Here is a 121,896-nt window from a genome sequence, read left to right as displayed (position 1 = left end):
GTTCCACAGCAGGAAAGAATGAAACAGCATTTGCTATCCATGGGTGAAGGATGGGGAATCTGTGCCGCCTCCAGATTGTGCTGGACTCCAAATCCCATCCAGCAGCAAGTATGACCAGTATTCAGAGATGATGGGATCTGAACTTAAGTTCCTGCACCCAGGCTGCAAACTTTACTCATTGCACCACACGGGCTGAGCCATGATTTTAGTGTTTTTGAACTAATTCCTTTCTAGCATTTCCCCTCATACAGTGTCAGTTTTGTTGTACAGAAATAAGAATACAGCACATTTTCTTTGCCTCTTAGTAACAGTCCAAAGGTCTTCCAGATCAGTGATTTTTAAATTGTTGGAATAAACGGGAGCTGTCACCAAGTGTGCTTTTTACACATTAGATATGCATTGTTTTGCATTTTATTCAAAAATATGAATAACATCATGAAATAGATCCTGAAAAAGTGTTAAGCATCTTGCAGAAAGATTTACCACCCGCTTATGAATTTCAGTGTTAATCTACCTCCAAAGTCATGGAAGGAAGACCTAACCATAAATAGTTAGCAAAATACATGACTGTGCATTTGGATACATACCTTACATAACCATTTCTACACGTCTTAAATCATTCTCTAATATGTGGTGTAAGTTCTTTTAAACGCTTTCCCCACATACAATGAAGTCAATAATTGTTGGAAGCACAAACATCTAGCTGATATGCAGAAAATCAAAGAACTCTACAATTCTGTGATTTCCTACTTATCTTTGGGAACTGCCCTTTTCACTTTGGAACTCATCTGAGATAATGTAGAACCAATGGCGGTGTTTGTCTACTTAGATCAGTTATACTGACAAATGTTGTGAATGTTCATTTATCAGCAGCAGCAGGGATGGCTTTTGTGAAGAATCAGAACAGGAGTTACCAACATGGCACCTGTGGCTGAAGCGGAGCTCCTGAGGTCTTGCCCAGGTGCCCCCTCTGAGCTCTCTCCTTGGTCATAAGGGTGTTTACCTTTCCTCTCCATAGGGAGGAAGTTGAAAGAGCAACACTATTCCCCACTTCTCTTTCAGCTCTATGCCCTTTCCAAGGCTGAAATTAATTCTGCTAGATCCAACTTCTTTCCAGGTCCCAAAGTAAGGGAAATATGTGCACTATCTTTTTGTCTCTCATGGAGGTGGGGTGTGATCCGCAGAGGAGAAATGAAAAGTGGGTGGTGTTGATAGCACGGTCTCAAAAATCCAAATGTGCTTACAGGCCTACAAACGTTGGTGACCCCTGAATTAGAACATGACCAACTAACCTCCCCTGAAGGAATGGCTCTTCAGAATCCTTTGGTAAACAAAGCTCATACGTCTGCTGACAGCTCACTGACAGCTCACAGACTCCTGACCCCACTCCTCATTCCTGCTCTTGCTATCTGGTTTAAGCATGCTGTTCTGAGCATGGAAGAGGGAAGGTAGGAAGTACAGAAGAAAGCAAAGGCAATGATGGTAATACATTAAGGTATCTATTCACAGTGATAATGGAAAATACAATTGCTTGTTTATCTTATGCATTCACAGTATTTAAATAGGTATGAACGTCTTTTAATTGAATTTTCAAAGCTATTCCAATCCACAGCTTAAAGTGCTTTGGATACGGACACCATAATCACTCTAAAAGAGTTTTTTGTTCTGGTTTCCCCTTTTACAACATCTGGTATCAGCAAGCTTAAAGGTTGTGGGGCTTTCAGTACGACAGTCTTCTGTTCAGCCCCTAAAACACATCACAACCAAAGAGTTCTATCCGAAGTACAATACTCAGATTCCATGTTTTTGGAACGACACGAAGGAATCGGGAAAGTATTGGTGGCCTGAAGTAGTTCTTGACTAGGCCACCACTGTTAATGTTGCCTGTAAACACCTGAAAACAAGCATAACAAAATGAGTGGACAAAAGTGCAGAATGAATGCACAATGAGTAGACAAAAGATTGGACTAACTCATATTCCCACAATGGCACATAATATCTAAGTTCATATAAACCTGTGCAGTCCCTTATGTGTCAGGCCATTGGGCCATCCTTTGAGTCCAAGGCAAACACTGTACCAATTATGATTCCCTAAGTTCTCAGGCAGAGATCTTCCCAAGTTCCATTCCCCACAGTGGCGTGGGGGGGATCTGCTACACATTAGAATTTGGACCTAAGGCCTCTAGCTTTTGATCTTTACAATAAAAAGGTAGCTCCAGTATTTTATTCCACGTTACACAAGCCATATCTAATGATCACTGGTCCCTATATTGCTTGTAAGAACTCTAAATCCTTGGTGAAGCAAAATGATTTGGCAGTCACTGAGTCAAACCTGGCAAATCAAGACTGTTAAAGGAGACCTCAGTAGTACGGGGGAGTGGCCAACATTTTTAATGCTTAGCATAAACGAAAATAATAAATAGGGAGGGAGAGGAAGAACTGATACCTTTTCCATGGAAGTTGAATCATTCATGTAAGGCTTCCACACTGAACCATCGTCGCTGTAGAGGACGGAAAATGTCTTCACATACATTTCACTGTACATTGATTTAGCTCCTTGTGTTATGATGCCTGTTATCTTCTTAGGTTGAAGGAGATCAATCTGCAGCCATTGTTGGTTGTTGTTGGACTGTAAAATTAATGAGAACAATAATAACACTGAGTTGTGCAAGTTCACTGGTGAATATCCAACACATGCAAATCTTTAACTGAGTTCTACAGAAGTGCACAGGGTCACTGAACACTGGACGAAGACTCTAAAATAGCCAAGTGTTTAGCATCCTTCCATGTATTCTTTATTTAATTATATGTATTAGTTGACCTACAATCAAAATAATTTGTGAAGTGGAAGTAATTCAAAGAAAATAAAACATAGTTGTTAAAAGAAAGCAATGAAAAATGTAAAGCTAAATAACCAACACTTCATTCAAGCACAATTCCATATATGTCTGCTCAGAAGTAAGTCTTAATAAGCTCAGTATTCCAGGGTTAAGTGTATATACTAATCAAGGATATCACCTGCAGGCATTACAGCTGCTGATCCTGTGTACACTGGAGTAGATCCAATGACTTCAAGCTACAGGTTTTTGGTTTTTTTTAACGGAGTTCATTCACTAGCGCTAGCACTAACTTCTTTCCTCTTTCTGTTGATATCTTTATATGCTATTTTAATATGATGGTTAGCTTGTGTGCCACCCTGATTATTTCATTTTTACTCTACTTCTACATTATTAAAAAAAATAAACAAGTGCAGAAGCTTCGATTTTGCAGCTTTCGTCTTTACCTTTGCTTGCCAGGCATTCATCTTCCCTTTGAGATTGAGGCGGGCAAGAGATGGCTCCCATGAACCCAACCAAGTCTTCTTATAAGAAGAGGCTGTAATTTGCACATTCTTGATAGCCGCACTTTCAATTCCCAACGGCATAAAGCAATCTATCATAAAAAATATGGACACATCCTGGTTAGATCTCCTAAGCAACAGTATGGTTTACAGGAAAGATGTACACACAGAAAGGCCTCAGCTGCAGGGTCCAGGTCTTACCTTCTGTATCACAACCCAGGAGTTCCATACGAAGAGTAGGCCTGTTATAGAACTTGGTTGGATACACCCTAATATACCTAGCAACAACAGGAGGGTCAATGAGGTTTTCTTTTATTCCATGGGCATCTGAATTGCCTTCAAAAACCTAGTGGAAACAAAAGAGCTCTGTAAGTAACTGCGGTATTTGTTAATGGATGCACTTCCAGTGAAGTATCTCACGTATATTTTCTTACATGGATTCTGCCCATTTGCCTGTTCAGACCCAGAACCCACCCCCCCTAAATAAATTCACACTTGACTCAAATTTTAGTTTTGGTTTTTGGCAAAATTTAGGCCACAACTTTATTGATTACAGAAAGTGAGTGGTTGCATAGGCTCTGGTTCGACTAGCTCCCTGCCATGCAGGTAGCGCTGACCCTGGATTCCAGCATAGGTCAGCCAAGGGTGAACACCTGGATAAGCGAAAAGTCGGGAACGGACTATGTCCGCCACCCAGGTGTCCCCCTGGACTCAGACACAGGCACAACCCCCTTCAGGGGTTGACCAAACCATTTGAGTCCCTGGATTTCTTTAACAGAATACCCTTCACATAGGGATGGCGAGAGCGTTCTCCCATCCCTATCACCTGAACCAGAGCCTATCCGCAACCTTACAAGTTGTGATGATTTGCTATGCAGCAGGAAAAACCCAAATGGCAACAGCCAATCAGCCAAGTGGGGAAAATTCCTGCTGTGCCCCTGTCCCAACAACAGACAACACACGACGACACAGCAAGGTCAAGAGCAAAAGCCCTAAAAGTAGGGAGAGGTGGGCGGGTGTTCCGAATGCACGTGCCAAAAGAGGAAGCTCTGGGTCACGTGCATGGGAATAAATAGGTCCCTAGAACTGTTTGGACTGCGTCCCATTGGCCAGATTGCACCTAGCTATGAGGGACCTACCACTCGGTTGTTGTGGCTGACGAATCTTGCCCACCCACAACACAGGGGATCCGTTTCCAGGTCTCACCGCAACATGTGCCCTCTTTAAGGGAGGACATGATTTCTATACAATTGCTCAGGCTAAAAAACATGGACCATAATAGCCCTGAACCAATTTTTATTCCAATTAACCATGCATAATAAATGGTGGCTCTCTAGGTGGAGATGTGTTTCAGAAGATGCACCCAGCCAGTTCAGCGGGGACTGAATGAGAATTACAATATGAATGGAGATACACATGTCAATGCACATTTATATCCTCATGGGCTACATGTGGAAAAGGTTACTTTCATGTGATCATATATGTTTAGCACTGGCATCTAGTATTCATATAAGTTTAGCAGTTGTAGTCTCATATTTATTTATTATTACGTTTACATCCCACCTTTCCTTCAAGGAGCTCAAGATGGCATACTTGGTTCTCTGTCTCACTGTGATTTTTAAATTTTTATTTCTTTCTATACTGCTATATTATTTTAAAAAATCAACGTGGTTTACAGTAATACCTATATGCAATAAGACATGTAAAAATTTAAAATCGGAGACCATCAACTAACTTTTTCTTAATTACCTGCATAAGACTAGCAGCACAGAAAAGTTGTCAACAAGCATTTAAAGGTTGAAACTAAAGGTGCCTGCTGAATCCCTATTGGCAGAGCATTCCACAGGACTAGGCTGATCAAACTAAAGGATCTACCGTATTTTTCGCTCGATAACACGCACCTGACCATAACACGCACGTAGTTTTTAGAGGAGGAAAACAAGAAAAAAATATTCTAAACGAAACAGTGGATGTATGATTTTTGTGGTTCATGCTGTGGCCACAGACATGTGATCTGACAGTGAGTTTGGGGTGACCCAGTGCAAAAATCCTGAGGATCCATGTGGATCCGTGCTTTGTAACCACGTTTTAAGTGGGGAGGGAAGGAAAAGCACTCAAGGGACAAGGAGCACGCGTGGGGTGTGTGGAGAAGGAGTTTTTCTGCGAGCTGAGCGGGGAAGAGGGAGGGAAAGAGCACTGTTGCTTTAAAGGTATACTTAAGGTATTTGCCCTGTGCCTGGGGTTTTTTCCATTTAACAGTTTGCAGCCTTTTCCTTCCGCTCCTTGTTTTGAGGCAGAATAGATTTGAGGAGGTGAGGAGGATTTGGATTGCAGGGGATTCGCCATTAGCTGTGTAAAAGCGCTCCTCCTTGCAGCCTTCTACTTTGTTTGTACAGGTGGCTACTGGTATCAGGTTCAGTTTGAGTGATAAGCAGCCACCAGCAGCAATAGAATGGAGCACAAAAAAGCGGTAGGGGCACTAGGACCCAGACAATGCTCAAATCTATCCTGCCTGAAAACAGCGGAGAAGCGGGAGGGGGGGGGATTTGCCTAGTTTTCCTCTCTCTCATCCCGTGCCCTCCCCAGCCTTTTCTTTTACTTCCTGGTTTTCACTGCGCTCCTGGCTCCGAGCTCCAGGTTGGCTTTTTTTTTGCTGCTGGTTGCTTAAATTTTATCCTTCCTGATCCAAGCCCTCCTGTGCCCTGCTGTCCCTCTGCAGCCTCATTGCTCCATTTAGAGAGCTCGCGGACCTTTGCTAGCTGAGGCTGCAGCAGCTGTTGCTGGCTACTTTAAAAGCGCCTGCTGGCTTTTAACCGCCTGCCTCCTCCTGGCTCGCTATGGCTCCCAGCGCTTTGCTGCCATGGCTCTCCTTCCCTCCCTCCTCCCCTCCTCCTCCTCCTCTCTCCTCCTCCTCCTCCTCCTCCTCCTCAGTAGGTCACTTTAAAGCAAGCAAAGGAGCCCCTCCTCCTGGCTGTAAAGCAAGCAAAGCTAGAGCCGTGCAAAGCCCTGCAAGCGGCTCCCGCTTTGCTTGACTGACGGCAGCCACGGCTCTGATCCAGTGCATTTGCTCCGTAACACGCACAGGCATTTTCCCTTACTTTCTAGGAGCAAAAAACTGCGTGTTATGGAGCGAAAATTACGGTATTTCGTGTTGATGTCAAATGAGCCTTGAATCTCAAGTGGTGCTCCTGCAAATGTTCTCAGTGATCAAGCTGGGATATTAGGGTTTAGGCAATTCCTATAGTACTCTAGACCTAAATTAAAGCAAGCAGACTCTGTAGTAGATGCACAGCCAGTGCAGAGATTTTAACAATGGTGTTGTATAATAAAATAAAATAAAATTATTATTATTATTATTACCCCACCCATATTCCAACACACATAAAAATAATAAAATATCAAACATTAATAGTAACAATCCGATCCTATACAAAAAGTCACAATAACTTTAAAATAAACAATTTATATAAAATAAAGCAATATTAAATAATCCATTAGAATCCAACAGTAAACAGTAAAATTAAACATCGGCAAATAATAATTTAACAGTCTGCACTTACCAAATACAATAAAGAACAGGTAGCAGAACAGATCTCTTATAAAGGCTCTCAGGGCTGGAGGGTGGAGCAAGGCAGGTGAAAAAGCTATCCTCAGAACATTGTAAAGTAGATTAGGCGGCAAGACTGGCCCAAGGTCACCCAGTAAGCTTCAAGGCTGAGTGGAAATTTGAACCCTGAGCTCCTTTGTCATAGTCCAGGAGTCTAACAGTAACAACTGCACCACATTGGCTCTCTTATTATCCCTTGAGCAAAAATTTCAATGCCTGCTGCCTTTTTTTCCCCGAAGTGGAAAACAGGGACAAGTACAGTAAATATACACACCTTCTGTGCCCCTAAGTGATTCCCTTTAAAAGCAACCCATTTTCTTCCATCTTTGCTGTAGGCAATGACGTACTCCATTGTATACAAGGAACGCATTAACTGCTTGGCTCCTTGGGTCTGAATGCCTGTGATCAGAACCTGGTTTTCTAGGTCCACCTATACAGGAGCAAAACAGTAGATCCATATAAGTGCAGTTTCATTGGAAAGGTATCCTCTTTGTGAGAAAGACAAGTATGATTTTGGCACATGCACACATAAAACTCCATGGTATATGACTAGTTCTATGTGTATGTTGTGACTCAGCCAGTTTATTTTTATTTTTCAATGTTCATTTTTTCATATTATATGCAGCTTTATTGTTTTTCTTTCTGTCTGTAATGGTGCTACTGAGAAAGACAAAAACATATGCAAGATAGTTAGGATCTGGGGCCCCTTCCAGACCACTGGGCCCCAGTAATTTGTACCAGCTCCCCGCTGCTGTCCTCGTCAGCCTTGGTGCTCATTATGCTATTGGGGAAATCATACACAATCCCACCTTTGATACTATTTGTGCCAGCAAATGTTTTGGGGCAGTCACACTGCTTCATTTCCAATCAGTGCATACAGAATACAGGACATCCACCACAGAAAGCAGTTCCACTAGGCAGGCATGGCCAAACTCGGCCCTCCAGATGTTTTGGGACTACAACTCCCATCATCCCTAGCTAACAGGACCAGTGGTCAGGGGTGGTGGGAATTGTAGTCCCAAAACATCTGGAGGGCCAAGTTTGGCCATACCTGCACAAGTGCTTCAGTAAACTACCTGCCTAGGATGGCTAAAACAAGACTTTTAAAGAGCAAGGTACATTTCCTTAGAAGGTTATATAGTCCTACTTTAGAGTTAAGCAATTTGGGGCACTTGAAATAAGTAAAATCAAGAATCTCAGGTAGGACAAAAAAACCCATACCAAAAATGGAAAAACATTTGGCATATGCATGCTTGGAATATATAACTGGATCCAGCAAAGATCTTCTGACCTGCTGAAGGCCATAAACCATTTTGTAGCAAGGGGTAAACAGAGAGCAAGTCAGAAGTAGAAAACAACACTTTTGTTGATAGGTCATATTTTCCTTTAAAATCATATTTTCCTTCTAAGTTCTGGGGGCATTGTGTTTTGTTCTTTCAGTAGTGGTACTATTCACCAATACAAAAGCCCTTTCTCTAGATATTCAGAATTTAAACAAACAGTATTAAGTGACCTTTCTACCCTAGCTGATGAAGCAGGAGAAGTGTGCCAAAAAGTTAACTATTGCCCTAAGCACACGCAAGCCCTCAGATGGACCTCAAATCTCTCTCTGTCTCAGCCATGAACTTTAGAAAGATGTTTCAAAACATTCGTAGCCACTACAATAGGCTTAATATTTTCTTTTTCAAAGATGACACAGAACTGCAGAGTTGAGAAGATTACAGACGTGATCACATGGCCTATAGGTCAATCCCCTATTCCCAGATCCAAAGAACTTTTAACCCACTGATTGTTATCTCATCACAAACAACCTATTGGGCCACCAGATGACTCATATAAGACTGTCAAGAAGACACACAGGCCCAGCCAGGCATCTTTAGGCAATTTGGCCTGACACCAAACATGGCAATCCATCAGATTATATTGATACAAATCCACACTACCCAGCTTCTCATCTCAGATTGAAGCTGTCCCTGATACCTTCAAAGAAGAGGGAAGGTATAAGCTTTCCAAAGCTCATAAAAGCCAAATATGACCCCAACAGTCTCAAATGGAAGAATATGAATTTATTTAGAGCCCCACAAATTTAAGAATAAGCCCATCAAAGTCCAGTGTCCTGTTCTGACAGGCCAGCCAGATGCCTGTAGGAAGCCCACGAGCAGCACTGGAATGCGAGAGCGGTCCCCACATTTGTGACTCCTAGGAACTGGTATTCAGAGGCATGATGTCCTGGATAGTAGTGATGGAACATTTGTTTAATCCTCTTATAAAGCCATCCAAGTTGGTGGTAGCTCTACATTTTCTGAAAGTGAATTCCAGAGTTTAGCTTTGCATGAAAATAGAATTTATTTGGTCTGTCCGGATTCTTCCATCATTTAGCTTTATTGGACAGTCCTGTGAGTTATGGTATAATGAGAGAAAATTTCACCACATTCTCCACATCATGCATTATCTTATAGATCTCTGTCATGCCCTACCCCTCACTCCACTTTTTATTTAACCTGAAAAGGTCCAATTGTTGCCACCTTTTCTCATAGGGGAGTTGTTCCAGCTCCTTAATCATGTTGCATGCTCTTTTCTGAACATTTTCCATTTTTGCAGTTACAAGAGATGTTTAATAAATTTATCCTACTCTGTTTTAAGTACAACAATGCTCTTTGGCCTGCAACTTTATCCATCAGGCTATTCCAGAAGTTCAAAGCTTAAGGACCTTCTGATGTCTAGTCTATTGGTTCTTTGACCCTTGAAAATTCTGACCCCAAAGATACTTGAGAAATTATCAGGAAGAATTTTTCAGAAAAAAGTGTTCTCTCCACTCTTGAGGTTGCAAAGCACAGCACTTGCTCTCCTCTCTATTTAAATCTCCCTTTGTGTAGAGATTTTCAAAAGGGATACATGATAAATCTGAAGAATCATGAATTGTGCAGGCTGTTTATGTTAGCCCTCGATGATAGTAAGAGGATAGTTTCCCTCGATGATAGTAAGAGGAAGATATTTAGCTCTCCCAGAATCAGAGCATCTCTGCAAATGTAGTAAACAGGAACCTGATACTTTGGAGCATATTTTCTTTTCTTGTGATTTTGGCATTTATGCCAGAAGACAATTATTAGAGTCCTTACAACTCAACAGGCTCAATACTATGCTACCAACAGTTCAGGACTTGCTCTCAGACAGGAATGATCAAATTACTTTAATAGTGGCTGAATTTCTGAGTGCTGTCCATGTAGAAAGACTGGGCCATTATAAAGAGATTTAGTGGTTCTTAATTGATTGGTGATGTGGTAATGATGTATTGTATTATTTATGCAAATTGATTTTCTCTGGAGTTAAAGATCTGACTGGGACAAACCTTGTTATGTTGAGCTTGTATTTTGCACAATTTGTATACGGTGTCTGTTTGATAATGTGTGGTTTGCTATGCCTAATAAAGGATATTCAAATTCGGTTCTTTTACCCACACAGGCCATCATACCTTCAACTCAGCATTTTTTAAAAATCAGGTTACTTCAAATCTATACTCATAAAACTGTTTCTGTGATCAAATCATACCTGAATCCAGGGAAGTTCACTTTCGTTCTTCCCAGCGCTCCAAGCATTGTATTTTCCATCATTATTTAATCTTGCCAGTTTAGGCTCCCAGTATCCTGGGTAAGACCAAACAGAAAATGTATTGCAAAAGGAAACTGAAAAACGTAAACGTTGCCAGTTTTCAGAACAATTGTTTCAAAAAAGCAGTTTAGTGGTTGTAAACTACATTATTAACAATAAATAAAAGCTATTGAATCCCATTACAAACTACAATACACTAACACATTCTAACCCAACAAAACAGCCAAGGTCTTTACTATCCTTTTTTGCATGCTCCTTGCATTTTTGATGGAAACACGTTTGAATTGACTGATTCATTCATGATAAGAATGGACAAGATACTAAACATTATCAATAATACATTGGCAATCTGTAAACAAAATAGTGAGTGAGAATTTTTTAAAAAAACCCTCTTAGGAGCAGTCCAAAGGGAAAGGTAAGTCCAGTCACGAACGACTCTGGGGTTGCGATGCTCATCTTGCTTTACTGGCCGAGGGAGCTGGCGTTTGTCCGCAGACAGTTTTCCGGGTCATGTGGCCAGAGCAGAACACGGAAACGCCATTTAAATTCCCACCGGAGCGGTACCTGTTTATCTACTTGCACTTTTTGGCATGCTTTTGAACTGCTAGGTTGGCAGGAGCTGAGACGGAACAACGGGAGCTCACCCCGTTACGGGGATTTGAACCGCCAACCTTCCAATCGGCAAGCCCAAGGCTCAGTGGTTTACACCACAGCGCCACCCGCATCCCTCTTAGGAGCGGTCTAGAACTTGCTAAAACAAACACATTCTAATGCATTTCAAATGAAAAAACTGCTGTTGCTAATTCATCACCAGCAGGGCAAGTCGTAGGTTGAGATGGCATTTTCAGAACCAATTTATAGAGCAGGTCTTTGCTTGCTAACCAAACACGATCACAAACCACACTGAACGGCTGAGAAACCGACCTGTCAAATTAGAGCAGCCAGAGGCAAGCATAATCTATTTTCATTTTGCAATATGTGGCAAATATTTATATAATATATTAATCATGTGGACTATGGTAAGAAACTAACAAATATGGGGAAAATGGGGAGATTTTTTTTAGAATAATAATTATAATACATCATAAGAGTCTGTACAAATGCCAGGACAATTCACAATTGTTTGTATTTGGAAAAAATGTGTTGTTGTTGTTGTAATATTCTAAAGATTACAATATTGTAATATTTATAAATATTGTAAATAAAAATATTTAAACAAACACGTTATATTCAGTATGTTATATTGCATGCCTACTAGTTAGTATATTACCCATTTGTGCTGGCCATTTTGGTACCATGAAAGATAATTTATGTCTACCACAATGGGGGAAAATGGAAGTGTTAATGCTGGGCCACCACAGAATGTGGGTGTTCATTAAAGCAGTAGTCTATTGTGTAGTGGTTCCATTGCTAGATGCTAGAATTTAAAGTATATCACCTGCAAAGAGACAAAACATATTCAACTTAACGACTTAAATTCCTTCACTTTGAAATTTAACTTACCTATGTAGTTCGAAGCACTGATCTGTGAGTCTTTTATAATGCCACTTGCTAGACCCATGGGCAGCTTGCATCCTATTGAGAGGGATCAAACACATTAGCCCTACCTAAATTCTGGTGCTAGGCAGAGCAATCCTATACCCTAGGTTACACCTGGGGGTGAGATGGAGATGCACCATTGATACATCTTGTGTGTACTTAGTCTAGGATGGGAAGGGAAAAATACACAGCCAGACCTAAAAAAAAAAAAGCATAAAAATGGCAGACATGATCCCAGCATCCCTGGAAACTCTGCCAGTACCCACCAATCAGGGCCTGTCCCAATGACAATGGGTTGCATCCAACAAAGTTTTCGTCAAAATAGATTCACTGAAATTAATAGACCTGAGTAAGCCATCTTGATTAATTTCAGTGCATCTACTCTAAGTTGTTAGGATTCTTGCTCCGTGTTTGCAGTCATGGGATTGTTGTCTATCACATGACGGTGTGTGTTTTCATTCCACAGTGTGGGAAGTGACGGAGACAGGATGTTTTGATATTACTGTGTTCCGTGAAGTGGGACTATTGTCCTTTGTTCTTTCTCTTTTTGCTGTCTGATGAGAAAGAGTAAGGAGCTAAGTCAGAATGCTCCGAGAGTATTATATGTAAATAAACGTAGATTAGCCAAAATGCTGTGCTACTGAGTTCTGTTATGCAAACTGCAAATACTCTGCAGGATCGTAAGTGTGCTGATGCTTCTTGGTATCAGTCTCTTTGATGTTTGGGCTGAAGAAAGCTTTTGAAGCTCCCGAACGATTGACCAGGAGGGAGAGAACATGCTAGATACTAACAGCTGGACCAGTACTGTATTGGAAAAAACACAATGCGAATTTACTAGCAATAGCTTGAAGTCCCACTGCACACACACTGCTTCCTAACCATGCAAAGACACTTATGTGCCTTGTTTTGTGAGATTCAATATGGTTAAACTCTGTTACCTGTATCTATAACAGTAAAGGAGGCTTGCATTCCTGCTTCCTGATATTCACCGACTTCTGTTTTTAAAAGCCATGTGCCAGCTCCTGACGGTTTCATTTCAACAGTACCAAATGAACCTTAAAAGCAGAAAGGAAATGCATGCACATTTTTGTTAAGCATGCCTAAACTGCAAATGTGGTCAGAAGATGAGTAGAGCAGCATCATATTAAACCAAAGCCTACTCTGTTTTTTATGATTCTGCACTAACAGGAATTAGACACCAGGTGCAAGATTCCTGAACTTTCACAAACATCTAGTTTTTTTGGTTGCTCTTGGTTAAGTGATACAGTGGTACCTCGGGTTAAGTACTTAATTTGTTCCGGAGGTCCGTTCTTAACCTGAAACTGTTCTTAACCTGAAGCACCACTTTAGCTAATGGGGCCTCCTGCTGCTGCCGTGCCCCCAGAACACCATTTCTGTTTTCATCCTGAAGCAAAGTTCTTAACCCGAGGTACTATTTCTGGGTTAGCGGAGTCTGTAGCCTGAAGCGTATGTAACCCAAGGTACCACTGTATTCAGCTTTAGACTGCCGGCTATGTATTCTCATGCTATATTTTCACTGCATACGTTAGGATTTCTGATAAAAAATTTAATTTTCTGACAACAATATACGGATCCATCTGATTATATTTACCAGGAAGAAGAGGGTAGACACCAAGCTGATGATCTTCCCTTCCCTGTTCTGTGAATGTCTGACCGTGGAAATTAACAACATGAATGTCTTTTGGCCCACCCATGTTTATCAAATGCCAGTGGACCTTCTCATCCTTAAACATCTGCAACCCCTGAAGGTGGTACGAAACCCCATTAATAGCTGGAACAAAAAAGAACATGTGATCAGAGATTAAGAAACAGCATACATATCCTTCTGTGGTTGTTGTTTTTTTAAAAAACATTGAGATGCATAACTGCAATTTCTATAACTACTTAGTTCTTCAAAGCCTTGACATAGAAGAATATTTCAGCTCCGTGGTTTAATTAAGATAGTATCATCATAGAATACAGTAGTAACCTGGAAATCTAATGGTCTTGTGGCAACATTGGGTAATTTGTTTTTTGCTGTCACCAGGGGCGGCACGTCCTGTTTCACCTCTTTCTCTGAAGCTGCAGAAGCCTCTAATAGTCCCCACCACCACCACCTGAAGTTGCTAGTAGCAAATGAAGATTTACAGGCACAACCATCCAAACTGGGACACGCCAACTGGCTGGTTTTACAAGACAACAATTACGTTGGAAGTTCTAATCACAGAACTACAACACATAGTTGGTCCCTGTTTTCTCAATGGAGGCATCACCTTCAAATAATGCACCCAGGAACTGTGCTCCTTGCCACCTGTGATTTTCAAGGGCTTTAGCGAAAGTTAGTTTTACAAATGTCAGGTTGGATGTGGAAAATTAAAATGGATGTAATCCAGTCGGCACTAAATACCTCAAGCCCTTCCAGTTTCAATGGAAAGGAGTTAAATATAAGCTCAAATCCAAGTGGCTTAAAACTTTTTAACTTTTGCTCATTAGTGCCCACTGATGGGATAAACAATGGCCTTAAGGAATATCTCTGCCTTTCTAGTTAAACTTTATTTAAATAGAATAATTCAATTTGAAAGGGAGAGTAAGGATGCAGTGTTAAGTTTGAAGAATAAAGAGAAAACCGGCTCTTTATTATGATGGAGGTTAATTATATTTCTCTGTTAACAAAATATTAACAGAATACATTAACATGTATCAAGAGGGGGGCCTTGGAATGAAACAGGAAAATATTTGAAGCAAAATAAGATCAGATGAGTTTGATATTAGTGCAAGGGAATAGTCAATAGCAGGACTGGTTGTGCGAAAACAATTTGAGACCTCTGATTGTAAATCTACTATATTTGAACTCTTATCAGGAACATGGGTGACAACAGAGAGAGAAAAAATCTCATGCAAGTGTTTTGTGCCTGTAAAATGTTAACATTCAGAAAACATCACTATCATTTTTCTTCAATATAGTCATAGTTATTATTCGTCATCACTAGGGATCTTATAGTAGTCAAAGGAAAACATCTATACCAGGAAATTTATGGTGCCTTTTTGCTCCGGAAATTCTCTCAGCATGAGTCTTTCTTTTATATTTATTGAAGTACCAGCTTTTCTCCTCATCAAAGACCATAAAAAGCAGAACAAATTCTCTCATGTCCTTTGGCTTGCTATACTTGTCAAGCATTCCTTTTTGACAGATCAAGACTGGCCCAATCAAGCCAGAGTGAATATCTTTTTCCTACAAAACAAGACAGGAAAGAGGTTCCAAAATTAGTTTCTCAGGTAAATGAATTGCTGCTCTTGTAGTTTATTTGAAAGCATCAGTTCACTTCATTCTGATGCAGATATATTAATATGTAATAAATTTAAACTGTTTAAATCCTGAATTTTAAATTGCTGTAACCTGTCCTGGGACCAGCTTGTGAAAGGCAGATAATAAATTAAATCATATTAGTAATTCATGAATGTTATAACATGGTCATTTCCACACACACCCATTTAATACACAGGGAATGTCAAATCCAAGATATATCTGGGGAAAAAAGGCATACAAATTTGGAAGCCAAATTAGCCAACATGTTCTTCACTACTGTTGAAAGAATTCATTTCCCTTTTCACTCAGAGGATTTCACAGAAGTATTACTGCTTCAAAACAAAAACAAAAACTTTCTGTATTAGATTGCCTTACCGGGTTTACAGCAGAGTAGTAGGCCCAGGATCGACATGTTCTCTGACCTTCTGGAGGTCCTGACCGTTGGGTCACATGCCAGACGTAAGTATAGGTGCCATTTGGCAGGATTGTGTCATCCTCTTTAAACCATTTTGGAGACTGGTCATCATAGCTTCTACCCTCAGAAGACTTTTCATAATAAAGCCCATGGGCATGGAGAGAATATGGCCTGGAGGCCAGATTTTTAAAGTGAATCTATAATAATAATAATAATAATAATAATAATAATAATAATAATAATAATTTATTTACACCCTGCCCATATGGGCAGCTCCCAACATCATCATCATCATAAAGCGATAAAATGTCAAACATTAAAAACTTACCAAAACAGGGTTGCTTTCAGGTGTCTCCTAAAAGTCAGGTAGTTGTTTACAGTCGTACCTTGGAAGTCGAACAGAATCTGTTCCGGAAGTCCCTTCGACTTCCAAAAGGTTAGGAAATCAAAGTGCGGCTTCAGATTGGCTGCAGGAAGTTCCTGCAGCCAATCAGAAGCCACGGAAGCCGTGCTGGACGTTCGGGTTCCAAAGAACATTTGCAGACTTGAACACTCACTTCTGGGTTTGCGGCATCCAGAAGCCAAAATGTCCAAGTACCAAGGCGTTCGAGATCCAAAGGGACGACTGTATTTCCTTGACATCTGATGGGAGGGTGTTCCACAGGGTGGGCACCACTACCAAGCAGGCCCTCTGCCTGGTTGAACAGACAGCGATTAGCAGTTATGAAAGTGGAAAACCTCCCTTTCAAAAACTTAAAGCTTTGTGGAGTTATCCTGCGTTCAGATTTTTGAGACTACATCAAGTCACATCTAGAACTCCGCTCCCATGGGAAAATTTCTTTGAAACTATAGACAGGTTGTGAATGAAAATCTGTCTTGGGATGTACTTCTTGTGCACAGCTGTCTGTCTGTACAAGCTGGGCATATGCAATGGTTTAATTATAAATGGTTGTAGCTACCTGTCTTCTGACTGTAACCAAGCTGTTTAGGAATAATACAAGCTGCATTGTAGAGAGTCAGACCATTGATCCATCTAGCTCAGTATTGTCTTCACTACCTGGCAGTAGCTCTTCAGAATTTCAGAAAGGAGCCATTCATAGCCCTACCTGGAATTTAGATTTGCTATGCATTTCTGCTCCCATGTACGGCACACATAAATTAGTACTACTCTATGTATTCTTAACAAGCTCAGTTCTCCAAGCGTTGATACTCATGTAGTCAAAATCCACACCAAAGAATATCAGCAGGCTTGGAGGTAAGTCTTGAAGCTTGCTGAAGTTAAAAAAAAAAATTAGAAAAGAATCTAGGAGGGACCCCCCCACACACACACACAAAAAATGCCACCAATCCAATGAGGACTGGACATGTTCTGTAGCCACTGAATGCTAAGTGTCTGTTGGAGGGAAATGGAAAACTGGGAGGAGAGAATGGAACCCTGAAAGAAGACATGGCTGGCTGATTTGAATCATTTTGCTATCGGTTTTGATTTAAAAATGGCAGCATATATCTAAAATACAAATTACACTGCTGCATTTTGTTGCAGGTCAGTTTGTAGTGCATGCATTTCATTGCTGTTGGTGGAAGTTTCCTTCAATCACGTTTCACACTTTCAAGAGTTGGGGGTAATGAGAAGGAAAGGAAACTCACTTCACCTTTGCTTTCTGCAGTAGAAAATCTCATAGAAGTAAGACTAAGAAACCCTTATGTGTTATGCATGTAAATGGACTACAGCAGGGAGAAGGAACCTGTGGTCCTCCAGATATGGCTGGACTTCAAAAGCCATTCATCCCTGACTACTGGCCATACTGACTGGGGCTGATGGAAGTCAAACAAAATCTGGGAGGCATATCACATATTCCCCCCCCCCCATGCTATAAGAAGTTCATGCAATATTGTTGCATTCAGAGCACATTGGTGAGTATTGTTCAGGCTGCATTCAAAAGGATTCAGATTTGTTATACAGTGGTACCTCGGGTTACATACGCTTCAGGTTACATACGTTTCAGGTTGCAGACTCTGCTAACCCAGAAATAGTACCTCGAGTTAAGAACTTTGCTTCAGGATGAGAACAGAAATTGTGCAGCAGCAGCAGCAGGAGACCCCATTAGCTAAAGTGGTGCTTCAGGTTAAGAACAGTTTCAGGTTAAGAACGGACCTCTGGAACGAATTATGTACTTAACCCAAGGTACCACTGTATATATTTATGCTTCTATTTTCATTAGTAATGCCCCTTCCTGAACTCAGCCACAAGAAGACACATGGTCTTTTAGGGAATTTTAAAATTTATTTTAACACACCCTAACCAAAATGAAATCCATTTTTTTATTTTGAAGTTATTAAAAAGGGGAAAAAATGCCCTCAATTATTCAAAGACTGGGAACATGAACTTACTTGGATGACATCATCCACCTCAGCTCTAATGACAGGACCCAGGATGCCAAGGTGTTCCTCATATTCGCCTGCAGCTTCGGGTGTCCTAAAAGTATCGTCTTGATAACTTCGGAAAATCACTTTTTTGTACCCTGTCCTGGCTGAGCCACTTTTCACTGTACTGAGGACATGGAAGGATTGAGATGAGAAGACTGTCAATAAACAATAACTTTTTTGTTGGTAAATTTTGGAGACTTGAGAGACACTTGGAGACTGAGAAATGGTGAAGCTACTGCAGAACCAAAGCAAAAGTGCATCTATATCGCCTCTGTGACTCTGGCCCAATCTGCTCTGTACATTTAAAGCTCTATCACACCACTTTAAACAGTCATGGCTTCCCCAAAGAATCATGGGAACTGTAGTTTGTTAAGAATGCTGAGCATTGTTAGGTGAACATATTCCTCTCACAGAGCTATAATTGTCAGATTGGTTTAACAGTCAATTCCTATTCCTAGGGAACTTTGAGAATTGTAGCTCACAGGGCCCTTCTGTATAGAGAGGATGAGATTTACCCAACTCCTTCTTTGTTGCCGTTGTAGGCAGAAACTAAAAATCATGTTTCTTTGAATGAGTACTGCTGCTGTTTTTAACTTGATTGCTGTTTTTTTTTTAAGATAGCGTGGCTTACATGAACATTTTTCCTAAGTGACATGACGTTTTTGTTTTTAACTGCATTGTACATTTTGGAGGTGAAATGTTCTATAAACAGCAGAGAGGGATAAAAATATTAAACATTAACTGATTTAATATAACTAAGCAAACATGGTTGCATTTGCTCGTCTGCTTAGAGGCGCTCAGTCTACTTCCTGAAACAGCCCCACAGACGTATCTTGTGCTTTAAAGAAAGAAAATAAAGAGACTGGATTGTGCCCAGTGTTGCTGTTCTGCTTCTGCAACATACTTCTGCTTGTGCAATGAATCTTTCCCCTCCTCTCCCTGCAGCCCCTCATGCACCCTCAAAATCTGCTCTAGAGGGACCATCCTGAACAGATTTTGAGGACATATAGGGAGCAAGAAGGGGAAGTCCCCTTGCATGAGCGGAACTCTACGCATGACAAAGTGGTACAACCCATTATCCCCTAATGAATAAATTAAAAAAGAATAGTTTCCTAGATTTGTGGGCTTAACCACCTGATTCTGATGATCAAGAAGTACCCAAAATCGATCAGTCCTGATGGAGTGTGCGTGGACTGTTGATGAGTTGCTGCTTTACGGTTATATTATTTTTTGTTCCTTTCATCATTTGTTGCTTTGTACCGTAAGCCACTTTGGGCAACCATTTGCCCAGAAACAAATGGCCTTATTTATTTATTTAAAATAAATAAAAACAGCTGATTAATAAAGACTAACATATTCTAAAAGGTTTTAAGCTGCAATTCTAAACACAATTACCGAGGGGGGATTTGCATCTGAGTAGACATGTATAGGATTGCACTGCTTAGCGCGTTGCACTGAAGATGGAATTGGGTCAGAGAGAAATAATTCATCCAAACCTTTTTCTTGGTCCCGCATAATCCCAGAGAACCTCTTCGGTTGCAATGTAGTATCTCCTTATGTTTGCATTGTTCATAGTCCGGAGGTAACGCTTAGCTATGTCATCTGGGTTACGTGCTGTATAACTGTCAAGTCGGGGGTCTCTTACATACGGGTTGTGATAGTGTACTGTCTCATACTCATAAGAGCCACTGAGGCTGTCGTCATAGACTGTGCTGTCTATGTCATATTCCATATATTCCCCATCATCGCCTATAAAACCTAATTTGACCTCTGGTTTATCCTCTTTTGGTGTCAAAGTATCATACACCTCATTTGGCAGCATGGTCTGGTTACGTTCAATGGAGGCTTGGTTGCTGCCAAATCCTCTAGGTGACATTAGAGGTTTGGAAGTTCTCGGTGCTAAGACTCTTGGCTTCCTTTTCTTTCGCCGAGCCTTCTGGAAAGTTCCAGGTGTACTGACGGTACAATTCTCCTTTCTCTTGTCATTCAGGGCTTCCTGCTTGTTATTGTTATTCATTTCTAATTGGCCTAACTCAAGCTGGGAGTCAGCTTTGTATGTCTCCTGCTTTCTCTTGCTAGGGAACATGGTATTTTCTAGATACAAGGTGACATTTCTGGAGCTGTTCTGTAGTTTATTGTCAACAGGTTTGGTGAGATCTGCTTCTGTATCATAAATCACCTTCTCAGAAACAATATTCCATTCAGAAGCCGTCTTTTTGGGAGGACACTTTGGCCTTTGCTGAGGTGACTCCTTCAAATTCTCTGTGGGCTTTGGGATGGGAGTAGAAGCAAAGCTGTCTAACATACCATCAGAAGTCAAATCATCATATTGTTGATCTTCCAACAACTCTTGTTCAGAACCACTGTTTTCCACTGCCTCTGCTACAGCCAAAGGTAAATTTGTTGAAAGCATGGAAAACTCAGTATTTGTTTCCTCTTCATCCTCATAATCATAAAGATAATGTGAAAGGTGACTAGTATCTATGCTGGAAGCAGTTTCTGCACTGGGAATGGGAAGAAATGGAGTATCTGAAGTGGTGTTGTCTATAGCAGAAAGATTTCTTTTTTGTTGTACATGAAACAGCAGGGCATGCATCTCTTTAAGGGCAAATAATATTGCCTCTGTTAGACCTTGCCTTTCCCTCTTTTCATGTCGTGTATCCTTTTCACCTTCGTTATCTTCTTGCTCCTTCTCTGTAGAAGGTCCATGCGAAGTAGGGTTACTTTTTTCTTGTTCAGATGACAGGTTTCTAACCACTGCAGCAATATCTGAAATCAAAGTATCGTTTGCCAAAGACGTGTAATTAGGATGGAGAGAGTCAAGTGCAGCTGTATTCGGAGCAGTCCTTGGACTTTTCAGCACGTCATCACCACGCGAAGTACGGTTACTTTTGCCTTGTTCAGAGGACCAGTTTCTAACCACTGCAGCAATATCTGAAATCAAAGTATCGTTTGCCAAAGACGTGTAATTAGGATGGAGAGAGTCAAGTGCAGCTGTATTCGGAGCAGTCCTTGGACTTTTCAGCACGTCATCACCACGCGAAGTACGGTTACTTTTGCCTTGTTCAGAGGACCAGTTTCTAACCACTGCAGCAATATCTGAAATCAAAGTATCGTTTGCCAAAGACGTGTAATTAGGATGGAGAGAGTCAAGTGCAGCTGTATTCGGAGCAGTCCTTGGACTTTTCAGCACGTCATCACCACGCGAAGTACAGTTACTTTTGCCTTGTTCAGAGGACCAGTTTCTAACCACTGCAGCAATATCTGAAATCAAAGTATCGTTTGCCAAAGATGTGTAATTAGGATGGAGGGAGTCAAGTGCAGCTGTATTCAAAGCACTGCTTGGACTTTCCAACACTTTATCACCATGTGAAGTATCACTGTTATTTGTGAACACCAGATGTGAGTTCACAGTTACATTACCATCAGTCTTATTGCGGGTGCTGTCAATTTCTTCTTGTATGGCAAGAGCAGTGATATTCAGCTTTTCTTCTTCTTCAGCAATCGATCCATTACGACGTGATCGAAGTCCAAGCATCAAAGCATACATATCTTGTTCTAAGTCATCTTCAGTTTGATCATCATAGTTATCAAGGACATTTTCATTTATCATGCTTCTGTCCGCTTTCTCCTCTTTTAGTGCTGCTGCGTCACTTTTCTCAGATGAAAATGTGACCAGTGCATAATCTGAAGCGTCATCATAACTTTCTGTGTAATCAACATCATCACAAGTGGCATCTCTAAACCGAAGTCTCATTCCATTGCTCATCTCATGGGAACCCCATGATGATAAAAGCCAGGTTCCTGCAAATTCAGAATAATGTGCATTATTCATACTACTTGTACAGTTACAGTTTGCCTTTCTCAGACACCTGAATGTAAATTCTGTGGCTCACAAATGGTGGTAAAGGATTCACACCAAACCTTAATCTCATTACAATATTGCAGAACCAGAGAACTCTATTACAAATAATTTTATTTTATTTTTTGCAATATGTTGTCTCCCACCAAGACAGGGATGAGGAACCTGTGGACCTCCAAATTTTGTTGAACTACAAGTCCTGAGCTACAGAGAGGCCCATCTAATAAAGTATCAAGGCTTTGTGTTACAACAGCTAAGCGAGTTCAGCAGCAAAGTAAGAAACCCAGGGCACACTACGCTGCCCCTTGTCTCCTTGACCCAAACAAAATGTAAGTTTCTAATAAAGTAACTCAGTAAACTACAAAACAGTTAGGCAGGTAGAAAGCCAGCAGGGGTGGAAGTGTCCTTGGTCCAATGAGCTCCTGGCTCTCTGGGAACAATTTTGTTCCTTTGAGGCCAAGGTGGCTGACCTGGAAAATCTGAGAGAGGCAGAAAGGTGGGTGGATGAGGCCTTTGGGGGATTTTGTGGTTTTGTTTCACTCCCAATAGCTTCACTAATGTCAGGGAGAATGCCACTCTTGGGGAAAGGAGACTATCACTCTAAAGAAAAGGGAAACAATCTGAATAATACGAATTCCTGGAAACAGCAGGCGGGGAGAGTGCTGCTGTGCTCAGCTTCTGTTTACGAGTCTCCCATGGGCATCTGATTGGCCACTGTAAGAACAGGATTTATAGGTTGCTACTAACCGACGTTGTCCATGGTCACTGTAGCTGATTCACCACTCATTGGGAAAAGATGTAAGATATCTTGATGTTTTCCTCTGTTCAGGAAAGTATGGCCAGAAAGATGCACCGGCACTATCTCATCCTGTGTGCCAACACTGGTGAGGTGCCATTTAATAATATTAGCCTGACAAAATCCAAGGATATCTGTTCTATCAGATGCATAGCCATTGATAGCTAAAATAAAAACGACAACAACAATATAACAAAGAATATATAGCTTTACCAGGAGCATATCAAATTTCCAAATCTGATGGACATTATAACAGGAATGAAACAGACACCTGTAGGAACTGTTCTACATGTTACACATGATGACATAGCAGAAATTTGGGCTCTACCACTTTTGACTGCATGGGAAGATCTTATCATTTAATTGTATTTTGTTTAATGTTCTCAGGCATAAAAAAGCTCCCTGCATCTAATAACTAACTCATCAAGGGGAAGATTACATTAACTTGGGTTAAGTTACTTCATGCAGGGAGCTTTTTTTTACATGGGGCAAGCATTCAAAAATATGATTGTTCATTTGTAGTGTAAACATTTATAATTAACATAGTTTGTTAAAAATAGAACTGCATGTGACAGAGGCTGCAGATTGTGGCAGAAAGTCCCGGGCTGGCCCTGCCCCAGACATTTGATCAAAGCAATCCGATGACAAGCTCAAAACAATATGATCCCTCTTCTCAAGTGGTACAATGTTGAATTTTGCCGCCTTAGTCTATCACTTTATTTCTATGTAACTTGTAGCATTGAATTGGTGTAGTGTAGTGAATGCCATCAAGCAGTCAATAATTATGGAAACAGCATGCTATTCTTCCATTAAAAACAAAACAAAAAAACACCCACATAATTTTATTTCACACTACTGAAGTGGAGCTCTCACATGCTTAGTGAAATGCTGGGTCAGGTTTCTACTCACTGTGCATGACATTGGACTTGTAAAATCTGGGGTCATCTCTCTTAACAGTGGAGGGATTGCTGCAGAATCTCTTGATATTGTCCTCCAAATACCAGCTCTTGTTTTCATCAAAGACGGCAAAGAGTGATTGCTGCTCGTCGTCAGCCTTATTCTGGAAAGCATTAAGACATGCCATCATTTCTGATCACATACCAGAGCCCTCTGCACTTCATTCTGACTTATAAAACATTGAATCTCAAACCTGGACAGGATGTCTAGGAATTCTAGACAATTATGGTGATTCCTTTCCTACCTGGATGATCAGTCCAGTGGCATGGTCTCCTGTACTATTTAATATCTACATTAAGTTGCTTAGACAAGTCATTCAGAGAGGCAGATGTTATCAGTGTATATTCATAATGTAAGAGATGAATTAATCAGTCAATTTTTATTTCTCTCAGTTTCTCACCTTTCCAATCTTTAGTTTGGTTTGTCCCATTTCTGCATATATTTGCATGAAAATTCATAGGCATTTTGTGCATATTTCTCCTAATATGCACATTTGTATGCAATTTAGCCTAGCATAAGTATTTTTCCAAGTGTAACAGAATGCATTTTAGCTTTGTTTTCACTAATATATACATTTTTGTACCCCTTTTTTGGTTGGAGAGCTGCATGGTATAATTTGAAGAAGTGCAAATTTTGAAGAAGAGCTGTGTTTCATTTCATATATTGATTCAGGAAGGGCAAACTTGATAGTTTCCCATTAAAATGCAAACCTAATCAATTTCTTCCCTTCGCTAGAAGACACTCAGCCCTACTTTGACTATTGATCAGATTCAATGAAACCAGTATTTGGGTTCAGTAATGGAGTGGTAGAGCACAAATAAACTAAAACTCATTCCAGATAAATTGTTCATCCGACCAGGGAGGTAGGGTTCAACCTGGTCTGAATGGGGTCAAATTCCTCTTGAAGATCCAGGTTCATTGTTTGAGAGTTCTGCTGGATTCAGTGGTTTCTATGGCATAAAGTGCCTTTCATTAGCTCAGGTTACGGCACCTTTCTAGGTAGCCTGGCCACTGTTATCTATGCCCTTATAACCTTTGAAACCTCTGCTAGTAAGCAGGCCACTGGGCTAAGTTTTGTGCCAAATGGATCTGGTTATGCAGGATGCATCTTGCTAGTATTTAAAGAACCATACTGGCTACCAACCAATCTTTTTCCAGGCACAATCCAAGGGTTGGTGCTTATCTATAAAAAAAGTATTACATTACTCTGCCCAAGCACTACAGTCATCATCTGAGACCTTCTTCTGGATTCCTCCACCATATGAAATAAGGCTGGTGGCAACGAGGGAGTCTTCTGATCTATGGCAATCCATATATCTAATGCCCTGGTCCATAGGAGGTAATGTGGCACCAAAACATTCATTCCAATGCCAGGCAAAAATATTTTCGTCCAGGCATTTTGCATGAGACTTCTTTGAAATGCAAATAGTAGCTTGGAGAGGGGATTTTGTTCCATCTCCATACACCCCCAGCATGGTCCTGTGGCTGCTCATGCTTCTTCATGGGTGCTGTTTACATGACTAAAATATGCATTCACAACTTGTCTGGCCCCAAGAGCCTAAGAGCAGCTCTGCTGGATAAAACTATCTGGTTCAAAATCCTGTTTCCCACTCACACCCAAGTCAGGGACAACCAGAAAACCTCTCAGAACCAGGCTTTCCAGGAACAGAACAAGCAAAGTGTGGATGAGCCCTTGGAGGCACAGTGCCTCAGAACCTTGAGATAGCAGTGTTACGGCCACCATCTTTTCTCTCTCAGTTTGCAATACTTGACAGTACCTTACCTGTGTTCCCTTCACATCGAGTGCCTTGCGTTTGCAAACCAGAAGTGGTCCAATAAGTCCTGAGGCGATATCCCTTGTTATATCAACAGCACTATGATAAAATCTGGTGAGACACTGAGGATCTTCGCTTGTGGGTTCATCTGTGTCGAGTACAGTCCAACGATATGTGTAAATTTCCCCTGGTTGGACTAGTTTACCTTCAGTGCTGTTCTCTGGATGGAATAAGGACATAAATGGAGTAAGAGGGTAAGAGCAAAAGCAAATGGCAGTTACCATTTACAGTGTGTAAACACTGCCTGCAGACCCCTTTCAGACACTCGGGTTCTATGCTCTTTCCTGCTACACCTGAAACACATCGCTTTTTCTGGAGTAAGGTGTGATTTCACATATTGTATGACTTTTATTCTGACATGCAGAAGGAGAAAGAAGCAGAGTGGAAACCATCAGGATCTCTCTCCTATGCCTCTCCCATTGGACTATTGTGCTTACATCACTTCCTTAATCATGGAATCTCCACCCATAAGAAGAGCCTACTGGATCTGGCTAATGGCCCATCTCATCTAGCGTCCTGTTCTCACAGTGGCCAACCAGAAGCCCATGGGAAGCCTTCAAGCAGGATCTCTGAGCACAACAACCCTTAATACCTACAAGCTCTCTTCTTATAACAGAAAAGAGCTAGCCGGGGCATCTCAGAAGTCCAGTTGGCAGAGGGGTGTGGGGCCAGGGAAGAATGGCCAGGAGGTTGCTGCCACTGCCCCACCGCAGCATCTGTCATATGAGGTGGCCACTTCCCTCTGTGTCATGATGGGGCCAGCTCTGTCCTTAATTAGCCAGTTAATTTCTTCAGCTTTCCAGTCCTATTCAAAGTACCCTTGGATGTGGGGGGCGCTGTGGGTTAAACCACAGAGCCTAGGGCTTGCTGATCAGAAGGTCGGTGGTTCAATTCCCCACGACAGGGTGAACTCCCGTTGCTCGGTCCCTGCTTCTGCCAACCTAGCAGTTCGGAAGCACACAGTGCAAGTAGATAAATAGGTACCACTCAGGCGGGAAGGTAAATGGCATTTCTGTGCACTGCTCTGGTTCACCAGAAGCGGCTTAGTCATGCTGGCCACATGACCTGGAAGCTGTACGCCGGCTCCCTTGGCCAATAAAGCGAGATGAGCGCCACAACCCCAGAGTCAGCCACAACTGGACCTAATGGTCAGGGGTCCCTTTACCTTTACCTTGGATGATACTGACTTTACAGTTAGCTTTGAAGCACTTTAAAAAGGAATGACCTTTAAAAAATAATTTAAAAAAAAACTTCTTGAAAATGACAACTGGACACCTCTATCGACTGAACTGCTAGGGAAGCAATTTCATATATATACGGTGTATATATATATATATATGCCACCATAAGAAAGATAGGAGGAAATCTAGGCAGAAGTAATGAATAACCAACCTTTGGCACCAGAAGGATAAACAACTCCTTCAGCAGCCTTTGAAAGCGTAACTCCATGCACATAAATACTGTAGGGTCGGCTGGCCATGTTTTTGAATACAATCTGTTTAAAATGTAGGTGGAGAATATGTGTTCAGTATGGCAATAATGCTTTATGCAAGACGTTTGTAATAATAGTAGTAGAAGCTGAAGCAATAATAATACTAGGGGTTTTTTTTAAATAAAAAGGTACTCTTCTACTAACTATACCCAGAGGCATCTACAGGATAACCATAAAACCAATTGGAGGAATGCAACTAATAAATAATTTCTAGAAGCAACTGTATGTGCAGGATAAATTATTTCGTTAATAAGACTCACGGAGGAACATGTTTTATGCATAGGGTTGTCATCAACACAGCACTGCATAGGAGAGACAGTGGGTTGGGTCCAGCCTAAATTAGTGGCACTTAAGCTCCACCGAAATCATTGTGAAAAGTTGGTCATGACTAAGTTAAGACCCATAGATTTCAACAGGACCCGAGTACAATTAGCTTCAGTTGGATGCAACTCAATATAAATACAGATGTTAAATTTTGGATAGTCAAAATGCATATAGCGTAAGTCCTATGCGTGAATTAAATAAAATGAAATTTTAGATTCTGTCCTTATACCTGTTGTTCAGTACTTACCTTTATGTTATCTCTGACCTCAGCGCTGATAAGAGGCCCCAGAATTCCATGTTGTTTGGCCCTTGTATTGTCTATGCGTTTGGTGAAGCTGGCATCTTTATATCGTCTGAATATGGCCTTTTTATACTTCTTGCCAATGTGATTGGAAAATGCTTCCAGATACTGAGTTTTATATTTCCTTTAAAATTGGGAAAATAATTGGGAAAAGAAAAGAAAGAAAAGAAAGAAAAGAAAGAAGATCTGTAAATGGGGAGATAGGCATCTATTTCTTTTGAGAGTACATCTATGTGGGTGGAAATGTTTATTTAGAAAAATCTACATTAACACAAATGATTATATGCATTGTAGCAACCCAACGAAACCCCAGTAAAAAGGCAGGAATAAATAGAGTAATGAAAGGGTTCTTCTGCACGTGTTACCAAACTGCTGTTTTCACATTATATTTGAGCTTTCAAATAACATAAAAACCACCTCTGGATATATGGTAGCACCATTTCGGTATTACTTCCAGAAAGAAATCTTTTTGCAAATAACACCAAAATGAGTGCTGAACTTGCTGTATATTCTGCTATATTTCTGGAAATGGCTTTTATATCCTGTGAAAGCTCAGGCACAATGCAGCAATTAACCGTCAGTGAAACATAAGGAGAACAGAATAAATTGTCATGTGAATGCAGCCTTGGTCATGTTCCTTAATTTCAGGGGATCAATTCAGAGTATTCTTTGAGAGAAGCCAGTGGTAAAGACTATTTTAAATGTTTAGTGTGGATGAAGCCTAAGAATTGAGAACCTTATCCAGTCTATACACACCCCTCAACCAACATATTCTATCATGTTACCTATCAACACTGTCAGGAATTTCCGGGGCATAATCCCAGATTACTTCTTCAGCAGCGATGTAAAAGTCCCAGTCCTTAATCATCCGTATTTCTTTATAGGATAATTGTCTCGTTAAAGTGTCTGGATTTCCACAGTCTTCTATGTTGAGGTAACCATGCATTCCAGCTGAAAAGACAGATCATGACTGTTAGTTGTAAAAGAACGTGCATGCCCAAGGGATCTTCTTGTTTCTCTTCAGCCAAACCAGGTGGAAGTTCAAGATTTTATTATATATGTATTTTACTAGAGACCTCTGAAAGATATACATTTGTCTCCTGCTGTGATCAAAATCTCCACCACTTTAGCCAGCAAAAAGAATCTATGAGCCATTCATTACTCTCTTAAGGTATAAATAACAAAGCCATGTTAATGCATCTTGAAACACACAGCAGTATGTGGAATCCATTTGTGCCCTTGCATCCATGGGTATATGATACACTGGTTACCCTGCACTAACAGAAGGCAGGGTGAGATTTTCATCAATTCCTCCTCCCTTCTGGGGCCCCACCTTCCCCAGAACAGGTTGGGGGATTTTCCAGAACAGTGTGGGAGGTGGCATGGGAGGTTGCTTGGGAAGGGGGGAATCTGTGGACATTGCCTCCCCTCTTCTTCCTTTAGCAGAGGACTCCACTAGATCAAAACCTCTTCTGCAAATGGGAAGACTCTTTCCATTCAAGGAACGGCACAATTCAATACTGCCTTGTTTGTTTTGGAGTGTGACAGAGCCTTTTGGAGACCTGACTTATGCTCATGATTCACAATGCCATACTTTTAACAAAATTAAACAATGTCTTCATAGGGACAGGCTTGGGTTTTCTCCAGGATGCTAAATAAATCCATGCAGCTTCTTCCTAGTAATAGCTGTACAGGTGCAAAAATTATTTTGAGAGTATGTCTTTACAAGTGATAGTTCTGCATAGTTAGAAACAACTAAGATAACTAAACAAAGCATTTTCACTGGCTTAATATAGGTTTTAATCAACTAAATGTACATAAATGAGCATATTATGATAATCTCAATGTAAATGCATTGTTGAGACACTGAAGACAGCAGAAGATAACTTTAAGAAACAAAAACCACCACTTATTGTTAAAAGAAAAAAGAAGTCTCTTAATATTTTATTTTTTCATTTCCTATTACAGACACATCAGAACCAAATTGGTCGCAACAAATAAAGAAGTTGCTCTTGGCTCACAGCTTCACCAACCTAAATGTTTCCTCATGAGTCAAAAGCAGCTCCCACTGGCTAATCTAGTAAAACTTTGCTTTATTAATCTAGTGACTAAACTGATAAAGGTTTAGGCTTATCCATAGGTATTTGTACTTAACCAATGAAACAAAATACATTTGTATTGTCTTCTTATTTATTTATTTATTTATTTATTTATTTATTTATTTAGTTTGTTAGTTAGTTAGTATGAAGGGTCAGCTTAACTAACAACACATCCAAAGGTTTAAAGCGAATCACATGACTATCTGGACAGATGGCGGTGGCCACTGAAAATCACTGCATGTACAGGGTGAGTCTTTTAAAAGAGGCCCTATGGAACATGTGTACCGTGTATCCACAGGGCCTCTTTTAAAGGGCTCACCTTGTATTTCAGTGGTGAGCAAATTGTGGACAAAGGACACTTCATGCTTTGAGCACACTGCCACTACCCCCCGCTAACAAAATACAGTTGTAGTTGCAGGTGTCTTGTTATTCTGTAGTCAATATATGCAAACCGCAGTTCTAATTTATGCCAGATTGTTTTCCTAGCCCCCCCCCGCCCCCATCACCACAAGTGCTGCCATAGTTAAGATGATTTTGCATGTTTTGTACAACTGCTATATGAGAGAAGGTAATGAAGGCTGCAGTTGCACCAATGGCTGCTGAAGAAAGATCTCCTTGCCTTGCAGATGCTTTTCAACAAGGGACGATATAAGCCACTTTCCTGTCTTGCTCACAGACATATTTGCTGTTGCTGATGCTCCTGCGACAAGGTTGATCGTTGACATTTTATAGTGGTTTTGTTCCAAGGTTTGCCCATTGAAATGGACCGAGAAGATCTCAGGTGCAGAACTCATCCCTATCAAATGCCAACTAATGCGATGGTAAGCACAGGCTTGTACATCTGAAACGCAAAAGAGCAGCAGTTGGAAACTTTTGTTTCAAAATCACTGTACCGTAATGGCAGTCAGTCAAGCAAATCCATCTAGGTTAACAGGATATACAGTACCTGGCAGTGTTCCATTAGCGTAGCCATTAATGGTGTACATGAGGGAAGATCCTTTTTGCCAGCTTTTGCTTTCATCGAACACAGCAAACATCAGCACATATTCCCTGTCAAAAAATTTCTGTGTTCCATTTTCATGCAGGCTTCCTAGAAGAAGAAGAGGCTGTCACAGACATCGGGGCGGGGGGGACAAAGTGTTTTATCAAGTAAGACATAGATAATGAAGGACCCCTAGGAAACTGCCCATCAAGTTCATTACTGTTGACACTGATTGACAGCAGCTCTCTAGGGTTTCTCTCCCACCATAGGCACCAACTCTATGGAGCTGAGGACACCTCAGCCAGACCAAAGTATGAGGGGACAGGGCTGAGTCTTGAAGAGTTGGGCCTGCTAGAAGAGAAATTATTCCTGTCAAAAGGGCCTAGTTTGTCAAAGGCCAAGGAGCTGAGGCAGATGATAAACAGGAATGCATGTGTGGGAAGAAGGGACATTACAGATAACCCCCAACAAACACTTGCTGGTTTCTTCAATCTAAATGTTTTATTACCGTTTTTACATATCAGCAAGGCACCGATAAGGCCAGAATTGAAGTCTTGCACCATGTTTTCATGTGAGTAGTAGGCATAGGTGAGGCAAGGAGGATCAGCCTCCCGTGGTCCAGTTCCTGCAGAGGCCTTCCACACGTATTTATAACTTTTTCCAGGAGGCACAGCATCATCCAGTTTTTCGATAGGCAATGTCTTGTCGGAATATGAGGAACCTTCAGTGGCAGGGAAGCAAGGATTCGCCATGTATTATTCATACATAATCATACCAACAGTGCCCTTATGAAGCAATGAATAAATAAATGTACATGCACCCACCTATCCATATACACGCTGAGTCTAATGTCCTCTTTATACCAGGAATGGAGAACCTGTGTCTTTTCAGATGCTGTTAAACTGTAATTTCCATCACTCCCTGCCCATGGCCATGCGAGCTGGGAGTGATGGGAGTTGCAGTCCAACAAAATCTGGAGGGTCACAGGTTCTTCCAATCTATCCACCTTTATTATACAGCCCTGCCTGGGGACAGTACATGCACATACGGTACAGGAGAACAGGTACTTATTCCCAGATAGCCCTACATAGGCCCATGCACACACGGTGGGGGGCAGGGGAGGAGCAGCTGGGTACACTTGCCCTGGGCCTTGGAGGGCTAAGCCAGCTGGAAGGGAGGGGTGCCAGAGGCCTGCTGGACTTGGCTGTCATACCAAGGACACCCCGTGTTTCCCAGTCATTTGGGGACAAGCTCTGGATGGGCCTGGCACTATTTGCTATTGCTGTGCAAACTGAAACTTTCCAATTTGTTTCAGTTTACCATTCTCCTCTACCATTGTATATCGAGGGCTCTTTTACAGAAATTACTTGGAAGAACATATTTCCATTTACTCGTGCAGATGGCATATGGATATGCCTTCTCAGCTCATTCTAGAAGAATTAGTTCTATTTAATATGCCGCTATTTAAATATTAAAGGCATGACAATATATTTTTGGGGGTCAGGTACACCAATTTGGTATCATTATCCCTTGCAATTCAAACAACAACTTGTGCCCTTCACTGGCTGATGCCTAGTACAAAATACAGGAGGGCACAAATCTAACATTCCTCATCAGGAAAAGCTGCATGAAGCCCAACAAAATATATCTCATTGTTTAAAATGTTGATATTTCTTGCACTTGCAGTTTACCCCTAAGCCAGGTTAAAGTATATCCACTTTTACTTTTCCTTCTAAGAGCTGGGGATCTGATAAAAATCTGAGGCAGACCTTAGCTTTTCTGATGTTGTTATATAGTTTAGTCACTAGGTGGCATTTGACTTCATTATATCTGAGTGGACAGGCTGAAGCTTCTTGTTATGGATTTGCTCTTGTTTAAAAGAAATAATAACGTTCTCGTCTAGCTTCCTGACTGGTGTGTCTTTTACGTTTTCCATTGCAGTCATATTTCCACTAATGGGAGCTCTGGTTGGCTGGTCCTGATGGCCGACGAAGCCAGGAATATGAAAGGATCGTCACCGGGATATCTGACAACACAGTCACATTACCAGCACTTACCTTCTGAATGTTTGCTGTACGCTATGCCTTGTGGGTGAATACTCAGTGGTTTATTAGCCAGGTTCTTAAAATGAATGACAAGTGTATCTCCCACTTCAGCACGTAGTGTTGGCCCCAGAAGCCCTACCAAAATGATAATATTTTTTAAAGAGAGAAAGAGAAATCCCTAAAATACACAACATGGGAAAAGAGACTTGTGTTGTGACTGAGAGACAAACTTGCACACACAAGTGTTAACACACACCAACCTTCCTCCAATAGATTCAGAACAGCAATTGAGTTTTATGCTCGTTTGTGACGTAAGAAGAAGATGATAGCTATGCTTATACAGGCAACTCCCCATCTTCCTGGGGGTTTCATTCCAAGGCACCGCACGTTTAATTGAAATTGCTTATACAGCGGTACCTCGGGTTAAGTACTTACAGAGGTCTGTACTTAACCTGAAACTTTTCTTAACCTGAAACACCACTTTAGCTAATGGGGCCTCCTGTTGCCGCCGCGCCATCGGAGCACGATTTCTGTTCTCATCCTGAAGCAAAGTTCTTAACCTGAAGCACTATTTCTGGGTTAGCGGAGTCTGTAACCTGAAGCGTATGTAACCTGAAGCGTATGTAACCCGAGGTACCACTGTATTGGGAACCAGTGTTAGAAACTGAGATATGAAAGCTAGGAGCTAAATGGCACCTTAAACCTAGGTTATGGGTGCAAAAATGAAAAGTCTAGGTGCAGATTTTTTAATAAAAAGAATACAAAGCTGAAAAATGAATGAACCGCACCTAAAATATTATGTTCATTTTTCACATGGTCTGGTCCTTCCCCTGTCCAGCCCGCTAATATTCTTAAGAGGGTATCTTCTCCAGTCTTCAGAGAAAAGCTGCAAGTGGAGAGGCAGAAAAAGGTCCTCCTTTCCTTCCCTTCTGCTGTTTCAATCTGAAATCTTAGGTGCAGTACTGTGCCCAGAGCTCAGAAACTGCTCACCCTAATGAAATTCACTGTCGCAGAAATGCACCTAGAACAATGGGCGTTTCACTGTTGGGAACACCGTTGAAAAAGCCTGCAAACACCATCTAAACCTCTGGAAACCATTGGAAAACCCTTAAAAACAAAAACAAAAATCCACCAAACTCCACCACAATTGTTCCCTCCAAACCTCCTTGCTCAAATTCCAACTCTCCACAGGCCTCAACAGTCAGGGCAAGGGCTCCTAGGATTGTGCTTGCAAAAGCTTGTGGAATTGCTGGACGCCATTTCTGCTGTTTTTGCTCTCTTTTAGGGTCATTTTTGAGCGGCACAGGTAGGGAGGGTGAGCAGAGCGAGAGGGCAGGGAGGATGAGCAGTGCAGGTGGAGGTATGGCAGTGGTGGCAGAGGGCCGAGGCAGCCTGGGCAGGCAAGGGAGGTGGCGGCCATGCAGCCACAGCATGGTGGAGGGGTTCCAGATTTTGGTAAGTAAAAGTTGGAGGGCATGGTTTTGATGATTCCATTTTCTTTTGAGCCTGTGGCCTAGCTAAACTTAAAAGGCCTGTGCCTAAATTTTGCTTTACAGTGGTACCTCGGGTAAAGAACTTAATTCGTTCTGGAGGTCCGTTCTTAACCTGAAACTGTTCTTAACCTGAGGTACCACTTTAGCTAATGGGGCCTCCCACTGCCAACGCCGTGCAATTTTTGTTCTCATCCTGAAGCAAAGTTCTTAACCTGAGGTACTATTTCTGGGTTAGCGGAGTCTGTAACCTGAAGCATCTGCAACCTGAAGCATCTGTAACCCGAGGTATCACTGTATAGAACTGAGCTTTCCAAACGGTTCATGTTGGTGACACGCTTTTTAGACATGAATCATTTCACGACACAATAATTCAGTTTTGCATCATTTCGTGACTCAGTAATTCAGTTTTACTATCAAACCGGAGGTTAAACTAATTCCTTCGTGTGACACACTTACACATTGTAGCTGACACACTAACGTGTCGCGACACAGTTTGGAAAGCTCTGGTATAGAACAAGTATTTGCTGCTTATGTAGCAGATACTCGTTCTGGAACACTTAAAAGAATAAACCGGTAGAATCCATGGTGACCGCTGTATGCATGAAAAGAGAATCGGCTAGGCGTGGCAATTGTGCTTAATCTTGAATTGTTTTGCAGGTAGATGAAGGAAGATATTGGGAGACATTTAATGAATAGGAAAATTAATCAAAGTATGAATAAATAAAGACATTGAAAAATGATTATATGTAATCACGTTATTATGGTGAGTGATCTGAAGAGTTCATGTTCTAATTAATATGCCAAGCAGGGAGCTGAGCCTTCCAGTGCTATTCTCCCCACCCCACCCTACCAACACATTGAAGGAATGCCCGAAAAACCTAGTCACTTAAAAACAAGGAAAATTGCATACAAAACAGAGGTACAAGCAACTAACAATATTAGACCACTCCGTCAGCGTGGTAAGAAACTTTGTATTCGGGCTCCGTATACATTACTGACTTGACACACAGCTGGGTTGTTATTTTTCTCAATTTAGATTGAGACTGGGGGGCGAGGAGCATCAAAACACAGTATTTCATAAGAAATGACAGAATAGATACAGGAAAGATTGATTCTGACTGATGCTGTGTGTACACCGCTTCCCACACCAGCAGTGGGAGCATACATGTGCAGAGCAAATGGGTGGGTGTACACTGTCTTATTTATTGTTAGAAACTACAATAATGACCTGTTGGCATTGGTTCTGTTTTATCATATCAGGCCAACCGCTAGGAAGAGAAGGCACACTGGCATGCAAGAGGGTGGCATGTTTTGCAAGACCCTTTCTCCCACTGAAACAGCACTGTATGAATCTGTAGTTTCCGTGGGAAATGATATGCAAAACCCACCTTGTAAACTCATTCTTTTTTCCTATATGTTTCAGTGGGGTGAAGCAAATACCCAGCCACTCTGCTATACAGTGGTACCTTGGGTTAAGAACTTAATTCATTCTGGAGGTCCATTCTTAACCCGAAACTGTTCTTAACCTGAGGTACCACTTTAGCTAATAGGGCCTCCTGCCGCCGCGCCGCCACCACACGATTTCTGTTCTCATCCTGAAGCAAAGTTCTTAACCCGAGGTACTATTTCTGGGTTAGCGAAGTCTGTAACCTGAAGCATCTGTAACCCGAGATACCACTGTACTTATTTATCATTAAAATTTGTAGAAGACTTTGTGTGTCATGCAGGAAATTCTGGAACAATGTGGAAGTGAAAGAAGGAAGCCACAACTCAGTCTTTGTGGCAACGTGCAAAATAACATTGAAAGGAACAACAGCTAGGCATCCTTTGTATATTTTGAGTCAGCGATACAACACTAGTTACTGAAATGATTAGTCACTTTCTAGTTAGCTGTTCTGCACAAGTGCATTTTTGGTATCTGGGGTCATTAATGGGACAATGGAAACTATCTAATTATCAGTGCAAGGAGAAGAACAGAGTAATTTGGAAAAAATGACTACGGACCGTCTCCTGGCCATGCTGCTTCTCACTGCTGTTGCTACCTGTTCACCTGCCTTCTGCAAGCAGGTGGCCAGGGATATGAAAGAGCAGCAGGATCCACCTACCTCTACCTCTAAAACTTAGAAAAAGAATGTGTAGTATTTTCAGGCTGAGGGCCACATTCCTCATGGACAAGCTTCCAGGGGCCGTATGACAATATTAGGTGTGGCCAGGGGCAAAAGGTGGGCAGGGTCATAGCAGATGTGACTCATGCCTTGAACACTGGGCTGCATTCCAGCCAGGCAAAAGTCAGACGTTTCTATAATGTCCACACACACCCCCGCCCGCCCTTCTCTCCATCCAGCTAAATAAGAAGCCGCTGAGTCAGGCACTCGAAGAGGATAGAGTAGACCCATAGGAAGGAAGAGGAGAGGCAGCAAAAACAAAGCCCTACCGGGTTCATGTTGGCCAAGTGGGAGGGTGTTTCTCTAGGTTTTGTGTTATTCATTTTGGGGCTACTCTTTTATTTTATTTTTTAACCTCCCCATTTGTCCCTGATCAGTGTGCCAACTCCAGGGCAGATGTACTCTCCCCACCCACACTGTTTTGGGGCCATGTCTAGGGAATAAGAGGACTTTGGCTTCTAAACCTCCCTTGACCCACCCCACCACCAGAGTACCAGTGGCTGAGTGGCAAGGATAGTAGTGGTTTCTCTGCAAATAGGATGTCCTGCCTCTGTCTGCAGACCTGCCTTACTGCAGGCCGAGGAGGGAAATCCACTTTATCCTCTAACCTCAGGAACATCCATTGGATTGTGACCTAAATGGGTAAATAAACTTGTAGTGGCTTAAAATGTTGTTAATTTGAATTTGTGACAGCAGAGAGATTATACCATGCTGTGAAAATTTCACCAGCAATATCTGAAAATCATTCTGTGTTTACCTGATAGTGCATTTCTTGGTTTTTCTTTTTTGAAATCTGCTTCATACTCGCTGTAGATAATTTTCTTAAATAGATGATCCGATTTTGGTAATCTGAAATAGAAGAGTCTTAAAACTATCACAGGAAATAGCTTCTGTGTGGAAGATACGTATAAGAACTCTATGCTGTAAAATACATTATGCAAGTTAACCACAGTTGCAGAAATCAACATGTGTACCAAACACATTTTGTATTCTCAGCAGAGCCACCTGCTGAAACAAAGACAGGAGACAGGGCCTTTTTTTTAAAGGCACCCCATCTCTGAATTTTTTTCTCCCAAAAAGTATGCCTGGCACCATTCTCATTTTCTTTTTGGCACCACGTGAGAACTTATTTTCTGTGTGTGTGTGTGTGTGTGTGTGTGTGTGTGTGTGAAGAAGTTTTACATGGGCGTTTTACACTACATTGTGTGTTGTTGTTTTTTTAAAAAAATGTGGTTTTCAGTAATATACATTTCAATAAGTTTACAGTCATTTTAACATTTCAAAACTCGACTTCCTTCCTCCTCTTTCTGCGGTTCCTTAAATTTATATTTATCATTTGCTGCATATTCTAAATTAACTTAACTTATTCTTTTATTCATCTATAGTTTGGATTTGATATCCTGCTTTATCACTACCCAAAGGAGTCTCAAAGCGGCTAACATTTTCCTTTCCCTTCCTCCCCCACAACAAACACTCTGTGAGGTGAGTGGGGCTGAGAGACTTCAAAGAAGTGTGACTGGCCCAAGGTCACCCAGCAGCTGCATGTGGAGGAGTGGAGGCGCGAACCCGGTTCCCCAGATTACGAGTCCACCGCTCTTAACCACTACACCAAACTGGCTCTATTTACTCTTATGAAACTGCAGGTTATTACAATAATCCTGCCAATTTCCTTATCTGTTTACAATTTATTTGTACATATTCAATAAACCATTTCCATTTTTTATAAAAAGTTTGTCTTCTTGATTTCTTACTTTTCTGGTAGGTTTCGCCATTTCTGCATAGTCCATGAGATTTTGTATTAAATCTTCCTTCTTCAGGACTTCTTCTTTCCTTTTTTGGGCAAATAACATTCTTGCCACTATAGTCGTATACATGAATAAATTTCTATACTTTTTCGGTAGTTCTACCCCTATAATTCCCAGAAGGAAACTTCTGGGGTTTTTTTATTTTAACGAATGTTATTATAAACATTGTTTTCAATTCATTATATATCATTTCCCAGTAAGCTTTAACCTTACTGCAAGACCATCACGTATGATAGAAAGTACCTTCTTTCTCTTTGCTTTTCCAACACTTATTCATTTTTTATACATTTTTGCCAGTTTACTTGGTGTTAGATACCATCCATATAACATTTTCATACAGTTTTCTCTTAAACCATAGCATGCTGTAAATTTTATACAGTCATACCTCGGGTTACAAATGCTGCAGCTTGTGCGTTTTCAGGTTGCGGAGCGCGCCGAATGGGTTACTTCCAGGTTTCGGCGCATGCACGCAAAATGACATGCACATGCGCAGAAGCGCTGAATCGCGTAACGTGCATGCATAGATGCGGCGCTTCAGGCTGTGAACGCTGCGGGTTGCAAACGTGCCTCCCACACGGATCATGTTCACAACCTGAGGTATGACTGTATCTGTATTCCATAATCATTCCCATGCTTCCATAACTATATTATAACCAATATCTGTTGCCCAATTTTACACTACATTGTTTTGCTGTGCTTTATTGCGATTTTGAAGTTATTAGTTTATTGTTAACTGAAGAGTGGCCAATAAAACCACTAAATAAACTATAAGGTTATTTTTCAGAATTTACTATATCCTAATCTATTCCAACTCTGTGTTAGGGCCGGCTTGAATGGAATAAGCCTCAGAGATGTACACAAAAGCAAGAATGTGTGGAGGATCAATAGGAGCAAATCAGGAAGGCAGGTATATGTGCTTCATTAGAAGCTTTACTGAGACCCCTCAAATTCCTGAGCCTTTGTAAAAAGCTGCCACAACACACTCAGATTTAACATTGCTCTGTTTCGAAAGAAAAGCTGAGATTTTTAAAGAAGATAGAACATGCAGACAGCCCCACTGGACCATGCCAACAACCCATCTAGTCCTGTTCTCACAGTGGCCAATGGCAGAACCTGCCTCACAGATTCAACACTATTGAGTGCATTTTTTCAACTAGTCATTCAAGAGTGAGCCCAGAATGTGTGGGAGTTCCATAGGTGCATCTGAGTGTGTATGACATTCTGGCTCAGGACATTAGTCCAAAAGGCAAGTTACAAAGGTAAGTGACTGATCTGTGGGTTTACCCAACAAGACCAAGATTTGGGAATGTGAGGCTGCAAATATTTTTAAGGAGGCTATGAGCCTATCCAAGGTGGGGCGGAGGCAGCAGCTGCCCACCCTACATCAAGTAGAACAATAGAAATACTTAACTAACTGACCAATCACGTCAGTTCTGACCCACCCATTAAAGTCCTGCCCCCCACCAAGTCCTGCACCCCATTAACAAAAATCCTGGATACACCCATGAAGGAAGCCAGGACAAAAAATGAAAATAAAAATCTCCACTTGCCTAAGAAGCTAGCAGAGCATCATTTCTTATTCTCAATCAAGGTTTGGGAATGTCTTGTGACATTTTTACATAAAAAGTTAAAAGGTGCCCTTGAGGCTCTCTCTTTCCTTTTGTTGGCATATAAGCGTGGGCAAGTGATCAAATGGACATTCTCACCAGCACAGGATTATATTTGCATTGCAAACCAGTCTAAGGCTGAAATTAGATAGGACAGCAGACGTGATGGCCTGCACATCTCCTCTCTTTCTCACTGTTTAATAGGTAGTATACTGTATTTCCAATAAGGTGCACAGAAATTATGAACATATACAGTCAAAACCATAAAGCTACTTAAAACCAAACAAGAAAATACATCACAAAGTCGAAGAACAACATTTTAACAACTCAGGCTGCAGCTGGGAGTGACGTTGCAAATCTGAATCTTCTCTTGCTTGCATGGAAACAACTTCCTTGCACTTAACAAACTAGTATATCAGAGAGAAAGAAGCCTCATGTGAGCAAATTTCATTATTCTAAGTGGTAAAAAGTGAATAAGCAGCAAAATGCTGAAAGCCAACAATAGATAGATGAAAATAATAATGAGTAACACTAGCAGAAAATCTATCCAAAAATCACGGCAATTTAGAAGTCACACCATTGAAAGCAACTTAAAACTAACATTTATCTTGGTTAACCTAGCAGCCCATTCTTCAGGGGTGGGGAAACCTCACCTTCCCATTACACCCCCAAATAAGCTACACATATTTAGTTACCTGGACAGGTCTTCTGCCTGGGAACTGTAGCTCCAGTTAGCGACCTGAGCCACTATATAGTGCTCTCGGACCCGAGCTGCTTCCACATTAGGATTCCCCAGACCTGGCCAGCCTACGCCCAGCAGCATTAAGAGAAGATGGTTGTAGACAAGGGCCATGGCACCAGTTCCCATTGATGCAGATTTGTTGAGAGACACATGAGGTACAGGCCGTACTTTTAGTGCTGCAGATTGCAACTTCCCCAGGAAAATGCTTTCGCTGTGGCTGGTGTTGCAAGGGATACTGGCATTCGTGACGCCCAGGTCATTGCTCTTTTCCTCCTCCTCCGCCTCTCTCTCTCATTGCTGAAAGGATTGTAGTTGAGATAAGCAGCTGCTGAATTTGCCTTGTTCTTCCCCTCTTCCTCCTCCACAAGCACCTTCTCCTCCAAGGAACAAATTGCAAGGAAGCAGATTCCACTCCACACGGAGGAGCATGTGGTTTATTTGTGCTGTTGCCCACTAGGGCAGGAGTATATTGGGGTGGTAGCAAGAGATTCAGGACATGATAGCAGGCTAGCCAGTCATGTGGAGAACACCTTGGAAAGCTTTGGCCAATAGTAGCCCAAGGTTGTCCAGTTTGCGGAGGAGGGAAGAGCACTACTTTAAACTGTGGTCTGAAGGCGAGAACACCATTTCACTACATAAATACTAGTTATTTCATTATTCCGTTTACCGTATTTTTCGCTCTATAAGACACACTTTTCCCCCTCCAAAAATTAAGGGGAAATGTGTGTGCATCTTATGGCGCGAATGCAGGCTCCATGGCTTCAGCGAAAGCAACGTGAAGCCTCCGGAGCGCAGCGCGAGTGGTCCCGCTGCGCTCCGGAGGCTTCGCATTGCTTTCGGTGAAGCCAGGAGAGCAAGAGGGATCAGTGCGCACTGATCCCTCTTGCTCTCCTGGCTTTGCTTCGCTGGAGAGACGCTGCGCAGCTTTCCTCTCTGCGCAGCGCCCCTTCAGCCTCTAAAACCAGGTGTTTCTTATGGTCGGGTGCGTCCTATAGAGCGAAAAATACGGTATATCCCACCTTTCTCTGGTGCAGGACCCAAGGCAGCGCACAACATAAATTAAAGCAGATAGAACTAAAAACCCACAATATTTTCCAGAAAATGAATAAGTAATCCCCAGAAGACCCTGTCACAACAACCAGTTAGTAGTCAAAGGCCTGCTAGAAGAGTAGGGGCCTGTGGAACATGAGTATCTGACTCTTTCTTCAAAGAGCTCAAGGCAACATGCCTGGTTGTTCCCTCATTTTCTCCTCACAACAAATCTATGGAGTAAACCAGGCTGAATTGATGGGCATAAGGTCATCCAACCCACAAGCTTCATGGCTAAGCAAGGTTTGAACTTGGGTCTCCCCAGGCCTAGTCTCCCACTCTAACCCTGTGGTAGCTAATATGGAACCCTCCAGATTTGAGAATTGTAATTCCCTTCTGCACCAGCCAGCACCGTCAGCGATGATGGGAGCTTTAAACAGGCAGAGGACCTTCTGAGTAGTGGTGCCCTCCCTGTGGAATACCCTCCCATCAGATGTCTAGGAGATAAAGAACAATCTGAAGGCAGCCCTGTATCGGGGAGTTTGACTTTTATTATGTTTTTATATGTTCTGGAAGCCGCCCAGAGTGGCTGGGGAAACCCAGCCAGATGGGTGGGGTATAAATAACAAAATTATGAAATAAAACATTATTATTATTATTATTATTAAGCCCACCTGTATTAAAGGGTGGGAAACCACACACATAATATACCCAGGTATATTGGAGCTCAGAGCCCATTGGGCCACTAACCCAGCCAAGAGTTTGCTGAACTTTATAGTGTTAAATCTATGAAGCAACTTACCATATTTTTCACTACCATAAGACGCACCTAGTTTTTAGAGGAGGAAAACAAGAAAAAAATTATTCTGAATCAAATGTTGAAAAGGGAGGAGGAGGGAGGGATCAGGCTAAGGAGCTGCCGGTCCATCCACCCCTTTGGGGAAGCTGGATCTGCTGGCCGCCTAGCAGCGTTGTCCCATCTGGGGGGGATCGGAGGAGCGGGGTGAGACAAAACAACACTCTTCAGTGAAGCGGGAGGAGGAAAGGGAGCCCTTACGGAGCCCCTTCCATTCTTCCTCCCGCTTCACTGGGAAGCCAGCAGAACAAGAGGCGCTGCGAAGCTCTCACTTTTGCTGTGCTGGCTTCAGCGAAAGCTGCACAGCCTGCATTCGCTCCATAAGACACATTTCCTTTTACTTTTGAGGGAAAAAGTGTGTCTTATAGAGCAAAAATACGGTATACTATCTTGTAGGTGGAATAACACAACTTGAAAACTTGTCTTATTGGCTTGTATTCTGTCAGAACACCAACATCTAGTGTACTAAAAGCGGTGATTTAAGACTCCGGCTGACTTGAGACATTGGGAGCCAGACATTGGGAAACTGATTTCAGTGGGCCTCCCTCCCACGTAACGGTGTGTGTGGCTGTGGTGTTTTATCTAGGCAGCCAGGGCTGCTCTGCATGTCAAGATCTTTTTGCACCAGGTCAGTGAGGACTTACTTTTTAAAACCCTTCTATATACCGGTACATAACTCCCTGTACGCCTTTTGGACTGTATCTGTAGGTTTCCCACTCTGTGTCAAATAACTGGGGTCAAATAAGTGTTGCTTGCTTTTTATAATACATGGATGGATCTCCCTCAGGAGGTTCTGGACTCTCTTTCCTTGGAGGTTTCTAAGCAGAGGTTGGATGGCCATCTGTCATGGATGCTTTAGCTGAGTTCCCTACATTGCAGGGGATTGCACTAGAAAGACCCTTGGGGTCCCTTCCAGCTCTATGATTCTAGGATTTTTTCTGCCTCAACAATATTTCATTATGTTTCTATCATTTTATGTAATTGTATTTTGTATAAATTATAAAAAAAGGTTGGGAAACACAGATCCAGACTATCAATTTTTAGAGACCTAAATTCTCAAGTGCTGTTGGAGCTAGCCTGGGCACATATTTGTGACAACAGGACTTTTAGCCTCGTACCCAGGGTAAACATTACTAGATGAACCACCTTGTTCTTTTTTGCTTCGAGGTCAGCTTCAAAATGGAAAAGACAGCCATGCAATGCTTTTCTAATGGTGCCCAGAAAATAAGTCCAGACCATGTATGCAGTGAGCACAGAAGTGTTATTTTATTTCTTCTCCCTAGTTCGCAAACAGAGGGAAGTTAATATTTACCAGCAGCAAACAATCAGGTCCTTTTGGGGGAATGCATGTGGGAGACTGCAACTTGGCAGGTTGCCTCCAGAGGATTCTGAACTGGGGACAGCAAACCAATCACTGCTATCATTTTCTACGTCTCAGAAAAAGAAGCCATGTTTACCTCTGGGTTTTGCTATCGTTTTATAACTTCTGTATTACAATAATGAGATTAGCGCCATAGGAACCAGTAAAATACTTGTTTTTTCCTGAAGTGGGAGAGGCAATTAAAACACACGCTGAGATTTAAGAAAGCAGAGTTTTGGAACACGCTGTCGCTAGAAAAGGGAAGGGGCACGTGATTTTACCTATTTAATAGCAGTATACTGAACAGAATGATGGTCGTGATCTGCAGATTTCATTCTTACCCCCACCCCAGGTCCAGAACTCAAAAGAGCCTGTCCAAATCTTTGGGTTGTGTTATATTTCCATTTGATTTGCCAAAGGTTGCATTAAAAAACAGCATTTCCGTTCCCATTGTTATTGCTGTAAAAGAGATGATTAAAATGCTCAAAAACAGATTAGAAGCATTTACAGTCTAAAGTGAGCACTATTTAAGATACTTCGGGAAACATGAAGTTATCTGAAACGTAAGTTGAACAGTGTTACGTTTTTTGCAGCAGAAATTTAGTGGATGGAACATCAGATTTAAATCTTAAATCCACAACTCTTATGTAAAAATTCCAGCCATGATAGCGATATGCATTTGCCAACATCCATAGAAGAATAGAATAGGTTCTAACTGAACTATATGTTGTAGTTTCCACACTCTATTTTTATGAATCTTTCATGGTAGAAATGGAGCCAATAAGGTTCTCCCACCATCCCATCATATGAAAAAAGCCATATTATTTTCACTTATTGAGAACATTTTTTCTGTTGACGCAAGTTGACTGCTGGGTGGAAGACAGCTGCTTCCTATTCCTTCCAACTGCAACGACAGCAAGAAGAGGCCAATTTCCTTGAATCCTCCTTGACACTTGACATTTCTGATCTCACTTCCTAGTTAAAAGAACAGGCGGTGTAGGAAGTAGGGAAAAGGTATCTATATCTTTACTGCGTAAGAGGACATTCATATACAGGTGACATAAAAAGGGAAGGCAACCATGTCATTAAGGAGATTGGCGCAATGTAAGCTGAAACTTCTGAAAACAAGGCTTGAGTACTATCTTTGCAGACAGAAATTTAGTATTCCAGATAGAAAAGCACATGCCAGGTATAGTTCTGGATGCAACTTTCACTAGCTGCCCCATGCTTTTCTTCAGTACATTAGCATTAAACTGAAAAAAGTGATGCCACATCTTTTCCTAGTCTTCACACCCAGTCATGCTTTCATTCCCATCTGATGTTCAAAGGAGCATGAGAGAAGTTGGGTTTCTAGCGTCAAATAAGGACCTAGACTAATGTGCACTTGGAAAATCAGATGTGCCTTAGATACATATTAAGATCTACCTAAGCGATTTGGTCAATTTACTCTGAAATGCCACTAGTCAGAAAACACACACTATTTCCACTTCATGTCTTGCTACAATTTTACTTTAAAATTTTCTCAGAAATTTAATTAAAAACAAACATGAATTGGGATCTTGGTTTGAGCTTTTCCTTTCTTTCTTTTCCCCAGTCTTCGCAGTACTGTATGTCAAAGAAAAAGAAAAACCCTCTATGTACCCACAGCACAGGAATGAAAAAAAGTGTTTTATTATTTATTTTTACACATAAAGGTCTTTATTAAAAAGTAAGGCTGGTAGTGGAATTTTATTTTGATGCATAAACTTGATAGAAGTGGTACATTACAGAAATTGTATACCATGGTGGATAAACAAGTCAGTCACAGGTATGGGTTATTCTTTTTAAAAATTAGAATCAATAATTAGCATAAACATTCTTTCCCCTAATTACATCGTAAAGTGCCTCGTGTAGTCATATTCTATTGTCGGAATGACTGCTTGTACAAATTTCAAAAAAATTAGAAGGTACCTGAATATTTAATTAAGGAAAATCAACCCAGTAGTTCCACAAGGAGAAGCAAGTTTTTAACCCCAAAGCAGCCAAGTAAAAACCACAAGTTTTAACAATTCAACCTTCCTCAATAGTCAAGCACCAATGTACCTCTTTGGAAAGAGATAGATAAGGCTACCAGTCTAGTCTAGTGGAACAGTTTTAATGGCCAGAGAGTGCCTCCCACATGCATAAATACGACTGAACAATTAGTTTTTATTATAGTTATTGCTGCCTGTGCAAACTAGGCCTATTGGGAACAATGGACTTAAGTAATCTGCTGGATCAGATCAAGCATCCATCCAGTGGCCAAACAGGTGTCTATGGGAAGCTTGTATGCAGTACAATGGTACTCTTTCCACTTGTGCTCACCAGTGACGAGTATTCAGAGACATACAGGCTCCAACAATTGTGGTAGAAAGTAGCTAAGATGGCTAGTATTAATTGATCAGTTTTATCGCTCATTCTAACTCAGGTGGATATCACCAATAGCACTGCATTAAGGAAAAAATTACATTGGATAGTATCCAACAATGTAGACTTCTGGAGGTGCAACAGAACTTCTCCTGCCTCTCCACACCCTATGTGACCTCCCCAAATATGGATGAACCCCCAGAACAGATTCAGGAGGAACACAGAAGAGAAGGGAGTAGGTAGAGATGTTCCACTGCACAGCCATACATCCTTGCACTAATAGAACTACTTCCCTGGACACCACTCATTTTTAGGCTTAGCCATGTGTGAACCATGGATTAATTATAAGAATCTTTTTGATTCACATCACCTAGTGATAGTCACACCCAAAGCAGGCCATTTTTATAAGGCAGTCACTCTGAGTTCCTTAGCATGGCTGAGCGTAGCAGTGCCCCCTGAAACTTGAACATGCGCTTGAGCAGGGGCTGGGAGGGGAAAGTGGGAGAACACATTCTGAATAATCAGTGCAAAGCAATCAGCGCAGAGCCCTTTTCTAAAAAACAGACACACACACCTATTTTTGGCAGTTAGATAAAAGGATACATATGAACTCCAAGTTCTCCCCCACCTTCTGCCACAGTTTCAATGATTTTCTTCATCACTTCCGCATGTCTGAAAGCAAATGGTGAATATCTTGAAATATACATATATTGCATTATTATATAATACAATAAGTTATTTGATTACAGTTTGTGTGCAAGATAGTTCTTGGCGGCAGAAGCAAGCAATGAGAATTGAAAAATAAAGTTTAAATAACTACTTCAAGCCATCTCTGGTTACTGCTTGGGCAACAGCAAAGCAAGTCTGCACTAGTATTCACTCTACTCCTATTTTATCATTGTTATTAGTAGAACTGGCAGAGATAATGTGGCAGCACGGGAGAACTGTATGCCAGCAAGGCTGGTATTACAACTTCCTCTCAATCCAATGCAGACTGAACAGGACCAGGGAGGTTATCAGGGATTAAATGGCTACTGGCCACAGCTAATGGATAGGCCTTCTAACGTAGAGTTAACACATAGGCATCCAAAGCAGACTACCTGGAGGTAGTATAGTATTTAACAGTTGCTTAAAACATTACTCAAACCAGTATTTCTTCCACCATCTATCGCAATCATCCTATTCAAGGACTTTGTTTCCAACAGAATCACAACAAGGAAACAGCAGTGCTGCATCAACTAGGGTTGCAGCCTTTGCGATGAACCTCATTAAGCACTCAGAACAGTCCCAAGTGGTGAGTATTTTACAACCAATTCCCAGTAACTCTTTCCCATAACATACCCTCACGCAACTGCTGAAGCTGGAAAAGTAAAAGGAAGACAGTGATGAGAGCAGGACAAGCAGCCCAACACCATCAGAGCCGATAACTATTGGAAGTCTTTTCCAAAACAACATGCTGAAAACTTGGGAGGATGCTGATGCTGAACACAACTTTGCATGTTAATTAACTAATGAAATACTTTAAGAAAGCTAAACAACATGAATGGAAAACTGCTGTTTTTAAACAATTCAGAAAATGAAAATGAAAAAAAGGATTCAGCCAACAGCAGAAGAACTCAAGGGACACCAGATTTTACTTCAAGTTGCGGAAGTGAAAACTGTGCCAGTCTATTAATCATCTTAGTGAGTTCATCGTGAATCCTACTAAGGAAATGATTGCCACATTTTTGAGAACAGATGTTGTGCAGCAGAATGAGGAAAATAAAGCTCAGCATAACACAATATTGGGAAACTCTGAGCAAACATTGGTTTCATATTATTCTTGCATTCTTATTGGGCTCCCGTTGCCCATTAACACCAGTGGCTTGTTATCAGGCTTAATACAATAAGTCTGTTGTACATGATAGACTTGCTATTTGATGTGCATTTAATAATAAAGTAGAGGAAAGCCCTTAGCATGCTAATCTCAGGAGATATTGCTTTCAACTCCTTCAGTTCAACTTGGTCAAACACAGACCTTGAAGTGGCCAAAATGGCAAAACAGCTGGACAACAGAGTTTGGCACTACATTTCGACTTCCTTTTCCAGACTTAAGGGGTCCAAACTTCTCAGTACGGGAATATTAACAGCAATATAGCCCCCACTCCTATTTGCTGACAGAAAAGGACTTGAGCTGCTTGTGCCCAATAAGAGTTATTTTTAAAAATCAGTCATGCTGTTATTCCCAGAGATTTCCATTCAGCATTGTTCAGTCTCTTTTGCCAGAGATGCTAAACTGTCCTTTTGACTACAAAGTCAAAGGGACTTTGCCAGAGTAAGGGCAAAAGGTGTTTCACCTGCTCTGGCAGAACACAGAACTGGACTTTTAAAATGAGTTTTAAAAGTTAGCATGCTCCTATTATTAAAATGAAGGAGAATCCCAGAATCTTCCCACCCTTTTAAACTGCAAAAACAATAAACAGCCTAAGCGGAACATTTAACTTCAACACCTTAAGCAGGTAACACTGTATTTCAAGAGTTCAACAAGAAGATTAGGGCTTTAGAGTGAAGACAAATGCATGTTCTGTCCATACAGCAAAGTGTGAGGTTTTGTGTAAACAGGCAGCCTGAAAATATTTTTTAAAAAATAAAACAAAGAAAACCAAGCAGCAGAGCCTGAAATTGCAGCTTGAAGCATGACAACTGTTCTCATTTCCAGGATGATTGCCTGACACCTTCTGGAGAGTTTGAAAAGTGGAAAAAAACCAGAAAATTTACTTTTAGTTGGCAAGGCCCCCAGCAGTCTGACTTCACAGTGGCCATCGAAGTCCAATGGGCAAAATCCAACAGCATCCACCCACTAGCAGGACACCACTGGCAGAACAGATTTCCTGTCTCCATGCAGCTCCCTAAAACACCCAAGATCTACTCCAGAGATTGGGAGAGCCTTTAAGAACACATGCAGGATGGGCTAGAGAGTTGCAGGGGAGGGGGAAAGGGAAGAAGAGGACTGCCCATTGCACGAGTGGAAGTCTGCTCAAATGACACTGTGCACTATGTAACAGACCCAAGAAATGAGAATGAGAGCAGTTTGAACTGAGTGCTGGGGAAAAGGGTTTCAAAGTTTAAGACCCATAATAAATACAATAAAGAATACAAAGATGCTAAAAAGTGGCCAGAATACAAAACACATTTCATCCACCAAAACTTTTTTCATGAATATTTTCATATGCTGTTAGAATGCAGACTGAAGCATACCTGCACGGATGAACTGAACACATTGGAGGTGGAGGAAGATGGGGATGGTTTTCAATTGTCACAGTCTTTTTGACATGGTCTTGACTAATATCTTCATACATATAGTCTACAGTTAATGGCTGTCGTTGCTAGAGAGAGAGAGAGACAGAGAAGTAAAGACAAATTGCATAGATTCCTTCTCTGTAATTAAACAAAGAATTTCAGCCAAGCAAATAGTGTTTTATTCTGGATTGCTTTATTTGATGTTTTAGTGTGTTGTTTTAGTGTGCTCTGGATATCTCCCGTTTGGACTACTCTGCGTGGGGCTACCTTTGAAGGCGACTCAGAAACTATAACTAATCCAGAACGCAGCTGCCAGACTGGTGACTCCGAGTGGCCGCTGGGACCATGTAATACTGGTTTTAAAGGATCTACATCCCCATATGTTTCCAAGCACAATTTAAAGTGCTGTTGCTGACCTTTAAAGCCCTAAACCACCTTGGCCCTGTATACCTGAAAGAGCATCTCCACCCCCATTGTTCAGCCTGACAGTGAGGTTCAGCTCCAAGGGCCTTCTGGTGCTTCCCTCACAGCAAGAAGTTACACTGAACCAGGCAGAGGGCCTTCTCAGTAGTGGTGCCTGCCCTGTGGAACGCCCTCCAATCAGATGCCAAGAAGATAATTATACAACTTGTAGAAGACATCTAAAGGCAACCCTGTATGAAGGTAAAGGGACCCCTGACCATTAAGTCCAGTAGTGGCCGACTCTGGGGTTGCGGCGCTCATCTCGCTTTATTGGCTGAGGGAGCCGGTGTACAGCTTCCAGGTCATGTGGCCAGCATAACTAAGCCGCTTCTGGCGAACCAGAGCAGCACACGGAAATGCTGTTTACCTTCCCGCCGGAGTGGTACCTATTTATCTACTTGCACTTTGATGTACTTTTGAACTGCTAGGTTGGCAGGAGCTGGGACCGAGCAATGGGAGCTCACCCCGTCATGGGGATTCGAACCGCAGAACTTCTGATCGGCAAGTCCTAGGCTCTGTGGTTTAACCCACAGCACCACCCGCGTCCCTTTATAGGGAACCCTGTATAGGGAAGTTCTAATGTTTGGTGTTTTATTATCTTTTTATATCTGCTGGAAACCATCCAGAGTGGCAGGGGCAATCAAGTCAGATAGGTGGGTAGAAATAATAAAATTATTATCATTAACTAATTTGATTTCCCCCCCATAAAAATTAAAGCAGTATAAAAATGAAACTAACAACAACAACATAAAACAGAACTTGCTTTGCAAGCCTCATACAGTAAGCCTGCAACTTAGGTGGGGGTTACATTCTGCAGATTGTACTTACAGCCAAAATCACATATAGTCAAAGCCCACTGGAATTGCAAAAATAAAAAAATATGTATTTGGTCAACAGGGAGCTGAGTGCAAGAAACAAGTTCCGTTATTTTCTTGCTGACTTCCAGTGCGCACCACAAAAGTAAGCTTCATGTAAGAGCGACACCAAAGAAAGCATTTGTTTGCAGAAGGCTGCATGATCTTTGACACAGTATGTCTGAGGCCCCTTACCATAACCTATTACCAATTTTATTGCACTACTGAGCTCTGAACAGATTCAAATAAGGAAAAAAGAATGTTGTACCTCATCATAACCAAATAACCAGAGCCTTGGTGTTTGGTAGTATTTGTCATATGTGATGTAAAGGTCATACGTCCTGGTCTGTAGGATAGCTTCTTCTTCCCCTCCTCCTCCTCCTCCATCAGCTTTTGCCTTGGCAGCTTCCACTATTTTTCTTGTATCCAATGTTGCCTGCTCAAGATTTTAAGAAATAAATTGATAGCTTTAAAATGTCAGCTGTTGCCCACTCCCCACCAAATTCAATGACTACAGGCATTAGGTGGTGGTATAAACTCTTTTCATTGAACTGGTGGTTAGTTTTTAATGAAAATATACATATGAAGTCCACATGCAGTTTTAAAAAGAATATGCTACTGGACATATGTTGAAGTCAGAAGAGACACTGCTGCTGCCCAATGAACACAGTGCACTTACATCATCTGTCTCCAATAGCCCACTCTCTTCATAATCTGAAAGGATATAAAAAGATCATGTTACTATTTACTGCTTTTGTTAAATATTTATGCGTGCCCAGGGTGTTCAAGGAAGATGCAGATTAAGAATGAAGTTGTCAAGTTTATAAAAATAGACTTTGCAGTGTATGCTGTAACAAAGAATGAATTCCTCAATATAAACATTAAATTATATTGAGGTGCACATGCTATGTTGTTAATCACTTGTCACCCCACCCACGGGATAAGCTGCTGTGTTGTCACAGAATGCTCACAAACATTCTCTGTGTCGAGTGGTAGGAAAAAGCAGGCAGGCTGAGGGCTGGGTAGAGTGCCCAAGAGGAAGGCAAAATCAGGATGAAAGAAAAGGAGCAGTGTAGGTTAAGACAGAGGAGCTCAAGCAAACTATAGAGAGTTAAGAAAAGGAAAAGAAGGGAAAGTGTGGTTGAAAAACCACTCATGGTTCAAAGGAGCTTTATGGTATAGCTCCCCCTGTAAATATAAATATATTCTATGGTGGAATTTTACCACTTTTTCTTTATGAAGATTATGAATTTGATTATATTTCCTAGCAGTTCACCTACAATTACTTCCTGAATTAGTTTTTATATTTAGGAGCATATACTTTTCTTATGTGTTCCAAAACTTAAAAGGGGCCAATTCTGTCCTCTTGGCATCTTTTTTCCATATTTGTTAATGACCACAGACAAGTGATTAGTAGAAATTAGGTGGAAACCAAATTTGTGTGAGCAGATTTAAGCTCAAGGCACTTCACCCTAATCTTCATGTGCCCCCAAAATCTGCTCCAGAGGGCTCCCCAAATGGCATGCCATTTCTGTCTCTTAAGATTACAGTGTAATTGTCATTATTTTAATTTGCCTTGGTATCATCCTTTCTACTAGGTTGGCTTTCTTAGCTTCTTTTCACCTAATCTGTCCCTTAAAGTATTGTGCCCTACTCATCAGAATGCCACTGAGTTGTCAGGCCAGTTGTGTGATTATAGTAATTTAAGACTACATCTTTTAAGTTCCTCTTATTGATTCGTTACTGGTTACTGACTACTGGTAGCGAATTTTAAAAATAAGAAGGTCTTATCAGTCTTTCACACTTGCACCCCACCTTTCCTCAAGACACTCAGGATGGCTAGAGAATCATGACTATTTGGATGGAGCAAAACAAAAATAATCTTGGGCTAGTTTTGTATCACTTACATTCCATCTTACATAACACAACGTAGAAACACAAATTTCTTCCATGTACCTCAACTCTAGTGACTCCTTGAATATATTACTTTTAAATTTATCGCTTCATGAAGGAAGTGCTTTAACTCTTTCCTGCAAGGGGTTCCAAGAGGCATTTTAACTTCACCACAACCCTGTGATGAAGTAACAGAGCTTCACAACTGTGCAGGTATTTGAATCTGATTTCCTACATTTGAGCCCAATACTCTAGTCCAGGGGTCGGCAACCTGCGGCCCATGGAGGTCATTTAACTGGCCCACAAGCCGTCCCTGGTCCAAGCCGCCTGGCAAGTCCCCGCACGCTGTGCTAAACTGGTACAGCGTGGGGACTTGCTTCCGCGGCGCAGAAAATTGTGTCTGCACAGGCGCCGGAAATCGTGTCAGCACAGGAAATCGCGGACATGCACGCTCACGTGCAATCCACCCCACGGAGGGATCTCTGCTGAAGTGAACCGGCCCAGGCGAGGTAAACCTTGCCGACCCCTGCTCTAGTCTCTACACCTCACTGGAAGTGATGAGTAACTCCCAATCAAAGCTCTTGCCTCAGAATTAAATCTATACAGATGAATCCCATTAAAAATTCATCTAACCTTCTTCTCATCTAAGACCTCCATTAAGAAAGTTTCCCCAGTACTTTCTCCTTTCTCAACTGTGTTCCAATGTTTATAAAATTCTTCCTAGCTTATCATTTTGGAGTCTCAGTTTGAATTCATTGCTTCTTGTCCACAAGAGCAACAACCCACCCCCCTCCACCTCAAGGGACTGTTTTATGAATTTAAATAACTGCAGTGAAGTTTGCAACGCTATGCAGGAAGGAATCTTCTGCAGAAAGAATTCTGTGCACAAAATGGACTCAAAAGTGCAATGATGGCAAAGTTATTGTTTTGCTTCTGCTTCATACCTAATAACAACATGCTCTAGTGAAGAATTCCTTGAAGTGAGTGGCCATTACCTTCCATATCAGCTGCCTCTCCCTCATCATCATCTTCATCATCACAAGACCCTGAGCGCTCTGGTAACTTTGTATTGTCCTTTGAAGACAAGAAAAAGCAATGTACCGTTTCAGTGTTCCTGACTAGAGCATTCATGCATCAAACTTAAGCAATCACTCAGCAATTCCATGAATGGGGATACTGAATCACTCTACCAACTTGCAAACTGGCCACTCGCTGTGGTACCAAAACACAAGGACCAAAAACGTACCAATAAATGTGTCAATAAAGCTTGTTTCTTGATCATCATGAAGGTATATGAAAATATTGTATGGCAGTAAAGCCCTGCTCTAAATGAAATCCAATGCAACGAGGTATAGCTAGTTTTTCAATTAAAATTCAAATTGTACAGCCCTCTCAAAGCATGTCGTATCCTTTTAAAAGTGGTGACCTCACATTCCTATGCTGCATCAGAGACTGCACACCCTGGCTGGGATAAAACTGAAGACAGCAACCACAAAGCATACAAACTTTACCACTCTTGAATACATTTTGTCTTTTGGGAAAATTAGAAATGTTTTGCCTAAGAATGAAGCACTTTTGCCAAGCATAAGACAACTCAGTCCAGCCATTTCTAGATCAGATAGGACAAGGGTAAACCTAACCATTCCCTCACCTGTGCAGTCTACGTCAAGGATGGGAAACCTGTGGACTCTATTCCCACCAGCCCCAGCCAGCACAGCCTCTGGTCAGGGATAAGGGCAGTTGCAGGCCAGCAACTTGTGTCCATATGCCTCCTCCATGACATATCCAGAGAGTGACAACGTGAGAACAGGCCTTTTCTGTGGTGGCTCCCTGCCTGTGAAATGCCTTCCCCATGGAGGCTTGCCTGGCATCTTCATTACATATATTTTGGTGCCAGGTGAAAACATTCCTCTCCTCTTCTCCCAGGCCAATCTCTGGCCTTTTAAACTGAAGGAGGGAAGGTTTGTCGCTTTTGTCTGTTACTATGCTATGTATGTTTGTTTGTGCCCTTATATTGTAAACCACCCTGTGATTCTCGGACGAAGGGTGGCATAGAAATTTAATAAATAAATAAAAACACTTGGACAGCCACAGGAGTCCCATCCCTGCTCTAGGTAACCAGCAGTTTGGGGGCTGCAATCTAACCACAAATTAGCTGCTCTCCTATCTAAACCAGCCGCCAAAACAAAATGATAAAAATGTGCTTTAAATCTTTGCACTGCTCTGGCTGGCTACCTTAACATTAGCCAACCTAAATTAACATGGCTCTGTTACCTGTGGGCTTCAGAAACTTTCCTGAATTTGTTTTCAGGAATATGCTTGTGTTTAATCTACAGAAGAGTGCCTCCCTCAATCCACAAGTACAGTGGTGCCCCGCAAGACGAATGCCTCGCAAGACGGAAAACTCGCTAGACGAAAGAGTTTTCCGTTTTGGAGGTGCTTCGCAAAACGAATCTCCTATGGGCTTGCTTCGCAAGACGAAAATGTCTTGCGAGTTCCTGCGGGGTTTTTTTCCTTTCCCCCCCTTTTTCTAAGACGCTAAGCCGTTTATCCGCTAAGCCGATAAGCCGCTAAAAGCCGCTAATAGCGCTAATCCGCTAATCTGTCAAAGGGCTTGCTTCGCAAGACGAAAAAACCGCTAGACGAAGAGACTCGCAGAACGGATTCTTTTCGTCTTGCGAGGCACCACTGTATGCAGTGGATTTACTGCTGTGGTTCATATTAGGCATCTAACCTACTGTTCCCATTCATTGGAGACATAACAGGGAAAATATTTTTTCTTCAGGGAGAGTAGTTACGCCAACAAGCATACCAAGTTGTTAGGTTTACTCAGTGCTATTTTTCTAGAAAAAGAGGTGCCGGAACTCATCGTGAACACCTCCCTTGTTCTCTTAGAATGGCAATGGTGCCCATTGAGAGGTGCCAGAACTGGGTTCCGGCAAGTTCCGGCTAAAAAGAAGCCCTGGGTTCACTTTGTATTACCCATCATAATATTAGCCACAGATTCACAAGTTAATACCTTGCTCTCCAGTGTGATCTCCTTAATGGATTCTGTCACTCCTGTAACACCTGTAGAGAGCACAGATATAGTCAGAACTAGGGAGAAACCTGCTAATATTTTGATTCTACAAACAGCTGCTCCCCACCCCAAACCCTGGGTGATGGCAACTGTGACTCATAATTTTCAATGGCTGCTTTTTCAAATGGTTAAGGATCGAGATTCAGTGAGGAAAACTAAAATCTGAAGATGGTCTCCAGGTCTGGACATTTATGTGTTCTAGAGCATTATTCAGAGTACACAAGAGGCCGCAAGCTGGGCATTTACAAGTTTAATATACAAGAGAAATATACAATACCTGCATTGTGATATGTGTCCACCCATCCTCCATCCCCATCATCTTCTTCTATAATGGCTTCCAGTTCATCCGAATACTCCATTTGTTTACATCGCTTATAGCATGGCACTACAAAAAACAGCAAACACTGTTCATTCACAAAATCAGCTGGAGATAAATTCTCCCAGGGTTTTCAGAACTGGAGGTTGGTGTATATACTTCACAAATCTCAGCACACGTTTTTGGAGCATGGGTTCGGTCTTAAGTGAAGCTTACTGCTCGGGGGAATCCAAATGTGTCCAGGCACAAAACGGATACTAACTTAGCTAGGAGCTAAAATACACTGAAAGCATTTAGCCAGCAGTGCAGATGTCACTTGAAACTTATATGCACTAAGGGCAAGTGCCTTCCTGAATTTTATTGAAGCATTTGATTCAGCATCACATAGAAGAACTGCTGCTTAAAAGCAGAAGACCTAAGGATCAGCATATGTACTGTAAGGTGGGTAAAGCCCTATTATACTATTTCCTAAGTATGACATAATCATAAAGAACTGGTACAGTATTTGAATGTTCTCTCAGTTTTGCATAAGGTACATGTTTATCAGCTTCATTCAGTTTTGTTGTTTTGGATCAAGACAGAAGCAGATATTGAAATAATTGTTCAGGCCTCTAGTCTAACCTGTTGCTGTGGGATAAGAACACCTGCCTGCCCTATGTCCCTCACCAATCGAGTCACCCAAGCCAGCCTACCCCATAGTGGTGCCCTCCTGATGGTCAGGGCTGATGGAGCTGTAGTCCAACACATCTGAACTACATTATGCATTGCATAAAGATGTTTACAGAACAGCACCAAATTACTCATACAAGTAATCCATACCACAAGCACAGTTTGCTTACCCATGTCATGCACATAGGGAAGCTAAGGATCTCAACAGTTCACATAGCGACTCTCAAGATATAAAACTGGGCACGCCTATCAAAGTTGGTTCAACAGCAAGTATGAAAGTAAAGATACATCTGCAGGGCTGTCGCTGGTGCATATTCAGTCACAATCACAGCACTAGTGCCAAACTTACCATTTCTAGTGACCAAGAACTGTTTGTCTGTTGGGAGATATGCCTTGACCTTTAACTCTTCTCCTGTAGCCCTTAAAAATATGAAGTAAGGCTGTGAAAAGCTGTGGACGATCAGAGACCAATTCTGGCTCTTATGCAACAGAATGTTTCTGCTAAAGCAGAAAAACACTCTGACCAGTTTCAAAGATTATTTGCCCTGTGGCACAAAAAGGGGGGGGGGGAGAAAAGAGAAAACTACCCAAGTAGTTTTCCCCCTTTGAAAGACAGACCTAGTTGTCTAGTGCATGGAATCCCAGTCTGCATTGCCACTTCTGCTAAATGATAAGAGCATTCTCAGAATTGCATTTCTTCTGCTTCCCCTTTTACAACATGCAATGCATCAAGCTTATTGTATCTGTTGCAGGAAGGAGAAAAGGGGCTTCTGTGAGCTCAAACCAAAGGAACTGCTCAAAGCCTGTTACAAGTTGTAGACAGATAGGCATTTTTCAATCCTACCATTCTTCTAATCCTAAAAAACACCTTTAAAGTGCGGCTAATGTTTCACTAACTATACATAAAAAACCCTCTTTTGGTATATTAAATATTTGTCTTTGTATCCTGATAAAGCTTAAAAGCTAAATTGAAAATGAAGTCAGTACAAGCTCATAAAAAATACAACACATATCTTGAGCAATTTCAAGTGTCCATGTTTTATGTTCAGAAGTCAAAGGAATTCAGAGCAGATACACTCAAGTAATGGTATGCAACTGAGAAGTAAGCCACATATGCTCAAGTCCATTCTGCAACACCCTCTCAAAAAAAGTAGGTGGGGTGGAGGGAAGAATTATACAAATTAGGCATCTTTGTATAGTTTCTCTCTCACACGCAGTGGGAAATACGTGCACATTCACAATCACCCGACAGTGAATGTGCTACCCATCCCTATATATTCCTTTGAGGTGGTTTCTGTAGAATCTTACTTACCATTGCCAAGTAGGACAGTGGTGAACTAAATGGTCTCCTGCTGCCACAAACTGCCAAACACAAAACAGAAGAAGGCTGAAAAATATCTGATATATACAGAGTTTCACCAGCCTCAGTAGCCTTAACATCGTGACTTATAGCTGTACAGAGTAAGTGTGAGATCAAATCCTACTGATACCAGCTCAGTAATTTGTCTTTCCCAATTCAGAGACAATTGCTCCTAGAACAATTTCTGCAGATGCATATACAAGAAAATATTTTGTCTGAATGGGACCGTCACACAATTAACTTGCCAACTGGAATGGGATTCCTGGATAGATTGTTAATGGGATGATCCACAAGCCAAGTGCAACAGCTGGAATTTACACACTAAATATTTTAAAGGCATATAGCCACAAGACATGCTCCAAAAATATAGTGATGAAAGCCAAAAAGAATCATGCATTAAATAATCACCATCACAAATAGTCACATCTAAGCAAGGTTCTTTCTTCTCTCTCTAGAGACAGAATGACAGAAAAACCATCTTTAATATATTAAATATTTATTGCAGTGTCAACTTCTTGGGACAGTGAGCAACAGCCACTTATATCTGCACTAAATAAACAACTACTAGGAAAATCTAGTGGACTGTCAGAACAGAGGAGAAGCAGAAATGCTTAGCTAACCACAATAGTTAACTGATCCATCTCCAAACAAGTCTTCCGCTTGTATCTCAAGTAGTGCAGGACTTTCCTTTCCCTTCCTCCCCTACATGCTCCCCAAATCTGTTTTGGGGAATCATTCAACACTTTGGAGCAGATTTTGAGGGTGTGTGGATGGCAGTGGAGGAGTGGGAAGTTCCACTGCACAAGCAGAAGTCTGCTGTGCTAACAGAACAGCAACACTCAATATAACCCTATATCTTTACATCTTGCTGAAATAACAAGATGGGGAGGGGAGAATTTTGTTACTGTTAGGATGTGTTTTCCGTTATGCACACTGTGTTAAGTTCAAAGCAGCGAAGGTCCAGTCTAAAAATCAGGCAAGCAGAGGGAGATAAATTATTATATTGATGCAAGTTTGCTGGTTAGCCCAGCATGGAATGTAAATATTCAGTGGCTTCATATAATAAGACAGATTAAAAAGAACCCATAAGCACTGCCATCAAAGATTAAATTATTATCGGTGAATCCCTCTGCAGTAAAAATCTGCCACTCCATCAACATTTAGGAATTAAGGTCAAAAAATCTAGCCTTAATTGCTAGCATTCAATTTTTAGAAGTTAATTTTTTTGCTGAACAAGTTGCTATTTCGGGTGGCAGAAAAAGGTTTGCAAGATCTTCCATAACCATCAGGTACTAGTGTTCCTTTTGATAAGAATTGTAATACAGTAGAAACAAATATTATGTCAAAACTGGACTAAACAGTTTCCTTTTTAAAAAGGGGAAAGAAAACAGGGAAGGCCTTAAGTTCAGTGCAAACTTCTGTATTCCTTTTTGTAACATCATTGGAAATGTTCTAGATCACAGTCATGAGCAAATACTTTCTTCTGCATTTGCAACTGACCATGCTACAGTAAAAAACATGAGTTCTGCCTCATCCATTTTGTGGTATGTGAAGGCAGGGGCCCAAAACTGACATGTGAATCTTGAGCATGCCTATTTTCTTCCTATAAAAATTCTTAACCCTACCTCTTGTGTCTTCTCCTTCTTTCACATGCTCCACGAGTCTTACACACTTACTTTGCAAGCACCTTTCAAATAAGTAGTGTCCCAAGGTAAAATATTAAGACCTAGATCGAGCAATCTGAAGTCTGTTTGATAATTCACTTCTGGGCCCAATTTAAGATGCTGATATTGAGCTTTAAAGCCGTAAACTGTTTGAGACCAGATTACAGTGAGGCCTTGGTTCTCAAATTTAATCTATTCCGGGAGTCCGTTCAACTCCCGAAACGGTTCGCAAACCAAGACAAGGCTTCCAATTGGCTGCAGGAGCTTCTTGCTCTCAATCAGAAGCCACGTCGGATGTTCGACTTCTGAAAAACGTTCGCAAACCGGAATACTCACTTCCAGGTTTGCGGCGTCCGGGAGCTGATTTGTCCAGAAGCCAAGCCGTTCAACTACCAAGGTACCACTGTACTTGGAAGTACTGTTTGCCATAAGATCAGATACAAGTACATATTTGCAGGACCCCCATTAAAAATATATTAGATTGGTGGGTACAATAGACAGAGCCTTTTCAGGTCCCACATCTTTGAACTCCCTCCTAAGAAGTTACATTTTGCTCCTTACCCATTTGCTTTTAGACGACTCTGATAGACCTTTTAATCTCAATCTGTCTTTAAATAAAATGGTGTACGGACTGGATTTTCAATGGCAAAGCTGTTTTGTGATAGTAATAGTTTGGGATCTCTTTATACTGCTGATTTTAGTTTAATTTTTTAAGCTACTGGAATTAAAGTGTTTTTAGGATCTTGATTGTAAGCTGCTTGTGAAAATGTTTGGTTTCAAAAGCAGCATATAAATCTTTAAATAAAATAACAGCATGACCCAAATTGGAAGGTACATGCAGGTATTTAGACACAGTCCACAGCTACACTAGTGAGGGGGACACAATGTCCCTCATTTACAAGGAAGGCTGCATAGACAAGAGCACCAATATACTGAGAAAACTCTAGAACATAGTAGAAGAACACCAAGGAAAATATTGATTGAAATGCTAAACAAGTACTTGAAAATATTATTGTGTTTGCTGTTGCAGACCTCCCAGGAAGAGGAAGCAGTTACAAATTTTGTAATATTTCCACATTTCCTCTTAAAATCATTTTTGAACAGCTGATGCGCTAATTTAAGAAGTGTACAAATCTCAGATTTTTGCCTGTAGCATCCCTCAAAGCAGCTTACAAATACCGTCCATTTTAGAATAGCTAGAAAAGGGATCTGTTTTGCAGCCCAATCCGATGCATTTTTACAGAGGAAAATCCAGTTGTGTGCACATACAATTTCAGTTGTAGTGGGTGTAGTAGTATATTCACAATTGTGAATGACTTTTCCAAGAAAATATGGACTAAATACTGGCATTTTGTCACAATTGTAGTTTGCATTAAGAGGAAATAGAAAACTCTGCAACAAGAACTTCTTGTTTTACTACTTTCAAAAAGTTACTTTGAAAAACAAGCCGACAAGTGTATACATACCTCTTCGGGAGTGATAACTCCAGTTTCTTTAAACTTTGATTCCTACAGTCAAAATAGAGAAGAAAAATAAAAAGATGACTTTTTAGATTTGAAAGTAAAGATCTCGGGATAAAGACAAGCTATACTGCCAGTCAAGTCAATATTACTAAGCTTCTAATCTACCTCATAAAATGATAGTGTTATATATCCTTGTGTATACTACCCTGAGATCCTTAAAGGCAAGACATAATGGGCAGTATTCAACTAAACACCAACCTTTAGCTATACAATGTAACTTCCCCATCCTCCCCTCTCCTCTTCCCATGTGCCCTCCATGCACCCCCTAAATCTGTCCTAGAGTTCCCCCAGCCTCTGGAGCAGATTTAGGGGGCTCATGGGGAGTGAGAAGGGAGCGGTACATTGCACAGCTAAAAGTCACTGCCCTAGGGTAAGTGTTTAATTGAATACTGTCCCAAATTAACAAAACGTACACTGACAAGTTTTGCAGTCTGGTTGGGAAACATGCCCAGAATTGGGGTGGGGTGGGGAAAATCAAAGATTGCTGTAGAATGAGAAATTCACTAAAAACTTTGCTCTGCTATATAACTACAAACTTTGACCAGGGTCATTTCTTATACCTCTTGCTTTCCACTGACATTTTAAATCCCTCGATCATCTGCAGCAAGCATAAAATTTGGCCCATATTTAAGAATACAATCAGGAAACACACAAATACAAAAGTTTGGGATTTTTCTATCTTCATTTTTAGGACATCCTAAAGTGGAAATTCAGATGAAGCCATAGAACCTTTAGATGAGCAAAAAGGGATGGATTCTGTAATACATAGCTCAAGGGTGCCAGAGTTATTTCCATTTCTGTTCACGAAGACAAATTTTGAGTTAGGATCCTTAAACTTCTGTTCCTAAAAGTGGTCTAGCATATTATATACATATATTTTAAGTCTTAAAACACGCATACTGTACATGTTTGCAACTTTTGTAGATTTGTAAACAAGCTACTGTTGTATATTTTGAAACAGATCTAGGTATACTGATTTAAGTACTTACAGAATATATTTACATATTGTTTGAGCTCCAACAGTATCATCTCTCACTTAGTGGCAGAAAGCATCTACATTTAAAAGTAATTCTTGTCATGCTTTTATGGGAGGAGAATAGGAGCACAGCAAACATTAAATGGAGGTTTATACCCACTCACCCCAGCTGTGAACATCACAAAACTGCCCCCCAACATGGCTACAAATGTTACTAAAAAAAAGTTCCCATTGGTGCCAAGAGTCTTTACTATTCCTTTTTGCCATTGACGAAGGGTGTTCATTTTGGGAGCAGAGTCACAGCAAAGAAGGGAAGGGATAAATTCCATTCTCCATCTGCTGTGCTTCCAATAACAGTAGTGTGAGCATCTATGATTAAGTAAAGAATACAGTGGTACCTCGGGATGTGAACGGGATCCGTTCCGGAGCCCCGTTCGCATCCTGAAGCAAATGCAACCTGCGTCCGCGGGTCGCTGCTTCCGCGCACGCACGTGACATCATTTTCTGTTCCTAAAAGTGGTCTAGCATATTATATACATATATTTTAAGTCTTAAAACACGCATACTGTACATGTTTGCAACTTTTGTAGATTTGTAAACAAGCTACTGTTGTATATTTTGAAACAGATCTAGGTATACTGATTTAAGTACTTACAGAATATATTTACATATTGTTTGAGCTCCAACAGTATCATCTCTCACTTAGTGGCAGAAAGCATCTACATTTAAAAATAATTCTTGTCATGCTTTTATGGGAGGAGAATAGGAGCACAGCAAACATTAAATGGAGGTTTATACCCACTCACCCCAGCTGTGAACATCACAAAACTGCCCCCCAACATGGCTACAAATGTTACTAAAAAAAAGTTCCCATTGGTGCCAAGAGTCTTTACTATTCCTTTTTGCCATTGACGAAGGGTGTTCATTTTGGGAACAGAGTCACAGCAAAGAAGGGAAGGGATAAATTCCATTCTCCATCTGCTGTGCTTCCAATAACAGTAGTGTGAGCATCTATGATTAAGTAAAGAATACAGTGGTACCTCGGGATGTGAACGGGATCCGTTCCGGAGCCCCGTTCACATCCTGAAGCAAATGCAACCTGCGTCCGCGGGTCGCTGCTTCCGCGCACGCACGTGACATCATTTTGACCGACTGCGCATGCGCGCGCGGCGAAACCCGGAAGTAACACGCTCCATTACTTCTGGGTCACCGCAGAGCGCAACCCGAAAATACTTAACTTCAAGCACATTTGTCCCGAGGTATGACTGTAAACAGAAGCATAGCTGCTTGTAATGCATTCAATGTAACATGCAGTTTGACCTTTACATACTTTCAGCTTATAATTTGCTTGGTTCTACATTATCACAAACTCCCATCTGTCATCTGTTTAAACAAGAACTGTTAAGCAATGACAATCATTCGGAGAGCTGCGGGGACTGAGTCCACATCTGCTTTTAAAAATGCCAACTATGAGCAGAGCCATTTACAAAGTTACAACTTCTAGGCTCCAGATACACACACCACCTGGATTTTTTCCATTCTTTCTCTGGCTCCTGAATAAATTATGCTTATTCTACTCTTCTCTGCAAGGACAGTGTCTCTTCTAAACGAGACAGAAGTATCCTTCCTTCTCCATGCATCAATGCAACACAGCAGCACCACTTATCCAAAGAAGCTGTCATATAGTGTTCTGTAAGAGCAGGGGAACATCCATTCTTTATGGCTCTGGAGTGCATTTATTCCTCAGAAACCTGAAGCAGTAACGAAAGACCTTTGTACTGAGCAAACATATTTAAGTTTGCGCTGCACCAGTTCTTTTGCAGGATACCTGTTCACAGACCAGTGAAACACATCAAAACACATAACCCGTTACCCATTGCAAATATCCCACCACCAGCACAGCAAATGTGCATTGTAAGCACACTGTTACCACATGACATACAGAACAAGGCCGCGCCACCTTCAGAGAGCAGGACAGGCCACCTTTGACAGCTCCTGGGGGAAAAACGTACAACCTGCACGGTTTTATGGGTCACACGGGGCCATTCCTCCTAAGAGGGGGATATAACAGAGGAGGGTTCCACTGTAGCCATTTTCCAGGGAGAGCAAAAAAAACAGTGGTGAGGAGAAACAGAAAAGGGTGCCTTGGCACTGCCGATTTGCTGTCGGCGTTTTGGCACAAAGCTTTCACGGGCTCCTTCTGGTCCACAACAAGGTAAAATTAAAAATATAAATAAAACGCGCTAGTCTTCAGGGTTGCACAAGGCTCTTGGTTGCCTATTTGAGGGCTGCTTCTGGGTTTCTCACCGACAGAAATGCTATTTTGGCGAGTGGGGGGGCGGAGAAAAAGCGGGGTCCCCCCATGAGAAGGAGCCTTGACAACGGGGACCCCCCCGCCCTTCCCTCCGGCTGCTGCCCCGCGCACTCCAATCCGTGACTGAGGGAGGGGCCTCACCTTCAGCACGGGAGTCAGGTACTCGGCCACCTCCAGCGCCTTCCCCTTCACCGTGTTAATGACGCTCTGCATCCTGCCGGTGCTGCGGGCGGGGCCAGGTGGGCGCCTCTCGCCGCCGCCGGCCACCGAACCGCAAAGCCAGCCCAACTGCTCGCCCCGCTTCCTGCCTCCCTTCCGGGCGATCGCCGCCACCAAGGACTCCGCCCCCTCCCCCCCGGTGCCTCCAATGAGGGTCGGAGGAGGGAGTCACGTGAGGGGGGACCCTGGACACGGGATTCGCTCATCACACTCCCTCCTCCGTCCTGTTCTGAGGCAGACGCAGAGTCCCGCGCCCTGAAAGGTATCTCTTGCGCCTGCGCAAAGAGGGGGCGGGGAAGAAAAAGGCTCCCGGCTGCGGACGGAGATAGTCGCCAGTAGAGATAGGAAAAAGAAGAGTCGCACGATTTTATTTCTTCCCCTTGTCAGGTCACACACGTCGGTAGCACCTCAATCCTTATTGGCGCTCCCGGTCCCAATACATACAGCAGCTTTGGTGTGTTTTAAAACCCACAGTGGGGCGATACCTTTATTAGGAGGAATAGATAATATCGCTCCCCCCCCACAAAAAAACGGTATTGCCCAATTCCGTCCCCCTCAATACGGTTACTTTTTGTATGTGCTACTCTACACTTTTCCTATCTCTATGAATATTACCGTAGCTCTATGGCACCGCCTGCCTCTCCGATGTCGCTCGTGTCATGTGATCGAGCAGGAAGTGGCGGCGGCTGAGCGCTCTGTGCGCGTGCGTGAGGGGCGAGCGGCCAGAGGCTGGGGCCGGCGAGGAAAGGGATGTATGAAGAGAAAAGCAACAGCTGTCAGACAACGACACCTCTGGGAGGCTGAAGGTGCGAGAGGTGGGCTAGGAAGGCCCAGGGTCCTGAGTTCAAATTTCACCGCAGCTGCAGGATAATAGTAATAATAATAGTAATTATTATTATTATTTTGTTATTATTATTATTATTATTTTGTTATTATTTATACCCGGCCGATCTGGCTGGGTTGCCCCAGCCACTCTGGGAGGCTTCCAACACATATAAAAACATAATAATCATTCGGGGAAGGGAAGCTGTGATTTCCTGTAGCCTCAAGGTGCCTGTTGAGGCTGCCGGCTTGTCTTCTGTGTCTTTAGCAGCAGCTACATATACAGAAATGTAACAGGTGAAGATTTTCCTCAATTGAAGATAAAGCTATGCCAGAAACTATGTGTTGGGCTGTTTATAAAGGGCCTACCCAACAAACTCTTTGCAATAAGTTGATAATAATACCAATCCATGTTAGAAGGTTGTACGGATAACGGAGATAGGGTATCTAAAGTTCTTTCAACACTTGACCTGTGCTATATAAAGGATAATTACTTTTTATTCTATTACACATACCTGCACAAGATCGGCCAATTTGTTCATTTCAGTCAGTTCATGAAACAATCGGCCAATGTTGCAGTTTTGATTTCAGCTAGTTTTCAGGAGGAAACACACAACTGTGTGCAAGAGGGAGAAATGGAGAACAATAGTGTGAATTTGGAGGACGTGGAGTTATATCTGTTAAAATAATGTGTCGAGTTTCCCTTTCTTCCTATGCAAAATGCAATTGTTTGGAGTATAACTTAGTCCCCTAGACCTTACTTGGCAGGTATTATCAAATAATGTTCTTTAGGATCCCTATCCATTCAACCCCTGGCTGTCAGCAGTAGGGCTTCATGCAGCGGCATAGCTGATGCCACTTCCAGAGCCCTGCCACTCTTGCTAGCCAGGGCAGAAGGTGGGAGGAGCAAAGAAAAATACCCTTTTGCTACACCAGCTCCTATGTTTTGATTGTCCGATTTTTTTTATTTGCAAATGATTTACAAATGCTTAGGTGGGCTGTTGTGTGTGTCTGTGTTGTTGATTTTGTTCATCACTTATGAAAATTTTGTTCATCACTTTTGAAATTGGAATAGCAATGCAAGAAGATTAGATTAGGGCTTCCAGAATATTGTTCAAGCATGTGCGGAAAAAACACAATTTCATGCAGGTTACGTAAAGCAAAGCACTAATAGCCTATTGGGTGCTGTCATGTTTACTAGTAATAAAACATATGCTGCTGTTTTTCTGAAAGGATCTACTTGATAAGTTTTTGCTTTGCTGTTCAAAGGGCACTGACGACAAGGCAGTGGAATGGAGTCCAGGTGCTGTAGTCAGCCTGCTCGGTGGGCCAAGCCAGCCATGTATACATTCCTTCTAGGAGGTACCTTTGTTACCTTGGGATCAAGTCGTATCCTTCTAATGAAATACTCTGCCAATGAAGGTATGCTAGAATATTTAATTCTATATGGATCACAACATGATTGATCAGCATGCTATCTGTCTTCATCCTCTCTACTAGCATGAGGCTACAATATTTTCAGGGAATGTAAATAGTCCTGATTTTTTAATCAGAATTACATGGCAATCTGTTTTCTTTCTTCAAAGCCATGAAGACCAGTTGTAATAAGCCCTCTGTGTAGTCAGATAACTTTTCTGTGACATCAAGCAGAACTACCAGCATTTCTTTTATGTCACTTGATATATTTACCTGCTCCATGTGAGGAAAAAGGTAAAAGAGCATGAAATGCATGATAATAGTGATTTGGGGGAGGCAGGGCAAAGTGTAGAATACAGAAGCCTTACCCCTTGAACCTCAAAGCCCTTTTTTAAATGTACCAAGCTTCCTAACAGCAACAGCATGAATATTTTCATGCATTCTTCGCAGCTGTATGGCCTGAAAACTTGGTTGTTGCATAAAAATGAAGGCAGCAGTTGCTGGCGTTCCAAATCCTACATCTGTGTTGAAGATACATGCGCACACAGGCCACCGGTTGCTGGTTTTTTCTTCTTCGGTGTAGATATTTGTAACGTACTGTATACCCTCTGTTTTCTCAGATAACCAGTATGATTATCTTCCTGCAACTGTGAATGTGTGCTCGGAATTAGTTAAGCTGGTGCTCTGTCTGGTAATGGCACTCTGGGTCACCAGGAAAGGTAAGCTGTTAAGGTCGGGTTCTTACACGATATTTAGCTACAAGAATGTCCTCCCTAGTTGCTTGCTATGTATCAGTGGAATTTAGGCAGCTATAAGATGAATCTATCTTGTATTGTCTGTACTCACAAAATATGGGATCTGTGAGGATGCAGTGTTGCTCTGCTGAAAAGTACTGTTTTGGGAAGTGCTCCAGCTCAGTGGTGTGGGATGCATGCATGCAGATGGTTCTGTGTTCAGTCCCTGGCATCTCCAGGTAGGACTGGGAATGCCTGCTGTATAAAACCATGGAGTGGCATAGCTAGTCAGTGTGAACAATAATGAGCTTGATGAACCAATGGTTTGACTTTGTATAAGGCAGCCCTCTTGCCATTAGTAGTTAGTCACATGCTGCCTTTGAACTTAGGAGTTCTATAAAGCCATTGATAAACCTATTCTTCATGAATTTTACTAATTCCCCTTGAAAGCTGTGTAGCATTCAAAGCTATTTCTTGCCTTGTGGGCCGAATTCATGTTTCATCACATGATAAAAGTGCATACATCGTGACTTTTCATGTGGAGTCATTTTGGACTGGAGGTTTGTTTGAAATAGTTCTTTGAAAAACTTGAAGATTGCCACAACAGAGAGAACACTTGCAAAGTAGCCTTTTCCCTGAGGCACGCTATTTCACACAAATGCTGAATATATGTGGTAAAGTTGCCATTTAAATGCCTTTAACACATTGGGAAATCAATCTTAGCAAGAAGATCAAGAACCCAGTGACTGGAGATTGGATTTCAAAGAACATGACTGCAAGCATTTAGTCAAAACATCTTTTCAGGATCGCATGGTATAGTTTCATATTTGAGCCTGTCCAGGATATTCCCAAACTGTGAATTTATTTATTCAAGGATTGTGCCTCTTTAAACCTAAGAGTAAGGGCAAAAGCTGGAGTGGGGGGCTTGTTCCCCTCCAGACATTGTCAGACTCCAGCTCCCATTAGCCTGAGCCAGCATGGCCAATGGTAAGGGATGATGGGACTTGTAGTCCAGCAAAGTTTGGTGGGCTGCGGGTTAGCCACCCTTGTGTGGATATGAAGCAAATTAAGAGTGTTTAACTGATTTCCCCCCTTTCTTCCCTATTTACTCCTTTTTTAGGAGGTTATTCTCATAGTGGATTTGGCTGCAGCTCATGGAGGCAATTGAATAGCTACGTTAAGTGGTCAATTCCTGCCTTCCTCTATTTTCTGGATAACCTGATTGTCTTCTATGTCTTGTCCTATCTCCAACCAGTAAGTAAGAGTTTAGAAATTCAATGTGCACTTTATGCTCAAGGTTTTTGTAAACAGAGAATGTGTCCCATACCATACTTACTATTAACTTGTACCAAGTTATGGTCAAGTCAGCAAGACCGCAGGGAACCTCTTTTTTCACTTTTTAACCTGTTGAGATGAACTAACAATATCTCAGTAGCTGAACTGGATGCTTAGGGTAGGCTCTGCCAGAGCTACAGTACAGGAGGGGATGGATTAATCTTAAGGGAATTGACACCAGTCTTATCTGGAGTATTGTGGCCAGTTATGACCCAGCGCTACAGGGCAGGTTCAGAGGGTATGTATAGCCTAGGTTTGTTTTGTTTTTAAATGGGGACAGTAGCATGTCTTTCAAAACTACAAGTTCAAGGATGGGCTATCTTCCCCACTTAATTGAGCCATGGTGGAAAAAATCCATATGATATTAGTCATAAGGAAAAGAGCAGTGTTCTAGAAAGGTAAGAAAGAAGACTGGTTCAAACATAACAGTGGTTTATTGGGTTGGAAATAAGCATCATGCTAACACATTTCCCCCCCAAAACTTGGATCTCCAGCTGTTGTTGGACTACAACTTTCATCATCCCTAGCTAGCAGGAACAGTGGTCAAGGAAGATGGGAGTTGTAGTCCAACAATAGCTAGAGACCCAAGTTTGAGAAACACTGTGCTAACCCCTTCTAAAGAGCCACACTTGTACCGTGTAAACCACTTGGAGAGCTTACTGTTGAAAGCACTCTATAAATATTCAAAATAAAACAACATGAAACCATAGTTTTCAGTCTCAGATGTAAGAGGAAATTATGGTTTCAAATAACCATGATGCAAGAAGATAGTGAAAGGAGGTGGGGAAGCACATAGGCACAAACATCTTATGTTATGCCTTTTTTGTCAATTGTCTAATCTTTTAACATTATAAACCGCCCTGGGGTCATAAGACAAAGAGCAGGATAAAAAGTTTTTCAGAACAAGTTCTCAGCTGTTCTTAAGTCAGGTGAGAAGGTTTTTAGGCGTTCTTTTTGCCGTTGCAAGTTATGTTTGGACTAAGAAGCCTCAGCTATGATATCAAGATTAGTGCTGACCTTCCTGATAAAAGGGCATTACAGACTGATTATCCCATTGCTAGGTTGCATTTGGCATGTAACTTTGCTCCTCAATTTCTTTTTCTCTAGGCCATGGCTGTGCTTTTCTCAAATTTTGTCATTATAACAACTGCTCTCCTGTTCAGAATTGTGCTGAAGTAAGTAGCATGTTTTCATTAGTCAATATTTTTCTTTCTTTCTAGTGTTCGTATTAGAATTCACCAAGATCTCTTTAAATCAGTTATAAACAAGAATATAAAGGTGTTTGAAATTTAAAGCAAGCCAAAATAAATTCAGATATGTATTAAGTCTTTATGTGTTAATGAGCATGCTATTGACGCTGACTGAGCTTGGTTCTTTTTCTTTGTTGGTTGTTCATAACGAAACACACGTGCTTTGGTCGTAATGAATGAGACAGAATTTCATTTGAGTAAACTTGCTTAGGACTGGACTTTCAATAAGCCTATGCAGCAGGTACAAATTCCGTCACCAACATTACAGATTAATTTGAAGCCAAGCACCGATAAGCCTCCTGTCCTATGTATTTAGTTTCCTTCAGGATTTCTGTAAGAGCTAGTCCTCAGTGTTTCAGATGGGCCTTGTGCATTTAGCGTCCCCAAAATGATGGCTTTAGTAGTCTTGTCATGATATTCTAGCTGAGCCATATTCTACATAGGGATGGATTCTCTGATATCCTTATGTCCACCTTCAACAGTTTCAACAAATATAAAATAATTCAATCTTTATACAGTGGTACCTGTATAATAGGTTACATAAGCTTCAGGTTACATACGCTTCAGGTTACAGACTCCGCTAACCTAGAAATAGTACCTCGGGTTAAGAACTTTGCTTCAGGATGAGAACAGAAATCGTGCTCTGGCGGCACGGCGGCAGCAGGAAACCCCATTAGCTAAAGTGGTGCTTCAGGTTAAGAACAGTTTCAGGTTAAGAATGGACCTCTGGAACGAATTAAGTACTTAACCCGAGGTACCACTGTATTAGGTGAGAGAGATGGATGTTCTAAACTGCTGATTGAAATCCTGGTCCTTGAGTACAGCATACCTGCAGTTTTCTGTCTCCTGGTTTATGTGTTGTAGCACTGAAAATGTTACTTTTGGGGAGCTGAGAAGAGATTGTGTCTGTGCAGCTACCTCGGCAAAGAAGACGGGCAGCATATTTCTACCCACGACTTGTGCTGTTTGGGATTGACTTGCTGGATGGCTTCGCACCTGTCCGTGCACACTGAGAGTCTTCTTTTTTTGTCTACACACAGGCGGCAACTCTCCTGGGTGCAATGGGCGTCCCTGCTGATTTTGTTCCTGTCTATTGTTGCCCTGACGGCCGGGACAGGAAGCCACAAGCATAGCTTGGCCATGCATGGGTTCCATCACGACATCTATTTCAGCCACTCTAACAGCTGCCTGCAGTATGCTAGCCTGGAGGAAGAGTGCTCAGGAAGAGAGAACTGCACGAGAACATGGCTTTTCCCCAGCTTAAGCTGGAACATCACTGCTGCCACTGGAGCCCTGAGAACCATTCCCCTTGGGCTAGGACACCTGCTCATACTGGTGCAGTGCTTCATCTCCGCCCTGGCGAACATCTACAATGAAAAGATATTGAAAGAAGGAGGCCAGTTCAGTGAAAACATCTTTGTACAGAACACCAAGCTGTACCTCTTCGGAGCCATGTTCAACGCCCTGATTCTGAGCTTGCGCCCCGAAAACAGGCGCCGGATAGAACATTGTGGGTTCTTCTATGGGCACAATGCGTTCTCTGTCGCCCTTATTTTCGTCACTGCCTTCCTGGGGCTCTCTGTGGCTTTCATCTTGAAATTCCGAGACAACATGTTTCACGTCCTGTCTGCACAGGTCACCACCGTGATCATCACCACGGTGTCTGTCTTTGTTTTTGACTTCAAGCCTTCCCTGGAGTTCTTCCTGCAAGCTCCTGTGGTGCTCTTGTCCATATTCATCTACCATTCCAGCAGCCCTCGATGCGTGGAATACACCGCTCAGTGGGAGAGGGGCAAAGTCGGTGGAGGGCCCTGGGAGCGCTCCAATGGGGTAAGGCTTGGGAAGGGGTTTGTTTTGAGTCCATTGCGTGGGTTGGCTCACGCCATCCCACCACCACTGCAGTTGCTTTGACGTAAGAGTTTGGATTTGATATCCCGCTTTATCACTACCCTAAGGAGTCTCAAAGCGGCTAACATTCTCCTTTCCCTTCCTCCCCCACAACAAACACTCTGTGAGGTGAGTGGGGCTGAGAGACTTCAAAGAAGTGTGACTGGCCCAAGGTCACCCAGCAGCTGCATGTGGAGGAGCGGAGATGCGAACCCGGTTCACCAGATTACGAGTCTTGCTCTTAACCACTACACCACACTGGCTCTCAGAGGTTTAGGCTTTAGTGGTTTAGCTGCAGGTCTACCCCTTTGCAAATGAGTGGCTCTGCTTCACTTGCTTGCGGTGCTGCAAACTCATGCTTTTGTGAGGCACCTGATGTCATTGTAGACATTTCCCAGCCGCCCAAGAATGTTGGCTTGGTGTCATTGTAATAGACATCTGTAGAGCTGAGAAATGACAAAATGTGCTGGCAGCAAGCCGGCAACCTGACCCCAAAGTTAACTGCACTTACGACTATTGATTTCAGTGGGCTTAATGCTGTGTTGAATTATAGCCGCTTCTTTGTGCAAGTGGGCACCAGAGGGCGCTGTTGACAGTTAAAGCTGCTCTTGGGTAACATTTGTGCACACTTGAATGAATGCTTTATAGTGATAACTTGGAAGACCTATAGGAAGAGGGAGATTTCACATCTGCATCTATGATCTTGGATTTCTGCTGGGTTAAGTTCGCAGATGCAGCTCCCCAAAACATGTGCAGGTGATTAAATGTTTCCATTAACAAATCATTTCATGACTGTCAAGTCAGAGCTTGCCCTGCTCCTGCTAGATGCATCTGTGTGGTACCTTTGCAGAATAATATGGAATACAGTTAAATTTTATTGTCCTGTTGCTGAAATCAAATTCTGCATATATCAGTGCATGTTAAACTCATCAGCAGTAGCCTATAAAAATATTATTAAATTGATACAAAAAGAGAGGAGTAAACAGTCTTACCTGTTAATACATACCAGAGCAAAAGTTTCAGCAGAGATCTAAGATAGGCGTAGTAGGACATATGGAAAATATGTAGGATCTGTGCTCCAGGGTGCACTCAGATGTATTTCCCACTGTATTTATTGAGGTAAGCATGCATAGAATTGCAGCCTTAGCATCCAAAAGAGAATTAAAACCCTGCTGCTCGGTTTTATCACTTTCACTTGATTGTTTCAAAGTAACCATTTGTTACAACTGACCTTGCATGATCTTCACTCCGATTATTTGCTCAGGATGGCAGTAAAGTTTTGCTATGCAACCTTCACAGGCAGCTGCTTGAGCTGCCACCTGCTGCCTGTTTCCACTCAGCCTTCCTGCTTGCAGTTCAGCTCCTAATTCTTAATAAATGGCTTGTAACAACAAATATTTATAGACCTTTTAGGCTCATAAAGTGTTCTTAATTCATAGGCATCCATATAAACTCAGAGCCAGCACCACATATTTGGATGACTAGGCACCTGGACTTCTTTGTGTCCTATTCTGGTATTTATTTGTTTCAGCATTGGATCTGATTCATCCTAGGGGGATTAACTTTAACTGCGATGAATGGGTAGTTCAGAAAATGATTTTATAGTGAATTGGGAAAGAACATGCTTCGAATGAGACACACTGAAGCATGCTTTGGCACTAGCAAAGGGCCTTTACGCCATATAATGCGAACAGGTGAAGGTGGGGGACACTGATCAGCCCAAGAGCTACAGTCTGTCCTGGGCAACCTTCTGAAGGACCCATACCTGGGGTGGGCATGGCCAGAGGCACCAAGTGGATGGAGCAACAGGTGTGGCTCTTGCCTTTTTACAGTAGGCTATGCAGGTGGCACTGTGGGTTAAACCACAGAGCCTAGGACTTGCCAATCAGAAGGTCAGCAGTTCGAATCCCCGCGATGGGATGAGCTCCCGTTACTCGGTCCCTGCTCCTGCCAACCTAGCAGTTCGGAAGCATGTCAAAGTGCATGTAGATAAATAGGTACCGCTCCGGCAGGAAGGTAAACAGCGTTTCCGTGTGCTGCTCTGATTCGCCAGAAGCCAATAAAGCGAAATGAGCGCCTCAACCCCTGAGTCAGCCACGACTGGATCTAATGGTCAGGGGTCCCTTTACCTTTACCTTTACAATCAATCCATGCAAAAGGCAGGGGTTTCTAGACCCACATATTTCCTTCCAGACAAACAAGGCATTATCGCAGCTCAAGGGCACATTCCAGCCAGGCAAAAGCACTCAAGGAGAGTGCAGAGCCAGGCCAGCAAGAAGTGTGGCATGGGGAGGAATGTGACCTGGAGAGAGTCCCAAAGAGGCCTTGAAGGACAGCATTTGGCCCTCAGGCCCCAGGTTCTCCAGCCTCAACACAGATACATATGAATTATCCTATAAAACCAGTCTGCTACCTCTGGAGTTCTCTCTCTTTGCCCCAGTCACATGCCCCTGATTCCTGGCCGTAAAAATCCCCAGCTGAAATGAAAACATCTTGCAGCAGTTCCAAAATATACCCAGGTCAAGTGAAGCCCATGATTGTGGGTCCTGTTACAAGAATATTGCTGTCACTTCACAAAGCTGAAATATTTAGTGCTTGCTTCTTGTTTATTATCAGTTGAAAATGTTAACCAAGCATAGACTAATGTTGCCTTTTCGCTCTCTTTCCCCTTTCTGTAGGATGGAGAAGAACTCGAGAGACTTACGAAGCAAGACAGTGACCATGATTCGGAAGAAGAGGCCTTATAGCCTGGCTTTGGATTTTTGAAGTACAGACATTCTTATTTAAGAAAATGAAGTTTTACCCTGGGAGGTGGGGGGAGGTTCGGACCGTGACCAACAGGTGGAAGTTTCTTTTTTCTTGTCGCTAAGGTGGGATTTTAATTTGTGTTTTCATAAAGCTGTGCAAGGTTAACTACTATTAACTACTGTGAAGGGGTCTTGACGAGGAAAGGGACCTATTCATAAAGGATGATAATGCTATCCATAGCTCTTAATGAGGACTCCAGGATCAAACACAGGTGCCTCTGAATACCTGTTGTTGGGGATTAGCAGTCTTCATGTCCTTCTCATGGGCTTCTCATAGTCATCAGGTTGGCCATGGTGCGTAGTGGGATGCTGTGCTTTTGGTCTGCTCTTATGTACTTGACTTCTGTAGTTCATGAGAGTGAAGAATTCCTGCAGAAAGAGAGCGGTCAGCAATGGTTGCTAGTTCAGACTGCTTTGGATGAAGAGACGTAGAACTGGAAGCATCACTTGGAACTTTCTCACTTGGTTCTTTCACATGACTGTAAGAAAGCATTAATGCTACTGAAGTTAACCGAGGTACCTTGGTTCAGAGCAAATGTAAATGAAGAATCAATAGATGAAGCCATGGTGGCTGTTCATCTTACAGTATTCTGGAGATAAGAACTGTCAAACTATTCACAATTGTATGCCACAAACATCTAAGGATTTACTCATATTTCAGGGGTACTCGAAACAGTGTCAAATGTGTCTTTACCACCATTTGTGTATGCTGTTGCCACTCATGGTTCCTGACACACATTTCTGTGATTTGCACAGTTGAAGAAGTGCATTTGTCAGACGCACAACTATGCTTTTAGATGTATATTTAAACTGTTTTACAGGAGCAGCTTTAAAGTATTGGGCCGTCCTCAGTGCTAGTCCTACCCAGAGTAGACCCACTGAAATTACTGGACATAAACTAGTCATAGTCATTAATTCCAGTAGTTCTTCTCTTGGATAGCAGTAGCATTGGATGCCACTGGTACTGTGTGAAGTGGAGCTCAGTGGTGGATGCAGTTGCAATATAGTAATCCAAAGCTTACATATTGAAGAACACTATATACCCTCCTGGTGTTTATGGTGCTATGTCTTACACATGAATATTTGGTATCCTTATACTTGAGCCTGAAAGTTGTTGTTGGGATATCTAATGCTGCTTCTAAAGCAAAGGTGGGAATGTTGTTGGGACTCCCAGCTCCCATCTGTTCTACCCAAAATTGCCAGTGGTAAAGTAATGGTAGAGTTGAAGTCCAGCAACATTTGGAGGTTCCCCACCCACACCGTGTGGGCTCACAATGATTTTCTCCCCTCCTTGTCACAAATCAAAATTGTCATCCCGCTGATGGATCCTTAGAACCCAATGCGCTTGTTCACATTTTCAAATGTGATAAGTACTGAATTAGGAGCACAGGATATGCACAAGTTCCTTTCATCTGTGTGCAGCCCTTTTACACGAGCTGTGAAACAAACCAGGAAGCTGCACTTAATCATCGCTTCCCATGACGATTCCATCTCCCTGACTATCGTTAACAGCTTCCAAATCAGCCAGGATTCAAAAGCCAACTTTAAACTATGGTTTCATATCCTGTCTTCTTTAGAAGTCACTAACCATATTTTCCTAGTTTGAATGTATCCGGAAGATGATATATTAACTGAAACTTCCTGGTTTGTTTCACAGCTCGTGTAAAAGGGCTGCGCACAGATGAAAGGAACTTGTGGCTATACTGGCCTATTCTTGCCACCTGAAATGGCAAGCTGCAGTGCCTCTCCATATTTGATTTTGGCGTAAGTGCCCACTCTGCCTTTTGTCCCTTAGTTGTCTCTTGTCCTCTTTAATGCCTGTCTCTGTGTAAAATACAACTTTTCTATGTACTACAACTGTGTAAAAGTGCAGCACAGGGACAAAAATCTGAGGGATAAAATAAAAAGTAACAAAGAACAATGTTATGAATATAGGCTTAGAACTTTTAACGATGCCTGCAACCCTTTTGTTAAGTATGATTCAAGGAAATGCATGTTTTGTAATTTAACTAGGGTTCATTCAGGGATGAGACTATGTATAAAGGAAATAGTATGAACAGAAATGGGGCGAGGAGGTCGGGTGTTTCTGATTTCTTTTCTCTCATATTTTTTTCTTGGGGGGGGGGCTACAATATAATTTGAAAATCTTGGTAATACTTGAACTGTCACAGCTTCAGTTTTACACTTCCAGCCCAAGTCCCTATTTGCCAAAAAACAAAGAAACCCAGCAACAAAGCAGTGGGATGGGAAGAAATACAGGCCCCTATCTTGCAGAAGTAGATAAATACTCCAGGAAGTGGTGATCTGATCATATAAGCAGCTTCTTCTTATTGCACAGATAACAACTCATTTTTGTGTCTGTTGATGGAAAGGTGCAGCTTCTGTGGGTTTCTCAAGACTGTTTTATGACACTCCTAGAACTCAAAAGTATATTGGAACAAGTCTAAATGAAGCATTCCTTTGAACCTGGCTTTTTTATTTGAACAGAGTTTGAAATAAGGAGCTAATTGCTCCTAAGAGCAGCTTTGGAGCAGGTGTGGTTTTGATTGTGCTTTAGCTCCTCATTTGCATTTGTGATAGCCTTGCTGGTAAGACATCTGTTCCGTTGTTTGCTAGTGTAACAGAACAGGAGCTTCCTGGTGCACACTCTTTTGTTGTTGCTATTCAAGTGCATTCATTAAGGAACTCTGCCTGATTCTCTTATAGTGCCTGGTGTTAACCAAAATGTGGGACCTCTTTGTGGTGTTTTCATTGTTTTACAGTACACACGGCGAAATAAACTACAACGTAAATGGTTTTGGATTTTTGTGTGTTTGTGGGACGTGGGTGGTGCTGTGGTCTAAACCACAGAACCTAGGGCTTGCCGATCAGAAGGTCAGTGGTTCGATTCCCCGCAACGGAGCGGGAAGGCAAACGGCATTTCCATGCGCTTCTTTGGTTCGCCAGAAGTGGCTTAGTCGTGCTGGTATGCCGGCTCCCTCGGCCAGTAAAGCGAGATGAGCGCCGCAACCCCAGAGTCATCAGTGACCAGACCTAACAGTCAGGGGTCCCTTTACATTTACCTTTAAGGCTAGAAAATGCATGAGGAAAGAAGACGTTTATGGATGATAAAGTAGAAATCCAAAGCTTATTTTTTACAAAGTGGCAATAACACGAATGGGTATATATGCTGCCAGTAACTGCATGTGAATACAGACTGTTCTGTTAATGGAGTTGCTCAAATTGCTCCACATGCATGCAACTCACAAGTTGGGTATCCACTTTATCCCAGGTATTATTAATACCTTGGATACGCTGGAGTCTCCTGGGGCAAAAGAGGAGTAAAGCCTGTGGTGACTTGCCCAAGCAAATAATGCCCTTGGTTGTCCCTTTATTTCAATCCAGGACACAGCCCAAAGAAAGCCAAAATACTGAAAAACAGCTTAACCTGTAGACCAACCCACATTTTATAACAGTCCCCTGTTAGCCAAGGATCATACAATACAGGGAGAACAAACATTTCTCTAAGAATACTAATATAGGACCAGAGGTTTCATGGTAACCTTTCCTGTGCCCAAATCTCCCCTGCAAATCCCTGCATGGCTATTGTGTTATATGTGGGGTGGGATAGAGTACTTTTGTTGCCATGATTGGAAAGAAACCAAGCTGCAGCAAAAAACTACCTAGGATAATTTTGGGGAGGTGCTGGAAGGCTTAAATTTCTCCTGCCTTTCAGTCAGTCCCCCTTCAGATGTCCCCCTGCTCCTCCATTCATATTAAATGCAGACATGTTGAGAAAGCACATTTTTGTCAGTGTAACATGTAGTTCTGCCCTAGGAGAGAGGAAACTTTGCTTTGTTTGGCTTGTGTGAAATTTGATTTTGTTAAAAATATTTCCAAATAAAGATTCCAGATGCTTATTTTCATTAATAGTACAGTGGTATCTTGGTTCTCAAACTCAGTCCGTTCAACTTCCAAAACGTTCCCAAACAAGATGCGGCTTATGATTGGCTGATTGGCCCCGGAAACAATGCCGACAGCCAAAACAGATGTCCGGCTTCCGGAAAATGTTCACAAACTGGAACAATTCTGGGTTTGCGGCATTCAGGTGCTGATTTGTATGTCAACTAAACCGTTTGGGAACCAAGGTACCACTGTAGATAGCTTGCTTTGCAAAGGAAACTCCTAGTACCAAAAAATAAAAAATAACACCCACCCAAAGAGTTAGAGCTTGAACTACTGTTGTGCAGTTTACTTTTAGTGCTTTCCACTGCATGTAATGTGCATTTTAATTGCTTGGGTCTCCTCACTTTGACCACAATTACAACTGTCCTTGCTAGCATGTTTCCAGAAAGCATTTGTGAGGCCATTAGCTTCAGATTACATTTCAGTTAAAGAAGCAAAAGGCAGAGAGATTTTTACTTAAACATTCCCAGAGAATTTCCTCCCATAAAAGGTCTGCACTTATAAATTTGCCTAACACAGCCTGAAGATCGACATTAAACAGGAGTAGTTAGACTTTCAAACCACATATTTTGGGTTGTATTCAACTAACTCATTGTGCTAGCAGAAGCCAGTACAATTTTCACTTTCCCCTCAATCTCCCTCCCAAATTTGTTGCAAAGGGTTGGGAGAATCCCCAGAAATAGCATTGGGCGGATGGGAGGAGGATCGGGGACATTGTTTCAAGCAGACATCCTTGCACTGAAAGAACAATAATCTTACTGCTATACTGAATACAGATCTCTGTCTCCACTTGTGCACTGTGCATGAATACCAGGGGAAACCCTCACTTTTCTGCTGTGTTTTGCATTCCTCTGTAGTAATTTATAATTGCTATTGGCCTGGTTTGCACATAACGGTAAGCCATCATTTGTTTAACGAAAGTGTGGATTGTTTGAACACCTGAGCCCAGCACAACGGGCGAATATAAAGCCATTGGTATGTTGTTGCTTTATGAACCATGGCTTGTTTTAAATTTTTAAAAAGTAGCCAGGAATTTGATGTTATGTTCAAACCCAACACCTTTGTTTAGCCATGGCAACCCCACCACAAGATGCTTGTCAAGCTACAGAGGCATGAGTCAAGAGCAGATGGAAAAGTAACCAAGCTTTGGAGAAACAAATCCTGCATTGCAGGGGATTGGGTTGCATTGGGGTGCCTTCCAACTCTACAATTCTATGAATTCATGGCTTGTTTGCTTATCTGTGAGATGACTCAACAATTCCATGGCATTCCTCAGTACCATGAAAAAATATACAATGTAGCCACACCACTGCAGAAATCACTTAGAAGTTACCTGCACATGTTGTCTCATAACTTTCTTTCTAGGAAGGCTGGAGACCGTAGTAGTAGTAAAGCAGCTCAGAGTCTGGGACACCTGCCCAGGTGTGCCACTAGAAGCCTTCATAGGTACAGTGGCACCTTCCGGCAACAGATTGGCAACACTTGGTCTACTGAGAGGGCTCACTATATGTGGTACGTTGAAACAATAGCCCCTGGCATAAATTCCTTCAAGGTGCCAATTTATAGGAATGCTGTTCCCAGGGGGGTGAAAGCAGCAGGACTTGTCCTAGAGCTGAGATGAGTCTTTGAGCCCTTTTGTTAATCTGCTAATCTACTCTGATTTCTGGTTTTTTTGTTTGTTTGTTTAGGTTTCTAGGATGCACATCTCAGTTTCCTTAAAGAACTCTCTGAGAATGACTCAGCTTTCCTTGCCAAGGCAGGAGGATAACTTAGGATAGGGAGAAGATGTCTCCCTCCTTGTAAAGTGCTGTTATTCCACCTCTTCTGTCCCACAGGCAGGACCTTCCCTGAGCTGAATGGCTTCCTGCCTTCAAAGGGAGAAAAACTCTTAACAAGATTAAAGAGGCACAGCTAAAGCAGCAACATGGTTGGCACAAAATCATCTCTCACTGTATTATTTCAAACCTTTAACAATCTCAAGTTTTCCATAACAGGTGAAACCATTATACTACGGAGCTGGCATGTTATAAAATAAATCATTCTACCCCAAACATTTTTTTAATTAAAAAAACAACCCTTTAACATTAGTTTTTCTAAAAGGATTTCTTTTGAGCGGCAAATTTTGTAATATGATCCACCATTCCTCCACTTCAGCAAAAATTCACAACATTTTCTAATAAATATTTCCTCCCTCGGCATGGGGAAACAGGAAGCTATAGGAGTGTTAGTGTCTTATTTTACAGTTTATATTCTGCCTACAGTACAATGGCCATCACTGGAGTCAGGGTGTGTGGGGTTTGTGGGGGGAGGGTGTTTCTATACATACATAGCACCAAGATATACCTTCAGATTAGAAGGGCTCCAGAATATAAAGGAGTCTTTATTCCATAAGGCACCAATGATACTGGCTTGACCTATTTCACATCATGCGTGTTATAGAGAAGGCCAAAGTCCGATACTTTAGTAGTCCCTTGACTGAATGAGGGAAGAAAAGACACATGGTCAGGTGACCATCAAATGCTTCCCACATCTGGCTGCTTGTGGTCTGAATGGCTACTAAGATGAAAGCAGGGTGCAGATAAAGGTTAAGTTCCTAATTTCAATAGGGGTATCCATGGTGGTAACTTTCATGATGGCGGTAATCATCTTGGTAGCCTTCCTGATACCCTTGGTGATAACCATGGTATCCATACCCGGCATATTCGTCTTCTGGGCACCGCATGCCAAGAGACTGCTGGATGGCCATCTCCTGCCGCCGAAGTTGCATAGAGTCAATCAAGTCGTACACAATCACCATGGACCACATTGGGGAAGGGTACCAGGATTTGACGTTCCCGTCTTTTCCAACCAGAAGCATAGAGAAATATTCGGGGCTGATCTGGAAATAATTGCGGATGTCTTTCACCAAATGAGCAGGGAGCTCTTCCCTGTCCACGCTGGAGCTCCCTAGGAGGAGACGGAGATTAGGAATAGCGTCAGCATCTTATGACACACAGACAAGTCATTCTTAAAAGCAAAATATATATTCAAGCGTATTATATATGCAGCTGCAGTAGAACAGGCTGGAGGCGTGATGGTGGTTGAGAAGACTCTGGGCAGCCAAGTGGACATCATTTCCTGCCCACAGCAATAAAAAGCAAGATGCCTTTTTTTGGGAAAATAGTCAGGTTTGCCTGACACATTAACCTCACTGTGGGCTGAAAGTGTATCCGCTAGGATCTCGTTTCCTCAGTGCTCAAATTCTTTGGCTTTCCAGTGCCCTTTGGAAGCAAACGGGGCTCCATTTCTATTCTTGGATATCTGTGGGATGCAGGTTAATAAGGGGAATGTGTGTTTTTGGTTTAAAAGGGAGTGCCATTGAGCTCCTCTAGTTCAGTTGAATTACTCGTGTTTATGTAACTGAGTTTTTCCAACTGGGAGAGAATTGTGCCAGCTTGTGGTATCTCATTCCTGTCCCCCACCCCTTTCACTACGTGTAATGCCCTGAATTATTTTTTCCTTATATTGAATTATAGCATGAAAGACTTGGGGAAGTATGATAATTTTGTATGTTCCCTTTTTTTTAGTTGTTACATATTGTTAATCTAGCTGGTAACTTTAAATATAGTGTGTGTGTGTGTGTGTGTGTGTGTGTGTGTGTGTGTGTGTGTGTTTCTCCAGAGGTTTTGAGGTATTATGTTTGAAGAGGAAATATCAACCTACGCAGAAGTCATGGTGGCCGTGCCTTACCATCCCTATGCATGCTGACCACACTGTGACCCAATCTCATTGAGTCTTCTACTCATGTTAAACTGAATGCAGCCAGAAGCCCTCTTCAGTTCTTCCTGGCTCAACATAGGAAGGTCAGGGACCAAGCAAGTGGGATAGGGACTTTGGCAGCAAGGTCAGTATGCACAGTGTGCCCTATTTCCTGTTAGGGCATAATGCCTGAAGAAGACTACAGCTGAGGAAGGCTGTTTGTTTTTTGTCCTCCTGGCTTCAGGAAACTTAATAATAATGTTGGATAAATACAGAACATAATAAATTAAGTTTAAACAATCACTGTAGGGGCATGCTTTTCATACGTCTGTTTGCCCACTAAAACAAACTATGGGAAGTTCCACAGTGGGAAGTTCCTTAAAACAATTTCTCAAGTGTTGTTACTGGGATACTGCATGTTCCATGATTTGCGCAAGATAGGACTGTGCTGTAGCTTCATGTGTGACTCTCATTCACGTTCTATGGCCTTTCTTGCAGCCACAACTCAAGACCCATTTGAGAACAACTTCTGAAAATAAACTTACAATAATATGCATTCTACTTTTTAAAATAATAATAATTGTGATACATCATACAGGTGTATGGCTCAGAATGATAGGCACACACAGAGCTGTCTTACAAACTCAAAATAATTTCTCACCATTGATTGGATACAATTCCAGCATTCCACCAATATCTTCTCCCACACCTAACAGCTTGAGGACAGTTATATGACGCAGACCTGTTAAAACAAGAAGGGTGTCAAAGACTGATGCAAGCTTTTTCTACTAAGTGAAAGGCAAACATTAATGTACTGCAAAATGTCAATACATTCTCAGATGTACACCCACCCACAATTCTATAAACTCAAAATACAGGAGGCTGACATGCAGTTTCTTTAGGAACATTGCATAGATTTGCCCAAATCTATGGATGGAAGATGCTCTTTGCTAATGGTTTTAGAAGGCTACAGAGGAACCATGATCAGGCTAAAATTGCGGGGAGGTTATAGATTTCCTCCTACCTTCCCGACTCCCAATAATTTGAGCACAGATTCTAAACTTAGAAACTGTTATTTTACAGCGATCAAAGAAGGTACTAAAGAATCACTTGATTCAAGCAATCCACAAGGATTTGAGGAAGCTCATTCCCTGCTATGTCTTGACAAAACAGATGTTGGAGGCTAGCCTGATGTCTGCTTTAGACTACAACCACCATCAGCCCCAAAACATCTGGAGGACACCAGGTTGGCACAGGCTCTTACAGGCAATGAAATGCTGAATGCCACTCAATTAGGTCTGCGATTGTATGCCCAGTTCTCATGCACTATGCATGTGGAGGCTGCCAACCTCTTCTACTTGATCACATAGACAATCTCTCCATGCCAGCACTAGACATTTTTGCTGGCATGCAAAGCTCTTCAAATGATCAGACTGGTACATGTTCCAAACCTTGCACAGATTGCACACAAGCAATTTTTGGCAGCCGTCACATCCAGGTTGCCATGGGTAAAATTGCTTTTAGATGCACCCCCTCATACTATACATCCCATGAAAAGAACAGGATTGCTGTAGCAAATGGTACTATCCAAATGTATAGGGTTATGAGTAGTTAATAAGCTAAATCTGGCCCATGTGCTTGAAGGTCCTCACCCTGGTGCAAAGGACTTCAAAAACAAACAAAACCAAGAGTAGTTAATAGCTTGAAAGCAAGCATATGGAATACACTCACCAAAATTGCAGGCTTGCCCTGTAAGGGCTGCAAGCTGCTGTGAATATGCCCAGTCTTCATCATTGGCAGCAGATATCACTAGCAACCTTCTCCTCCATCGGAATCTGGAATGAGAATAGGTGGAGAAAATCTATTCACAAAGATTATTTCAAACTGAATTTAGTCCTATTGGTTCTAGCGGGTATCAGATTTAAGTTGTGTGGATCAAACAGACTGCAAACATGAGGAAGCAATTGTGCTCAAATGTCTTTGAAATGCCATTTTAGGTTTCAGGTTATTCTATTGTGCTGTCAAAATTTCAAGGTTTTTTTCCTAGGCAGGCAGAACTAATGTAAATGAAATACTTTTTCCATTTGAGCTTCCCCACACCTCTCCTTTGAAGATCACCTTCCATTGCTTTATTCAGGAAAGCGAATGAGTGTGGGTTATTTTGTACATTAAAAAACAGAAGAGCCAAAGCTAGCTAACTAGAGAGAAATGTACAGAGTAACATGTGCCGTTTCAAAGCAGGAAATGGTATCTTAAACAGCTACAGATGTTGTCCTACAGATGGAACCTCTGCGCTCCTGTTTATACCTATCTTCCTGAACTTTCCCTTTCCCTTCTTTAACAGTATGTGTGCTCCCTCTCCTTCCTCCCCCAATTCATTAAACCTGACAATCCCTTAGTCATTTTATTAGTTGTTACCACATAGTCCTATGCATGGTTACTCAGTAGTAAATCCCACCGAAATCAATGGTACGTGCTCCCAAGCATGTGTGTTTAGAACCGGAGTCTGAGACTGGGTTCTCTAACTGGAGACAACCTAGGAGCCTGCCTCTCTGAATCTGGAGGGTTTTCTCTCTCCCCCCCCCCGCCCCCACCAGGCACCACCGGTTGTTCACTTTGTTGGGACTTGACATGCAAATTAAGAACAATCAACATCATTATTTTGAATGCTTTTCCCAGAGAAGCAATGGCTGAGAAATTATGCTGCTGCCTGCTGTTTCATTCAGGGGGAGAGGTAATTATAGAAAACAAATTAGTACTGCTAACGCTCATAGAAAATGAGAGGTCTCTCTCCGTTACAATCATTGAATGCCCATTTTGTAGGGGTGGGGGTGAGGATAATAAACATGATGTTTGGAGATATTTCCATTTATAAATGTTCTTATAAGTGGTTATTTCTAAATGTACTTCCCTCACTCTGTGCTCAATTTTAATTATTAGGTATCTAACTTTAATTACTAGATATTTAATTGCAAACAAAATTGTGTGGTTTCCCCATTGGCAGAATCGTATGCTAGTCTTACTACGAATAAACCTACTGAAGTGAATGAACCTGACTTAGGGCTATTCATTTCAGTGGATATTCGTTGGAAACAATAAACAGGTCTGAACTCAACCACCTCTCTGTTTCAGAATTAACTACGTACTACGTACTACGAAGATGATTGCGAGTTTTTGACCAGAGTAATCAGTTAATGGAAAATACATGTTCAACAAGTGCTTAATATTAAACCAATTTGCATTATTAAAGAGCTCTGGCATAGCCACAGGTGGGCTTTAGGAAATACCTGGACAAAAAGTTTTCCAGAGACTGTTTCTTGTCGTCTTTGCAGGTAATGCCGTCACGTTTCTGCTTTTCCATATCTTTGAGACGTGATTGGAAGGTGTCAATCAAATCAAAAACGGACTTCATTGCTATGGGCACTTCATAGTATTGCTGTGAAAGGAAACATTGAGAAACGGTTTGATTGCAAACAAATCTCTTAGCATCTGCTTTCCCACTGAAAGTTAATGGCCAATGTCATTGTACTGTCAGCTTCATTCTTCCTGACAGATTAATACTGACGGGTCTCAGGCATGGTTGAAAGCATGTGAGCAAAGCAAGTTTGGTTCTGGTCGGGGAATTCTGTGTCTGCCATTTTGAGTTCCATGATGAAATAAAGGTCGAGTATAAATTAAATATCACATGCAAATAAAGTCATGTTCATACTACTGAAGATTTTCATAGTGAGTGCCTTCTGTCACTTTGCAGGATCATTCTGTGGTAGGAGCTGAATGCCATGAAGGAATGGATAAATCTGTCAGTTTTGGTTTCTCATTCATCAATCTTTAATTCAATTCTCCAATATTTCTGTAGCAACTTGCATTTTAGAAAATCTTCATGAAATTCCTCAGCATTTTAGTTTTAGTGTGTGTATATATATATATATATATATATATATACACACACACATATATACATACAGTTTTGACTGCATTTTTGCAAGCATTTCATGATAATATAATGCACTATTGTATGTTATTTCCCCTAATTTATGCATTTTTGTGCAGACTTTTTCCAAATATATGCACTTTTGTAAACATGTTTTGGTTGAGGAACTGCATTACAATATTCGGAGAAGTGCAGATTTTGAAGGATTATTATGTTGGGCTTTTATATTGGTTCAATAAGTGTGAATGAGGTAGTTTCTTATTAAAATGCAACCAAAATCAAATTATTCCTCCATTCCTAATGCCACGACCTGTAAGCATACAAGTGAGCATTTTCCCACCAAAATCCCTGGTTCCTACCATCTGGATTTGGGTTCCATGATTCCTACTATCTGCAACTTCTTTTGCTTCTTCAGGTACTAGCACAGTTTTTTGCTCCACTCTGTCCTGATTCATCCTCACTCATGCATCTCTCCTGCCCCAGGCTAATTATACTTCTCCCTACCTTGGCCCTCATATCAGTGTCAGTTAGCACCATGAAGAAGTCATTGTATGTCATTCCATATTCTCTCCTCAGCTCATTGATGAGACGCTGGTCCACAAGGTCTTCATCCTCTATCGCTTTCATGGGCTTCTCATTGTCTTAAAGGAAAACAACATGGAGATTAGTGTCAAACAAGCCTAAATCACTTTTGAACAGCAAGGGAGAGGGGGGAAAGTTCTTCCGTTCACCTTCTGTTCAGACGTACCCACCAAATCATACTGATTTAGTCTTTTCGACAGGGAAGTGAGTGAAGTTTTAAAAAACATTACTTCTTCCTAAACAAGGATTTTGAGCACCATTCATATATGAAGCTGCTAATGCAAAACAGCCCAAATAATAGAAGGGAGATCAGTGAGAACCTTGACACCATCAAACCAGGGACATAATGTTAGATACCGTACTTCAGTTGCAGCCCTGTAGCCATTATCCTGGGGTTAGGTGCTACTGAACTCAATTGATCTTATTTCTGAATTGATTTGTATAGAATTGTGCTGTTTGTCAGTGCAAAACTTACATCAATCAAGGGTGTATAAAGTGTTTACTTCCTTAAGGTTTTGGTTTCTTTAGGGTGCGTAAGTCCATGAAGGCTAGACTACACAAATCACTTTTATAAGGCTTCTGTACAATATGCAAGTTAATACCACAAGATGAAACCAAACAGACTAGGTCAAAAAGCCAACCAGAAATGCATTGAGGGGGAGAGAACTGGTGAGAGATTTCATGAGATGGGGGTGCTAAATTCCAGGATCTATTTTAAACTCCTGCTGTTCCCTATTCAAAGTTGGTATTTTGACACTTTAAACTAATTGAGGCCAAGTATGCTTGTTTGTTTATGTTTACATAGCAGTGCAGCTCTTGCCCATGAATAAGATATCAAAAAACTTTTTATCTGTATAAAGCATCCTCATCATTCATTTTTCTCAGACCCTCACAGCCTGAAAAAATAACTCCAGTGGTGTAATTCTCCCCTGCAAAGAGGAACACCCGAAGAGCAGCCCAAATTCAATACTTGGAAACATTAGGAAATCAGTGTGTTTTGAAACATTATGATTACGGAGAAAGGCTGCATCTGTAACAGCCTACATGAATGCAATTTCAAAAGCATTCAACGGTAGCCCAAACCTGCTTTTACAGCTAAATATCAATTTCTGCACTATTTCATGCACTCCTATGTAAACAGGAACACTTAAGAGCACGTGAATCTTTAGGTTACCATCTAAACTATTCAGATAAATGAGGTTATACTGCAATTAAACTATCAAACTTTCCAAGGACTCATGACAAATGAACTTTGCCTCAATGTGAATTTTATTAGTTTATCGTTATTGTTGTATTGGTTTCATACAAAACCAATCAAACATGTCTTATAAAACTTTATAAAGTTGTCATTGTTTCACAGCAAGAATGCAAGGTTCACTGAATGACAAGTGTGAACACAAGGATAAAGGTCAGTTACTTCTTTTTTTAACACTAGCCAGTCAGGTTTGTGTGTGTTAGATAATATGAGCCTATAACCAAAGACCTGCAAAATAAGCTGGACACTGAGCATATGAGCAGAATCAAAAACCCTATTTAGGTGTTCATCTTTATTCTGCCCATGCCACCCCCTTCCTCAACTGAGAGTGGGAAGGTCTGAAGGGGATTGTAAGCCCATTCTTCTGAATGGGCTTACGGTCCTCCCTGTAACTGGGAACCTACATCACAGAGGGCTCTTGGTCACAGGAAAGCCAAATGCCATGTTTAGTTGAATGCATCTTCAGAACTTTCCACTCATGACAAGGTCAGAGGTCGAGGGGGCCATGTGGACAGCCCAGTAGCCGCTCTAGGAATAAATAAACACTTGAAAGGGACTAATATGCAAAGATCTGCAGACAGGAGATGTTCCTAGTCTTGAACCAAATGACTTCCTGGCTTATGGCATGGCCAGGTCACAATTCTCTGCTTTCTGCTGTTTCACTGACTTGACAGACCAACACAGTGATGCTCCAATTATTTGAACTTTTTGCCATGGAAAACCAAACGGGGGAAATACCAACTATGCAAATACAAAGAGTGGGAGAGGGAAGAACCATATTACCACAAAGGGACTCTCAGGGTTTTTGATTTCTTTTTTTAAAAAAACAGCACTAGTTCCACGCCTCTATTGCCTAGAAAGAAAGGAAAGGAAAGAATTTTCAACCTAGCTGGAAGTGGTCGATCTTCATGCGGCTGTTGTTCACGGGGCCAGAGATGGTGATCACTGAGATTTTTCTAGTTGCCATTTTGCAAAAGCTCTCCAGATACTCATCTCTCTGTTGCACATACATGGTGCTGTCAACCTTGGGAGTTGTGATCAGCTAGAAAGATGACAGAGAACAGAAGGTTTAGGTTGTTGGTTTTTGAACCGTGTTAGTATCAGAAGTCATACATAGATAATACTCCCAGGGTTTTCACAACAACTCGTAGTCAATGGGCTGTATATAATGCTAGCCCTACTCAGAGTAGACCAAATAATGAGCCTAAGTTGGTCCTTAATTTCAATGGGCCTCCTCTGAGTAGGACTTGCACTGGATGCAGCCCTGAGGCCTGGCCTACATAATATATTTGCCAGAGGGATCTGCTTCTATCCTCCCAGCTAGAATGTTTAATGCAACTCTCAGCTCACCATATGAGTCAGAGCTAATTACATATGCTTTTATCCAAAGCCGCACTTATGCATGTGTGTGGCCATACCCTCCCCAGCAAAAAAGTCCCCCCAAAGCACTCTAGAGCAGAGGTTTTCAACCTTTTTGGGCCCACGGCTCCCTTGACCAACTACATTCTTTCTGCGGCACCTCTGTGGGCTCAGGAACCCAGTTATGTTGTCCCCTTGCCTGCAGAGCTGGCAGCCCCTCACCCCTTTTCGAACACCCTCCCTTGGGGAGTGTTCCCTCAGCCTCCTCTCCTCCCTCCTAGAGAGTCCTCTGGGCAGCCACAACTGCTTCCATTGGTCTCCGAGCTGCCCCCCCCTGCCCCAAAGAGAGGGGCCTCCTTACACTGCCCCACAGGGGCCTGGGAAGCACTCCCTGGCCAGCCCCAGAGGCATTATTTGCCTGAGGAGCTTGTAGCCAGGGCTGCTGCAACGAACAGCTGTGCAAGCCTTTGGGAGGCAGAGATGTGAGAGGGCATCAGAGGAGGGAGAGAAGGAAAGAGGGACAGAGGCTAGTGTTGCCCGTGGCACCCCTGACCATCATCAAGGCACCCGAGGGTTGAAAACCACTGCTCTGGAGTGTCCCCTGACCCCTCAAGGCCAGTTTTCTGGGGGGAAGTGCCCTCCACCCTCTGCACAGTAGAATATTTGGCTCCAAGCCAGAGGGAGTTTTTCTGCCCCTGCCGCATGTCAGTGATGGCTTCCAAAAGGGATGACAAAATTTGCTATGCTGATCACCTAGCAAATGCAATGCCTACCCCAGCCCCCAGATTTCCTATGTAAAACAATTAAACAATGCCTTAAGCGTGTTGCAAATAGGTTTAGGGTGTGTTATACGTGACTGTTCAAGTACACAGTGGAAGCCGCGGGGAGGGGGGGAGGTCTTTCAGAAAACTATTAACTGAGGTAAACACTGACAACATATGTCACAATCGCCTGCCTGCTACCAAGCCACATTCAGGGTTGGTGTATTGATTTACAAAGCCCTGAACAACTTGGGTTCAGGATACCTCAGAGATCACCTGAACACTTCTATCCCAGCTCAGTCACTGAGATCATCTGCGGGAGCATCTTTGCTCCTTTCCTGTGTTGGTGAGGCTCGTTTGACAACAAGAAACTGAGCCTTGTGTCATTAGCCCAGTCCTGTGGAACTCCCTGCCCATAGAGATTCAGCAGGCACCTTCTGTGCCAACTTTTAAAGGCCTGCTGAAAACTTCCTGTACAACTGGGTATGCAGGCAATTCAGAGTACAACCCCCCCCCCAATGATCTAATGTTGATTGTTTTTAATTTGTTTTGCTTTTAAATTACTTTTAACTTTTTCTGGGTATATTGTTTGGTTTTATGTTGTAAACCGCTGTGATACAGCTTTATGTTGCAGCGGTATGTAAACATTTTTTTTATAAAGAAAGAAAATTAGCTTTTTGCATTATGTGGCAACTTAATGCCGGCCAGAAATTCCAGGGGGAAATAGCCACTGCTTAACCTTTGAGAAACACCACAGTCTCCTCACTGGGAACACCCTCGCTTATGTGCTTGTGCTAAGCCAGTTCGATATGGTAATGCACTATCAACCTTTTGCAACTGGAACTTTAGATAAAAGTGGTGACTGGTTTTAATTTCTCACCCGGCAGCAAACCAACGGTGTTTGCCTTTTATTTACATAGGACTGGATCAGATTGTAGTGCACTGCCAGAAACTTGGCTGTTGATTGGGAACGCAGTCAGGCATGAGGAGTCCCAGGCCAGGATCTGAGTAATGCCTGAGGGGTCTATTTAATTACCATTCCTAAAGGCTCTCTAAGCAATTGCACCATGGTCAGGCAAAGGTCAGTATCCAGAAGGCAGCCAATAGCACAGAACATGGAAATGGACTTGAATGGACAGGAACAGAAGAAACAAAATGAACAGGGTTTGGGCAGCTAAAGGCTGATGAAGTCAAGGATTACCTTGATTACAGCCAACAAAGGCCAGAGGCCATTTTGTGACAACACTGCCTTAAAATTCCTGAACTTTCATAGTTTCCTTGAACTTCTAGAGGTATGAAGTGGAAGCTTCTGCCTCCAGCCTTGAAGTCGCCAAATTCAAGCCTCAGAACTGCCACTGCTTCATATACACACACAGCCCTTAGCAAGAGATCCAATATAATGGGTCAGATCTAGACTTAGTCATATTGAAGTACAGATCCATTAATAATAATTTATTATTTATACCCCGCCCATCTGGCTGGGTTTCAGTGGGGCTTAAATTAGCCATGATTATCTTAAGTCCCATTGATTTCAATACATCTATGGCTAAGTCTGATCCAACCCAACAATTATTTACATTTATATCCTATCTTCCCTCCAGGCAGGAGCAGTCAGGAAGTGTGGGGGCTGTCCTGCCATGGACTTAGCCTCCTGGTGCCATTTTGCCACTGCATACCAAGACAGTGTGGACACAGAGTAGCAGTGAGGTCTGCGTGGTGCGCATGCACTGGTAGCAGCACCAGATTGTTTCTGCTAGTGCACCCACACCACCCCAAACTTGCTACTGCCCTACAGTACCCCTATACCATCTTGATAAGTGGTGCTGGGAGATCAGGTCTGCAGTGCCACCCTTCCTCGGTTCAAGTTGGGTAGTCTCTCATTACAACACAAACAAAATTGTATTTCTCTCCAGTTCCTACCTCAAAAGTGATAGCAGGAGATTATTTGTTGCTTACACCTACCATGTTTTTTTGTTTTGTTTTGTTTTTAAACGGCTAAATACTGCAACTGAAGACCCTGATTTTAGACCAGGGCCACAGCACTGGGAGAGTTAAGCTCCCCCACCCCACCCCCACCGTTGCTCCCTGCTCCATAGTAATCCCAATTTCCCCTACTCACATTGAGCAGCTGTTTTGTAAGCAAATACTTGTATATTTCACTCTTTTTAAAAAATGTGGGGAGGCCTGTTCATGCAGGGGGTTAATTTCAGTATATGTTATACACGCAGACTGGCTGCATCCTCTGTGGGGATGAACTCAGGTTTTCAGACTGCACTTCCACACCGCAGAGTAGCAAACAAAAGCAACGTAACTGAGCCAAAACAGATGGGCCTGAAGCAAAACCACAGACACAAACAGTAGGTGGAAGTCAGGAAGTCAAAGCCAGTGATAAGTCTAGATTTCAGAGTTGGCTCTTGCTTCCGTTTCTTTAACAGGACCTTGAATGTCTCCATACCATTACAAAGTTTATCTTGCAGATTTCTACAAATCTGGCTGCTGTTGACGTCACAGGAGCAGGCCAAGACATAGCAAACAGACCAAGACATTATGTCCTGGTCAGTTGGCATCTCTTCTCTGCTTTGATCAGGGACTTTCCCTAAATCTAAACGACCATAACCTGCTAAGCATTAGGACTTCACTTTTAAAGAATCAAGGTCAAACTATGAAGATTAGGTTCCATTTTCTAATCTGCTACACTTTGAAAAGAAAGATTGATTGCTTTGGCTGAAGCAATGCTAGAAAGCATGTTGTCTGTAAATTCACAATACATTGAAAGCACCTTTAAGGCACAAGGCTCTCTCTACCTGCCCCCTACCCCCTAAAACGTTGCTTGGATATTTTCATATTTAAGTGGTCTAAACAGTTTGCAAAGTAAATCAATAATAATAAAAAACGTATGGTTGGTCTGCATTTGTAAACAAGGCTTATAGTTTAAATCCACTCATGGGCGCATGCTTCATTAAGAGGCAAATTCATGTATGGGACGATAATCAGGGCTTTCACTGGTGGAATAGACCTCAGTACCCAACACATGCTAAGAAATCATAGTCGTGGATGTACCTGATTTTGACCACCTGAACAGTGGCTCTGCTTTGCAATGTTTCTCTGTAGGCATCTTAAGAGCAATATGAGAGCATTCGTCTCATCTACTTATAATGTCAGTGCAATCTGCTTTTTATATGCTCAGCCAGTAAAGCATGAGACTCTTAATCTCAGGATTGTGGGTTCAAGCCCCACGTTGGGCAAAAGATTCCTGTGTTGCAGGCGGTTGGACTAGATGACCCTCGTGGTCCCTTCCAACTCTACAATTCTATATCTCTGATTATCACGTTAACTCTCATCCTGACCTCACCCTGTCCTGCCACTAATTTCTCTCCATGAAAGTTAGCACCTCATTAAAGGCACACAAACACTCCTGTATGTATTCCTTATACCGGAAATGATGCTTCATCAGGGCATAACCGGCCATTGCTCTGCCGTAAACTTTGCTTTAAATTTTTTTTTTGTACATGCTGCTTAATTCCTTTTTGCAAGCAACAGAGAAAGCTGACCTTGCACAACCCAGGTATTATTCTTATTATCATTATCATTATCACAATTAATCAACCAATTAATTAATTAAGATCTGGGAGAGGCATTCACCCTCAAAATGAAAGAACTCAAGCAGTTATTTATACCAAAGAGCTAAGCAGGTTAATACAGTGGTACCTCGGGTTAAGTACTTAATTCGTTCTGGAAGTCTGTTCTTAACCTGAAACTGTTCTTAACCTGAAGCACCACTTTAGCTAATGGGGCCTCCTGCTCCCGCCGCGCCACCGGAGCCCGATTTCTGTTCTCATCCTGAAGCAAAGTTCTTAACCTGAAGCACGATTTCTGGGTTAGCGGAGTCTGTAACCTGAAGCGTATGTAACCTGAAGCGTATGTAACCTGAGGTACCACTGTATGCAGAAATGCAGAAGGAAAACACACTAAGGCTGCAATCCTATGCCCTTGGAGTAAATCCTATCGAACTAAGTGGAATTTACTTCTCAGCCAACATGCCCTAGGTATGTGCTGCAAAGCTGAAAACATGTACACACTTTCCTGGACGTAAGCCACATTGCAACCAAGTTGCATTTACTTCTCAGTAAGCATTCAGAGGAATATGGCACGCACACAAAAATAAGGAACTTTTCTTTACCAAAGGTTATGGGCCACACATTATATTGCATGGTTTCCTAATCATTATACTTTGTGGCAAACAAAACAAATGTTGTACACTTAAAAGATGTAATGTAGATGCTTTTTGTTTCACAGAGATTACAGTGTATGAAAAATGTGGCCTATGAAGGGTGTCTGAATTGTCACACTATGCCTTCAAGCTGAATTCCTCCTGCCAAGGAAAACATCTGAGCATATTGCTTTGTGTCCTCTGTCAAAGGATTTCAGAGAGGAGCCGTCTAATAATATGTGAAGTTATTAAATTCTGGAGATGCAAAGCCACGTTGTGCTGCTTTTAAGGTTCAGAAGCTCATCACAAGCTGTTCTACTTGAGAGAAAGGCAACTCTGTGCATCTCACCAACAACTTTGTAAGGGATATGTTTGCAAATGCATTATGTTCCTGCCCAGGAAAAGTGCCAAAAACAGTTGGCTTGGTTCTGAAACCCAGAAGTTATCAACATTACTGTGAACAGATGTCGACTGGAAGAGCTTTGAGTTCAAATATATATGAAAACAGTGACAACGCAACCATGCTGAACATAGCACAGCCTTATTTGGATTTCTTTTAAGCCCTGGACTAGCAAAATACAGATTCTACCATCTTCACCTCCCCAGTTATAGGTTTCTGGCAGCTTCTGCACATGATTGAGAAAGGTTGCATTATATGCCCTATGAGACTTATAAGGCATACATCACATTATTAGGCTTCATGCCTTTGGAATATGCCCAGGACAGACTAAAGATCATTTGGCAGAGGTGGAGAAACTGTGGCCCTCCAGATGTCACCAAACTCCATCATTAGTCCCATCCATCATGGGCTATGGTCAGATATGAGATAGTCCAACAACATCTGGAGAGCCATGGGTTCGTCTTCCCTGTCATGTGATGGTGATACTGAACAGTGTTTCAGGGCCACAGTCCAGCAGTTTTAATCTGTCAGGGGCCATCTGCTGACTGTGGGAGGAGTTGAAGTCAACAGTGGGTGGGGCCACCCTCTTTCTTTCTCTTCCTCTCTCTAGTGTGGGAGGAACAGATCACTCTTGACAGAGGTTTGAAATGACTGCTTGCAGAGGGATCCTGAAATCAGGCCAAGGGCTGCATAAAACTGGGCTGACATTGAGTCCTACCTTCCAGCAGGATTTGTCAATTTCTTTTCAACTCACTCTGGTATCACCTGCTTTCTCCAGAAAGCAGTTGGGGGCGAAGAGATGCCACCAGAGCAAGTGAGGCGTTTTAAATAAAGAAAAATGGGCACCCAAGGCTTTCAGGAGACAGAAGTGTGTGATGGTTGCCTGCTTTGGCTGCTACACACAAAGGTAGACAGAGGGCCTCAGTAAGAAACTTCCAGTGCAATTGTACTCAGAAGTAAGTCCTATGTAATTCAATGCGGATTACTCCCAGGTAAGTGGGGTTAGGATTGCAGCCTAACTTGTGAACTGACCTCAAGTGATGCATGGCCATGTATAATCCACTTACCAGGAGACGTCTTCTGCCTTCAAATAAATCCAAAAGTGTTGTCACAGTTTTCCTGGGGGTTTGCGTGAAAGGCTTAGCATTGGACTTCAGGACTCCCTCGCTGTCCGCTTTGCTTCCTTTCTTGTTTTTCTTGTTGCGCTCTTTCTCTTGCTTGTTTTTCTTTTCAGCTTTGTCCTTCTTGGCCTGTTTCTCATTTTTCTTCTCTGATCTTTCTTTCTTCTTCTTCTCAGGTTTATCTAAGCGGTCATGTTTCCTTGGATCTTTCCCTTTCTTTGGCGGGATATGTCCCGCCGGAACATTTTCCTCTAAGCGAGGAACAGCAGGCTGCCCTGAGTCGTATTTATCCTCGTATTCATTGCTCAGTATTTTCTCTTGGGCTTTCTTTTTAGGCGGTTTGCTTTTAGCAGGCTTGTGCTGGCCTGCTGTGACACTGGAACCTCGACTGTTATAGTCCTTCCGGTCTGTGCGGTTGTCTCTGTATCGTCCGGCACTTGCTCTTGTGGGATGCTCCGAGGTGGCTGTTGGGACCTCTGAATGGGTGTCATAATGAGTGGCTTTGCTGGGTCTCCTTGTGGTGGTCTGTTGCCTCTGTGTGTGGGCTGGATTCCTTTCTCTGCGATTCTCTTTCCATACAGGGGAGGAGAAACTCTCTGTCACCCGAGCGTCAGTCACCTCAGGAGCTGTGGGGAGTAAGGTGTGTGATTTTGTGCTCCAAGTTCTCTGTGTAGTAGGCACAGTGGTGGTGGTGGTGGTGGTTGTAGGCCTGCTTGCTATTGTCATCATTCTGATGATTGGCCTGAGAGTTGTGGGAGGAAGAGTCGGCGCCCTAGTTGGAGGGGGAGACAGTGTGGTTGTCGAAAACTTCTTCACAGTTTTAACCCGTGTTGGCTGCACAATGCTTTTCCTTGTTTCTTCTTTCCTAGGTCCTGGTTGGACATGTCCACCACGCGGTGTTGCCCTAGTGACACTAGCACCATTGTTGCCTTCCTCAACAACCCGGCCCTCTGTCCCAGCAGCTTTGCATTTCTGGATGAAGCCTTTTTGCCTTATTTTCTCAATTTTCCTGATGGGACTCTGGTCAATGACTTCATAGATGGCCTCCAGCCTAACTGGATAAGGGTATCGTTCCTCTACTTGCAATGTCTTCTTTAGCAGCACCATGCCAAATTTGCCCTTCTCCAGCTTCAGAAAGTTCATGAGTTTGGAAATGAGGCTGGGATCCAGAGGTTGTTCCAGGATTTTCCCTTCCGTGGTTATCTTCCTGACTGTCCCTGCCTCTTCACCCTCCTCGTGGAACAAGACAATCTGCTGGACATGCCTCTCGGCCAGTTCACAATAGACATCATCCTTCAAAAGGCTCATCATGAGCCGGTAATAGCCATCAGAGGCATGAGGAGCAGAGATAATCCAGACTCTGTTCTTCCCAGCAAAGCTAGCCAGAATGTTGGGGGAACTAGACCCAGATGGGAAACGCACTGTGCGCGATCGAAACGCAATGGATGGCCCTTCATCCTTAACCATTTCCACCCTAGGTCTTTGTGTCAGCCGTACTTTAGTCCCACCAGTCTTCACCTGGGCACGGGAGTCATCTTCTAGCAGGACTGCTTGTGGCCTTTTTGGTTCCAAAGAATCCCTTTTGACAAGAGGACGTTGAGGAAACCTCCCAGAAGGGCTTAAAAGTCTGTGGGACACCTCAGCTCTCCTCGTCTGTGAAGCTGATTTGCTACTGCCCCTGTAGGCCAGAGGTACTTTCCTAACTCCATGCCTCCCTCTGTCAGCTTGCCTCAGTGGCTTTTCCACGCCACACACTAGCCACGCAGCCCACAACACAGTTAAACTCACAACCGGTGCCCACTTCATTGTGGGATTGACTTTAAAAATAAAATAAGATGGGGACAAGTGTTAATGACCATACTGGGAATTCATATAGACTGCAAAAACACTTTCATTCCTGAGAAATTTTCCTAATCTTTCTTAGATGCTTTGAACTTCCTTCAACATTTCTGAGAATCAGCACCCTCCAAATTTGCCCCCTTTTCCCATTTTAGATGGAACTCCACTCTTAACATAGGCACAAATATATAGAGAACAGCACTCTCTAGCTCCTCTCTCTCAAAGAAGGGAGATTGGCCAGCTTGCGTATCAGATTAGGACGATTTGCCGCTATCTTTATGGTGTTCACACTGGAGCAGTGTGGAAATTTCATTTCAAGAAGACATAGTCTTAAACAGAAACGACTGAGAGAATCAGCAATGGACAACTGGGATCTGTTCAAACATCTGCCTCCGCACATGCATCTGTCTACACATTTAATACACATATACATACACAAATGTCAGCTTGTCCCTCAAAAGTAGCAGAGCAGTGTCAAAACTTACCCTTCCAGGAAACTCTCCTTTCCAGAAGTGATTCTCTCGGAGCCTTCTTTTAGACTGATGGCTTTGCCATGTAGATCTGCTGTAGGCAGCTTGGCAGTTTTTCTGCTACACAAAACGGGCTCCAGGCAAGGTCCAGTTCACGATGGCTCCCTTCCCTCCTGGCTTTCCCTTTTCTTTCTCTTTTCACTTTCTTCACCAAGCTGGGCGCAATGAAAGGGATTTTTCTAAAGGGTCTTTGCTTTTCTCCATCTAGCCGCAGTTCTGACTTTTTCCCCCCTTTTCTTTTCAGGAGGCAGCCACAGAGAGGCACATTTCTCTGATGTTAGAATTGCTGCTATTGCTGGAGCTCTGTGCTCTTTCCCCCTCTTTTTAGAGTCCCACAAACTTCCCCATCAATGCCCTCCTCCTCCTTCTCCTCCGTGGAGTGCAGCTCCTTTGTCTCTCTCCAGAGAGCCAAAGCATCAAGGCTAATAGACTTTCCAGGCAAAATTCAAACAGCCGCACAAATGTGATACTGAGGAGAGAGTTTCTCCTCACCTTGCTCTCCTTTCCTAATCTTCCCTCTCCCTATCCTCTATTTTTCCTCCTCCTACCCCCCCCCACCTCCAAAAACCACTTTTTTGGATCTCCTCCCAGAAATGTCAGGATAACTTCAGGCCAGCTCCAACCCAAACTGAAACAACAGTTTCAGCCACTGGAAAGAAGAGAGGCAGAGGGAGCTTCGGTTCAACAGATCAACAGAACATTGCCTCCTTTCCCCACTTCCGCACACTTTTGAAGGAGAGAGGAGGGAGGGTTTTTTGGGGGGTGGGGGAGCAGCTGAAATGTTACACATCACCATCATCAATCACTTTTTGGAACAGGGTGGTTGAGACCTTAACTCTTTCAGCACTTTTGGCTCCATTGCCGAATCTCCCTCCTCTGTCCTTTCATGTTTGAAAAGTGGACCCACGGCTTAAAAAAACTAAGTAACATATTGTCCTCACCTCACCTATGTTCAAAAGAATGTCAGTTTTTCAAAGAGAAAAACACTTGGCTTTCTTTATGTCTTTTTTCTTTTTTTAGTATATTGCTTTCTTTTCCTGAGAAGTAACACTAGATCACTCGGTTTGTTTTTTTAAACAAATTTCCCTTTCCAGATTGTTTTGTGGAAATGCAGGCCTCATGTTTGGCTAGCAGACCCTACAAGGCAAAGCTGTGTTGTGTACATGGAACTTTTCATACTTCAATATGACACTCTGTAGATTTCAGGCATGGGCTGTGCGCACACTACAGGCTTAAAATGCAACTAGATCATTATTTGATTCAATTCCAATAAAAGTCGGGGAACCCACAAGAAATGGCAAGATTGACACAGGATAGGCACGTACAGTGGTACCTCAGGTTACATATGCTTCAGGTTACATACGCTTCAGGTTAAAGACTCTGCTAACCCAGAAATCGTGCTTCAGGTTAATAACTTTGCTTCAGGATGAGAACAGAAATCAGGCTCCGGCGGCGCGGCAGCAGCAGGAGGCCCCATTAGCTAAAGTGGTGCTTCAGGTTAAGAACAGTTTCAAGTTAAGTACGGACCTCTGGAACAAATTAAGTACTTAACCTGAGGTACCACTGTATTGTGTGGCTGACAGTGTGCGAGCATTACTTCCCAAACTAGCAGCAGGAGCACACTGGGTGCAGTGCAAACGGGAGCATGGACACAGTCAGAGTATGCACTTTATTGCATTTATAACCTGTCTGTCCTTCAAAGAGCTCAAGGTGGGATGTGTGGCTCCGCCTCCCATTTTACCCTCACAACAATACTGTGAGGCAGGTTAGGTCCAAGGTCAACCACTGAATGGTCATGGCTAAGTGATATGAACATGGTTCTCTGTGATCCCAGTCCAATATGTTATGCACATAGAGTGGGGGACACAAAGTCACTGGCTTCACCCTTCTGGATGTGTACAAGCTCACACAAGTATAAACTGCACATATAATGCCCATTCTTGATCTTCAGTCACACATACAGAGTGTATGCACACACAATGTGTACTGGCTGTTTCAGAGGTTATGCACACGTCAGTCTCATCCACACATTACATTTTTGGGGCACACTTTTGTTCTAAGACTCCTAGCTGCACAGGGTGGCAATATCCATTCTGACTGCAGTATGAAAGTAAAGAGATAAGCTCCCTTTCCCTGAGTGCTGCCTTCTCAGTAAGAATCCTCCCCTTGCCTGAAATTAATTAAGGAAAAAGAAGATATATAACTTGTATGTAAAATGTAAAGGTAAAGGATTCCTGTACGGTTAGGTCTGGTCAAAGGCGACTATGGGGTTGTGGCGCTCATCTTGCTTTCAGGCTGAGGGAACTGGTATTTGTCCACAGACAGCTTTCCGGGTCATGTGGCCAGCATGTCTAAACTGCTTCCGGTGCAGCAGAACAACGTGACAGAAACCAGAGCACATGGAAACGCTATTTGGTATGTATTAAGTGACTATCTAATTTGGCCCAAAGGCATCATTCAGTGCATAGCCTCACATTTCTCACACTGCATCTCCTGAAGTTTACTATGACCAGTTGATGAAATATAGTAGGACAGTTATGCTTTTGTAGTACCTTTAACCCAAATGTAGTATCTTTAACCCAAATGTAGTATCTTTAACCCAAATGTCATCTTCGCTTTTAAATCATGTCACAGCCACATTACACATTTAAAGCTCATGACTGTAAACTGCCCTGAGATCCTTGAATAAAGAGCAGTATAGAAATTTAGTAAATGAATAAAATTAAATAATAAATGGGTGATGGTACCCGGAGAGGATGGACTGCAAGAAGATCAAACCTATCCATTCTTAAGGAAATCAGCCCTGAGTGCTCACTGGAAGGACAGATCCTGAAGCTGAGGCTCGAATACTTTGGCCACCTCATGAGAAGAGAAGACTCCCTGGAAAAGACCCTGATGCTGGGGAAAATGGAGGGCACAAGGAGAAGGGGACGACAGAGGACGAGATGGTTGGACAGTGTTCTTGAAGCTACCAACATGAGTTTGACCAAACTGCGGGAGGCAGTGGAAGACAGGAGTGCCTGGCGTGCTCTGGTCCATGGGGTTATGAAGAGTTGGACACGACTAAATGACTAAACAACAACAACATGCTGTTTTATGGTATTGCTGTGAGTCTGGGGTGGGGTGGGGGTTAGGCTGTATGCCCCAGTCCTTTCTAATTCCTGTAGAATTCCATTGTTGAAGTAGCCAGGCCAGCTTCTTGTGATTAATAGCCCTAAGGATGGGCTGTTAGCATAAGAAAAGAAGTTGTTCTGTCCCAGAGGGCAAATGGGTGGGCCCCCTCCCTCACCTGTCTGATACTGAAGAAGACAATAGCCAGAGCTGGGTGTGTGCAAGCTGGAAGCTAGAAGCAGCCAGAGAGGGAGAGCCATGCTTGGTTTCTGCTTGAATCCAAGGCTGAGACCATGGGAGAAGAAGGACCTTCTGACTAAACAACTAAATGACTGAACAACAACAACAACCCAGAGGGGACAAGTTCATTTGTGGAAATGAAGTAGTTGTCTCAGTTCAGTTAATAATAATAATACATACTCATTCATATCACTGTGTTCAAGAAATGAGAGTGTCCTTTGGATGTTGAGGAAACAGAATCCTCCCCTTCAGGTTGGGTCGCCATTGCCCAAATTCCACCACATATTTTTATGTTACTAAAGGGAATATTCTCTGACCCAACTGAATCATCAGCATTTAATGTATGAAGAAGAGCAATGGTCTGCTGTATAAGCCATTTCAGATATAGGTCTTTGACATTATATTTTGTAAAGAAAACCTGACAAGATACTATCTAAAATATGGCAGATTCATCTTGCATAGCACATTGTTGCAAATACCTGGGAATTCTTGGCATATGTTCATGCCAAAACAGAAAGTCCTTTTCCACACAGCACAAAGTTAAACTATGGAATTCTCTCCTGCCAGAAGTAGAGATGGAGGATAAAACCATCAGTGGCTATGAGACACAATGGTTATATTCTACCTCCACTGTTGGAGGCAGGATACCTCTGAATGCCAGTGACTGGGATTCACATGTGGAGAGAGTTTATGTTGTGCTCAGATTCTCTTTATGGGCTTTCCATAGACGTCTGTTTGACCACTGTGAGAACAGGATGCTGAACTCAGTGGGCCTCTGGCTAGATCCAGCAGGGCTCTTCTTCTATCTTCTTCTTCACCGATTTCAGCACCCTTTTTTGTCCACGTTGCTGTACTTGCTGGCATGAGTGCACACGGACATAATTCTTCCTTGGCGTCTGTTTGACATCTGGAAGCATGACGTCAGCCAAGGAGAACAAAATGTCTCTTGGCCAGGGCTGTTAGGAACGTTCGCCACACGTTGAACATGGTGTCTATGAAGGAGATGTAACTGTATGCATGGTTTATCTGTGCAAGGGGGAAAGGGTATCCCTTGCTGCAGAACACAAAGGCATAATAAAATGTGAATCAATGTGGGGGAGCCATTTTTCATTTTAGGAACATGGCTGAAATTTTCAAATCTAGGAACCTAGGCTTTCAACAGCCCAGTCCCCTTGAGTTCAGAGAGCAATCTAACACGGAAGGAACAAACCATTTTGAACTCAGGAAGGCCTTCCAAGTGCACATGCACAGGACTGTGCTGTACATTAGGTAAATCCAAACACTTAACTGGTTTATGAATTGGGCTGAATGGCATACAACTCCGTGGAATCCTTCTTCATTCCGTAATGCTTCTTTATGGTGACATATTGATTTGGCAGTCACAGATATGAACCTCTTTTATAGGGCTGTTCTGTGACCTCTGTCTCTACAGTCACAAAGAGTGCCTCCCACGCCCATACCAGGGCTTCTCTTCTACACGTGTTATAACCCTCTTCAGATATTTGGTATAAATGCATGAGTGGGCTAGACTTGCCCCTAGATGTGCTTATGCACCCATCAGCCATGTCCCTCCAAGTGAAGCATGATCAGTGTCTGTATGAAAGGAGACCACATCCTACCAATGCAAGCATATAGGGCACATTACATATGGCAGGAATCCTAATGGACGGTGTCCGATGAAGGCAGTCATGTGGGCATAGTTCATTAATATGTGCATAGCCCCTTAAGATGGATACCGGTCATGCATGGGCCAGGGAGGCATGGCTGGTGCATGTGTTGGCAACTAGGGGGCAGGAGTAGCATGCTGTAATGAAGAAGTCTTAGCTGGTGCAGAAGAGACTTAAGATACAATCGTATCCATGTTTACGTAGGAGTAAAAGAGTATCCAGAGCGTCCAGTGCCGATGACTCCTACATAAGGGCCCTAGCTCAATGGTAGAACATTTGCCTTGCATGCAGAAAGTCCCAGGTTCACTTCCTGGCATCTCTAGGTGAGACTGGGAAAGATTCCTATCAGAATCCCTGGAGTGCTACTGACAGAAAGTGTAGATTATACTGAGCTGGGTGGATCAATAGTCTGACTCAGTATAAAGCAGTTTCCTATATGTGTTCTTTTGTACTCTTACATAAAAATGTAAGGCTGTCATCACTCTGCAGTTTGTGTGGCCACTAATAATGCGGCAGGTGGCCCAGGTGAGCTGTTTAATGGAAGTGGGGGAGGCACTTCACAGAGCAGTTTGCTGGAGAAGCAACTGCCCCCTTCCATGAAATGCAGCTGCAGCTAGGCTTAATGGAAGGGAGAGGTGTCCCAATGCATATCTAATGTTTTTTAAAAGCACACTTGGTGGCAGCTCCCTTTTATTCCAACGTCTTTAAAAATCACTGACCCGGAAGACCTTTGGGCTGTTTACTAAGAGGCAAAGAAAACGTGCTGTAGTCTATTTTGTATAACAAAATTGTTACTTTATGGTCGTGGTGAGGGGGATACTGGAAAGGAATTATTTCAAAAACACCAAAATCATGGCTCAGCCAATGTGGTGCCCCAAACTTGGATGCTGGAATCCAGGAATTATCCTTTTATACTTATATTTTTTCAGTGAACCAACACAGACCCGAGTATTTGAACTGAGTTGCAGCTCCCCCCCCCCACCAGAAAACCTCTGCTTTTCCTCAGTTGCTTTTCACCCTGTGGGGCTATGGTTGCCTCCAATCCAGACTGTTGATATTTTGTGGGAGGGATTCAAGTGCAGACCAGGAAATGTAGGTTTGTGCAATTAAAGTGAATTAAAGCGCTCTGTTGCCCTAGCACAACCAATCCACTTAAAAGAAAGGGGGTGGAGGGATATCTTTTTGCGGTTAGGAAGGGAAGAGGGAAACGAACTGAAAAGTGTGGAATGAACAATGATTAACGGCAAGACATGTAAACACCCTGCCAGAAAACCAGTATGAATACACAATGAATGCTTGTTGTAAGATAATATCCCCACAAACAAATCAGAATGACTGCTCAATAAAGACTGTGTACAATCTAACCCCCACAAAAGCTTTGTCCAAGCAAATCAGGATGAACGTTCAACAAATAGGTCGTATGCCCTGTGAAAAAGAAAATAATTGCTGCTACGATAAAAATAACGAGAGTGAAGTTCTGGGCAAAGACTGCAAGCAGAGGAAGGTTTCAGCAACCCCATGCTGGACCTTAATTCAACCCCCATCTGACCCCTTTTTAGCAATTAAGTATGACCTACATTCTGACACATGGATCATGTCTCTATGACATCTAGCTTGCCCAAGGAATAAAAGAATGCAAGCAAGTTAAGCCTTGTCATAAATGTCAGTTGGCTTATTTCCATCAACACTTGCCTCGTAGTGCAAAGACAAGTGTGAAATGAGATGCAGAGAGCACAGGCAATCACTAAGGGAGAGAAGGCACAAATCGCTCATATATTTGTAATTGGCTGTTCATACCATCATCCAGCTGGCTCCTTACAGGTGCTCAAAGATACGTCACAGTGTACATATTGTCTTCTGGAAACCCAGAAGGACTTTGGGTAGCTGAAGCTTTTGGTTGCTATTAACTCAGCTACAAACCTAGACAGCATCTTAAAAAGCAGAGACATCACCTTGCCAACAAAGGTCTGTATAGTTAAAGCTATGGTTTTCCCAGTAGTGATGTATGGAAGTGAGAGCTGGACCATAAAGAAGGCTGATTGCCAAAGAATTGATGCTTTTGAATTATGGTGCTGGAGGAGACTCTTGAGAGTCCCATGGACTGCAAGAAGATCAAACCTATCCATTCTGAAGGAAATCAGTCCTGAGTGCTCACTGGAAGGACAGATCCTGAAGCTGTGGCTCCAATACTCTGGCCACCTCATGAGAAGAGAAGACTCCCTGGAAAAGACCCTGATGCTGGGAAAGATGGAGGGCACAAGGAGAAGGGGATGACAGAGGACAAGATGGTTGGACAGTGTTCTCGAAGCTACCAGCATGAGTTTGACCAAACTGTGGGAGGCAGTGGAAGACAAGAGTGCCTGGCGTGCTCTGATCCATGGGGTCACGAAGAGTCGGACACGACTAAACGACTAAACAACAACAACTCAGCTACTGTATTTGCAAATACCTCTGCAGCATTCACTGGGCCATTTGGCACCCCAAATCAGCTAGATGTGACTAGATGTGGAGCCTTCTCCATGTGAAAATACTCTGGGCCGCTTCACAGGTTACTGAATCAACAACATGTGTATAGACGGTATGCATTCCTGTGTAACATGCGAGACAGCTACACATTCATTCATTATTGGCTGCGCCAGGAAAGGAAACTGTGTGTGAACTTAGTCCCTGCAGCTTTATAATCAACCAATCAACTGCATTTCTTTCATGTCCTTCTTCCAAAGTGAGCCCAGGGCAGCAAACAAACAAACAAACAAACAAACAAACAAACAAACAAACAATAAAGCAATACAATTAAAGTAAAGCCAAAACATATTTTAAAACATCTAAACACATTTTTTAAAACAGTCGCACACCCTCACAGTTAACGAAGTAACGGTTGCCAGGAACAGTCTCTTTCAGCCATCAAGTGTCTGAGTTTTTAACTTCTGAATGTTATTAATAATAAGGAAAGTCATACACACCAGATGGGGAAGGTATTCCACAAAGGGGGAACCACCACCCTTTCTTAGGTCAGCATCAACTGGGCAGTGTCCAGTGATGGCACCACCAGCAGTTGCTCATAGATGGTTGCCAGATACCTAGTGTGCACATTATAAAACAACAACAAAGACTGACATTGATCACTACTGCATCAGAATATACTGATATAGGCCAGTGTAAGATCCAATATTTGTAGTGCTTAGAACAGGGGTAACTAACCCTTTTCAGGCTGACCCAAGACCACTGACCCATTACCAACTTTCTAGGAGCTTAATGTCAAAGTGGGTGTGGCCTAATTCAAAATGTCTTATCCATTTGCCCCATTAAATCCACTGAGCACCACACCCTTTCCCTAATTTCTTATTAATTTCCACTTCATTCCAAAGACCGTATTAATTTCCACTCCATTTTTCCATGTCAAACTTCTTATTGGTTTCACTCCTTCCTCCTTTACTTGCATATTAACTTCCACCCCATTTCATACTGTTATTGTGTTAGATTATGACCTGGGAAGCAAGACTTCAAATCTCCGTGCAGCAAAGTAGCTCAATTGGTGACCTTGAGCCAGCCACTCACTATCTCCCAATCAAACCAACTGCACGGGGCTGTTGTGATAAAATGGGGCAGGGGAGAACCAGGTATATAGCCTTTGTGCCTTGGAAGGAAAAGGATACAAATAATAGAAATACAGTGGTACATTGTTTAACGAACTTAATCTGTTTCTAAAGTCTGTTCTTAAACCAAATCCGTTCTTAAACTGAGGCGCGCTTTCCCTAATGAGGTCTCCCACCGCCAGTGCCCTTCCACCGTTCGGATTCCGTTCTTAGACCAAGGTAAAGTTTGCAAACTGGAACACTTCTTCCAGTTTTGCGGAGTTTGTAAACCGAATCGTTCGTAAACAGGACTGTTCTTAAACCGAGGTACCATTGTAGAAATACTGTAGGTATACACAGTGCATTGATTAATTAAAGGATGGAAGAAGAGTTGGTGGATTTCCTGTGTTCATGCATATGGAGAAGAGAGGATACTGTGCTACAGAAGATTTTTCTAACACACACATTGCCTCTCAAGCTTAATGGCAAACTTTTCTCTGCCAAAGAAATAAATTACAGCCTCCTGCATAACATAGATAGTCCATATTATGGAGAGAGGAAGGAAATTCCAAGTGACTGATAACGTTTCCTTTTCTTTCAGCAAAAATCAAGGAAATGAGGAGGCATTAGCTTCCTCTTGAAACAGGAAACAGGCAGTCCTGATGAATGATGGTCCATGCAGCATTGCCTATTGCACTACCAGTCGCTGCCCATCATTGCCATTACTGAAGGCCTTGGGAGAAGATTGCACAATGGGAGGGAAATCCACAAATAAGCAGTTTGCAGTTATCTTGTGGATAACCCCTTTACCTTTGCACCCACGTTTATGGAACTTTGACACAGTGCTGAGTTGCAAATGATGTGACTTGGAAGTAAAGCAGTGAGCTGGGGAGAGACTCGGAGCAACATTCAAGAGCAATGTCTGACTTCAGTTTGAATCCATGGTTGCAGCTATGGGAGAAACAAGACCTTTTTGAGGTGTTAATGCTGTGAACTCCCCTTTGTAGGCTTAGGTTGTATATATGTGTAAATAAACCACACTTGTACACAATCAGCATGCACACATGACCACTGACTTGTGTGCTGTTTTGGGCGCAGAAAGGGGGCAGGGCAGAATGCAGGGGCATACGAAGGGGGGCGGGGGGTGGCATGCCCCGGGTGCCATCCCTGAGGGGGGTGACAAAAAGGCACAGTGCAGGGGGCTTGCCCCACCACCCCTGTGCATGGCAGTTCATCAGTGCACCTCCAGCACACACATGTCCCCAAAGCGATGTGAAAGCTCCTCTTTTTCCTTGGTCTGTAGCTTCTCTCTCTCCGATTTGTGCCTTGGACGACCCCACCTCTCTACACTTTTCACTCACTCACTCCCCCTCCTTCCTTCCCCTAGGAGGAGGGCCTTCTGCACTGACAAGAGGTGAGGAGGAGGAAGATCTGATTGCAACAAGAAGGCGAGCTCTGAAGCGCCGTGGCGAGGAGAGCTTGTCGGCCCCGGGAGGATTGGTGCGCCACTGATGGGCGTATTTGTGCAATCCGTGGGCAGCGCTGGTACCTCCAGGAGGATCGGAACGCCCCCCTGAGTGGATCGCCCCGCCCCCGGGTGCATGTCATGTTTGCCGCTCCGGGTGCACAAGCGGCTTCCTCCGCCACTGATAGAATGGACTTGTGTGAGTCCTACTGACACATGTGGAGGCCAGAAACAGAACCCTCACATAAGCAGGGATTCCCCTATGAGTCATAAAGATACCACAGTCTCCATTGTGCCTCATTCCCAAAGGAAACAAAAACTCTGGAATCTTGCACCGCTTAGAGACTAGGGTGGCGTGCAGCACTAAGCTCAAGTGTAGTATGAGGGAACAAACCACATCATAAACATGACAGGAACTTTGGGAGATGCTATAAACAACAGCAGCCTGAGCTATTTAAAGAGGTGTATTTGGCTTATTTGGTAAAGAGCTACACAAATAATTAAATGACTTGAGGACTGACTTATGAGGAGAGATGAAAAGAATTAAATATGCTTAGTTTGGCTCCTTGACAAGTAAGTGAGAGACGCGGTCTAAGCCTAAGAAGGTAGAGGAATTTTTAAATAGGTTGAGCCAAAGGTTAGTAGGGAGAAACTGAACAAAGGCAAGCTTACGTTGAGGATTAGGGGGACTAACTTATCATTGAAAGCTCATGGACTGGGCTGTAGCTTTCTCAATAGACATGGAACAGACCATATTGGCAGACTTTATGAGAGGTGCAAATGTGTGTCCTATATTGGGATGGTGGAGCTTAGTCTAGCTGACCTCATCGTAGGTGCTTTCCCCACTTCTATCACCTACAGCTTAGCACAGACATGTACTGGCCAGGGTGGAGGGGATGGCAAATACAGCCCCTCTAGCTTCCTCTATCTGGCCCTTGGGCCTCTTCCCAAGCAACACACCCATCTGAGCCAGAGTCCTCACCAGCCCTCCTTCGCACCCTCCTTGCCTATTTGGCTGAAATGTGCCCTTGAACTGTGATAATGCATCCTGTTTGCCCAGATAGGGGATATAGGAAACTTCTAGATCTCTTTTATTGCTGAATAATCCTGTCCTGTTTATTCACTTTTTGAGGGGCATCCAGATGATGCAGTTCTGCTTTAGCAACCCTCCCAGTCTCCCATGCCTGTGCAGGATAGCGGGTGGGAGGCAACATTTTCCCTGCAAGTCCTCGTTTTCCCCCCTCCTTTATCTTCAAAGCAGAATCTATGCAAATTTGACATATAAGAAGAAAGACAGTCACCCAAGCCTCTGCCATCTGCCTTCCCTCCCTGCTCCTCATGCATATCCTCTTCATCTATCCCATGCTGCAATTCCATCTGAAGGTGATTTGCACCTTAGGGGGCAAACAGCAGCTGAAGTGGGAGAGGATTTTCAGCAGGAATCGGGAGCAAAACCCCTGACCTGAAATGGGAGCACGTTCTGCATCACAGACCTACAGCTGCTGTTTCTTAAAAAGAGGGGGAGAAAGTGGCTAGGTTAAAGCATGTTCATTGTAACATATAGTTTGGCCCTGAAACTCTTTTAAAATGCCAACTCTCTTTGCCTCATCAAGTATAAATTTTACGAAAGCAAGGCCACCTACATATCCACCCCCTAGTGTTAAGCAAACACAGCTGAGCCTCTCTACGGACTCAACGCACATTGAGAAGGGATCCTCAGATGTGGCCTGCAAGTCAGCCAGCCCACATGCTTCTATTATTACTACTAGCCCTGCTCAGCATCAGTGTGGATGGAACTTCATAGTATTCTACACTGCAATATGCTGTTTTATTTTGCCAACAAAGGCCTATATAGTTAAAGCTAAAGCTATGGTTTTCCCAGTAGTGATGTATGGGAGTAAGAGCTGGACCATAAAGAAGGCTGATCGCCAAAGAATTGATGCTTTTGAATTATGGTGTTGGAGGAGACTCTTGAGAGTCCCATGGACTGCAAGAAGATCAAACCGATCGATTCTTAAGGAAATCAGCCCTGAGTGCTCACTGGAAGGACAGATCCTGAAGCTGAGGCTCCAATACTTTGGCCACCTCATGAGAAGAGAAGACTCCCTGGAAAAGACCCTGAGAAGGGGAAGACAGAGGACGAGATGGTTGGATAGTGTTCTCGAAGCTACCAGCATGAGTTTGACCAAATTGCGGGAGGCAGTGAAAGACAGGAGTGCCTGGTGTGCTCTGGTCCATGGGATCACGAAGAGTTGGACACGACTAAACGACTAAACAACAACAACAACATGCTGTTTTATGGTATTGCTGTGAGTCTGGAGTGGGGGAGTTAGGCTGTATGCCCCAGTCCTTTCTAATTCCTAGATCCATCAAGGGTTAAAATCTAATGTAGAATTCCATTGTTGAAGTAGCCAGACCAGCTTCTTGGTAATTAATAGCCCTAAGTATGGGCTGTTAGCATAAGAAAAGAAGTTGTTCTGTGCCAGAGGGCAAATGGGTGGGCCCCCTCCTTCACCTGTCTGGTAGTGAAGAAGACAATAGCCAGAGCTGGGTGTGTGCAAGCTGGAAGCTAGAAGCAGCCAGAGAGGGAGAGCCATGCTTGGTTTCTGCTTGGATCCAAGGCTGAGACCATGGGAGAAGAAGGACCTTCTGGGGTGTTAATGCTGTGAGTCCCTCTATTGCAGGCTCAGGTTGTATATATGTGTAAATAAACCCTATCACATGAAGATCCCACAGTTTTTGCTGTCCTTCATTCCAGCCCTGGGTAAACGCCTGGAACCTCTGGAATCTTGCACCACTTGCAGAATGGGGTGGCATGCAACAACAGAAAGTGTTTGCTGCTAATAATAATAAATAAACCAAGGCGGAATCAACATACACATATAAAGAAAATGCTATTTTAAAAAAGTATTTTGAAAAATATATTGAATTTGCCATAGCTTACCATCGCCATCTAGTGTCACATTGTGTATATTGCACTTTATAACACACTTAAAACGTTTTATTTGCAGCTGTATAGCTGAGTCCCTAGATAAATAGAATAAAAGAAGACTATTTTACCCCAGTCATTGCTCCTGTTGCAATGTCTCCTCACACAGCGAGTATCCTTCCCAGACTCATGGGATACTACACCAATGAGTCACCCTGCCAGCTTCTACTCAGAAAACTGCAGACCCTCCAAGTACCCCTGTTTTCCCTGATTTAGAGAAGCCATCCCAGTTTCTGATTTGATCCCAGAATGTCCCACTTTTCCTTCGGATGTCCCTCTTTTCATTAGAGAAATCTTGGAGGTGATGTAGTTATCCGACCCCTGAGTCGCCTGAAGGCAATCCTGTATAGAGAAGTTTTTTAAATGTTTAATATTTTATTTTGTTTTTATATATGTTGGAAGCTGCCCAGAGTGGCTTGGGCAACCCAGTAAGATGTGTGGGGTATAAATTGTAAAATTATCATTATGGAATGGGATGTCCCTATTTTCATCTGAGAAATGTTGGAGGGTATGAAACTGCACAGTATTTGTATTGGTGTTCATGCTATAGGAACCAGAACCTTGCTGGATTGAGAGATAAAGTTTATACCCAGTTAGCATAAACTGGAGATAGGATCAAACCATTATCAGTAACATTATAAAGTGTTGTTGTTAAGTAAGGTTTTGGTCCTACCCCTGTTTATGTGGAAATTCTTAGGTTAGGATTGTGCTGTAACTTCCAAGTCAAGGCATGTTATATGTTAGTGTTGTGTTGTTAACTCTCAAACATCATGACTTTATGAGTGCCTAGACTCCACTCTGCAGCCCACTTACTTGTAAGTAGTGTACAGACCTTGGTTAACCAAAACAACTTAAAATGTACTCCTTTCACAATGCACCTTATTGTTTGGAAGTGGTGCTGTGAATTATGAATTTTGTGGGCAATACACATACAGCGCTGAATTCATTCTCCTCCTGGGAGAGAGAGAGACTTGTGTAAATCAGGCCTGTCAACCCAATGAACTTGGTATCTGGGCTGCGGATACTTTAGAAGTCATTGACTAGCATGTAAAGCAAGCATAAAACATACCTTAAATTGCTATCACTTTAGTTGACACTTTTTAAAATGGATGCTCTTGGCAGTTAGCTTTTCTCCTGAAAACAATCTCATCTTTCTGTGAAATAATAAGCATTTTTATGTGGTTTTAAACACAAGGCTTTACATGTTTACTCAGGAGTGAGTCCCTTTGCATTCAAAGGGGTTTATTCCCAGCTAAATCTAATAAATTTAATAGATTTGTGCTCACGATGTTATCTGGCAGTTACGCACAATTGTGCTTTCAATACCATTTGCGATGGGCACTGAGTCGGTCAACAGAGAGTGTTGCAAAACTGTGGGAGTTGCCACCAAAAAGACCCTCTCCATTGTGGCTACAACCTGCACATATTTATTTTAATATGACACCAACTATACACATAAAATGCATTTGCTTCTATAGCCACTCAGAAATCAAGGTGACCATTAGCAAGCTTGTGACTTAGAACAAGATCAAAATGCCTCTCTTGCAAAACAGAAAAGGGAGAGAAAACTTTTTTTTTTTTAAGAGTAATGTTCTTAGTCTCTCAACCCCCCCGGCCCATCCCCCACAAATGTGCAGCTCTGGAACACACAAACAGGCCAGTGCCTTTGTTTTGTTTTTAAAAGGGGGGGGTTGTTGAATTATTTATCCATTCATGTTTCATTTTTGACACTGTCTACTTGTACTTTTCTGAGTTTTTTAAAGGGATAATGAAAACCTTCTGTTTGAAAGAAATGCAGTAATTTCTGGGCAGAAGCAGGAAAGCGCCTAATATCCTGTGGCAAGATTGTAACATAATTCTACTCCTTTCTGAAAGTATTTACATTTCTCTTCTTCTCCTCTCCTAGGTCTATTACACTGGCAAGAAATGGCTTTACCAGCGCAAAATCACTTTTCTTCCTTGACCCACCTCCAAAAGGAGTTGAAGCAGGGGATAAATCCACCGTTATATTGTTTATGCAAGAAATGGGAACGGAGTTGGGTTTTTTAATTCTTGTTGCTTTGTTTAAAAGGCATGAAGCATTAAACTGATCTCTTAATCTGAAACAGGCCAAACTTTCCACATTTAAATGATGAGCTGATTCTTCAAGCATGGAATATAGAAGTAACTTGCAGTTTCTCTCTCTCAGCATTATGCTCAAGAACATCCTTCCTCAAGTGCTAGGGATGGGGGGATGGGATTCAGTTCAGTTTGAATTCAAATTTAAATCTACCTACCGGTAATTCACTTTCCAAAACAATTTGTAAACTGAAACACCATTCTTTGGAATACACACGCTTCTGAATCTTGCAGCCAGGTAATATGTGCAAAAATATGTTTTGCAAAGAATATGAATATTAGGCAAAATTGCAAGCTAACATGAGCATATTAAAGGACGCGGGTGGTGCTGTGGGTTAAACCAGAGCCCAGGACTTGCCGATCAGAAGGTTGGTGGTTCAAATCCCCATCATGGGGTGAGCTCCCGTTGCTTGGTCCCTGCTCCTGCCAACCCAGCAGTTCGAAAGCACACCAAAGTGCAAGTAAATAAGTACCGCTCCGGCGGGAAGGTAAACGGCGTTTCCGTGCGCTGCTCTGGTTCACCATAAGTGGCTTAGTCATGCTGGCAACATGTCCTGGAAGCTGTACACCGACTCCCTCGGCCAATAAAGCGAGATGAGCGCCGCAACCCCAGAGTCAGCCACGACTGGACCTAATGGTCAGGGGTCCCTTTACCTTTACCTATGAGCATATTAGGAACAAATAGCACTAAAATGCTGGTGAATTTTCATGAGGACTTTTGTCACACTGATGCGGAAATGTGAATTTAAGAAAAATGGAGAAATGAGAAACAGGAAGAAACAAAAACTGACAGATTCACCCATCCCTACTAAACTGCCTTTCAGAAGATTTGGACTACAATGATACAGTACTTGCATTCAGCACATAGGGTATACTATAAGAAAAACAGGTTGGGGCAGATGCCTTCATAAAGAACGGTTTTTGGACCTCTTCTGGGACATTAATATTTCAAAAGCTTCTCATTTTAACAACAAAGATAGCTAAGGGATTTAAAGCTCTGAAAGAAAATGTCAAGAATTATACAGCATTAAAGCTTACAGATCTTGGATGACTTGCACACAAAAAGCAAAGGAAACTGTGCTGGTCCATAAGAAACCTTTCCAAAATCCAGTCTGACACTACCTTTATTAGGACTAAGCACAATAGTGAGCAAGCTTCCCTGTTCTCCATACATTTATCCTGAACTATCCAACAATGTTATATGCTTGAACATTTCACACACGATGATAAAAAGCACCTCTATTGTGCTATTAAGTATGGGGCAGAACATGGAAGAGAAATTGAATGCAGATTCTCACAATCATAGGTGTGTGTTTGCACGGAAGAAAAATAGGAAAAGCCAATTTTAGCTTTAGATATGACAACACTCTTATTGTATCTTCAGACAAGACATTGCATGCAAGTAGCAGGGAATGAATGGACTCTTCTCGAACTGCATCTCCTGTGTTTCAGTTTTTGTGGTTTTACATGGCTGCATATTTATTGCTTGGACAGTTCCTGTATATAATTTCATTCCCAGACAATCTCCTGTGGTGTAGCATGCATTGGACACAGGCGTGGTGAATTGTTTAGCGGGATACCAGCCATGGTTAGGATTGCACTGTAAGTTACCAGCACATATGTGGAGCCTGAATTCTGTAAACATGAATCAACAAACAACACACACATAAAACTGCCTCAGAATTAAGGGGTATAATTTTGAATGGGATGTTGGGCATGCTTATGGCTCTCAAAGTGATGTTCAGTGCTGGAGCTACTTGAGCATGCATTGTGTTCCACAAATCCCTTTTTATGCCCACCCTGAGACATGAACCATCTGTTGTTTAGCTGTGCTTCAAATAATTAACTGATCACAAACAAGCTGGGGTAAATTCTGGGATCATGCACTCCCCTTCCTTTGCGCTGCACGGTGGTGCAAGTTTTATTTCAGAACAAACTGAAGTTTAGCATTATATGATTCTATTCTGCCATGGCTGCTTTACTTGAAATTCCTGGATTGGAGAGGGTTGGGCTACATGACCCTCGATGTCCCTTCCCACTCTACAGATCTATGAACTCAGGAAGCTGTGGTTTGGTCTTGGTGCATTTCAACCAACTTTGATAAGAAGAAGCAACAGTTAGCCAAGTTCATATGTAACACAGAGCACAGCACTTGAGGTAGTGTTAAGGTGGAGTCTACTGAATACAGTGGGACGCGGGTGGCGCTGTGGGTAAAACCTCAGCGCCTAGGGCTTGCCGATCGCATGGTCAGCGGTTCGAATCTCCGCGGCGGGGTGAGCTCCCGTCTTTCGGTCCCAGCTCCTGCCCACCTAGCAGTTCGAAAGCACCCCTAAGTGCAAGTAGCTTTAAAGGGGGAAGGTAAACGGCGTTTCCGTGTGCTGCGCTGGTGCCGGCTCACCAGAGCAGCTTCGTCACGCTGGCCACGTGACCCGGAAGTGTCTCCGGACAGCGCTGGCCCCCGGCCTCTTACATGAGATGGGCGCACAACCCTAGAGTCGGACACGACTGGCCTGTACGGGCAGGGGTACCTTTACCTTACCTTTACTGAATACAGTGGTACCTCTGGTTCCAAACGGGATCCATTCCGGAGCCCCGTTCACAACCTGAAAGGAACGCAACCCACGTCCACGCATGCGCGTGTCACGATTCGTCGCTTCTGCGCATGCGCGTGATGTCATTTTGCGCGTCTGCGCATGCGCGAGCAGCGAAACCCGGAAGTAACCCTTTCCGGTACTTCCAGGTTGCCATGGGATGCAACCTGAAAACACGCAACTTGAAGCAAAAGTAACATGAGGTATGACTGTATGCCTTATCTGCAAAAAGCCAGTTGGTGGGGCTCAATGTCATTTTAGAAGCACTCTGATCATGTTTTCGACTTGAAGAATCAGCATCGTACTAAGCATTGATGTGGTCCTCATGTGCACTTCAGAAACAGGACTTACCCCTCACAGCAGGGAGCAGCATAGATTGTTCTCTGCACATCAGCCTATATACCTCCCTCAGCAGTCCTCAAGGACACACATGACCACTCCATGCAGCCCTATAACTTCATTCCACTTTGTTTTTTTCACAGAACGATAGAATTGTAGAGTTGGGACCCCAAGGGTCATGTAGTCCCACCCTCTACAATGCAGGAATCTCAAACATCCGTGACAGATGTCTATCCATCCTCTGGTTAAAAACCTCCAATGAAGGAATGTCCACAACTTCCCAAGGGAGTCCGGTCCACTGTCTTTTCCCTCTTGTACTACGCTGAACACACAAGATCCCAAAATCTTCTTAAGTAGTCAGAAGTGTCAACTTCAAAATGCCTTCATATACAGTTTAAGCTAGGCATTTCATTCTATTAACTTAAGCACAAAGAAGCACACACCATATTTAGTTAATGGAACCAACCATTACTCTCAGTCCTCAGGCCAGAAGTTTTTGTATCTGTTCATTCCCTACAAGGAGCAGAGGAAGCTGCCTTCTACTGAGTCTGACCATTGATTCACCTAACTCAGTACTGTTTACATTACACAGATTGGCAGGGGCTTTCCAGGATTTCAGGCAGGGGTCTCTCCCAGCCCTCCCTGGAGATGCCCAGGACTGAACTGGGGAGCTTCAAACAATTGTGTTGTTATGATTCCCATTCATCCCAGACGTGCCATCATCCCACATTCTAAATTTAAAATACATGCTGTCTGATGGGGTCAAGTGTTTATAGCAAGGACCACATAGGTCAGTCCCCAAAAGAGTCAGCTTCATTAAAAGAAAGCAGGGTGTGTGGAGGAATGGTGGCTGTGCAAAGCTGACTCCAGAACAGTTCGCATATTTCAACAAAGCTGGAAGAAAGGCACCCATACCAAAGCAGTGAATGAAGAAGGAGGCTGTGAAGGGTGCAGAAGGAGCAAAGCTAACAAAACACATTTCTAGGGGAGACACCAACAAAGGATTCTTGCAGTGTTGCCAAATATGCAACCCTTAGCAGCCTTCATCTTTTCCCTCCACGTAGTACAGTGGTACCTCTGGTTAAGAACTTAATTCATTCTGGAGGTCCGCTCTTAACCTGAAACTGTTCTTAACCTGAGGTACCACTATAGCTAATGGGGTCTCCTGTTGCCACCGCGCCGCTGCCGCCACACGATTTTTGTTCTCATCCTGAAGCAAAGTTCTTAACCCGAGGTACTACTTCCGGGTTAGCGGAGTTTGTAACCTGAAGCATTTGTAACCTGAAGCGTTTGTAACCCAAGGTACCACTGTATCTCACTGAACATCTGATGTAACATTTTCCTGTCTCTTCATTCACTGTTACATGAACTCAATTACAAGAGGTTTAGATAACAATATCGAAACTGTCTAGTCTAGCGAAATCAGAGCAAGGTGTTGTTTTTTTCTCCTCAAGGCCGTAACAGTGGGATTTTATCCACTTCCTGCTAAACATGAGTTGTGTTTATTGTCACCACATCCGGCGGTGCACTCCTTACAGACGGGGAAACTGAAGTTTGAGATATTGGTGAGAAAAGAGCTCAGTTGTCATCCCACACTTTTCAGTCATGTTAAAATTGGTTGTCATCGCTTCTTGTCATGACACAAGCCACTCCTCTTCCCCCCCTCCCATATCCTAACCATTGCAAAATGAAAAGGGGGAACAAATTACTTCACAATTCAGTCACCTTTTAAAATTCACTCTACAAGTTTCTCCCATCATGCATACAGTGCATCCCTTGTCATCATGAGAAATGGCGTATCTTAATTTGGTTCTTTCAGCATATATGGATCTTTAGCATGTTAGAATCTTTCATCCTGATGGATATATATTATGCATCCTAAGAAGTATAGAGCTTTCCACCTAGTAAAAAGTGGATCTGTTGGGCTGCTTGGGATATCTAGCATTCTTTTTCCTGATAGGTAAAATGTATCCTCTAAGAGCTTTGGGTCTGTCATGCTAATGGAACAAGTGTCACATCATTTTTCAATAACTAGGGGCTGCCCCCACCCCCATTAGACCTCACCAAACCCCCCACCCTCCAAAACCGTGATGACAACCCCCCTCACTTGTCTCTTTACAAGTGCTTGCATATGACATTTAGATGAGTCTTCTCAGGAGTAGCACCCCAATAATGGAATTTTCTCCTTGGAGGCTTAACCTGGAACCTATTTTGATGTATTTTCAACATCAGGTAAAGACCTTTAGATATTTCACAGGCCTTTTAGACTTAAACTAAGCCATCCTGATTCTTTTTTTATCTGACTTTTTAAGATCTTGCTATGTTTTAGTCTTTTGGTATTTTAGGCATTTTAATCGTGGGTTTGTGGGTTGTTTTTTCGGGGTATTTTTCCTTTATGTAAACCACCCAGGGTTTCCATTGAAGAGCAATATATGTACAAATGTCTATAATTAATAGTTGAGAAATTTGTGATAACACATCTAAATATGCTTCATAAAAGAACAAAAATGGCTCAAACCCAGCACACTCTTTCAGCACACTCATTTTTATCAGTCATGTGCATTGTTGCATATTAAAATGTATCGGGCTGTGAAATTCTGATATCACCTCACTTCAAATAGCCTATTAGTGAAGTTTATATGCTGAGCTGGCTTTTCTGTTGTTTTTTCTGGCTGTTCCTCTAGCATCAGTCATTTCCCCCCCTACAAGAACCCTTACTCCATACATAGCTATAGTTTACTTAATTACTTTATAACAGAGTCCTTTTTGCCACAAACATAATGAGAACAACAGTTTGGCCCTCATTCTTCTCTAAATTTAATATGTCAGCTCTATAAACGGCTGCACAAACAAGCAAGAAAAATAACTCTTTGTGCTGGCTCAATGTACAAATATGCTGTACGAATAATTGATTGTATTTCCCAAAGTGTGTTTCAACTTTTTAAAAGTTCTCAACACAGCAATACTTTTTGATCTTTGCTATTTTGGAGATGAGGGAGATACAGAATCATAAATCTTCAATGCCATGAAATCCAGGATTCTAGGAAATAACCTGGACTTTTAAAAAGCTTTCAACATGGCACCTCTCCAAAGACTCCAGAGTAACCTTAGCAGTGATGGATCAGGAGTTGGTTAAGTAGCGAAAAGCAGAGAGTAGGAATAAATGGGTTGTGCTTTTAAAGAGTTAGGGATGAGCAGTGAGATGGCCAAACTTATTTATGATACTGAATTGTTCAGTTTTGTTAAAAGAAAAAGAGACTGTGATAGGTTCCAAAAGGATCTCTCCAAACTGAGTGAATGGGTGGTAAAATGTCAAATGCAATTCAGTGTAAACAAGTGTAAAGTGATGCACATTAAGGCAAAATATCTTTCACATATACAGTCATGGGAACTGGAGTGGCAGTGAGAAACAAGACCAGGGCTTTTTTCCAACCGGACCTCCGTTCCAGCACCTCTCAGGTGGGTGCCATTGCCATTCTAAGAGAACGAGGGATGTGTTCATTATGAGTACCAGCACCTCTTTTTCTAGGAAAAATAGGACTGAATGAGACTGTTATGTACTAAGCTTGGATCCTAGAACAATAGGCAAGTAGGATCCTAGAATGCAACAACTGATTGGCTTGCAGGAAAAGACCAATCAGGCTCCAGGAGGAAGTTAATCAACCTATTAGGCTGGTAGGATCGTAGAATGCAACAACTGATTGGCCTGCAGGAAAAGACCAATCAGGCTCCAGGAGGGAAGCAGAATCAGCCAATCAGACGGGACTCATTGTGTAAATAATGTATATAAAAGCCTGAGGTTTGGGGGGCAAATCAATCACTGTTTTACAAGCTGCAATAAAGAGCATGAAATCACTACAGGACTCCAAGTATATTTCAGAGACCTTAGGGTTGTGGTGGATAACTTCATGAAGATGTTAACCTGGTATGTGGCAGCTGTGAAAAACCTATTTATTAAACAGACTTATATGCTGGTGTTTTGAAATTTATTTTCTTCTTTCCATTCCTTTTCCAACTACTGTACTCTGTTTTTTTGCAAACTAGATTGGAATGCACAGGCTATTTTCAGATTTTCATGGTCTATTTTCAAACACCTGGAGGAGGAAGTGTCAGATGGACACAGGCTAGAGGGTGTGTTGAACTTCTCCCGTCTAAAATGGCTTAAAAGGGAAAAAAAAGACTTGCTTCATTTTCATCTTGTTGCTATTGGCAAGAGCTGAACGCTGAAGAAGAATTTGTTCCTGGTTGACTTCAAAACCAAATGAGGTCTTGTTTGTTTTTTCAAGGTTTTTTATATGGGAATGTTGGATTGCTGCTGCTATTTTGTGGATGTGTTGAGGACTTGAAATCAGAGACATGCAGTTTGTTAGCCACAGCAGTTTGCTATAGGTACACATACATCCCTCAATATGAACTGATGCTTATGGCAAGAACTGTCACTTGTATCTTCAGCTCACTTAGGTGAAAGAGTTCTTTCACTGTGTTTCAGAGACGATGCTGTAATAGGCTTCATGGTTATTTTCCACAAATTTTTTTGGACTGGAAGCTCTATGGACAGAAAGAAAAGAATTGTCTGAGTCCAAACTGTACCTTGATCTTGCAAATCCATTTCCATTTTGCAACTTGCCTTTGTCTTTGTAATAACCAGCACTCAAACAAAAGACCACAAGGTCACCACAGACTTTGGAATGATATTACTCTGAACCGTGCTCAAATTTTTGTTGCTACACCTTGCAGGAGCCTCACATTTTATGACTGGATATCCTGTGGTATTCATTACTGAAACGGGGGTCTACTACCTAGTGTTTTACTTTTTAGATACTAGATTTCAACTGCCTGCGATCTTGCTTTTTCATGTTTTCCTTTCATGTGTATCTTGCATCCCCTAAATG

The 121,896-nt window shown here is 42.4% G+C and overlaps 4 protein-coding genes across 7 annotated transcripts; 1 reads left to right on the top strand and 3 right to left on the bottom strand.

The window, feature by feature from the left end:
• Positions 1–375: 375 nt before the first annotated feature.
• F5 (coagulation factor V) lies at positions 376–41,445 on the bottom strand. 2 transcript variants are annotated; one of them, XM_053386134.1, is made up of 25 exons: positions 40,703–41,445; positions 37,353–37,444; positions 32,950–33,072; positions 31,401–31,613; positions 30,857–31,000; positions 30,530–30,751; positions 28,597–28,762; positions 27,758–27,935; positions 27,087–27,189; positions 25,643–25,854; positions 23,812–23,962; positions 22,854–23,066; positions 19,741–22,048; positions 18,209–18,368; positions 15,778–16,014; positions 15,120–15,327; positions 13,708–13,887; positions 13,034–13,150; positions 12,060–12,131; positions 10,497–10,591; positions 7,222–7,377; positions 3,542–3,686; positions 3,284–3,432; positions 2,447–2,629; positions 376–1,894 (listed from the first exon to the last, which is right to left on the bottom strand). In XM_053386134.1, the coding sequence occupies exons 1-25, from the start codon at positions 40,873–40,875 to the stop codon at positions 1,748–1,750; spliced, it is 6,147 nt and encodes a 2,048-aa protein (XP_053242109.1). In that variant the 5' UTR covers positions 40,876–41,445; the 3' UTR covers positions 376–1,747. The 2 variants fall into 2 exon arrangements, with proteins under 2 accessions (XP_053242109.1, XP_053242110.1); XM_053386135.1 differs by lacking the exons at positions 32,950–33,072; positions 37,353–37,444; positions 40,703–41,445 and adding an exon at positions 31,717–32,032.
• Positions 41,446–45,703: 4,258 nt separating this feature from the next.
• ATG3 (autophagy related 3) lies at positions 45,704–65,119 on the bottom strand. The gene is made up of 12 exons (XM_053386133.1): positions 64,910–65,119; positions 61,422–61,463; positions 58,244–58,293; positions 57,281–57,351; positions 56,224–56,331; positions 55,887–55,936; positions 53,863–53,941; positions 51,654–51,688; positions 51,243–51,410; positions 49,617–49,744; positions 46,983–47,051; positions 45,704–45,944 (listed from the first exon to the last, which is right to left on the bottom strand). Exons 1-12 carry the CDS (start codon positions 64,979–64,981, stop codon positions 45,863–45,865), a joined length of 954 nt encoding a protein of 317 aa, XP_053242108.1. The 5' UTR covers positions 64,982–65,119; the 3' UTR covers positions 45,704–45,862.
• A 524-nt stretch (positions 65,120–65,643) lies between these two features.
• On the top strand, positions 65,644–75,560 carry SLC35A5 (solute carrier family 35 member A5). 3 transcript variants are annotated; one of them, XM_053386130.1, is made up of 7 exons: positions 65,644–65,802; positions 67,079–67,231; positions 67,846–67,944; positions 69,080–69,213; positions 70,402–70,469; positions 71,585–72,374; positions 75,110–75,560. In XM_053386130.1, exons 2-7 carry the CDS (start codon positions 67,102–67,104, stop codon positions 75,176–75,178), a joined length of 1,290 nt encoding a protein of 429 aa, XP_053242105.1. In that variant the 5' UTR covers positions 65,644–65,802; positions 67,079–67,101; the 3' UTR covers positions 75,179–75,560. The 3 variants fall into 3 exon arrangements, with proteins under 3 accessions (XP_053242105.1, XP_053242104.1, XP_053242106.1); XM_053386129.1 differs by having other exon boundaries at positions 65,645–65,793; XM_053386131.1 differs by lacking the exon at positions 65,644–65,802 and adding an exon at positions 65,902–66,106.
• Positions 75,561–81,111: 5,551 nt separating this feature from the next.
• On the bottom strand, positions 81,112–99,641 carry CCDC80 (coiled-coil domain containing 80). Its single transcript, XM_053386128.1, has 8 exons — positions 98,865–99,641; positions 96,487–98,357; positions 89,575–89,731; positions 87,357–87,493; positions 86,209–86,357; positions 84,653–84,756; positions 83,583–83,663; positions 81,112–82,129 (listed from the first exon to the last, which is right to left on the bottom strand). Exons 2-8 carry the CDS (start codon positions 98,344–98,346, stop codon positions 81,783–81,785), a joined length of 2,835 nt encoding a protein of 944 aa, XP_053242103.1. The 5' UTR covers positions 98,347–98,357; positions 98,865–99,641; the 3' UTR covers positions 81,112–81,782.
• Positions 99,642–121,896: the final 22,255 nt, after the last annotated feature.

Source organism: Podarcis raffonei, chromosome 4 (genome assembly GCF_027172205.1).
Source record: "Podarcis raffonei isolate rPodRaf1 chromosome 4, rPodRaf1.pri, whole genome shotgun sequence".
NCBI classification, from domain to species: domain Eukaryota; kingdom Metazoa; phylum Chordata; class Lepidosauria; order Squamata; family Lacertidae; genus Podarcis; species Podarcis raffonei.
This window is presented reverse-complemented; position numbering and strand designations above follow the sequence as displayed.

Bases quoted from the DNA above. Each gene is read 5' to 3' on its own strand.
- ATG3 (XM_053386133.1), bottom strand. From the start codon at position 64,981: ATGCAGAGCGTCATTAACACGGTGAAGGGGAAGGCGCTGGAGGTGGCC. The intron at 58,294-61,421 runs GTATGTATACAC...TGTGTTTGGCAG, and splicing joins GAGTTATCACTCCCGAAGAG to TTTGTGGCAGCAGGAGACCA. The intron at 51,411-51,653 runs GTAAGTGCACTG...AATCTTGAGCAG, and splicing joins GGCTATTGGAGACAGATGAT to GCAACATTGGATACAAGAAA.
- CCDC80 (XM_053386128.1), bottom strand. From the start codon at position 98,346: ATGAAGTGGGCACCGGTTGTGAGTTTAACTGTGTTGTGGGCTGCGTGG. The intron at 89,732-96,486 runs GTAAGTGGATTA...TCATCTTTCTAG, and splicing joins AAGGCAGAAGACGTCTCCTG to CTGATCACAACTCCCAAGGT. The intron at 82,130-83,582 runs GTGAGAAATTAT...GTCTCCTCCTAG, and splicing joins GGAATTGTATCCAATCAATG to GGAGCTCCAGCGTGGACAGG.
- SLC35A5 (XM_053386130.1), top strand. From the start codon at position 67,102: ATGGAGTCCAGGTGCTGTAGTCAGCCTGCTCGGTGGGCCAAGCCAGCC. The intron at 67,945-69,079 runs GTAAGCTGTTAA...CTCCTTTTTTAG, and splicing joins ACTCTGGGTCACCAGGAAAG to GAGGTTATTCTCATAGTGGA. The intron at 70,470-71,584 runs GTAAGTAGCATG...GTCTACACACAG, and splicing joins CTGTTCAGAATTGTGCTGAA to GCGGCAACTCTCCTGGGTGC.
- F5 (XM_053386134.1), bottom strand. From the start codon at position 40,875: ATGGGAACTGGTGCCATGGCCCTTGTCTACAACCATCTTCTCTTAATG. The intron at 25,855-27,086 runs GTTGGTTATTCA...TATTCCATCCAG, and splicing joins TTATCCTTCTGGTGCCAAAG to AGAACAGCACTGAAGGTAAA. The intron at 7,378-10,496 runs GTATGATTTGAT...GCTCCTGTATAG, and splicing joins GTGAACTTCCCTGGATTCAG to GTGGACCTAGAAAACCAGGT.